General features: G+C 33.1%; 16 protein-coding genes and 2 long non-coding RNA genes across 25 annotated transcripts; 8 read left to right on the top strand and 10 right to left on the bottom strand.

Moving 5' to 3' along the window:
• The first annotated feature begins 1,109 nt into the window (after positions 1–1,109).
• LOC140815148 (protein WVD2-like 3) lies at positions 1,110–4,681 on the top strand. The gene is made up of 7 exons (XM_073174258.1): positions 1,110–1,277; positions 2,521–3,082; positions 3,440–3,528; positions 3,623–3,710; positions 3,812–3,883; positions 4,026–4,136; positions 4,256–4,681. The coding sequence occupies exons 2-7, from the start codon at positions 2,525–2,527 to the stop codon at positions 4,439–4,441; spliced, it is 1,104 nt and encodes a 367-aa protein (XP_073030359.1). The 5' UTR covers positions 1,110–1,277; positions 2,521–2,524; the 3' UTR covers positions 4,442–4,681.
• An 8,963-nt stretch (positions 4,682–13,644) lies between these two features.
• On the top strand, positions 13,645–17,764 carry LOC140815037 (calmodulin calcium-dependent NAD kinase-like). The gene is made up of 9 exons (XM_073174143.1): positions 13,645–13,782; positions 13,912–14,103; positions 14,281–14,504; positions 14,633–14,691; positions 15,781–15,999; positions 16,082–16,211; positions 16,320–16,633; positions 16,747–16,891; positions 17,244–17,764. Exons 1-9 carry the CDS (start codon positions 13,773–13,775, stop codon positions 17,481–17,483), a joined length of 1,533 nt encoding a protein of 510 aa, XP_073030244.1. The 5' UTR covers positions 13,645–13,772; the 3' UTR covers positions 17,484–17,764.
• On the bottom strand, positions 13,689–69,060 carry LOC140815036 (putative ion channel POLLUX-like 2). 4 transcript variants are annotated; one of them, XM_073174140.1, is made up of 25 exons: positions 68,819–69,059; positions 67,942–68,018; positions 67,637–67,743; positions 67,137–67,429; positions 66,510–66,581; positions 65,739–65,814; positions 65,516–65,614; positions 65,289–65,443; positions 65,105–65,209; positions 61,891–61,977; positions 61,489–61,573; positions 61,272–61,419; positions 60,973–61,049; positions 60,789–60,869; positions 60,414–60,599; positions 60,215–60,328; positions 60,015–60,107; positions 59,783–59,906; positions 59,625–59,701; positions 59,464–59,511; positions 59,276–59,345; positions 59,100–59,173; positions 58,837–58,947; positions 58,632–58,759; positions 13,689–13,724 (listed from the first exon to the last, which is right to left on the bottom strand). In XM_073174140.1, the coding sequence occupies exons 1-24, from the start codon at positions 68,893–68,895 to the stop codon at positions 58,658–58,660; spliced, it is 2,538 nt and encodes an 845-aa protein (XP_073030241.1). In that variant the 5' UTR covers positions 68,896–69,059; the 3' UTR covers positions 13,689–13,724; positions 58,632–58,657. The 4 variants fall into 4 exon arrangements, with proteins under 4 accessions (XP_073030241.1, XP_073030242.1, XP_073030240.1 ...); XM_073174141.1 differs by lacking the exon at positions 13,689–13,724 and having other exon boundaries at positions 58,451–58,759; positions 67,137–67,420; positions 68,819–69,057; XM_073174139.1 differs by lacking the exon at positions 13,689–13,724 and having other exon boundaries at positions 58,452–58,759; positions 68,819–69,056.
• LOC140813468 (transcription factor bHLH92-like) lies at positions 20,896–21,873 on the bottom strand. The gene is made up of 2 exons (XM_073171941.1): positions 21,495–21,873; positions 20,896–21,221 (listed from the first exon to the last, which is right to left on the bottom strand). The coding sequence occupies exons 1-2, from the start codon at positions 21,822–21,824 to the stop codon at positions 20,904–20,906; spliced, it is 648 nt and encodes a 215-aa protein (XP_073028042.1). The 5' UTR covers positions 21,825–21,873; the 3' UTR covers positions 20,896–20,903.
• On the bottom strand, positions 22,973–27,795 carry LOC140813608 (CRM-domain containing factor CFM3A, chloroplastic/mitochondrial). Its single transcript, XM_073172199.1, has 9 exons — positions 26,726–27,795; positions 25,307–25,781; positions 25,106–25,236; positions 24,475–24,825; positions 24,166–24,322; positions 23,791–24,083; positions 23,657–23,716; positions 23,444–23,533; positions 22,973–23,306 (listed from the first exon to the last, which is right to left on the bottom strand). The coding sequence occupies exons 1-9, from the start codon at positions 27,632–27,634 to the stop codon at positions 23,130–23,132; spliced, it is 2,643 nt and encodes an 880-aa protein (XP_073028300.1). The 5' UTR covers positions 27,635–27,795; the 3' UTR covers positions 22,973–23,129.
• Positions 28,968–33,100, bottom strand: LOC140814124 (magnesium transporter MRS2-I-like). Of its 2 annotated transcripts, none has more exons than XM_073173003.1 (11): positions 32,597–33,100; positions 32,259–32,288; positions 31,583–31,733; positions 31,371–31,492; positions 30,875–30,949; positions 30,206–30,430; positions 30,086–30,130; positions 29,736–29,780; positions 29,622–29,651; positions 29,433–29,552; positions 28,968–29,331 (listed from the first exon to the last, which is right to left on the bottom strand). In XM_073173003.1, the coding sequence occupies exons 1-11, from the start codon at positions 32,852–32,854 to the stop codon at positions 29,302–29,304; spliced, it is 1,131 nt and encodes a 376-aa protein (XP_073029104.1). In that variant the 5' UTR covers positions 32,855–33,100; the 3' UTR covers positions 28,968–29,301. The 2 variants fall into 2 exon arrangements, with proteins under 2 accessions (XP_073029104.1, XP_073029103.1); XM_073173002.1 differs by having other exon boundaries at positions 28,968–29,347; positions 32,597–33,099.
• LOC140814034 (auxin-responsive protein IAA14-like) lies at positions 40,197–42,479 on the bottom strand. The gene is made up of 5 exons (XM_073172891.1): positions 42,060–42,479; positions 41,190–41,422; positions 40,763–40,898; positions 40,582–40,643; positions 40,197–40,465 (listed from the first exon to the last, which is right to left on the bottom strand). Exons 1-5 carry the CDS (start codon positions 42,338–42,340, stop codon positions 40,428–40,430), a joined length of 750 nt encoding a protein of 249 aa, XP_073028992.1. The 5' UTR covers positions 42,341–42,479; the 3' UTR covers positions 40,197–40,427.
• Positions 41,382–41,973, top strand: LOC140814036 (uncharacterized). Its single transcript, XR_012114058.1, has 2 exons — positions 41,382–41,516; positions 41,552–41,973. It is a non-coding gene; the product is annotated as an uncharacterized lncRNA (long non-coding RNA).
• Positions 55,272–56,697, top strand: LOC140814275 (auxin-induced protein 22D-like). Its single transcript, XM_073173210.1, has 4 exons — positions 55,272–55,591; positions 55,669–55,871; positions 55,966–56,065; positions 56,191–56,697. The coding sequence occupies exons 1-4, from the start codon at positions 55,422–55,424 to the stop codon at positions 56,267–56,269; spliced, it is 552 nt and encodes a 183-aa protein (XP_073029311.1). The 5' UTR covers positions 55,272–55,421; the 3' UTR covers positions 56,270–56,697.
• A 1,512-nt stretch (positions 69,061–70,572) lies between the features above and the next one.
• LOC140814046 (transcription factor UNE12-like) lies at positions 70,573–74,296 on the bottom strand. 2 transcript variants are annotated; one of them, XM_073172900.1, is made up of 7 exons: positions 73,909–74,296; positions 73,509–73,607; positions 72,688–72,807; positions 72,492–72,557; positions 72,324–72,389; positions 71,311–71,388; positions 70,573–71,225 (listed from the first exon to the last, which is right to left on the bottom strand). In XM_073172900.1, exons 1-7 carry the CDS (start codon positions 74,167–74,169, stop codon positions 70,995–70,997), a joined length of 921 nt encoding a protein of 306 aa, XP_073029001.1. In that variant the 5' UTR covers positions 74,170–74,296; the 3' UTR covers positions 70,573–70,994. The 2 variants fall into 2 exon arrangements, with proteins under 2 accessions (XP_073029001.1, XP_073029002.1); XM_073172901.1 differs by having other exon boundaries at positions 73,942–74,295.
• Positions 74,297–75,263: 967 nt separating this feature from the next.
• On the bottom strand, positions 75,264–77,322 carry LOC140815004 (CBL-interacting serine/threonine-protein kinase 7-like). Its single transcript, XM_073174098.1, has one exon. The coding sequence runs from the start codon at positions 77,256–77,258 to the stop codon at positions 75,924–75,926; it is 1,335 nt and encodes a 444-aa protein (XP_073030199.1). The 5' UTR covers positions 77,259–77,322; the 3' UTR covers positions 75,264–75,923.
• Positions 77,323–78,327: 1,005 nt separating this feature from the next.
• LOC140814114 (uncharacterized) lies at positions 78,328–82,154 on the top strand. The gene is made up of 5 exons (XR_012114071.1): positions 78,328–78,768; positions 79,462–79,673; positions 80,508–80,569; positions 80,653–80,846; positions 81,872–82,154. It is a non-coding gene; the product is annotated as an uncharacterized lncRNA (long non-coding RNA).
• A 7,775-nt stretch (positions 82,155–89,929) lies between these two features.
• LOC140814108 (3-ketoacyl-CoA synthase 20-like) lies at positions 89,930–92,023 on the top strand. Its single transcript, XM_073172982.1, has 2 exons — positions 89,930–90,781; positions 91,179–92,023. The coding sequence occupies exons 1-2, from the start codon at positions 90,032–90,034 to the stop codon at positions 91,962–91,964; spliced, it is 1,536 nt and encodes a 511-aa protein (XP_073029083.1). The 5' UTR covers positions 89,930–90,031; the 3' UTR covers positions 91,965–92,023.
• A 7,747-nt stretch (positions 92,024–99,770) lies between these two features.
• LOC140814105 (3-ketoacyl-CoA synthase 11-like) lies at positions 99,771–102,453 on the top strand. Its single transcript, XM_073172979.1, has 2 exons — positions 99,771–100,771; positions 101,475–102,453. Exons 1-2 carry the CDS (start codon positions 99,977–99,979, stop codon positions 102,252–102,254), a joined length of 1,575 nt encoding a protein of 524 aa, XP_073029080.1. The 5' UTR covers positions 99,771–99,976; the 3' UTR covers positions 102,255–102,453.
• Positions 102,454–103,446: 993 nt separating this feature from the next.
• Positions 103,447–106,571, bottom strand: LOC140814794 (armadillo repeat-containing protein LFR-like). Of its 3 annotated transcripts, none has more exons than XM_073173892.1 (8): positions 106,355–106,571; positions 105,620–105,789; positions 105,398–105,531; positions 105,043–105,299; positions 104,495–104,591; positions 104,268–104,406; positions 104,046–104,173; positions 103,447–103,947 (listed from the first exon to the last, which is right to left on the bottom strand). In XM_073173892.1, exons 1-8 carry the CDS (start codon positions 106,542–106,544, stop codon positions 103,692–103,694), a joined length of 1,371 nt encoding a protein of 456 aa, XP_073029993.1. In that variant the 5' UTR covers positions 106,545–106,571; the 3' UTR covers positions 103,447–103,691. The 3 variants fall into 3 exon arrangements, with proteins under 3 accessions (XP_073029993.1, XP_073029992.1, XP_073029994.1); XM_073173891.1 differs by having other exon boundaries at positions 104,495–104,594; XM_073173893.1 differs by having other exon boundaries at positions 104,495–104,594; positions 105,620–105,784; positions 106,355–106,565.
• An 8,102-nt stretch (positions 106,572–114,673) lies between these two features.
• On the bottom strand, positions 114,674–117,143 carry LOC140814031 (uncharacterized). The gene is made up of 3 exons (XM_073172883.1): positions 116,255–117,143; positions 115,976–116,165; positions 114,674–115,548 (listed from the first exon to the last, which is right to left on the bottom strand). The coding sequence occupies exons 1-3, from the start codon at positions 116,657–116,659 to the stop codon at positions 114,953–114,955; spliced, it is 1,191 nt and encodes a 396-aa protein (XP_073028984.1). The 5' UTR covers positions 116,660–117,143; the 3' UTR covers positions 114,674–114,952.
• A 10,737-nt stretch (positions 117,144–127,880) lies between these two features.
• LOC140815665 (uncharacterized) lies at positions 127,881–129,386 on the top strand. The gene has a single exon (XM_073174738.1). It carries the CDS (start codon positions 127,881–127,883, stop codon positions 129,384–129,386), a length of 1,506 nt encoding a protein of 501 aa, XP_073030839.1.
• Positions 129,387–132,646: 3,260 nt separating this feature from the next.
• On the bottom strand, positions 132,647–137,293 carry LOC140813778 (pyruvate kinase isozyme A, chloroplastic-like). Its single transcript, XM_073172492.1, has 6 exons — positions 136,572–137,293; positions 135,920–136,010; positions 135,595–135,788; positions 134,516–134,637; positions 133,523–134,001; positions 132,647–133,319 (listed from the first exon to the last, which is right to left on the bottom strand). Exons 1-6 carry the CDS (start codon positions 137,139–137,141, stop codon positions 133,018–133,020), a joined length of 1,758 nt encoding a protein of 585 aa, XP_073028593.1. The 5' UTR covers positions 137,142–137,293; the 3' UTR covers positions 132,647–133,017.
• Between the last annotated feature and the right edge of the window lie 947 nt (positions 137,294–138,240).

The following is a 138,240-nucleotide window of genomic DNA, read 5'->3' on the forward strand; positions in this document are numbered from 1 at the left end:
ATTTTTAATCGAAAATTCACAACAGTTATTTGAAGACGTGGACGAGGTAAATCTTTTGGCTGAACTCACTGATCTGTAAACCACGTCAATCAGACAATGTGTGGCATGTTCACCAAAAAAGTGTATTTTTGACTCTCCCAACACTTAATTGAGTTCCAAAAAGCTTTAGTTTTAGGTATGATATCACTTTCAGTCCGATAAAATTGCTGCCAATTAAAGGCATGGTCCCAAATCAAATGGTTGCATGAGACAACGACAGAAAAATCTTGGGAGGGATTTCGACGTTTAAATTCAAATTTAGAAAAATTCCAAAAAATATGAATTCGAAAAACATTAAAAGAGAATGCTGTTAAAACTTGAAATAGGTGAAGTTCATGTTACCAATATTATCCACCGTGGCCCGACTGAATATTTATTAATCTAATTTTTCTCTATAATTTTTTAGCACACAAAATTTTCGTTTTGGGAGAAGAAAGTGAGATTAAGAGTTAATTAAGTGGTATAATGACTTTGTCAAAAGGGTTACCGAATACTAATCAAACATGGGTCCGACGCATTTCTTTGGTTAAAATCACAATTAGCTGTCTCACTAATCATGATTTGTTAGGATGCTTAAAATTTTGTTTTTGACAATTTCACCCCTTCTGTTGAAGAATCTTTTTCTTTTTGAAGAAGAATTACTCGAAATTTACCATCGAAACTGATTAATTAACCACTCGGTATGATCAAATTTACATGGTTTGTTTATAGGCAAAATCTTATGTGAGATGGTCTAACGAGTCGTATTTTACGAGACAAATCTCTTATTTGAGTCATTCATGAAAAATTATTATTTTTTATGCTAAAAGTATTACTTTTTATTATGAATATTGACAGGGTTAACCCACTTCCCAGATAAAGATTCGTGAGTCCGTCTTACAATAGACCTACTGTTCCTTATATTGAAGGCAATCCATTTCAATATTGGCAAGGAAATACATTACATAAATTGAAATTTTATTCAAAATCTTTTGCCTCCAATCCAAAAAGGCTAAAGTAGTAATTCCACATCCAACATCTTGGGACAAAACTCGAACCACCCCACTCTTTTGGCGAGGATTCAAAATTTTCTACCGCCGTCAACTAACGCCGTTATTTTATTCTTCCAACCCACCCTATATCTGCAGCAGAAGACAGACCCCCCCACCCCTGCACACGCAATTGGGAGAGTTAGCATCCTCTCGACAAGGATAACCCAGGAGATAATCGAACCTGGAAGATCACGATCACGTTTATCTGTGAGTGAAATCGCCTCATTTTGAATATCTCTGTTTTGTGTATGTAAACATGTGTTTGTTTGTGCGTCCATTTGTATGGTGGTCGAACTAGGTTCATTCCAGTGTCCCCATTTTTGAGTTTTGCGCAAGAAGACCCAGTTTTGTTGTTGTTTATTTTCTTCGTTCAAAAGAAGCTGCATTTGTTTTCTGCTTTTTGTTTTTTGTTTTTACCCTCTTGTTTTGGTTGAATTTTGGAATTTTGAAGTTGATTTATCTAGTCGTGGTAGAATGTTTATTGCGCTTGATTAGGGATATTTTTTGAAGTGTGCAGAAACTGACAAGCATGAAATCGCTATCTGCTAGACTCCGTATAATTCATTGAATCCTATCTTCAATTAGTTTGTGCATAGAAAGTTGCACGTTTCCCATTGAAACTTCGTACTGGAAAATCTGCCGTTAAGTTCACTTCTTTGACGAATTTAACTGGATTCAGAATATGGCGACTTTTTGTGTTTTTGTTACCTTCAGATTTAAAAGAAAAAAGAAAACTGGTGAATATTTTATCAATATTTGAAAGAAGATTTTTCTAAATTTGAGCTTGAAATGATCAAATTTTGCTTTTGTAACAAATTTCTATACTTTATGTGTCAATAAACCATACAATTTTGATTTTTTATAGAATTATTATGTGTTTGGTTTGTGCAACTTACATATGATTATGTTAGTATATCAAGGGAAAACAAATTTTAGCTTGGGCAAATAATTTGTTACCATAACTTTCGTGTTTCAAATTTTCTTAATTGTTGTGAAGCAGCATGATACAATTTGTAAGAATATGATCTGAATTTCATAAGTTCTATCATGGGGTGCCTCAAATATTAATGATTGCACCTTTTTCGGCATGCTCTTTTTCATATTAAGAACGGGCTTTCCATCAAGCGCATTTGTCCAGGCTGCATAAACAAAATTAATTGAGGAAGTAGAAGAAAGATCTTTCAATTTTATGAATGTAAGCATGTGCAATATGGATAGAATAAATGATCGATGACACAGGTTCTTGGTCAACGATTTCGGTCATTTTTCGTGGGAATGAGCTTTTCTTAATCTTGTTTGTTACCTTGACAATTAAGGTTCTTAATAGTGCATGCTGTATTGGAAGTCGTATAATGCCATGTTTCATGCACTATGTTGAGATGGGAAAGTACACGTACTTAATCTTGAATGACATTATCACATTACTATATTATCTTTCCTATTATCTCAGAGTTATGGAGCTCGAAGGCAGTGACATTCATATTGACAAGGAGCCAGATGGTGTTATAATATACTCAAATGGTGTCACCCACGATTCATGTTGCACAAATGGTGTCGACGTTGACACAGTGAGTGCTGGTCAAGTTGATGTGGTTCAGCAGTATGAGCTCAATAGTCTGGGCCCGCAGCTTGATGATGTGTTGGACGAATCCACTGAAATAAAGGAATACGAAGTAAAGGAATGCAATGATGAAAAGTTGGTTGAAAATTCCAAATTTTTCCAAGTTGACCAACACGAGCCAAATTTGCCAAGCGACATAAAAATGTTTGAGAATTCCGCATCATCAGAAGGTCAAAAGGTGGCAGATTGTTATGAGAAGAAAGTTACCAAATCTGCTGGCGGAAGCTGTAAAACTAAATGCACAGTTCCACACCCCTTTGCTCTGGCAACTGAAAAGCGTGCTTCAGGTGGAACTCTTCCGTATGGAGTTGATCTTGACAATATCACTTCTGGAGATAATTTATCTCCTATTCATGCTTCCCAACATCCAACTTCTGCAAAGCACAATCTAGTAAATCTCTTGAACCGATTTTAGATTTTTAGTCCTTTTGAAGAATAATAATTGATTTGTTTTTCATTACTAAAACTTGTACACCTGCATTTTTCTTTCTATTCTTCTTCTTGTTTTTTTCCCCAAAAAAAGAACTGGTGAGACAGAATGTTTCACTTTCTTGGTTTTGTTGATTTTGCATGACTTTGTAGTTCGTGGTTTCTATCATAAGCTTCTATAAAATGTAAATATTTTGCTTGAGAATGCTAATGTAATAGAGAAATCAAATTAGTAGTTTTGACTAGAGATTGAGACTTTTAGTTTCTAAAGCCAGTGTGACGTCAATTTCATTTGCTATTTATTCTCTATCTGTTACAGATAAGCTCGCCTGTTGTACAAAAGAAGCCACTGCAACCTGATAACAAGAAACAACTCGATGAAGAAGATAAGTGTTCTGTTGCCTCACGGTATCCAATTCCACAAAGACTGATTCATTATCTTTCCCTGTTTAAGGTTCTTTCTTATGTAGTGACACTTTCATCTAATTTTCCATAATCAAAGAACAATGGCATCTGCAAGAAAGTCGAGGACAATTGTTGCCTCAGCACCTGTGTTTAAGAGCAGTGAACGCGCTGAGAGGAGGAAGGAGGTTGTTTTCTATCAATTTATTTGTATATGATAATCGTCTTGTATAGAAAAGCCAAACTAGAATGCATGATTCTGATGTTTTTTTAACGTGTGTCTTTTTAGTTCTACTCAAAATTGGAGGAAAAACATCAAGCACTTGAGGCTGAGAAAACTCAATGTGAAGCTAGGACCAAGGTAATTTTACTCTCTGATGAGATGTTGTCAACTGCTACAAGTTTGAAGTTCAAAGTCTCGACTTTTGTAAATGTTATTAAAAGTGCTTTCTGCTCGTTTCTAAGATGCATCCCTTAGTTATATCTCTTCTTAAAACATGTAGGAACAAAAGGACGCTGCGATTAAGCAACTAAGAAAGAATCTGTTGTTCAAGGCAACTCCTATGCCTAGTTTCTACAACGACGGACCACCACCCAAGGTTGAGTTGAAAAAGGTACTGCAGTTTTTAATCATAATTGTGTTATGTGGCTTTCATATCCTCTTTTTGAGGCATTTAATGTTGTAGATGAGAAACAAATATTGACTCATCCATTTTCCTATTTGAAAATCCAGCCACCTCTAACTCGTGCAAAATCGCCGAAGTTGGGTCGAAGGAAGGGATGCTGCATTGCAAAATGTGTAGACAAGGGAACTCAAGAAGCCCATCATGGTTCCACCACCTGCAGAAATAGTCCTCCTATGGCTTCCACAAACAGAAAATTTGGGGTCAATATCCAGAATCGTGCTCCTTCATGCTAAATTAGAGCATAAACATGTTGAAATTGGTGCTTGTTATTGAGCTGTTGTAAGTTATCTAATTAATGGTGGAACTTGTTTGACTTGTTGAGGCCTAAAATTCCTTAGTGTTTGAGCCTTGTAAGTTGTGACTGGTAGTTGCTTTGTTTGGATATACTCATGAACTGAAAAATTCCATTTTAAATTATTGTGTGAAATTGTAAAAGAAATATGATTTAATTTACCCAGATACGTGTTATACTACTACTCAAGTGTCTGTAAATTATATTCCTGTTGTTGTGAAAGGCATTGACTACCTCATGTTTATTGTGTTCTATGATATCTGTACTTACCATTCTCACTACCCCACCGATTAAACTTCTCCATTTTCCACTTCGACAGTACTGTTTTACTCAACTTATAAGTTTTTAAAATTTGTCTGATAAAAGTTTTTTAAAATTTTTTTGTAACAGTTAAAATAAATTATTTGATTGTTTATAAGTTGTTTTTTAAAAAAATTGAGGTATATGGACTTATTTGAAAAAAATTATTTTAAGATCTTTAGAAAACCAAGTTATTCTTATTAATTTTATCATATCTCAAATTTACCTCTTACAATATATCATGAAAAAAAAATTTAAAAACCATAATATTAATAATTATAATAAAATAATCATTTCATATTTACGGTCCTAATCATAATTATTATAAAAAAATAATAATTTAAAGTTGAAATAATAATCACAACAACGATAATAATTTATGACAAAATTAATATTGTATTATTTTATACTATTACGTTTTTTACTTAATTATCATGAAAAAATATTATAATACCAAACACATCAACATATTTAAGCTCCACTATCTTATTTTATTCAAATACTTTAATAACATATTTTTATAATAAAATATCGCAGCTTGTAAATTCTTAAAACAATTTATAACATATAAAAATCTATAAATTATTTTAAATAACTTCAAACGGTCTTATTCGTGATTTCAGGTTCAGAGCAATTTCGAAACTTGCATCTAGATTAGTGACACTTGCTAGAATCAGACTCTAAATTTTCCGCGAGTATCATATTTAATTAAAAAATGGTCCCTAAATGTTTCCATCACTTCCACTAGAAAATATATGGGATCAGTGCTTCTTATTTTCTTTACCTCAGAAAAAGAAAGATGTAAACGCATGTTTCTTGATTATATCTATGCATTGATTCGTATTAATTCGATCGAACTTTATATTTAAGTTGCTAATTAATTAAAGCATCAAGGACGTGTGACAAACGATATATTTGTGAGTTCTTGTGTCTGAAAAGCATGATACGTTGAAATGTAAAGTGCAACTAACTACCAGCTACCTCTCACCTTTACATCTGTACATATAAAAAGGGTCCAAGAAGACAAAATAAATGGAGACATGAAGAAACAAACACCTCTCTCTTTTTTTACATGGAGTAGTACTACTTGTTGAGGGGAAGGTTGTCTGGTTCGAAACCATTCTTTCACGCGATAAATGTTAACAATCGCATATACTTCAATCTTTTTGAATGATTTCGGACCAGGCTTCATTCCCCTCAACATAGAATACTTGCTGTTCCATGCAATTATCATTAGGGCTGGTTTTGCTCAGGCCTTTGACTATTTTTGCTACTACGTACGTACTTTATCCTCGATCCTGAATGGTCATCGATGAACTTGGAATCGCAGGTGAGCCTGTGTTCGTTGTTATTTCTCTTTGTTTGGAATTATTAATGTGAGTAATTCCAACCATTGAAGACTATGAAGGATCACAACACTGTTACTTTGGGCAGCCCATATTTTATATATACACTGATATTTGGCACAACTTTGTACTCGAAGAACTTTAATTATACTAGATCGTGTCGATTTAGAGACAAGTAGTGCATCGTTTTAGATCTAACCATTTCCTGAGGATGGCAAAAAAATTTGTTAAAGTGAAATTTTATGTTTAATCTCTTTCATGTCAAATTTTATGTTTAATTTACGAAAATTAGAGATTTGCTTCTCAGCTTTTTGAGGTTCGAAAGTTTCTTATAGGAGGAAAGAAAATTAAAGGGATTGTAATACAAAGAAGAGTGAGTTTCATGTGAGACCGTCTCACGGATCTTAATTAATGAGACATGCCAATCCTACCGATATTCACAATAAAAAGTAATACTCTTAGCATAAAAAGTAATACTTTTTCATACATGGCCCAAATAAGAGATCCGTCTCACAAATACGACTCGTGAGACATTCTCACATAAGTTTTTGTCTACAAAGAAAAGGAAGATCAAAGACCATTGGTACATATTTTATTTGTTGTTTTTTTTTTAAGAAAATCAGTCGACAATTCTTTCATATATATTAAAATCCTAACAGGTCCATATTACGTGCTTTTCTAGAATAAATCCCTGATTTTTGAAACCAATTAGGTTCAGAATAAAAAAAATGAAATTCGATTGGTCTTAATTCTTATTACGCTAAAAAACTCGAATCCAATCAATTTTTCAAAGTGAACTCCTATCCGTCTGGTCAAAATTTTGTTTTCTTTGAAATTTAGTACTCAATGTGAATTGAATATAATACATATATCTTTCTAATATGTCTTTGTTTTCACCAAATGCGTTGGAAAAATGGGATGAAATTAATGTGAAAAAGACGACCTTTTTAACATGCAAAGTCTATTACTGTAAAGTTGGATTTCAGCATTTATGTTGTAATGTCGTTTGACATTTTCTAAGCGATGTTTGAATTCGAATCATATATAAAAATTTATTGCATTCAATTATCAAACTCCAAAGTTCACGCATATTACGGAGATATATAGTGTTAATTTAATCATATCATATAATTAAGTAATCTTGAACATTGCTGCAAAATAATAAACTTGTTACGAATAATTAGATATTGGATAAGATAATGAAATATTAATAATATATGGATAATAAATTGAAATATATTGATAATATAATTATTTTAATTTTAATTATTATTAAACTTGAATTAAACTCTGAATGAAAAAATCACACCAAATAATGTCTAAATCTAATAAGTATTTTTGAAGAATGACGGAGAAATTATTTTATGGCTTAGCAATAACTTTAAAGTTCAACGCTATAATTGTATGAAAAAATAACGGGAAAATAACATTTTATCTAGGCAAAAACTTGTGTGAGACGGTCTCACGGATCATATTTGTGATACGGATCTCTTATTTGGATTATCCATGAAAAAGTATTATCTTTTATGCTAAGAGTATTACTTTTTATTGTGAATATGAGTAGGGCTGACCCGTCTCACATATTAAGATCCGTGAGACAGGCTCAAATGAAACACATTATTTTATCTAATTGAAGATATTCCATGAATAGCTAAAGCAAACCCATGCATATGACAGTATGATAGGATTCGAAGTGACGTAAGTTGATATTTTTCCGCTCGTATGATTGATTCTCGTGTAGATCATATTTTTCACTGAATTATTATGAAAGTATAATATGAGATCGATGTTTGTTTTCCTCTATTTCAGACTCATGTCTATAATGCGTATTTCTCGATTTACTTTTCCATCTTAGTCAAGTACCTCTTAGCAAGGTTCTAAAAAGCATGAAGTGCTCCGAAGCGCGAATGTCGAGCTCCAAGCTTTGAGTGGGTCTCATGTGAGACGTCTCACAGATATTAATCTGTGAGACGGGTCAACACACTACACATATTCACAATAAAAAGTAATTCTCTTAGGCACTTAGCATAAAAATAATAATTTTTCATAGATGACCCAAATAAGATATCCGTCTCACAAATATGACCTGTGAAGCCGTCTCATACAAGTTTTGTCTAAAAATGGTTCAATCGATCCGATCGGTCAACCGAATGATCGAACCAAATTAATAATTATTAAAATTATGTTTATTTTATATAGTAAATGAAATAGAAATATATTAATTATTTATTACTTTATAGTTTTTAATAAGCTAAAAATACAACAAATATCCAAATAAACATAAAATTTCAAAATCAAAATTACCCATGTCCTCTTTAAAATGAGCTCATGCTGAATCATTTTTGCTTCTTAACCAAATAAACATAAAATTTCAAAATCAAAATTACCCATGTCCTCTTTAAAATGAGCTCATGCTGGATCATTTTTGCTTCTTAACGAGAACACAGAATTATCTGTGGAACTAGATTGCTGACAACCACTCAGTGGCGAGCCACATTATCTCAAGCTAGGGTAATCCGATTTTTTTTCAAAAAATTTATTTTAAAATTTTAGATTAATTTGATATTAGCCTGGATAATTTTGCTGCGATCAAATGTTATTATTATTTCTGTAAACTATTTGATCGTACTTCGAAGTATATACGAATCCGAGAATTTTGCTGCGATCAACTGTAGTTCTCGTAATGTGCTAGAAAAATGAAGTATGTATATGGTGACTCATTGGTCAACAATGGCGAGTTGTGTTATTATCCCCCACTCTTTGTCAAATAAGAAAAATTTATGCGCTTCTCTAAAATGTGACATGATTTGTAATATAAATACGTTAAAATCCTTTGTTCGCCGCTTTAAAAAAAAGTAGAATTCCAATCAGTTTTGATGGACTGTTCATTGTAGCTAGTATGCTGTCTCGAGATGATGTTTATTGGTGGATAGCAACGCTGTAATTGAATCGACATTTTATTATTCATGACCTTGATTGTTATAATAACTACTGGCTATGAACTATATATGTTTGCTTGATTGTGAAAAACTATGAATTAGACTCACTGAAATGAATCTCACACAAGAACTGATCGATCATTGATTCCAGATGGGGGACCAAGTAGTATCACAGAAAAGGATCTTCAACACATGTTACTACATCTGCTTTACTGGAAAGATGGGGAAATGACATCGCAAATCTTGACGGAGCGCTCCACATCAAACTTCGCATACCAAGCTTGGCGGCCATGAACCCCAAGGTACTATGAATAATCATGGAAATTTCCTTCTCATGCTTTTTGAAAAAAACTTGAAGGGGTACTTAGTAGTCACCGTCACGTGATGATTAATGAAGATTCTTGTGTCTTAATATGTGGAGAGAATGTTTTCCATTTTTTTCCAACCCGAATAATTATATGATCTACATCTACACCATGATGCTAGATTATTTTTTGTGGAACATTTTGTTTGTAGATGAGTCCAAATGTGTGCCACAGCAAAACATTTTTTGAATATGCGACCACAGAGCTGGTCAGGGATTTTTTTGGGATGACGATTTTCAGGTCCAACCTCTTTCATACTTCAAAATGTTGGAAGAATTGCCTCATACTACGGGGATGATGGTCGTTCACGGGCTTAAGAAGGTTTGTAAGACATACTGAACAACTGCATAACTAAAGTCATCTCTCTCATTTATTTGGGCTTTCACTGAAGTATTTGACATAATGATTTCTTGATTACTCTAGCATATGCAGTTTCCTTTTTTCTGCAGTGACCGTGAATATATACTTGCCACAAAAAAATGGTGTTTAGCAACGTATCAACGGCGTGCATTAAAGCACGCTGCGAATACCACTGTTCGCGACACGCGCTGAAAGTATTTTCGCGCTTTAACATGCCAGGGAAAGTGAATTCCTCGCGTGCTTATGGTCTGTTAAAACATATAGACAAGCTGCAGGTTATGTGCGCTGTAATAATATAGAAAAAATTTCTAAAAGCTACGGGGCATTAACTCGTTAAAATCACGAGGTTCATGCATAACATGTCGCTTATTAGCCATATCCAGCAACTATCCAGCACCATCACACATTCTTAAAAAGATATTCTTCGTATTGGCCTTTAAAAATCGCAAATTGCTGGTTAGAGTGTCGCAATACGACGTATAAACTATAAGACATGTCGGAATCCCAAAAAGCCGTAAATGCATACAATTTTCCGTCCGTCTTTACGACCAAATTAATCATAAATAGGTTTGATGGTTCATTCTAGTTTAATAAGTTGTTTATCTTTGGTTAATGTATTTTTACGCTTATTTTTTTAAATTATCCAAAGGTGGTCTGGCTTAGGTACAAATTTATTACAGTGGGGCTCTGCCTTGCTTTAGTTCTTCCTTCTGATGTTACTATGACCGTCGGTTATGTGCTCGCTTAGTCTGTCCGTGTCTCTGAATGTCCGGTGCTTGCTTCGACTGCCCGGTGATCTGTCCTGGTCTGTCCGGGTGCTCTGTCCTTGACTGCCTGAGTGCTATGTCTTGGTGGGATGACCCAGGGTCAGACAATCTGCACACACTCAACAAGATAATGTTAGTGGGGGCGCCAGAAGGATTTCCGACGTAAGCCACTCTGACCCTCAAATCAGTACAAGATTTACCAAGTAGATTGAGAATTTATTGAATGCAATATATTGCAATCTTTGTTAAATGAGCAAACCTGAGTATTTATAGGGGAGGAGATGATCTCGATTATATATAGTGCAATTATAATATACTAATAGCTCTAATTACAAATCATATCACATGTACAAGGCATTATTTGGATTCAAATAATTGAAATCCGCTATATTATTTTAATCAAAGTTTCAAGAACAATAATACTGCTCAAACAAATCGCTAAACTTTGATCATGATTAGCAAAATCAAAAGCTAAAAGCATCATACTTATAACAAAATATAAAAATAAAATTATGTCAGCCATTTAAAATATTGATCCATAAACTAGCTCAAACTTTTTTGAGTGGAAATTATATTAAATCGATTCCAATACCTAAAGATATCATTCACGTGAATCACTACTTTTTGGTCATGATTCACTATCACAATTTATGTAAAATTTCTATTAACTTTTTCGATTTATTTTAATAAAAAATGGATACGAAATAATTCAATAATAAAAAAAATACTAAAATTTAAAATTTTAGTTCAAATAGAATACCAATAAAATTCATGAATTTTATTTCCTTTGTCGACAATAAACAATTGTCTTTGCAACCTGTCGCCTATCAAATAGAAACGTACTCGGATTATATTCAGTAGTCTAATTTTAATTTAGTCACGAGTTGTAACAGCTACTTCGTATTCGTCCTCACTTTACGAAAATGATTAACCCAAGTTGCTAAAGAAGTCTATTGTAAGCCATCATAAACTCATTTAAATATTTTATTTTTAAGATGTGGGACAAGGGTTTCACACTAGCAATGGTGACGGACATGTCTAATTAGATATTTGTCCAATCAACAAACATTGAAGAGGGCAGACAATTTTTTTTAGGGAGTGGCAGCAGGGGCTGAGCCATTTTGCGCTAGGATGAACTTCAGGCTCTTATTATTTTTTAAAAAATAATTAGTTTTTTTTATTTTATTTTCAGCTCATGTTACAAAATAAAAAATAGAACAATCCCACAAATCACATTTTATTTTCAGATTGATTGGTTTACTATCTTAGGTATGAAATTATGCGATTTGAAGTAAAATTGACAACGTTTAAATTATGTCAAATATTTAATTACTATTATTTGAGTTATGATAATGTTAACTTATGAGTTATGATGTAGTTTGGATTTGTATTATAAAAATCTATTGTCGCGAATTTTGGAAAAAATTTGAAATCGATTGAAAATTTTGACAATTATTAATGTTGCAATTATTATCGGGTTTGTATTACAATATTTCTAGTTAGAATAACGAAAATTGAATAATTGTGAGATTTGGGAAATAAATATTTGTTGGAATTTTAGATATGATTAGATTTTTCTGGTTAAGTGACTCAGTAGTGAAAAAATAAACACTAACAAGTTAATTTTAAACCAAATGACAATCATCAATCCAGTCTATAAGTGAACAAAATATCAGTTTGAGTCAAAATAATCGATCAAATTGAATTAGTTTGAAAAACTTCACCTTATTTGGAAGTTTGATTTTAGTTTTTTAAAATGTCGATTAGTTTGGTTTCGGGTTTCAATTTAAACTATATTTAATCGAACAAACCAGACTTTTATATAAAAAAATTTATTTTATTAAATTTTCTAAAAAAAATTATTAAAATATAAATATTTTAAATTTCTAATAAAAATTTATTGGACAATATAACCAACTTAAAATTTTATATTTATGTAATTCAAATTTTATATTATATATTTTGTTAGTTAAAATAGTGTTCTTTAAAAATTTAAATTGGCTTAAATATCCAACAAAATAATCGATTCTTTCAATTTGATTTATTCAGTTTTCATAGTAAATTTGGGTCCATTCGACTAATAAAAAAATCGAGTAATTCAATTTTAAAAAGTTCAATTCGATTTTAATCAAATATTATTATTATTATTATTATTATTATTATTATTATTATTATTATTATTATTATTATTATTATTATTATCCAGTTCGATGCAAAACACCCCCAAACAGGGTCGATCCTAACAATATTTGGGCATGAGTCTAACTTTTAAAAAGAGACATCTGAATCATAATGTATGTTCATATTTTTTTTAGTTCCATAGCAATTTTTCAAATTAAATCAATACGTCAAAGACAATATAAAAAACTAAAGGAATAAAAATATCAAACATGTCCAAAATGATCACTAAAAAACAACCCGCCTAACAGTTTTAGAGCTAAAAATACTAATCAAGTCTGTATAATCAAGTTGTTCAGTAATTTCTTTCTCAATCGCTAACATATGCAATCCATTCAATCTTTCTCGTGACATGGTTGATCGGAGAAAAGTTTTGATGCGCTTTATCTTTGAGAAAATTCGCTCTGCACTTGCTACTGTGACCGGGACAGTCAACAAGATTTTATAAGTAATATGAGCATTTGAAAGTCGGATAAGCATTACATCCACCAAAATTTCAGTCAAAAAGCGTATATTATAGATACCACATAAAGCCCCGAAGAAAATAAAAAACTACAATAAAAAATTAGAAGACCGAAAAAAGCAAATACAAGAAAATAGATTTACAGCTCCTCACGGGTCTTTCAATCAAACCTAGAGACGACGCAACGACTGGAGCCGATTAAGGCTTGTCTGCAGATGAATATTGGAGAATAAATCGATAACAGACTAAGCAAGTTCCATTTAATAAATATTTGATTTTAGACTATCTAATAATTAGTATTATATATAATATTTTTTTTTAAAAAAAATTTAAGCCTAAAAAAAAAGATGAGCCTGAGTCTCATTTACCTCTACTAGGCCCGACATGCCCCCAAACACTTTTAAAATCATGGGGTATACAAATTGGATAATATTGTATCTCAAAGTTATTGTGTTGGTCATTTTTAAGTTAACATCACCACAGATCAAGAACCCACACCTCTCGTCTAAAGAGTGTTTCCCAGCCAAGCGACTCAAATCCCGGCGACAGTAGCCATGCACGGGGGTAATCTTTATTTTTTTTTATGTGCAATCAATTACATACACAAAAACACAGTTCAGTTGCGGGGAAATTAAAGACGGGAGACTCAATTGACCGGTCTGATTTTAGAGGTGTTGTGTTATCTGTTTGCAGATGGAGGTTACGGCGAGAGGCTTTTTGCTCCTATTGCAGCTGCAGCATCCATTGGGTTGATCTCCGCAGTGATAATACATCTCCGGCACCGCAAGGAGAAACCCGCCAAGTATGATAACCGGCTTGCTCCGCTCTTGGGCCGGACGGGGTCCGGCCGCCTTTCCAGGATTGAAAGATTCTCGCATTATCTTGGTAAATATCACAGCCTCTCCGTAACGAAAAACGAGACCTAAATACTACGTACTACATCTGATATTTCTGCGTGAGATGCATCTATTTCCCTTCAACCAAATTCGCACTGTTGACGTTCATATGAAGAAAACTGGACTGATTTGCTCGATCCATTTTCTTTGGATCAATATTTTGCAGCAAGGCAAATGGGATTTGAAGATGGAAATGAATGTCCACAGTTGATAAAACTAGCGGACGAATACTTGAAAAGATCCAAAGGCGTTGACGAGAAAATATACGAGTATTTGACAAATCAACCAAATGCTGAGGAAGTGTATGTGAAATTAGTGGAAGAATTTGAGAGATGCATTGTTGGATATTTCGCTTTTCATTGGAGTCAAGCTCCTGAAATGATCAACCAGGTTAGTTGCTCCGTTTTATTTCTTGTATTTGCATTCATTCATTTTTCTTGCCGAGGATCGGATGAAGATTCTGATCATATAATCAAAGGAGTTTCTCCTTTTAAACTTAATATATTTTTATTTGTTAGGTATTGAGTGCTCATTATGATCAGAAAATGCTTAAAAATTTTGTGATGGCTGCTACAAGGTTAGTATTTCATCAGCAGTTGATTCTTCATCCACCCTTCAATTTTAAAAATAATTAAATTATTAATACTCGTGAATATCATGGTACAGAAATTATAAAATATAAACATATAAAAATTAAAGAAGAAAAGGGTGAGGGTGATTTTATTTATTTTTTAGAAGTTTGGTTGGCATTTTCAAAGTCGAAGGGACACACTTACCTGTTCTACATTTATTCTATTAATATCTCAAGAAAAAAAAATTCTTGATTTATCATTATAATATGAAGTTTTCTGATCAACTATAGGCGTGTAATAAAATTATATGATTTTTTAATACAAAATATAATATTTAAATAATTATGATATTTTATCTAAAGTCAATGCAAAATAGCACCCCCCGGGCACCATCTTCAATTGACAGGGTCCATACACATTACCATTTGATGTGACCAAAATGCTTAAAATATACAGTGCCAGCTCATTAACGGCGACGCAAACAATAAAATATGATAATGGACGTGTCATGATTTTAGATAAGAGATCAAGCTCGGGCTACCCCACGAAAGCTTTTCTTATTTGCATCTTATTTTATTTTTCCATATTAAAAAGTTGATGAAATTAACTATAACAGTGTGATATTTAATTTGGAATGAAGTAAATATTAACTGTTTCAAATGAACTATAGATTTTTAGTGTAGGTTTCATGGATCATATTCGTAAGATGAGTCGATCCGATTCATATATGTCGTAAAAATATACTATTTTTTATGAATGTGATCGAATAGATGACATATCTCACATAATTAAAACATGAGTAAATATATCCCTTTCGTTTGATTTTTCATACCTTGTGCGGTAGTCAACGATTAGATCATGCAAATTTTGAGCCATCTTGCAACTTTCTAATGTTTTTCTCTAATTGACATCTATGAAATTTTAGGGTAAAAAGGGTATAAATTACACAAACTTGAGAAACCAATGCCACTTGAATTCAACATGACATGGTATAAATTGGACCTATTGGAATTTGACTCGAGCTCCATTATTCTAGTCAAAATGAGGCTGTAGCTCAAATTTTGCATGGCGTTTTGCCCATTGTATTGTTTCAGGAAACAAAGGTTCGATAAAATAACAAAGAACTTGAAAGTGGCGAGGACTTTCTCCACATTAGTGGAAGAGTTGAAAGCCATTGGCAGCATAACAAGTGACCTGAATACTTCTTCAGTGATGGCACCAGTTACTCTAAGTGAGCGATGTCCGGTTCTTCTACTTATGGGCGGTGGAATGGGAGCCGGCAAGAGCACTGTTCTAAAAGATATCATGAAAGAGTAACATAATTTCATACTATTAATCATCTTACTATTTATTTAGTCTTTTTTTAATTCATTTTGATGCTGTGATTCGACCTAGATCATTTTGGTCAGTAGCAGTGGCGAGTGCAGTGGTTGTCGAGGCGGATGCGTTTAAAGAGACGGATGTAATATACAGAGCTCTGAGTTCAAGTGGTCATCATGAAGACATGCTTCAAACTGCCGAGCTTGTGCGTTAAACTCTTTCATATCACTATATGTAGATATAAACCTGAAACAGCATTTAAACATTAGAAGATTTGGACCGCTTCATTTCCGGGCTTCCACTTGGTATATAGGTACATCAATCATCAACTGATGCTGCATCATCACTTCTAGTGACTGCACTCAACGAAGGGCGAGATGTGATCATGGACGGGACCTTATCATGGGTGCCCTTTGTTGAGCAGACGATCACCATGGCAAGGAATGTGCACAAGCACCGGTATAGAATGGGAGAAGGATACAAGGTTGCAGATGATGGCACGGTCATCGAAAATTATTGGGTTCCAATGGAAGACGAGAGAGAAGAAAACAAGGTCAGAAAGCCGTATAGGATTGAGCTAGTTGGAGTCGTTTGTGATGCTTATTTAGCTGTCGTCAGAGGTATCAGGTACAAAATTCTTACGCGAACATACATATTTTGACGAGCGATCCAACTGGAATTCGGTATTTCTGGGATAAAAGGCCGTTTTTTCAGATATAGAAGGTTTAATGGTGGTGCAGGAGAGCTATACAAATAGGGAGGGCAGTCCGGGTGAAATCACAGTTGAAATCCCACAAGAGATTCGCAAGTGCATTCCCCAGATACTGTGAGCTAGTAGATAATGCAAGATTATACTGTACAAATGCTCCTGGAGGGCCACCAAAGGTATACTTCAATGACTTAATCTTCTTTCCTCCGGTACCTGAATTACTAGTGATCATGAAGAAGACGTACTCTGCTAAATGGTAACAAATATCTTGCTATCTCTTTCTGAAAACTGTTTAACCCCATGTAACTACGTATTGACTGCAAAACCTCGCATGCATCATTAATTTTGTACCGAGTAGTGCAAATCTTGTTAGTATTGATAGGTTGGTTAAATACCTAGTGAATCATTTTTGTAATAAATGATGAAAAATGAGAATGAATTGTTTTGTAGCCTAACCTGATCGGTCGTCTGCTTGTATAACTAAATGAATACTAAATCTTTCTTTTACTATATTCTATGCGCATGCAGCTGATAGCATGGAAAGATGGCAACAGCAAAATCTTAGTGGACACAGACGAAATCAAGTGTTTGGATTCAGTAACCAATTTGAACGATGAAGCAGAATGTATATACGAGCTTAACAAAGACCCGGAGCAGATCAACAAACCCGGTTCGGTTTGGAAAGATATAGTGTTGCTGCCTACAAGGCCAAGCCTTCAACAGGAGCTCAAAAGTGTGGTCAAGAAGATTGAAACCCCCGTGTCCTAGATGCATTTCGATCGAAATAAAGCGTGTTTTGCTTTCGACTCTATTATCTTAATTTGGATCAGAGGGTCTGCAACTGTGAAATTGTCTTTAATGCACTACTGTATGATGAGCGTGTTTCCAAGTTCTTACCGTCAAAAAATTGTGTTACAATGTGCAGGGAAACATCGAATGAGTATAATCGCAATAATTATGGAAAAATAAAATAACTAAGAAAATTGTTGACTTCAATACATCAAATTTGGTGATGAATAATACAAACTTTGCATCATTCGATATCTCAATCTTTTGATCTTCGTGTGTGTGTGTTTTTTTTTTAATATAGAGTTGCATCTTTCTTTGGTTGGTTTGTGTTTTTCATTTTCACTTTGTACTCACTCCTTTGTCGGTGGTTTTCTTCATTTGCTTCGATTCATTTTTCTTTTCTATAAAACGATTTATTATCTGCAATATGTCACTACAAGAAAATAATTTTCCGTAGTACATCATCAACAGCGTGCATTAAAAGCACGATGTGAATACTACTTTTTACGGCGTGCATCCATATGTGCGCTGTTAATAGTGTTGCAATTGATACTATTATTTTGCTCTTCATCATATTTGGTTAATCTAAAATTACATACTTGTATTTATTTGCTTGTGCTTCTTCAAGTTGTTGCAAATATCCGTTTCAAATATTTGACAGTCATTAAATGCACATAATTATTTTGTTAAATTATTTTATGATATGAAATTTCATGATTTCTAGCTATCATTAAAGAAAATTAAATAACTTAATGAAATTTCATTATTTGTTACATGTTGGATGAAAATTTGCAACGATATTTCAATATTTAACAACGTAGCAGTATCTTTAAAAAAATTAGTCTTGCAAAATGCACTTTTTCTTGGACTATAATGTCAAACGATATCTATATATTGTATATTTGTCAATATTATTATTTTGTGGATTTTCAATTAAGCTTTATATTAAATTATTTGTTAAACTAAGTTCATAATTATATTGATTTTGATATTAGTACACTTTGACAACTATCTTCATTAGTTGTTTTGATGGTAGCTGTCATATAGTTATTCCATGTCTTATATCAAGATTTTGTCTTATTTTTTACCTTTGATATTTTTGCTTCAAAACATTAGAAAATATATTGCAATTCTATTTGACATTTTAGTATTATATATATATATATATATATATATATATATATATATATATATATATATATATATATATATATATATATATATATATATATAGTATAAATTTGAATTAATAAGGATGTTTACATAATATTATTTTTATTATTTTAGTTTGATATCGATACATTAATTATCTAATTTATGTGATATTAAATTATAATGGAATAATTAAGATTTATTTTTGAAATGTTTATATGTGTTTTACAAATTGTTCAATGATTTGACTTGAATATTTGATTTATATGGCTATCCACAAGTCCTTAATTCAGTCTGGTTTTTAACCTATTGATGTTAATGTTTCATGTCAAATTGAGAATTCAATTTAACTTATTAGTTCCCATTGTCTTTTAGTTGTATAACTCATATTTAATTTAAAATTTTTGTTATACAAAAGTGTAATCTTAAAATATTTTTTCTTAAATTTGTTAGCTTATACATATGTATCATTTTATTAAAAGTAAATTGTTCATCATGCTTTCATCTCTATACCTTCATTTCAATTTCAATTTCAATTAATATGTAAGTTATGATATTTTTGTATAAAATTATATTTACACAAATATTCTCTCACATTTATATTATAAATTTAAAACAATAGTACATATTAATCAATTGGATGTATTTTAAAAAATTTACAAACATGCATACAAACTCACATATATACACATGTAATGATTAAATTGTGTAACTTTTAAATAAGTAAATTTATTTATTAATATAAATATTGAAAAATAATTTCAGACTGAATAAATTTATTTATTAATATAAATATTGAAAAATAATTTCAGACTGAATATGTTATATATGTCAATTAATTATTGGTTCAAAGAATTTAATAGAAAAATAATGTGTTATGATTAAATACAAAATTTATAAAAATCTAAAAAAAGTCCATAAAATTTACAAAAATCTTGCAAAAAATCTACATAAATACACATAAATCTGTTTATAAATCTGTGAAATTTTGTAAAAGTCAATAAAAATCCATCAAATCCATAAAAGTCTATCATTTGAAAAAGTCATTAAAAATCATCAAACTCTGAATTGAATACACCCCACTAAATTGATTACATATAGACTTTTAAAATCTACAAAAGTCATTAAAAGTAAATGAATCTCGTACATCGAATACACCCCCCTAAGAATCAAATGTGTACTACTAAACTAATTACAATGTGTCCAAAGTTTTGTGAGAGTGATTTTTATAAAAATCAGAAAGTGCGGTAAAAATTTAAGTTTTAACTCACAAAAATCCTAAGAATCATCTCAAAAATATTTATTCTTTTCAAAATAAATTATTGTTATTATCCGAAACACCAAACAAACGGAATATCAATCTTCAGTGGATTCAAAATGAACCATCGAAATTATCCGGAACACCAAATGACAAAATATTAATCATCAATTGACTATATCATAAATTAAAAAGAGTGAGTCTCATGTGAGACCGTCTCACGGGTCATAATCTGTGAGACGGGTTAACCCTACCCATATTCACAATAAAAAGTAATACTCTTAGCATAAAAAGTAATACTTTTTCATGGGTGACCCAAATAAGATATCCGTCTTACAAATACGACCCGTGAGACCGTCTCACACAAGTTTTTGTCAATTAAAAAATGTCGAAAGTACAAAAGTAAATACACAATTAAAATTCTTATTCATGGCTTATATAGATATTAAATAGAATTAAATAGACACGACCACAATTTAAAACCATCGATTAGAAGGTTCTAAAAATCTCGACCCTTAATCGTAGACTGGGTTCCGACTAGTTGATTCGGATAAAAGAGGGGTAACCTGGTTACATATCCGGGCCGGCCCAGGTTCCATTCATGTGCAAAGAAAACAAAAGAAAAGTCCAAAAAATAACAATTTGGTATGGTGAAGTTTCGATGTGACTAATAAAATCAATTAAACTAATACAAATAAACTATACGGTCCCGATCAAAATGGAATTCGAGCAGATCCACAAGTCGCTCAAACTAAAATATTATTAAAAACAATAAAATCTGCTTCTATGAAATTTCCTCTCCACTTGAAATAAATTCCTTCGCACTTCCCTCTCCACATCCGCTGCTTTCATCTGTCAATCCAACCCAATAACTATACCACTTGTTCACAACGTACGCGTCTCAGAAACTTATAATTATAGATATAATTCCAAGATGTTCTAAAAAAGGTATTTCATATATCTTATAAAAATATATATAATAGATGACATTAAGGATCAAACACAGTACGTACCTTTGTTTCAACCTCGAGCACTGCAGAAAACTGACGTTGGGAAAAATAAAAGCGTATGGCTGTTGCCGTAGAATTAGTATATTTCAAAGATTTAACAACTCCCAACATGGAATCAATCCCAGAAGCTGGATTCCCAACTTGTAATTGTATCTCAGCCTTTTCTAATGTTACCTCATTTTCCCTTGCACCCAAAATGATCTCTACCTCATTGTTTCTCCGCTCCAACTCTCCCTTTTTATCCTCCAGCTCTTTGATTTTCTTGATCGTCATTTCGAGTATCGATTTCTGATCACTCTGAGATTAAAAAAAAAAAACGCTGCAGCTGAATTAATACGTTCGTTTATATAAATTAGCTGGTGCTGATGATCATTTTCATATTTTGATATATAATGTCACCTCAATAGAAAACTTGGCCTAGTCCATGCAGCTAACTTTCTACCGAACTACGTACGAGAGTGAACTTGGATGCATGAGAGAAAAGACGAACTTTATTTAATTAGAAAATCAGAAATTTGTTGTCTGTGCGTGTAAGCATACGTTTGTAAGCAGTAATTAATGCAAGCTAACCTTAGTTCCTGGTGGCAATAACTCATGCAAAGCTCCATAAAATCGCTTGTGCGTCTCCCTTCTTAACCTCTCACCGATCACATGCTTCTTGCCTCTCCCTCTCCCTCTATCCATTTCTCCAGAAGTATTCCCCCTTCGCACCTGATTCGTCCAATTCTTCTTCAAGAACTGAATCATCCTTTTGTTTACATTTCCGCGAGTCGATCCATTCGCATCGGTCTTCGATAGGGGTTCATTTGTGTAGCTTAAAAAAGCACTCTTGTTGTTCATGCTGAGTACCTCTTGAAGCCATAACATACTGCCTGGAGAGAGGTGCAAGAACTCGTCCATGGTGGCTAATTCTCTTTTCTTCGCGGTTTTCGTTTCTTTTTTAAGAGAATATTTTCGTATTTTTAACGGCTATTTTGAAGTTTGAACTGTCTGGGGCAAGTGATTTTATACGTAGAAGGGATTGGTTTGTGTCCATATTGTGCTGTGTGGACCTTTCTCGCAATAAACGTGTCCACCCGATTGCCCAAATTATTTCGTGGTTATCTTTTTTTCAAAACGCAAAGTAAATTTAGACGCTCTCAGCTACGTCTACTACTTTAGAGGACATATATTTTATTTTGGATATTTGTGATTTTAATATTTTATATCGTTAAATTTCAATATCAGTCAACTATTTTATTTTTATTTTAAAATTTTAAGTATTTTTTCGACGTCATGCTAACCTGTGTAGTGTGTCACATCAGCAGAACCACGAAAAAATATTTAAATTGCAAAAAAAATGAAATATATATGATTAAAATCAAAATTTGATAAATTAGAAAAAAATATATTGGAAGAAAAATATATTATATATAATAGTTTCAGTTTTTATAAATTGTTCAACTGCCCTAAGAAGTACGAACGCCGGGGACGAGTAAGAACAAATGTTTGACTTGAAATGATAGAATTTATTACACAGCGTTAATTATATAAACGTGACACTGCACACGTCACATGTATTCTGTAATCTTGGTTATATTACAATAAATTTATTATTTATCATTTATAATTTTAAAATATCAAATTATCTGTATATAACATAAATTAAGCACACATGAAATGAATTACTAGTATAAATTTAACAGTGTAATTGTGAAATGAATTCTATCTAAGAAACAATATTATTTGAAGAACAAAATCTGATATAATCAAATCAAAAAATTAAATGATATTTTCTTTTGTAACGCACAGACGTAGTAAAAATCTATTCATATGTTAATTATTATTGAATATAATATCTATTAATTATATTATCATAATGAGTGTACGGATAGAGTGCATCTATTATATTGGACTTGAAGTTGTTCTTGTATACAAACTCTATAAGCTTCAAATTATGCTGAATAATAACTGCTGAAGTGGTGTCAATCGTGGAACCAAGGTCGGGAAAATTTGCGAGGAATCTGGGATTGTAATGATATTTGGCCACTGACAGAGACAAATTATGAGAAGTTTTGGGAACATTTTCTGTCCATATCTCTGTTTGATATACAAGAACATGTTAAGTTCTGTACAATAATGACAAAACAAGAATGTAGCAAGATTTCTTAGGTAAATTCTACAAAACTAGCTTCACTGATGTTTGTGGCATATTTCTATGCAGCACTAAGTGTGACTGATGCTTTTCTGTCCATACATCTCTTCAGATTCTGTCTCTGAATCCTCTTCGAAATCATATGGGAAATTTGTTTCCGCACAGGCATTGGGATCGGGATCATTAGTTTCATCTAATACATCGTTCTCGCCGTCGTAGATGCCGAGGTAAGTGCCATCTCCTTCCACCTGATTAAAAAGGATTGAAGATAAGGGAAGGAATAAGAGAATCGTATTTTTGAAGCAAAAGTTGAACATCATTTCCACAAGATGGTGATCAACAACTTTTCGTAATTTTGTAATGGAAATGACGTTAAACTACAAACCTCACTGTCCTCATTTTCTGTAGAGTAAGCAGAGTCGAGTTTATGGTACAGTTCTTCATCTCCCTTGTCTTTCACCGCGGCCATTTGTTCCTATAGTTGCAAGATGATGATTCTATTAACGTTTTCCAAAGGAAAAGCAAATACGGGTTTAAAAATGTACAAAAAATATAATACACTTGACAGTAGCATGAGCCGTTATAGGAAAAGCTGTACCAGTTCTCTTCTCAGCTGGTTTACTCGTGTTTGCACCGTTGCAATATGGTTCATGAGGGCCTGCATATGAACAGTGTAAGCTTTACCTTTTTTTTGAGCTGCCAGTACATAAAATTACAAAATGCATGTGGTACCTGGTGCCTTTGAAGTTCAATTGACCGGGCCAATGCTTTTCGCTTTGTTAAGAGATTCTTGGGCCTTAGCAATGAGGGCCTTTTATAATCCCGACCTCGAAAAACAACTACCGCATAGCCCTTTGATATTTTGTCCACCGAGACCAACAAGCCACCACTCTCAGCTTCGAGCGCGAGTGCAATTTTCTTAACCTCCTCAAAGTTTGGGGCCTTCACAATGAGCTTGACCAATTCTCGATATTTCCAGTGCAGGTGCATATTCTCCACAGTACCACCAAAAACTCCACGCCTACCTGAAGAAAATAGTGTGCGAGTCTGTGACAACAAATTTACCGACTCAAAAAATAACTTTGGAAAAAATATGAATCTTTTTACCGAGAAGTAAAAATGCTTTCATCCTTAGACCAAGTTTCCGAAACATAAACCTCTCCTCATCACTAAGGCTTTCTGGATCTTGTGGAGGATCTGCGGGATCTAAAGATTCTTCTACCTTGTAGACGGCTCTTTCAGCCTTTGTTAGCTTTCTCTCAGCCTGGTCGGAGAAATTTATCAAATTTGCATACATACATGAGAGTTATGAATAATATGAGAACCTATTAATGCTTTGTATTGATTGCTAAGTATGATGCGTAAAACAGTGGAAAGGAGGCGGGATTTATACGGTTTTAAATTTACGAAACTCACAAAATCAAGCTTCTTCTCCAGCTTTTTAACAAGGTTGGCATGCCTTAACAATTCTGCTTCTCTCATCACTTTTGCCTTGTTATCATCATCCAATCGCTTTCCCCATCTAGAATCTGCCTCTAAAGTTTCTTTGAGTGTACCTGCAGTTCCAACTTCATTAGGTTCTCTCAAAACTGGAGAAACTAAGGATAATGCTCTAAACCGAGCTTGTTCTTCGTCATCTTGTAAAGTCTTCGCCAATCTCTCTTGTTCCAGCAATGCGTCGGCAACATCTGGTGACAAAAAATTCTTCCCTCTATAAAATACCAGGAAGTCCTTGTTTCTTGACAGTAGCATGCCACCGGTTAATCTCTGCATCAAGTTAATATTGAGTATAGTCTAATATTTAAAAGTTAATGAATTATGTCAGTGCTTATGTTGAATCAAATATCGGAGAGCATATCTTCAATCACAAAAAGCAGAAGACAATCAATTCATTTCAGTTGAGTATTCTTGCATTACAAGTGATATACCATCACATTCTTGGGAATTACACTCCCATATACTAACCACCTTCACTACTCTTTATTGATGGTTTCACTCATTGAGTTTAATTTCAATGTTAAGGTCTAAAATGAGCATCGCCTGTTACCTTGAGATCTTCAGCCATTCTTTCACTTGTTGTTAGCTGGACTCCCCGCTTTAATGCAATTTTTGCAATTGAACTCCGTTCCCATAACTTTATCATGGCTACAGCCAACCCTTGAAGTTGCCTGCCTCTTCCTGAAGATGCCAACCATTACGCAAAGGTTCCTGCTCACAAAATGTCCTGTTTATAAGAAAAGTTGCATACCTAGTGCAAAATGTGGTGGCAGAACTCTGGCAAGCCTTCGTAGAGAGGTTCCTTCCTTCGTTCCAACGGTCGATCTCACACCATAAGGAAGTAATCTAAAGGGAGGTTGAAAACCAGGAATAACTCCTGGAAGTAAATCAGCATCAATGGGTAGTGGACCTTCTCCTGGCCAATCAGTATATCTTGGACCAAGGCAATCTAATAGTTCCTCAATTTCGTCTTCATATTTCACCACAGATGGTGCTTCAGTGCTTTTATCCACCATGTCACCACCAACCGATTCTTGTGGACCATCAGTGTGACCCGAAGGATCAAATTTGGAAGAATCCTGACCAGCCTTATCAGAAGCAGTATAAATTTCATTTTTAGTGAAAATTCTTTTCTTTAGCTTCAGTGTAGGATCTTCATAAGTTACACCTCTGTAAATAGACACGGAACTGCCGGATCTCCAAATAACCAGTCCACCAGTTTTTCGCTGAACCAAAAAAAATCAATACACCATCAAACTTCACAGCAGGACCTTGAATACTTTAACACTTCAAATTTGCAACACAAGTGAAAATTAGCTTCCTTAAAATCTGGTAAAATTAGTTTCGCACTTGAATCTGCAACACGAGTGAATTAGTTTCCTTAAAAATCTGGTAAAATTAGTTTGACACTTAAAATTTGAAACACAAGTGAATACTTTGACATCTTGAAATTTGTAATCGATAATCAGTAGAATGATTATAGGTCATGTCATCTTGAATACTTTGACACTTGAAATTTGTAACACGAGGTAAAATTAGTTTCCTTAAAAATCTGGTGCATTAGAGATACAAATACACGCTCCAGCAAAAGCAGCTACAAGGGCTTTGTGAATAATCGCTGATGGTCTTAGCGGATTTCTCACAGCAAATGATGCTAAAATGAACTTATCATTAGAAGAAACTACACCTTTGCCCCTTGAAGCTCAACTAAAAAGGTATAACAGTACTAGGGGGTAAAAGGCATCAATTAATGTCACGAATATTGATCTGCATTTTTCGGCTCTGAGAACACCTAAATAACCTCAGATGAAGAAAATTTCACATGTTCTCCACTTCACCATAGTAATTAATGCAAAGGCCTAAGCTCCTGCACCCTGACAAATTATTTGCTGAATTACAACATAGAGGTTAATTAAATTGAAACCCTAACAATATAATTCTATTAACTCTCCATATTTTCGAACAGATTATTGGCAGAATTCTCTAACGTGGATATATATCGGATCAACAACCTATGATAACTATCACTCTCTATCCTCTTCACAACTCTTCCATGAACTCATGGAAAAATGCATAGAGACAACAGAAAACATTAAATTTTCCGCAACAAATAAAAGAAGAAGAAAAAGTTATGTTACGCAACACTGCCAAAGTTTCACAAGAAAGTCACCTCCAGAATCTCATGAATCCGCTTCATGTTTAGTGCCGGTGCTCCCTCAATTTTCAATCTGACAATCTCAGATGTTCTCCATTTATCATGAATCATCTCCACAACCTCTTGTGTCACCCCTGCGCTGCCAATCCTTGTTTTGTTTTTAATTCGAAGAGCTAAATTCTTCAACCTCCTGAGCTCCGACTCGGGAAGTGTTAATTCCGCCAAGCTCCTGTTCTTCCGGCTATCCAGACTCGGTTTTTCATCATCCACTAAATTTTTCTCCCATGGAAATCTTACCTTCCCATTACCACTTTTAACCAAGTTTTTATCCCCAAAAGGATAATCCTTGGAAAATCCACCTCTTGTATTCGGCATTAGCCCTTCCTCAATATAAAATATGTCGTCTATAGTCCCTTTCTCAATCACTCTCCCAACGTTCCCATCCTTCTCACTGACATCATCCATGTAACCGAATTTTTTCAACTTTTCAACAATCCTCTCCATAGTACTACCACCAGTACTAGTACTAGTACTAGTACTTTCTTCGGAATCCGAAATTTCTCTCCTAATCTTGTAATCCAATACTGACTGAGGCCTTTTTTGCCGATTCGGTTTTTGGGCTTCATTCCATTTATCCAACCAAGAATTATTAGGCGAAACGTGTCTATCCCTTACTGAGTGTGGCCTGCCATTCTTAGTCTTCGGCAAAAGGTAGGATCTTTTTGGTGGGCTTCCCGGTGAATTGGGGTCTGAGTTGAAGGTATCATTGGTTGCACAAAAAGATTGTTTCTTGAATGGAATTGAGGAACTATATCTGATGAACTGTAAGGTTGTTCTGAAATGGAGTTTGCAGACTGAGCTCTGTAATGAATCCATATAAAGGGCTTTTCTAGGATAAATTTGATAGCCAGAGGTGATAGCCATATTCAAATTCCTGCCACACTGAAATTGTAAAAGTAGGAATGATTGCAAATGGAAATATGGAAAATAAGTCTCCGGCGGCGGCGACCAGAATACGAGTTCAGTAGCCCTCTGCCGGGACCCTGAAAAATCTACGAACACATTGATAAGTGAAGGATAAGAATATTTCTGTACGCTGAAATTATTTAATTATTTTCAAAAAAAATCTATTTAATTTAAGGTTGAGTGGATACCATGTGAGACCGTGTCACAGATCATACCGTCTCACACAAGTTTTTGCCTATAATGTTAATCACTAAAACAAGAGAATGAGATATGTATGAAATATAACTAAAAATCAGTAGGGATCGTGCACTAGTTAATTTATGGGATAAATTTCTTATTCTACTCGATTTATATATAAGAGTTATGTATCTTGTAAGACGATCACACGAGATTCGTAAGATCAATCAACTCTATCGATATTCAAAATAAAAAATAATACTCTTAACATAAAAAATAATATTTTTTCATGGATGATCCAAATAAGATATCCGTTTCACAAAATACGACCCGTGAGACTATCTCACATAAGTTTTTGCCTAAAAATTATTATTTTTTAGAACACAAAAACTCATAAAAAAAGGTCTCATGAGTAATTTTTGTGTAACAAATATCTTATTTGGTCACCCTTATGTCAAAATGATTATTTTTTTATTGTAAATATGAATAGAATTGACTCTTCTCACGAATAAAAATATGTGAAATCATCTTACAAAAGATCTACTATTTTTAGAATATGTATTTTATGAGACGGCATCACGATTTATATTGTGAAACAAACCAATATCATCCATATTTAAAATAATATTTTTAACATAAAATATAATATTTTCATAAATTAGATCATATTAGAAATATATTTTATAAATATTTCACAAAAATAGTTAAAATTAAATTTTATACACTATCATGTGATAAACATATTCATTATTCATGACCTTCAATATTTTTTTTTCTATGGGATGACCTTCAATATTTGTACACACTTTATGATTGTTACCGATCAAATCAATTGAATATTGTTTTATATCATTATATCACATAATCATGTTAAAAGCATCATTAATTAATCGTGTGCAGTAATAGTTAAAATTATTAATATTTCATATTAATAATTTTTAGCATAAATACTGCGTGTGCAGTAAATAGTATGATTCATACACAGTACATTAGCATGGAATAATAAGATTGTAAACAATACATATGTTGGAAAAAAATTAATATTTATATTTAATTATCCAAATTTCAGAATTTAAAATGAAATTAAAATTAATGTTTACCTAACTAAGTCCTGTAAACAAAAATTTCAAGTGGCTGCACAATTGAAGAATATAAATGCAAGAATTAAAGCCTAACCAGTTCAAAATACACTATTTTCTAATAAATTGCGACGATGACCAGATTTGTGACCTAAGTATCGACCATAAGGCACATGTCTGACCAGAGAGATGGCCACTTGTTGAGCATTTCATGAAATAAGAATCGTGAAATTTTGTTTATTTAGTACGAGCATCCAAAAATGGTATGGAAACTTTAGAACAACTTGTTCAAAAGTTGATTGATTAATATCGCTATAGCATCCTCGAATCAAGATCCAACAAGTCCTTTGGCGCGAGCATTAGCGACTATTAGCACGAAGATTGCCGCACAAAATGCCCCTGAGACAATAACAACCTGAAAGAATGAACCAGATCGTTGAAGCGTCCACTAGGAAACACCAAAATTATAGTTGCCAAAAAAAAAAGTAAAATTCACGTACCCATTTGAACATAAAACCGTGATCTTCATTCCATGTATAAGGTATGTTCATACCAAATATTCCAGCCACGAGTGAATAAATGGCTAGACATACAGTTCCGGAGCTGAGAAAGAGCTCCAACTGCAGCCATGGAAATAAATTTAAATTGGCAAGAACAAGATAATTACATAAAAGCCGCACGAGACAGACCTGAATGAGCTGGTTCCGGTGATTGTCAAGCTGGAATGAAAAGGTGTATATTTGGATTTAGATCGCTACAAAAACAAAGTAATTGTGAAATACCAATTTTTGTTTTATATTTACCTGAATATTGATGTAATCTTCTGTGTTATCGATATATTCACGCAGCTGCAAATATTATAGCAGGAAGGCATCAAAATAATGAGAATATAATTGGACAGCATGATATGTAACACAAATTATCTAGAGAAGGCCTATGCTACTGGTGATGGTACGTTTTTACCAAAGACTAGATGTTCTCGGTTCCATTCAAAACAAAAATGGAGCAAAAATAACATTTTCAAACTAAGCACATGTATCTCTTTCACGTAACCTTGATGCCAATGCAATCCTATGCATGCATTTAAATAAGATTGAATTCTGGACTTTGAATATACATATCTAAGTTTTTAAAATTAATGTAATTGACAGACCGTGGTCAATTTGTTGAATGTTCCATCAATTTGCATGAAGTAAGCCTGCAATATAAGTGACAACTCTTCATTAAACAACTTCATAAAAATCATCTGTAAAATGAGCAGAATTAATACTACCTCAAGCAACATCTCAAGCTCCTCAACATCATTTTCGTCTCCTCGAACAGTTGCGATACTGGCCCTACTAGCTCGGGAAATCTTGGAGCCTATGGTAGGTGATGCAAGGAACCAACTTGCAGCGCCTGAACCACTCACAGGTGATGCAACAGCCAACTTTCTAGACAAGTAAAGATCTGCCATGTCATCATCATCGTCCAAAAGCTGTTCTAGCTCATCTCTCACCTGCATGAAAGCTGTAAAATTAAACTGGAACTAACGAACAATGTAAGTGAACTCTTCATATGAAACGAAAAGTGACGGTAAAAGAAGCACTAACAAACATCGCACAGAGTTTCATGGGATCCATATTTGGCAGCCTTTAAACTACCCAGTATGACAGTGTCAAATTAATTGTTAGATCGCATCAAATACTAGCAAAACTTGGATGAACTATTCTAAGTAACATCAAGAACTTAATAATTCTGTAGGTACTAGGAACTCATGTAACATAAATCTATACAGAGGAGAAATGAAGTACAAACCCATATAAGTGCCCGAGAATTCTGGCAATGATTAACCGGTTGGATTATGTGCATTAAATAATCAAGATTTGTACAGAACAACTTCAAAAATGAGAAGGATTGCCTAATGGATTTGTTTAGCAGTCACTAAAAACCGGAGCCCCACCTTTTGTACACGAGCTGTCAACCTTGTCATTTGACTCTTTAACTTACGCACTCGATCTAAATTACGGCTACTAATCTGCAAACAAGTAGGGTAACACATGAAATCAATAATACCAGAAGTTCATTACAACACAAAGAAAGACAACAGAGGAGACAATTAATCGAGTTCTCGGAATGCACATATGATTAACACAAATAAAGGGCAAAGAGGAAGATATTATGTCAGGAGTAAAGCAGCTTTCGATTCGGTCAGTCACCTAGCAAATGGAATGCATCCACAAGTTCCTCCAATGCCAGATACATTATTTTCAGAGCAAGAAGTCGAATGACGATGTAAATGCAGAAAATAAATAATTTTGTTACGAAGTGGAATGATGATGTAAATGCAGAAACTAAATAATTTTGTTACCGGGCATATAATCAGACCACTATCAATCCCCGACTGGATTCTGTTTAGATCAAACCAACAAGTTCATAAGAAACCAAAATAAATGTACCTTTGATGTGAGCATATCTAAAGCCGGGTAAACAGCACTCTCCAATTCTATCGTACGGGCAGCCAGAAAACTGCAAATTGCTTCCAATGTAACCTCAAGAGCCCGAAACTCAAATGGAGAGTCTGCAGTACGGAGTCATTACTCAACCATCATAGGTACAAAGAATAATATACTTCTTCAAAGAAAGGCAAAAAAAATTATATAAGATATACCATCTTCTTCACCCGTTTCAACATCATGGTGCACAGTCAAATTGTTCCCATCTCCATTACCATCCCGAATTGTATATAATGATTTCAATCGCCTTCGAAGATCCTCAACTATAGGAACAACGTTCTCATCCAATGGGTCGCGAAGCAACACCTAACCAGTAACCAATAGCAAACTCAACATCAGCTTTCACCAAAAAGTACACCTCGAACAATATGCCCTCAAAACCTTTTACCAACTATTTGTTAACAAGAGAGAACCACTTCGTTTTTTCATCTTGGGAATGTTATAATTACATTATAGTCACTGTATTTGAAGTCTTGGACCACAAGAACGAAGACTCGAATGTCTTGCCAGTTCAATAGAAGTATTATTCATTGTTTAAACGCAACTTTAAAGTCAAAATCCAATTTCACTTGGATAATGAACGACCAAAACTCCTGAGCTGCCTCAGAATCAGCATATTTTACCATACCAAACATCCAACCAAGATATAAATAATCTGGCAAGGAGCATTTGTGAAAGAGTTCAGCAGTGATAAGCAACAAATTGTAGCCAAGTCATTTACGCCAACTCCCGCAAGAAATTCTTACTCTTTGGAAACCTTGTTTAATTGAAGAACAGTAAAGAGAGGACCAAGGGTAAAAAATCATTTCAAAAGACGAATTAATAGCTCACCTCTTCTGCTGTGATGATGGCCTTGATATGCTGTATTCAAACAGAAGTAAACAAATAAGTACATACAAAACTAACATCCAAAATACGTATCTTGAATGAAACTATTTTCAAACAGACGCAGCAAATATCACAAACCATAAACACAATTTGCCAAAATATCGAATCTTTGTTTAAAAACCAGATCTTTAACACAGATACACGGTCAAAAATTGCCTTTCCTTCAAATCAATAAATCCGGACTTAATGAACAAGTTACAATCAGAGCGAAAGGGCCTTCAATTATTTAATTCAAGCACCAAAACGGTCGGTAAAAGTTTTTTGCAAAATGAAATTAAAACCTCTAGATTGAGAACAATGGCTCTCTCACGGCCGAGAATTGTGGAAGGGTAAGACAAGAGAGGGTCGAGAATGCGGAGATCACGCGCGTGTATCTGCACGCGATGCATGATCGCGTACTTATCGACATCCAACACCGTTTCTCCACCCGTAGAATCCATTAAAATCCAGCTACGTGCCCCGGCCCCTTTCTTCTTCAACCCGCCGACGGCATTCGGAGGCTCCACCGGTACAACGTGGCTGAATTCCGGAGCCACCATTGTTCTCAATAACCATTAGAGGAAAAAACAATTTCTTGGCTTTATCTTTGACAAATTAATGCGTACGCAACTGCACTTTTTGTATGATTCCGGTATCCGCGAATTTCTTCCTACTTTTCCAGGGGAGAAGAACCCTAGAGAGAGGTTGCGAATGCACAGATTACATGTTGTGTATGAAAGCTTTGTACGTATGCTTGAAAGGAGAAGGAAAAGGAGGCGAGCGGCGGAGTTCTAGCTTAATCTTAATACATGGATTATCATAAATTCATTAATTTAAAATATATTAAAATATATTTTCTTGTTTAGAACTAAAATATTTCATTATGTATTTATATAAATTTTTTTTACACATCTATTCCAAATTTATTCAATAATTATATCATTTAAAATATATTCTATTTTATATTATTAATATACAAAAAAATTAAATATAAATTTAAGATTTGAAATATCATTTAATTATAAATAATAAAAGTAATCGAAATTTATAAATTTAAATATCATCTAACCAAATATAAAATAATTATTAATAATAAAAACAAAAGTCTTTAAATAAAATAATAAAAAACAAATAAATATATCAAAATATCATATATAATAGTAAAAGATGTATACGTGAGTATATGTTATTATTTTTTTTAATTTGATCAAATAAGACTAAACAATTCATCAAATTTGATAAGATTTTGTGGGATTTGGATTTTAAAAACATACAATTATTTTTTTATCCAACACATCATTCTCATCAACAAATCATTCTCCACCAAAAGTTTCTACATGGTTCAGACTTTTTTTCCTTTTAAATTTTTTTTTGAAGTTGAAAAATTTCGTTTAAATTTTATAAGTTTCGTATGTTATTTATTGATTAATATAATAAAAATTATAGTAATTACGAAACCCTCTTTTTACATTTAATAAATAATTTTATGTTAAAGTTTGAAGTTGTTTGATTATTTTTTAATTATTATTTTATGTGCACTATGATTAATAAATAATAATTAATTTTTGAATTTACAAACACAAATAATAAAGAAGAATTATTAATTTTTAAACTTCTTTGGGTTATTTACGTTTATATGATTTATAAGGATAGCTTAGTGAAATTTTAAAATTTCAAATTCGAGTCTTTTTTACTTCAAACAAGAAATGTATTTGTAAATATCATTTTTTAAATTTTAAACCAAACACAAAATGGGATTTCAAATATATGAATTTCCAAATCCAATTTCAAATCTCATGAAATCTTCTCAAATCCTGGTTGCCAAATACACTGTAACTATAGCCGGGTCCCGTTAAGCTCATTTTCACAAAAAAAAATAAAAATAAATTGTTTTTTAAAAAAATTGGAAGAAACAAAATTTTAAAAAAAGCCTTGCGACATATTTGAGTCGGGTGAACCTTCCTCCCTTATCTTCACTCTCAAGGTCGGTGCAGGCAAATTCGGATCACTATCCAATAGCTCCCCACGTGTCACCCTTCCTTCCTCTTTAAACCCCCACTTATTTAAACAATGAACCCCACAAGCCCAGTGCCCAAAATCAAAAGAAAGTAGTCACTGTAAATTACTCATAGAGAAAATATACACACACATACACCTACATCAAATATAGTATCTCGTTGCTTTACACACATAAGTACTGAGTTTTTTTGTTTGAGAAATTAAGAAAGAAAGAAAGAAAGAAGAAGATATGGGTGCTTTGGATCATCTTTCGAACATGTTTGATCGCACAGGCAGTCATTCCAAGTGCTACAAGAAACACTAACAGTTTCATGTCGGCTAACAAAAAACGCCAAAAATACTATGTTTTTAAATACCAACCCGACAGGTATAGGGATTTTATATCCTAAACAAGTAACCGACCCGCATAAGATCATTTACGGTCACTGCTCTGGGTAAAACCGTTGACCCGGTTAACCGAACTATTGACCATGGGTCAGGTTCAGGTGCGGCAACGCGAACTGGGGCCAGATCTAGTTCATGGCTAAGGATGATAATGTCCTCTGAATCTGACGGAGAATCTGACACTTTACTCGAATGGAGAAATATATGGAGTGATTTTTACCAATAAATGTGTAACTGGGTGTGATGATTTTCGAGTAGGAGGATAGAGACTGTATTAAAAAATCCTACATATATACGACACATATTCCCGATTAAATAAATAAATAAATATATGTGTGTGTGTGAGTGATTTTTTGGTTATGGTGTTGAGAATATGCATTTATTTAATAATATTTGTTTGATGAAATGAAGAAAATTTTTAGTATAAAATCAATTCAAACTTGAGAAAATGTAATTATAAGTGATAATATGATATTTGGCTACGGTATTGATTTCAATCATCCGACAAGTATATGGATGATGATGAACTATAATATCTGATGAAGATGAAGACGAAGATGAATATAATAAATGATGATGTGGACGAATGATGTATAATGATATCGAAACTTGACCAATAGTCATCCCTATTCAAGACACCTTCTAGTTCTTTAGTTGCAGTTTTATATGATTATTATCTAGGATACATTAAAAAAATGATTATGAACTTTTACAGATTTGCAAAGAAAAAATCAATAGTCACTTTTTTTAAGCAGTTGCGAACCATATTTTCAAATTCATCATGATTATCGTTGCATTTACATAAATTAGAAGTATTGTGCATTTAAAATTCATCAACTCCATCAAATTGATTTTAAATATATAAATTTGAAATATATAACTTCAAATTTATTCATTCGAACACATTATTATTATTATTATTATTATTATTATTATTATTATTATTATTTTTATTATTATTATTATTATTATTTTATCTAACTACTTTTGATCTTTAAAATAAATTAAATTTTCCCCATAATAATAAATAGTTCTCGCTAATTTTTGTTTACGAAAAAACATAACAAAATGAAAAGCCTAACCAACAAGACGTGTGTCATATACAGATTAGAGAATAAAAACAGAATAATGAACTGCAGCCACATAAAAAATATATATATATTCAAAAAATTTAAGGATAAAATATTTTTAATTAACGTTGAAGCAACCAAATTAAGACAGCTTTGGTATTAAGCAGTGGCGTGATGGATTTGGTAAGTTTTTTTTTATTCTTTTTGGGACCACATCATGTTATTTGATACTATGGGGTAAAATATTAAACATACATGTTTGTTCTAAAAAAATATCATAAAAGTTGTCAAACAACTTTCCTAGATTCGTTCAAACTTCTCATTAAAGTTTGTTTAATAAATGGTCAGGTAGATAATGATTTGTCCAGAGTTAATTAGATCCTAGACGGGACCTTTACTATCGTGTATAAGAGTGAGTCTCATATGAGACCGTCTCACAGATCTTAATCCGTAAGACGGGTCAACCCTACCCATATTCACAGTTTTACTTCCAAATAAGAGATCTGTCTCACAAATACGACCCGTGAGATCGTCTCACATAAATTTTTGCTTTCGTATAATATTTGATTATTTTTTTAATTTAAAAAATTCGATCGAGTGACATTTTAAATTTAATTATCAGTTAACCTTATTTCTCCTTCGTTAAGACGTGCTAGCTTTGCAGTGACACAAACACAATTGCCTCTAATCAAAGAGAACTTGTATAGAATTACGATGAGAGACTAAATGACCTCATGAATTGTCGTGCTTACATGTCATTGAGAGGTGTCCAAATTGATTAAATTTGTGTAATTATGCCAAATTGATTGACGTGATTTGCAGACTATGACGTTCCGTCCGATTGTTTATCTAATGCACATCTACTTATAGTGATGGTAGGTTCTCGTTTTAAAAAAAAAAGGCTAACCTAAATCATGTCTAATATATAATTGGTGGCGGAAATGGGACTAATTGTCTCAATTGTGATTGTTTTGAACATGATCGAATTGTATTCGATTTATATCCACAATGTCGAACTCGAACATAGTCCACACATGTATTGAATAATTTTCGATCTGATTCAAACTCGAGTCTTGGAACTTTTACTTAATAAAATTTGATAATTAAATTATAAATACATGAAGCTCGAATTGGAACCCCAAGTCAAGTAAAAAATTAGATGAAAAATATGTAGCTCCATTTGAAATTTCAATGAAATTTCAAACCGAGCTTTGATTGAAACAATTCTTTCCCTTACTGGTGGCAAACAACAAATAATTCAATAAAAATTATATGTAGAGAATATTCACGTAGTTAATAAATAAAATTGAACGAGTCTATGTATTAACGTACCTATTATATACGTAAGACTCAAATGTATTACAATGTAATATGTATTAATGTATAGTAGGTCTCTTGTTAGACGATCTCACGTATTTATATTCGTAAAACGGGTCGATCCGATCTACACCTCAAATGAAAGGAATCACTTTTGTGATTAAAAATAATAATTTTTCATGAGTTGAGTCGCATGAGAGATCTGTTTCACAAAAAAATGATATATGAGATGATCTTAAAGGAGTTATGTTGATTAGTGTATGCATCAATATATCTAATATAGACTGTCAAATCTTAAATCAGATGGACGGTGATCTTTAATAGTTTCATATTCTTATTCATGCGTATTGTTTAAAACAAAAATTCGACACAGTTAAGTTTAATATCTTTCGTTAATTATGTGTGAGAAATATTAATTAAATCTTGTTCTAAATAAGTTTAAGATTTAATCTAGCATTGTCCGCTTTTATAATCAAAAATCAATTTTCTCAACACGCTGAGAGAATCAAATGCTTCCTAAAACAAATAACCATATTAAAAGAGAATACAAGGAAGCAAAACACGATGTCAAAATGGAGCAAAAACAAATCTTCAGTCAACTCTTCGTACTCTTCGATCAGCAACAACCTTGTAAATTGTTTTATCTAAAGTTTATGATGTACAAATGTTCAATAGTATGCATATGCTTCTGCGTAAATCACCTTCCTTTGCATGAGATGCTTGGGATTTATTAACAAGGAAATCTACACAATATGGAAAGTAAGGGTTTTATATAAACAAACTCTTTTTAAACAAAGATATAATATCACAAAAATCTTACCATAATTATCACATTATTTAGAAAGACAAAACTATATTTAAATATTCAAAATCATATTAACAAGGAAAAATTAATTTTGAGCAATAAATTTCATACGGAAATTATATTTCCGTACAATAGTGTAAAAGGTACAATTTTTCCAACCTTAAACGTATAACTTTCACTCTGAAAAACTGAAAATATCCAGTATACAAGTTTCCCGACTTGATTCAGAGAATCTTGAAATCGGTCATGATATAGCTAGCGCAAGCAAAAAAAAATTGGGGTTCATATTGGTTTCCCAACCGTCGGGTTGATTTTAGTAAAATCGGGGTTCATATTCGATTCCAATATCATTTAAGATTTCGAAGGGCCGCCCCAATCCCCATCTTACATCGACTGATTCTCCGATATGTATTATCCAAGTCCAAATCTATGAAAAACGAATTGAAAGATCGAAGTTTTGGGGCATTAAATTAAAGAATGCCAAGTAATGTAACTTTTTCGTGGGGATTCTTTGATTATTGTTTTTTTGGGTGAACTTAGCTTAGATTGTCATTTGACATTATATATATATGTATATAATGTATGTATGTATGTATGTATGTATGGGAAAAATATATTTAGTCCATTAAATTTTTTATTTGGATTTTTGCCCTCTAAGTTCACGAAGTTTGGTTTTGATTCACCGACTTTGATTTTTTTACCATTCAGTCATATTTCGTCGGAGTGACGAGGTGATACAAAACACCGAAAAATATTAACTTGACACAAAAAATACTATTGCGATATCAATAATTGATGGCTTGTTCAATGTCATTTCAGGAATTTGATTAAAACAGGGAAAAAAAATTAAATATTAGCATACTAAAACCAAAATTGAAAATTTAACAGCTCGAGACCTAAAAGTAGATAAGTTAGGGGACCAAATTTTTTCCCCTGACTTGTCAAACTAGAATTTGATACATTTCTGGCGTCTTTGAAAGCTGATGGAATTGTAAACGTACAGATCGATAGGCCCAAAGCTAGCCACAAACTACACATATATTTATCTTTTGGTTCTTCAAATACAAAGTTGAAACCCCATTAATCTAAATTATTTTCTAATCTAGTGGAATTCTTAGTAAATAATAAGTTCTTGACAAACTTCTTTGATATATCAAGTTGTCCAACTAAAAGTTATTCTCTAGAAAAAGGTTACCAATGGGATAAGATTAATATGTTATCGTTAGGCATAGTTTGGTAAACGGGGTAAGGGAGAGATTGATAAATGATTATTTTTATCTCACGTTTGGTACTTTTTTAGAAAGTCCGTGATAATATCATAAATAAAATATCTCTTCTATTAGGTGTGATAATTTTAATTTAATGATAAAATACACTACAAATGATTTAATTACCTCAATTTATAAAAATCCTAAACCATATATTCTCTCATATCATATATAAAATTAGGTAAAAATAAATATGAACTCAAGCAACAAACTTTGAAATTATAAAATTTATTATGATAAAGTTAATTTTGTCATTACAATATGATATATAAATTTAATCACTCTTATTAAAATCATAACAAACATTAAATATAATATCATACATTTTATTTATCATTAACTTATCCTTATATTATATATTGCTTATCTTATATCTGTACCAAACTATGCCTAAGACTACTATTCACAAACGACGCAACTACTTACCTATATATAACTCTCATTTATAATTTTTTTTTAAAATTATATATTTTATATCTCTAAACATAATGTAACATAAACAATTCTTATATTTAAATTTCAATAATTAAATATGAAAAGTATTGAACTTTTATTTAAAATTCATATAAATTAAATGCGTACATCGGGGAGTCAGATCGCAAGTAAATTTAAGCATTGACCATGCATGTGCTTCCAACAACCAATCAAATATAACTAACAAATAAGAGCCAGATAATAATAATTAAATAATTGTCCAATAATTCCATAATTAAATATTAAAATTAATAGTTACATTACAAAAATAAAAGGAATAGTCCCATTAACACCCACATGGGCTTGTTCCCTCTGGTAGTCTAGTTGGGGGATTAAAATAATCAATTATAAAACTGCAAAAAATAGTAAACAATACGAAGAATCTGTACAAGAAATAAATACTTTTATATTAATTAATGTAGATAAAAGAAAAAAAAAAGACAGAGGCACAAGAATGACCGCTACGGTGGGCTCATTAATTTAATTATCATTTAGGACAGTGCTTTAATTCATATATTTTATGATAATAATTAGAGTAATAAATAAATAAATAACAAAGCCAAACAACACACAAAGCACTGCAGTATCTTATTTTGCAAAACAAATATTTAGACACCTCTGTCATGTCTTTACGACAATAAAAATACAGAAACGTCACCAAATTGATCAAGAACAGATTAAAAATGAAAACCGAATCTTAATTACTTAGCACATAGAAATTAAACAACTTCTTGCTTCATCAAACCTTTTCACAATTTGCACGTACGTTACATAATTTGGTTGCATTGCTGATTAATTAACACCTGTTCTTGCATTTCTCCATGGCTCTTGGTGCTGAAATTGATGCCCAAAAAAATAATTTAAAATTAATAAATATTATTTAGGTAATTATATAATTAATATTCATGGAGAATGAAATTGTATATTTTTTATGAGGTAGATATATGTACCGAGGCCAATAGCTTCTGATCCTTTCATGATACGAAGGCGCTTGCATGAATTAACAAACATCCTGCACGTAATTAATACAAAGAACAATTGAATTAACTTAAGCATTAATTATTAATAGTTAATCGAGGGTAATTAATATTAATAAAAGAAAAAAGTTTGTATTAATGAATATATACTTACTCCCATGGTACATCCCCCACGAGCATCCAATCGCCATCCTTATCTTCATAGGTGGGAACATATTCAGACCTATTCAGCAAATCCATCAATTTCCTCTCATTCATAAAATCTATCATTCCTTGGGTCCCATAATTACCTGTATAATTACATACATCGACATACGTTAATTAACTATTGAATTCCAATTATTTCATCCTAAAAATAATTAATTACTAATTAAAATAATTAATTGTCTCGGAAGAAAAAAAATTCTGACAAAATCTTACAAACTGCTAATTTAATTTATGGTTAAAATGAGGGGAACTGGCCAACTGGGTATATTTAGCTTTTCATTTTCGAGTGTTGCATGTGAATTTTCTGCTAGTATTGAAACAAAAAATCATTCTCGTTATGAAATTTTGTTGGGATTGCTAGCTGAACAACTCACCCATGGTGAAAGAGCTGAACATTTTGGCCAAGGCATCGGAGAGTTGTTGATAGCTGGTGTACGTTTTCAAGTCCACTTTGCGGAGATAGGGTGCACCATCCATCGACACCTTCACAAAGGTGGCGGTGCCGCCGGCTCCGCTCTTCTCACCCGATTCTTCATCGTTGCTCTTCTGATTCGCCATTATGTTCTTGCGGAAAGACCGGACTGGTGGCCATCCCACCACTTGTGCCCTAATAAACTCTCGATTTTTTAAAAACATAGCTATACTAGAATTGTCTATAATAGTTTTGGTATCAAACATGGATTTCGTCTGCGGTCAGTGGTGTTATCGTAGTTCAAAGATTCGTGAAAAGTTAAAGCTACTGCTTTGGATTGCATGGGTTTTGTTGGGTTGCTTAGATATTCTGAAAATTATAGTCAGTCAAGATCAATGAAACCGATAATTTTTAGTCGGAGAGACGTACAATTAATCTTCAAAAGTTAGAGACCAACAAGTTATTTTAGAGAGAAAGCATTCATATTATCCATGCAAAAATTAGTTCATTTCATAAGACAATACACAAAAAATTGTCATAGAAAAGAGTATGATACATACTCTCGTTTTCTTTATATCTATTAATAATCCAAGGAAATTAAGTAAACTTTACGTTGTGTGCACACGTCTAACTCACATGCTTGCACGTGTAATTTTCCATAAAATGTGAAGCAAAACGCATGATGATTAAAAGATTACATGCCTTAACAATAGTTCAATCGATGGAAATTTCGATTATGTGTTTTTTACAAATAAAAATAAAAAATATTTGGCACACAAAATAGGTTAAGTTTCCGCTTTCGTGTCGTATAAAAAGGTAAATAAAAACTAACTTAGCTGGTGGCTTGACCGGATCTTTGGAAGGAGCCGCAGCCTTCTCCTTTGCAGAAGTTTTCATGGCCTCCTCCAGATCTGAAGCAGCTGATTCATTAGACTGAAGTTTGAGTTTCAGATCAACAGTCTCGGAAAACCCTCTCTTCCCAGTAAACTTGATGAGATCAGCTTCACCTCCGCCGGCTCCGCCGCCGGGAAGTCCAAGACATAGTTCAGTTTCCTTGAGATTCAGGCCATGCTCACCGAGCAAAGCCGACGACAATTTCCGGCCAACTTGCATCAAAACTCACTTCTTTTTCTCCGCCGAGGGCAACTTTTTTCTTCTCTTTTCTTTTTTTCTTTCTTTCTTCCTCTTCAACTTGTTATGATTTGAGGTGAAGTGTTTGTTTTATGAGTGCTTTTGTTTGTGTCTGTGCAATAATATTAATACACGAGAGGAAGCAATGTGTATGACTTTCATGTGCAAATATACCAAGGCAATTTCCGTCTAATCGCGTGTTGACACGTGGTAATTGCATAATACATACATATACATACATATATATATATATATATATATATATATATATATTTGTGTCTGGGATCATGAGCATGTTACTAAAATAATGAATTTTTATTTTATTTTATTGAACAATGAAAATTTATTTTGGGAGAGGACAAAAATAAAGGAACAAAGCTTTGCTTTTACGGATTACTTTTTTGGATGCAAAAGTTACTTAAAAATGAATGAGTATTATTTACAAGTTCATATATTTTAATGGACACAAAAATATCTTAAAACTATTCGATTATTATCAAACAATATCTCAATTTCAGATTTTGTTCGTTGATAATTTAGAATATTTATGTTTCATGAAATTGTACGAACATATTTTTGCGAAATAATATCTTAATAATCAATCCTTGACTCTTAATTATAAAAACTAGATCAAGTGGGAGGTTTTTAAAATTAAATTAATTGACACTGAAATAAAATGGGAATGGACATGATTAAGGGAGCTGACCATGGTGTGGCCCAGGAAAAACACCATGCATTGATGTGTGGTGAGGGTCCATACTGATTATCACGACGTCTTTTCTTAGGGAAAATTTTGTACTAACCCAATATATAAATTTTCATATATATCTATAGCTAGAAGATGTGTGTTATTTTTCTGAGAACACAAACAATTTTACCCAAATTATTGTTTCAATAGGAAAATAATCAAGTTCATTGAATAATTAAGTTTTTATTTGGATCATTTATTAAAAAAGATTATTTTTTATGTTAAGAGTATTAATTTTTATTGTGAATATATGTAAGATTGACTCGTCTCATAGATAAAAATCTATGAGACCGTCTCACAAGAGACAAACAATTGTACCCAAATTATTGTTTCAATAGGAAAATAATCAAGTTCATTGAATAATTAAATTCTTATTTGAGTCATCCATGAAAAAGTATTATTTTTTATGTTAAGAATATTAATTTTTATTATTAATATAGGTAGGGATGACTCGTCTCATAGATAAAGATGTGTGAGACTGTCTCACAAGAGACCTGCTCGTAATTATGTTATAATACTATACTATATATAAACCAATTTATTATCTTTTAAAAATTAAAAATAACCGCATTATAAAAAAATAAATATAAATATTTCGACACTTTACGACAGGAAACCACATATTGGTATACAGCGTGGTTATAAATATTAATGTATAATACACACGAATACCGTAAAATATCTCCTTTCTTTATTCCGCATTCTGACTTCGAAAAATAAGTACATACCATACTTTTATTTTTCATTTTATCCATTCGACATTTTTTGAATAATCCATTCTTCAATTTTAATAATAATAGATAACTAAAATATCCAAAACCTATAAAGATAGGTGTTGATTTTTGCTTCATAAACATTAAAAATAGGCCCATCCTAAGTTTTAGGATATATCACAATTACAAAAACTCAAGATAGTCTCGTGCAAGTGTCGATTTTGTGAAACACATATCTTATTGATTCGACTCATGAAATATATTATTTTTTCATCGAAAGTATTAATTTTTACTCTAAATATAAATCAAGTTTAACACATCTCACGGATATCATCTCATATGATATATATCCACACAATTATGAGGTTTAATTATTGTATATATTTCTTTGCTTAAGTTATACATATATAATATAAATTATTTTTAATCATGGAACCAGGTGGCCTTGAAAACATGCTACACCCCAAAAATGCCCCTATTTGTTAACAGTGAAATTTGGTAGGGTGTTTGATAATTTCTGTTGACATCACGAATTAGTCTTCCACTATTTTGGCCAAATTTTAACTCGTCGTTGGACTCTCCTGTCACAAGAAAAGCCGTAACCACTGATCTTGGGTTTAATTCCTCTTACTGTCACTTTTTCGAACATATTTATCATATATAATTTGTTTAGTGTAATGTACTTGAGTAATATGATGTGCAAGTTCTCGTTGAACTCAAAAATTTATTCAGTGTACATAAAAAACCAACAAAAATGAGTATAATCGTCATAAAAAAGCAGGGAAAAAGTCGATGTGTATATATATATATATATAGCAATGATATCCTACAAACTCTTTTCCTGCACATCGGTGGACGCATGCCTACGTGGTACGCCCAATCATGCACCGCCACGTAGGCGGTGCTCGTGATACCCTGCACACTTGGTGTGCAGGGTAACAAATTCGTGTATTAGCAATGATACCCTTGCACACTCTTTTCTTGCACATATGTGGGCCCCTGCCTACGTGGTACGCCCACAACCACACAAAATTTTTTATTTTGTTTTTTTTAAAAAAAGGCTGACCAATCATGCACCGCCACGTAGGCGGTGCTCATGATACCCTGCACACCACGTGTGCAGGGTAACAAATTCGTGTATATACATATATATATATATATATATATATATATATAAAATCTTAAATATCCTAAAAATTATATATAGATATGATTCTAAGAAAGAAACATACCCATAACCCACTTAATCGTGTATTTAATATCATTTCCTTTGAGGTGTGATGATTAATTTTTATAATTATATGATTTTTCTGAATAATTAATTATATGATGTTGTAACATATGTAAAGATCGCAAATGCAATTTACCTCTCTTAATGCACAGTGTAAGCTATGCCTCCATTCTTTTTGTATTATTATACGATTAAGACATCATTTTTGTAAGAAAATCAAAAAAGAAACCAGAATTTTGAATTTTGCGTATTTGACTAAATGACGCAAGTGCCTTTCTGATATTTATGAGCCCGAATTTTTGTTCCTTAAATGAGGTTTTTCTCGAGCAACTTCCAAAATGACCCACGAGGAACCAAAGTATTAATAGTTAGAAATAAATAAAAAATTTCAACTCATTTAATTTTGTGCCCAACAAAGCTAGGAATACTTCCAAATAATTGACTAAATTTAATTTGCGAGTAAAATCGTGTAACAGCAAAACGGATTAAATTAAATTAAATAATTTTATTCAGATTTCTGGTCATTTATTCCACGCTCGCAAAATGAAAATGACTAGTTATGCATGTGTGTACAGAGGGACAAGGTTATTAGATGTCGATTTTGTAACACATTTTCCCCCTCTTTTTCCTATTTTTTTTTTAAAAACTCTCTTAATTATTTATTTATTTACTTTTATGTTATTTTTTTGTTGAGATCAGATACGATGTTCAGAACAAAAATTGAACAACACTTTATGCTTTTGTTTGAAATAACTCCTTCACACAATTACAGACTCATGAGCTTAGAAACACTAGCAATTTTGATTTTAACGATAACTGAACTTGTTATTGTGTTTCTAATATATTACTCAAGCTGCTGTATTTATATGATATCTCATAACTAGTTGATGAAAATGACCAGCTGCCAAAACGAATGATAAGAAACTAAATTTTCTATAACTCATATTTCTTGTCAGTGGGGCTAAATCGAATGCTATCTAGACAAACTGATAGTTTCAAGAACAAACTGATTGTAATTAAAACAACCATAAGTTGGACACGAGCAATTGCGGTATTTTAGCCAGCTTGATCAGATCGATTATCAGAATGAACAATTCAGTATGTGTTATGAAGTTAAAACGATAATCTACAAATCATATTCACAATTTGAAGTTTGACTCAAAGTTTAAGAAGCTGATAAGTTGCGATAGAATTGCTGGTTTTGCACATGATAAAATCAATAAGGCTCAGACCTCAAATCAGCAAGGCTCGGCCTAACTCAAACAAGCCTAGCTGATTGATCCACCTAGCTGACAGCAAGGCTCAAAATCAGTAAGGCTCGAGAAAAACGTCTAGCATGGCGAATTTGATAGTTTTAATGTAGAAATTGTCCAAAACCTTCCCGAATGGTCATATTATTATATCTAATGTATAAATCATTTTTGGAGCATATAAATACAATATTTTGAAGATCAAAAAGAAGATTTTGAAGGAGATTCAAAGCATGAGCAACTTATGTGAAGAAAATTAGCTAGAATGATAGCAAACCAAAGTATGGTAATATATATGCGAGATATATACACTGTAAATGAATAAATAATCATACACACAAATCACTCACATATATACATGAAAGTTGAACTTCAAAGAGTGTTCTAAGAGTTTCGATTAGGAAAAAAATAAGTCCTAATTCAAAATTAGTTTGTACAAGAACTTGTATAAAAATCAAAGTCTGTAGGTGATATATTTATATGTAGAAGAAAAAGTGGCGTAGGAGTTGTTCATTTCCGAACATCCATAAAAAAATTTGTGTCTATTTAGTCTATTGCATTAAATAGTTCTTGCTCTTTGGTAGGCACAATTAAAGCATTTTATATGTTTTTCAAATACCAAAATATTGCATACAAAATGTTTAGAACAAAAACGTTTTAAACATTCAACTTGCATATTTTTTAAATGTTTCACAAAATGTATAATCAGTTCTAGAGATATTCTCGATGTTCAGTTCAGGTGAACCCTGGTTAACTTCTACCCAAGCTCTACCCAGTTTCCGTGGAGCAACTTGCAATCTGGTCCTATTTTGGTCATCTCTTCACGTCTGAGTCCGAGGATGACCCAGGACTTTCCATGACATCACCACTCTCTTCTTAAATAGTTGTGCTAGAATCATAATCGTTGTCCCAATTAGTCATGATTAGACTCCGTCGGAAAGATAGTTAATTATTATTTTCAGATCGTTTCCTACAAATAAAAAAGAGCAATTTGAAGAGAATGTCGTTCTCCCTACGGACATGGAAGACTTCTCCAATCTGGACAAGGCCATTGACTCTTTTATGATGATGAGGTGACTCTTGGCGTCAGCCCCTCCACTATACTTGTTCAGCTATTGATGAAAATATTAATTTTCTACACCAATTTTTTTTTTGAATTTCACCTAGTTAGTCAGACTAACTACGTGGTCTTGATCTCTAGCCGAGGACTAAGTAGCCCAAACACTTTGTAAAGTAAGTGTTGAAAAGTAACCGATGACTCAAATCATCCGGTCTTAAAATAAGGTGTCGAAGCCTTATGTCTTTCGGGCTTAAATAAGGTGTGGAGGTCTAATGTCTCCCGGGCTTCGAATAAGGTGTCGGTGCCTCATGTCTCTCGGGATTAAATATGTATCGGGGCCTCGTCTCTCGAGCTTAGATAAATTGTCGATACCTCATGTCTCCCGTGCTTAGAATAAAGTGTTGGGGCCTCATGCCTCCTGTACTTTTAGTTTTCCTACATCTCTTGCTAGCTAAATTTTCTTAAAAACCAAATCAACATGAAAATTCTGAATTCGTTACAGTAGAGTGGGATTTCTTAGTTGAGCTGAATTAAGCGACTAACATGTTTGTACAATATTGAGTGCATAACCAAATGCCCTTCCATACCAATCCGAAAATAGCTCCCGAAATTCGAGCCCAGGTGATGAGCCATAGATAAAATCTGATTGCCGAGCTGGTCGGGCTCATATTTGAATGAAAGTCGTATATACGTCTATAGATCATATTTCTCATATACGACGTTAATGATGATGTCGGGCAGAGAGGTCCATGTAAAGATTTTTATTTGATGGGATGAGCCCGAGTGGGCTCTCTTGACTTGGTGGGACGATCTGGGTAGCATGTCCTGATGTGATGAGCTCTGCTGTCTTGGTCTGCCCTAGACTGACCTAATGGGATGATCTCGAGTGGCCTAACCCCTGAGTATCTTTGACCATGTACGATGAGCTCGGATATAACTTATTATGGTTTATTATGAAACTAAAAAATTGAACCGAGAAATAGTAATAAACAAGTCATTCTTTGTGAATAGTTAGGATTCCTTAAATTTATTCCGTCTTCTTCTAACACTTCCTAACTTATCTCAATAAATGGATCGATTGAGGACATATCACGAAAATCAAGCAATAATTCTTCATCAGATAAATTAAAAAATATAACAAATTTTGCATATCATATATATATATATATATATATATATATATATATATATATATATATATATATATATATATATCTCCAAATCTTGAGTGACAAGTATTATTATTGTTTAAAAAAAAAAGTAAGTATTATCATTGCTCCAAAGGTGAAATCGCTCATCTTAGGCGCCCCTCACTCCCGGCCCGACAGGATTGTGAGAGGAGATAAATCATGGTGACTCAGCCAACCAGCAGCAGCTAGACCTTATGCTACGCCGCGCACAAGGAGCTCCCCCTCATTGGAGGGAATTTAACTCCCACACTGCCGCTTGCGAGACTCGATCCCTGGTCATTGCTCCAAGATTTACTGCTACTGACCAACTGAGCTAAGCTCATGCGGGCAAGTAAGTATTATCATAATTAACTATACAGGTGTATATCCAAGCATATTAAGACATCTATCGGATAATGATCACTGTTCATTTTTTATCAATATCTTTTCAGACAAGTCTTGCACATAGCTTGTTCAGTATAATTTTCTGATTTACGTGATTTGTAGGATATTGTATATCCCTAAAATTGATCATTTTAATATAATATTATTATAACAAAAAACTCATGTGAAATGATCTCACTTATCAATTTTGTGTGATATATATTCTGTTTTGGATCATTTATGAAAAATTATTATTTTTAGAACAAAAATATATTTTCGATTATAAATATGAATAAAATTGATCTATCTCATAAAAAAACACGTGAGATTGTAAGACAAAAAACCTACTTTTATTATAATTGCATTATTTGTCAGTTATCACTGATCGTAGAGTTTTTTGAACCAGTGGTGATGACTTTGAGACAGGTCACATCTTCATGAGCAGAAAACATCCTCAACCCTAGCTGTGCCCTGCCACCATCACCATCCTCCCTTCGCCACTCCAGCCCAAATACTTGAACGCTAGATCTCTACTAAATCTACCAATTTAAATCCTTCCAATTTTTTTTACCAATTTATTTAATGCTCAGTAATTGCAACATTTTTAAACTTTTGAAATCAATCAATGATTTTTTTAAAAAAAAAACTTAACAAAATTTCTAAATCGTGATTAGAATAACTAATTGGATAAGTTTTTGTTTTTCTTGGGCTCCATATTAATTATTCCAATAATGTATTTAAAGGTTTGGATTTGAACTAACTCTAATGATCGGGAATTTGAAAAAAAGCTGTGTGTTTATGAATATTTACACATGATGGAGGACATTGAAATGAAAATGGGAAGAAAAAATTGAATTTTTACATAATTATGCAGATTTTGAAAGATTATTTAAAATCAAAGCATATTTCTAATTGATATTGATTAATAAAAGTCATAAAAGTGCGCACCCACCCCAATAAATAGTTGATAATTTGAGATGATTATATTTCATAAATTTATTTTATATTTATTTTGTGGAAAAAAAAGAGTAGATCTCTTGTGAGATGGTCTCACAAATATTTATCTGTGAGACGAGTACCGGTATTCACAACAAAAAATAATACTCTTAGTATAAAAAGTAATATTTTTTTATAGGATGACTCAAATAAGAGACTCGTCTCATAAAATATGACTTGTGAGACTCTCTCACACAAGTTTTTGAAAGAAAAAAAATACTCGAGGTATGTCATAACACCTTCTTCAAAATTTGGAGTCGAGGACTCAAAATCACATTAGAAAAAATCTACATACCAAAGAGAAAGTGACTCACCCCTTGAGATCACATTTGGAGTTTTGTTTCTTTCACGTTGAACTAAATTGAGTTTTAGTAGATATGACTCGGGCGGTCCAAAATGTCCCCACAAAAATAAATGTGTAATTAAAACATAGCTAGCTAGCTAGCGAGTTTGGAAATTATATTCTTATTTTGCTAGCGATCATGTGTGTATAATGTAATTTTCTAGCGATTTTGTATATAATAATCTTCAAGAACAACTATATTCATTTTACGAGAGTGGTTAACTCGGATTATATTATGAGCATTAACATCACAAACTCAAATATTATTATAAATTTTAAAATCCCCCTATCTCGAATATTTCACATGTACGATTGTGCATATTTTTTTTATTAACTAATAAATAACACGCTTATTACAAACCTTAATATATAGATAAATTAGACAAGAAAAAAAAAAGACTTTTGCGTGTGATTTAATGTATTTCAGAGATAATGAACTTATATATATTTTTTTAAAAAAGAAGAAATTTACTTGAAAATTCTATATATTATTCGCCTTTTCCAAGCCTAAAGATGCTCCGGTACATGACTCTTCGGCGGTCAACTATATAGAGTGCGATGCAATAATGGATCCGTGTCGAAAAATTACTTAAATCGGGGAGCCAAATTTACAGGGTGATTAGCATATAATCTTAGTTGAATTAGGCGTGGCCCATCGACGAAAAATTATGAGAATCTCGGGCACAATAATAATGATTCCAAATGTAGGTTGAAAATGAGACAGTGGATCCCCATGATTTGGTCGCATCATCCCACTAATTCCTTGGAATGCCTCAGCCTTATCAACTCCCTTTTACCGATCCAACACGCATTTTTGTCTACTGCTACCATTACTCATCGCTCTTCCAAAAACCATAAAAATAACCATTCACAAAATTAAAAACACGAAACTAATTTTATTTGTAAAGAAAATGGAAAAAAAAAAAAGATTGGTTTGGTTAAGGGAAGATGATATGGAGATAAATAAAAAAAAAAAAAAATTCCAGTCGGGGGACTCCAAAAAGATGAGGTGAATCGCATTCTTTCGGGTAGAATCTCCTTTACGATGTGCTTTTTGGCCACGTTTGATTTTGTAGGATCTTTCCCTTGTCAATGAACAATCCATTCTTGATTTTATGATTTAATTTTTTGGGGACTTGATGATCATGTTCAATTAATGGGGTTAAATTAGACAATAATATCAAGCTTCAAAGTCTAAAGTTAATTTCCACTGTATTATTTATTTATTAAGCCACCGTTGATTGATGGTCGTTATACTGTTAATTAGAGCTAATAACAATTATATACATACATATATATATATATATATATATATATATATATATATATATATATATATATATTTATTATTATTACAATTGGTTGGAGATTTTTGCTTTAACATGAGATCAAATTTATGTTTCTTTCATATTGAGAGAAGTTTATATAACTATAGGTCTACACTACCATCGGGTTGAGCTGTTACTATTATTTTTTGACACACATTATATTGTGGATTAGGTCTCTTGTAAGATGGTCTCACAAATTTTTTTCTATAAGACGGGTCAATCCTACCGATATTCACAATAAAAAGTAATACTCTCAGCATAAAAAGTAATATTTTTTTATGGATGACCCAAATAAGATATCTCTCTAACAAAATACGATCCGTGAGACCATATCACATAATTTTTTGTCTATATTGTGTCCATATACAGTAAATATTTTTTGTATCAAGTTGTTTTGCATCAGAGTGAGAATATAATTAAATCGACAATATTAATTTTAAGTGATTCAGAAAATTAATATTGCACAGAAAAAGGAAAAAAAAAGGTTGTTGAGGATAACATATATAGTATTTATTATTACCAATTTCTGGGCCGGAGTGTGAGAATGACCGGCGGTCCTAAACAAAAGAGGGTTTGAATTTGCACCACAAAATCCAGAAATGTATCTGTCTCGAAATTCAACCCAATAATTGTTCCAACCCATCAGAAAACAACTATTGGCATTACATTCCCTCCCAGCATCACATTCAGTCCTTTGTTAGGAATTTAATCATATCACATGCACGACCGATACATAGGTATCAATACGGGGAAGACGAAAAATATACGTATTTTCTTGACCATGCATGTGAATTTAAGGTATTTCCCCGTCGGATAATTAGGCGTAAGATTTTCGAACAGGTTAAGTTGATTGCATATGAATTTAATATACCGTTAGTTGTCTCACGTTGGTTGAATAACTAATTTTTGAGATTGAATTAGATCTAAATCTAAATTTTAACATATACAATATGATATATATTATATCTTGATTGATTGTATCTCAACTACCAACTCCTTTTCATGCATTTATAGGAAGGATTCTGATGGTTAACTGGTCCATCCCATCTGAAATTAGGCCCATATAGAAATGTAACCAAATCTGGTTCCAATATCCCATTCGAATTCTGATTCTACGGGGAATTTTTGTAAATTAGTTTTTGTTTTCTTCTCAAAAATCAAATCAGTTGGCAATTTAAAGAATCACGTAAGACAGGAATTTGTTCACTATTTACGTAACATTGAGGGAATTTTTAATGATCCATTTTCTTGTTTTAAGTATCTTTTACACAATTTTGAATCATTTAAATAATAAATCCTTCCTCTTTATTCTTATCATTATATTTTTTAAAAAAAGAAAAATTAAGGGAGTGTTGACAAAATATTGTAGATTGTGAAGTAGTGAGTAATGTTTGAAAATAAAATTAAAAAAACTGAAAATTTCTCAAGTTAGAGTGTTTGGTAAAGAAATGACCGTTTTTTAATAAAATACCAAAAATCAATCCATTCCATAGAATATCGGAGATATATATCACAAGTAATAAGGAACTCTTAAATTAAAAATTCAATAACTCTCAAGATGAAGGCAAAAATATGTGTGAGACGGTCTCACAGGTCGTATTTTGTTAGACAGATCTATTATTTGGGTCATTTATAAAAAAAATATTATATTTTTTGCTATGAGTATTATTTTTTATTGTGAATATCGGTAAGGGTTGACCGGTCTCATAGATAAATATTTGTGAAATCGTCTTATAAGAGACATACTCCAAGATGAATCACTCGATCCATAAACACGTCAAAATTATTTCCCGTGAAGGGACCATTCGCGTGACTGAAAATGGGCACTCTCATTAATCTCGACGAGAATAACTACAAATCGGATTTCGACATTGTCGTCTTCTTATTCTCGCCAGCTTATATTTACATATATAGATATTTACTTATTTTAATAAAATATAAATTTGAATGTAAAAGTACACACACAAACACACATTATAAAACGTAGGGCAAGTGTCGTCGTCTGCAGAACAGAAACAATTAATTTAACGTGTAATATTAATGCATAGAGTTGGAGGTTCGTATAGTGATGGTGTGGCGTAACGTGGAGAAATGAGCGAGTCTTAGCAAGCTAGGCAACAGAGGAGAGCTAGCTGGGCTAACTAGGAACCATCTTCTTAATTTCCTAGCTGGCTTGTACGTACAACAACTAAAATGTAAACAGACAAGTGGGAGAATATATATAATTAGCTTGCTAGTCGGGCCACCCGATTCAGGATCCATCATGTATGTATCAGGAACCATCTATAACTTACACTATGAGGCGAGAAGTTTTTGCTTTCAAGTACATACTTCTCCCCTATCAAGAAAGCTAATTTATATATGGTCTGTGCATGTTGGAGCTAGCTAGCCAGCCAGATCCCCTCTGGTGTTTTGCATCACGCGGACGCGTGTTTGTTATCTTTACTACTATAATTAATTTACGTAGAATGATCAGTTCAAATTAATGTAATCTTCTTAATTTCTCCATAAATATCTTGACATAGGAACGAAAGAGCAAAATCAATCAAATGGTGATCAATTGCATTAGCAGATACAGTGAACATTCCTCAAGATTTCATCTTGATATCTATAATATCTATGTATGTATGTATGTATGTATGTACGTAAATATGCAGCGGTAGCGTGTATTAAGAATAATAACAAAATAAGTTTAACATTCTAACATAGACAACCTCCCAGGTCTTCCAAGAGCAGATCATGAGCACGTTGCATATGTTACCTGAATTTCCCGACCATATATTCATCCACAATTTGAGTAATGAGTAATTCAAGGTATATATCATGACAGAAGTAAGTAGTAGTATGTGCAAATATTCGTTTCAAAATTTAAAAAAAAATGGCAATATGGCCACCCTGCCAAGAATCATTTAGGCCTACATGCCCAATACCCAACACCCAAGTGGAGCATCTCCATTCACATGGAATTCAACTCCATGCCAAGCATACTACCAAAACAATGTTTAAACATGTTACTCTGTATTCATGTCGCATAAATTATTAAATTTATTACTTTATTTTCTACAAGATTATGTGTCGGTACTCACAATTTATGCATTTAAGCAAATATTATACGCTTAATATTGGTTAGAGATATTAAACATTATATTCTTAAAATTTATTTGAATTGGACCTCCAAACCATGACACCTCATTTGACAAAGAGTAGGTCTCTTGTGAGACGGTCTCACGAATCTTTATTTGTGAGACAGGTCAATCCTACCGATCTTCACAATAAAAAGTAATACTCTTAGCATAAAAAGTAATATTTTTTCATGGATGACCCAAATAAAATATTCATCTCATAAAATACGACCTTTGAGACCGTCTCTCACGAATTTTTGCCTTTGACAAAATTTATTAGGCACACAAGACAAACCCTTCATTTTTTTATTTATAAAAAAATCTTTAGAGTATCACATAATTTGGAAAAAACATAAAATAATAATGGACTTTGTATCTAATTATGAAAATTTGTTTACTTCCCCCAAAACGCATCTTGACTGTATGGAAAAAAGTAATCCATATGGGCGGCCGAGTTTGTCCCTCTCCTGTCCCCTAAATCTGGGATCCCTTGCCCCATAATTGCTGCCAATATTGCAGACATCTTAATCTTGCTTTGCCCCAAATTCATGCACTAAAACACCAATATTAACTCCAAATTCATGCACTAAATCAACTCTCATTTTTTTGTTGCCAAACGCTTTCTCCAAGAAACACACACTACAAATATTGTAAACAAAAGGGTTCCGGTTCAGTTTTAGTTTTGTTCCACATACCATATATTGTTTGCTATCAACAAAATGGAAAGTGATATGAATTTCAAGGCAACTGAACTGAGATTGGGATTACCAGGCACGGATGAATGTGAAGAAATGGTGAAAACTCCAAAGAACAACAAGCGCGCCTTGCCTGAATCGAATAGCGGATCGGAGATTGCTTCTTCTGCACTCGAAATCCCACCAGCACCCAAGTAAGAGATCCATTAATTGCCTCTCATCTTTTATAAGTAACTGACTTGTTTTGTTGGTGATTACTTATTGGTTCCAGGGCACAGATAGTCGGGTGGCCGCCGGTGAGGTCTTACCGGAAAAGCAATGTCCAGATGAAGATGCATTCTGAATCTGAACCAGGGATTTACGTGAAAGTTAGCATGGATGGTGCCCCTTACCTTAGAAAGATTGATCTCAAAGTTTACGATGGATACCCACAACTCCTCCAGGCTTTAGAAAATATGTTCAAACTCTCCATAGGTAAGGGATATATGTATGTTTTCATTTCTTTTCTTTCCGGTTAGTAATGATTATTGGGATTGCTCTTAACACATGGTGTAATTTGGTCGATTAGGGGAATATTCAGAGAGGGGAGGGTACAAAGGATCGGAATATTCACCTGCATATGAAGATAAAGATGGTGATTTGATGCTCGTTGGAGATGTTCCATGGGAGTGAGTTCCCCTATGCCCTATCTAAATCTTGTAAAAATAGAAAATAACTCTAGTTTTTATATAAATTTCTCCCGACATGCAGAATTCGACCACGCACATTTTCTCATGCATAAATAATTTTGCAGTATGTTCAAGTCATCCTGCAAGAAACTGAGGATCATGAAAGGATCAGAAGCTGCCAAAGGATTAGGCTTTGGTGCATAAGGAGACACTTATTCTTGGATTAATTCATGGTTTTATTTAAAATGTGACCCAACAGAAAAAAAATGATGAGGCCCTCTCACGGGAGAGAGAATCATGATTACGACTATTCAGAGTTCACCAAGAACTCTAGATTTTGAAGTTCCTTTGTATTCAACAATTTTCTGCAACCTCAACTGGGAGGAGGTTTAATTAAAAGAAGCTAGATACATAGAAATTGCAAATATTTTCATACCATTTCTTTTTCTTTAAAAAATGCTTTTGAGTTATTTTGATTTTCAATGCTATGCTTGTAACAAATCCATGTGCAAGCTATTGTACAAAGATATGCATATATACATCCTTAGTATTAGGATTTTGGTTATGTTTTCTTCATACAAGAACGTGTGTTTGCATTGTGATCTTGAATATGCATTTGTTGGGAAAGTGAATACAAAGGAATCAATATTATTGTATCTCAGTATTGAATTAATAAATGTTCTTATCCCAAGATTACCGCGTGAATTATTATTAATAATTCATTTGTTAATATATTTATTCTAAATTAGATCAAGAAGTTTTGTATGACGTTAATATTTATTAATAATTTATTTTTATTCAATCCGAGTCATCTCATTCATCTTCCCATTATTACCAATCATTAATATGGTAGAGATTTTCCATGAATTTGACATCAATGTATAAATTTAAGTAACTAAAATTAAAAATAAATTAAAATAATAATTAGTTTGATTGAGTTAAGTATATTATTAATGATCCTATTAAACTAACATAAAAAAAAAGATTTAAATAACATAGAGAACATGACAAATTGTAAAACAAAAAAATATTAAAATATTAAGCTCGCAAATGGAAGTCATATATTTAATAGATTAATAGATAATATATTATTTAATAATATTTATTTAGCATCGTATATCGAAAATTGACTAAATAGCTTAAATATTTACATTGAAATCACTTACATATAAACATTTTCTCTCAATCACGTATCCCTTTTAATACATAAGTAGTCTAAAAATATTTATATTCTAAATAGGAAAAAAAAATGTTTTATATAACCTTAAAATTTATTAATAATTTAATTTTATTCAATCGCTCTCATGTCAATTTGTCTTCCTATTATTATCTTAATGTTTGTAATATTAATAATTTATTTCAATTTATAACATTATGATAGTGATTTTCAATGTAAATATTAAAGTAATTAATTTTAAATTTAAAAGTAAAATTAAAATTAAAATAATAAATAGTTTGACCCCACGTGAGGAAAATGCAAGTTTAGATTATTAGACTCCGTTTGCTACGTGTGATAGGATTAGTAAATGATTAATAATTAGAGTGATTAAAAAATGAGTTATATGTATTAATAGTATGGTGAGATAAATAACATGGTGTTTGGTATGATTTTAAAATGATGGATTAATTTTGTAAATTTTATTGTAATGACTAAAATGCCCAAATGCTAATTAAAAATATATTTTTAAAATAATTAGATAGATAATTAAATATTTATAATTATAGTTTACATTTATTAAAATTAATTTAAATCATTAAAAAATAAATTAGAATTGAAAAAATATTTATTTTCATAAAAAAATTAATTAACAAGATTAAAAATTTATAAAAATTTAATTTAAGATAAATTTGTATTACAATTTATTTTCGTTAAAATGATTGAAAATAATTAAAATATATGAAATTAATTTATAAAAAAATATAATAAAAATTTAAATATTATATTAATTATTAAATTTAATAATTTTAATTTTCATATTATATCGAAGAAAACAATTCAAGGTATTGTGGTCAATATACAATCTTATCATGATCATTATTAAAAAAATTATTAATTATCACACCTTTTGAGGAGGGATATTTAATCACCCAAGTAACATGTATAATGTGGGATTTCAATCATAATCAAGGGCCTATAGATTAATAAAAAACTAACCAAACGCGACATAAATGAATAATTATTAAATAATCATTCTCTTATCATGGCTACCAAACATAGTCTTAAAGTATTAATCTTAAATGGTCTCACATAATTCTCAGGATACTCGATATATTTGCATCATATTAGAATAGGGTAAATGCTCCATTCTCTCCATCTAGATCTTCTGATGAACAATTTTTTCCATGTAAGATTTGATTTATATAGAAGGGGATGGATGCACATTAATTAATTTATTTCAAAATACATCATTGGAATATAGCAAGTTTGGCAGGATAAATGAATTTCACGGAAAAACAACCAAACTATTATGTTCGTAAACTATACATTTCCCATGCGACTACTATATTCCACCAATAAAGAATAAGAAAAATGGAAAGGATCAATGAGAAACGGGATGTAAAATAATAAAGAGAACTATGAGCAACGAGATTCTAGAATACCACTGGTTGTTCTCCTTCAAGCTCTGATATCACGATCAACGAGTCACTCGGGTCGAGAGTTAGATGCTCAGACTTCGGAATTGGGTTGATGACCTGCAGTATTTGAAACATAGCATCAATGTACTATTCTCATTTCAATAAATATAACCAAAGAAAGGCAAGCAAGCTACCTTCTTGTTCTGTTTGACATAACCGATGGCCACTTCTCTTCGGAGATGTGCTCTTTCTGATAGCTCGTTAAACGTGGGATTTTCACCTTCTTTTTTGTAGAGACTTATATCCTGTCCAAAAATCGTGAACAATAAATATCATGAAGCTACGTGCTGTATTGTTCGACATTGGATAGATCAATTCATGTTTCAGAAAACTAGCCAAAGTTCTCTCAAGTTTTAATACAATAAATCACAATTATCAAAATGAATGCTTTGTAAACCTTAACGTAAATTTCATCTCCCTCTGCGTTAAGAATGTCTTTCCAAACCTCGTTCAATGCACTGTTCTCTGCCACTGCCAAAAAAAGGATGAGACTTACTAAAATCAGCTTGATACGAAAGATGATTTTTTTTTCTTTTTTTGGTTTCGAAGATGGAGAGATGTAAATTTCTAAACCTTGAGCTGTCACAAGGCTCATTACTTCCTCTGCCGCAATATATGTGAGGGTTGGTCTGATCCTAGTAATCTATGAAGCAATGAGATTTAGCTATCAGCGATTTCTTTGAGAAATGGCTGTATAAAAGTAACATGGTGAGCGTGGCTGCATTAAAATAATCACTTCAGGTTCTTGGAAAAAAATTTACTTGCTTTCCCATTTTTGAATCCGCAATTTCCGCAACCAGATTTTGCACCTGCAAGATTCATCAAATTACTTCAAAAACATGAGATAAGTTTCCATATTGCACCTTATTCGAAAACAAGTGTTAGACAAATTAACGAGTTGGTGGATTTTAAACAACCGTACCTTTACTCCAAGTTTACCACATGTATTTTCAGCTAGAAGAAGACAATATGCTGAGTTTTTGTCTGTCCTTGATGAATCTATAAACCATTAAATTACAAGGAAAAAGATCAATAAAAAACCTGAGTCAATTTGATACAAATCAGCATCATACGCCTTACCTCCAACTTGCCACTCTCTATCAGATATCACAACAATTGAAAATGGAACACCTTCTTTCTGAAACACCCTTTGAAATTTAATAATGGTTTCTTCTAAAGTGAGATGATCCATTGGATTTCCAACCTGTGATGAATGGACAGACAACAGTACCATTGGGAATGAAGGTGAATGAAACGTAATGTAAAACTTGCTTAAATGTAATGACATACTTAGGGTGTGGTGTAGTTTTACCCGGTGAGAAACTTTAACATGTTTGAGTTTCCTCTGACCAGCCAGATTATTTGCCTTATTTCTCTCATCCATCGGAACCTCTGATAGAATTTCCTGCTCTTACGCATCCAGATACGAATAAATTTGAGATAAGAAAATAAAAAACTTTTCGCAAGAGAAATATAAGATACAGAGACAGGCAGAAGTTTAATGGAGTGTACCAACACACTGCCTGGTCCAAGATAATTGTCATATTCTTCTATCATTTTCACAACATCGTGGCGCCATCCGAGTATTAGTATGCATTCTTTTGGACCTAGTGACGAGTCTGATGCCTTCATGCAAATGTTTGAAAAAAATCAATCCTTAAGCTAAGAAATGCACAATAACAGCAGTTATTCTTCACCTGGTAAGGCATACCTTGGAACCTGATTTTTTTGGTCTTTTTACCATATTCTGCAGCCGCTCTCTTGTAACATCAGATGTTAGGCTTTGGAATATGTTTCCTTGATTTATGGCCTCGAGATCATTGGTCAAACTATCATTTTCTCGTGGATATGAGAGTTTTGGTTTCTTCTTTCCATGTAAAGGTGCAATAAACAGAACCTACGTGTGTTGTATGAATGCTTTTTACACTTGCTAGAGTGTGAAATGGAAAACCGGTACCCAATTTAGAAAACTTTTACATGATTTTGAACATATTTTCACGGCATGTTTGCTAGACAGTCAAACCCATAATCCTTACTGTTACAAAAATACAAACTGAAGTACATTCGCTATCCAAGATTTGCATACCTTGTCAGTTACTTCCAAAATTTCTTCATCATTTGGGTGAAAACTAACCCTTCCATCCCGATAAAGCCCACAAACAACTGCCTGAAAAAGGTAAACGAAAAAAGAAAACAAAAAATTCATTGATTCAGAAACCTAAAGAATCAAATGAAATTAATATACCACATAGAGGATGGTTATTATATACCTCTTGAAAACCACACCTCAATTGCCTGTAAGTTAGCCCTGCTAAATTAGGAAAATTGCAAAGATTGAACACATTTTCTGCAACATAAAGATATCCGTGGTCAGAAATTAGCATGAGATTTAAAATCAATAAGAAAGAAAAATGCATAATGTCATTCAAATCCCATGCTTTGACGTGTCAAGAGAACAGTTATATCTTTCAATTTCCTAAAGCTTTGAGAATTATTGTTCCATAGAGATAGCTGAAAAACACATCGCGATAACTATCATGACAAGGGAAAAGAAAGGATATGGATTTACTTTGATAGTTTAGCAAGTGTTTGTATATCTTTATCAGCCCTTTTTGTCTAGAACACTGAACAAATAATTTGGATGCAACATTTTCGACAGGCTCCACTTTTAACCCTGAGATTGATTTTAAAAGCTGACTGGTGTTTGAACTTGAGACCTGTATCACAAATTAGAGTAAAACTTTACAAGTCATAATGTAGAAAGAGACCATCCATCTGAAACTAACCTCAACTATAGTAGGTACAGAGGTCACCATAAGAACGGGTTGAAGAGCAAGAACTGTTAGAAATGCATCCGTGTCAACTTCATATCTAACAAATTAAAGATTTAGCTTTATGTTTCAGATTTTACAAAATCAAATGCATCAAAGACAATATCTTGATAAAAGGAAAAAGGGCATAAAATGCAAGCCTTGTTAGAAATATTGTGGGTGAAATGGGCATTCCTCAAACTCACTGGTCACTACTACGATTTTAGGGAGCTGGGAAACTAAGTTTTTTGTCAAAGCCTTCTTAATTCATAATCAAATTCAGTGAAAATACAAAAAATACTAAATAATTTTATAAACTGTTGTCAATCACATGCCCATTAAATTAAACAAGTTATCCAGGACCAATCAAGTTCTTACCTATCTCCCTTTGTTGGTAATATGATTATGGCACGTGCCTTCTTTGCTGCAGCTCTTTCAAATGACTTAGTCAAGCTTAGACTACAACTGCACCAGTAGATGTTATGTCGGCAGTCAGGCGTAAAAACGACAATTGCAAAAGACTGCTTGATTCAAGATCTTTATGTTAGAGTAGGTGCCCGTCGAGCCAAGTGTTGGCCGAGTGTTCACAATGAAACTCTATGAATAAGCAGTCTTTATTTTAATAATATTTGAAATTATTACTTTGGCAAATCTTTATCTGTATACCCATGCTAGCTGCATAGATAAAGCCCTTGAATATACAAATAGTAGAAAGAATATGAGATGCTCATATGATGAGTATCATGAAACTCATATTTGTAATACTGTATATTCTAAACGGTTCCTAGTCGATTCAGCCGCCACTAAGAAGGATATAGGCCGCTCGAGTTAGAGACTAGTATCTGCGATGTGAGTACCATGTTTCATTGGTAGGGGACATTGTGATGTCCGAACATGCAGATAGGTGCTCCTTGTAGAGTGCACTGAACAACCCTCCATAAAAGGACTTTCCAAGTGGTTCTCACTTATCGAGTGGAAAAGTCCTGGTTTATGGTTGTACAGAATTAGTCCTTATGACCCGGGACAACATTGAGACTCTATGTGCTAGAATTACACTTTGACTTGTTTACCGACTCTCATGGGGTCATCAGGTGGCAAGGTTGGGTGTTATGTCGAAACACATAGGAGTCGATGCATTGTAGTCGGGGATTCACCGCTTACCTTCGGGTATGGATATCCTATGTGTTATCATGTGTATGTAGATCGAAATCTCTGGCCAGAGTATGGTTGTAATTATGAAAGGGGTTTCATAGATTACACCATCGATGCAACTACAACATGACACATAGTATCGATTCATTGACAACTCTCGATAAACCAATGGTTGTCGAATCGATCGGGATATATGAGTTGAAGGGACCGTACTGTACGCTAACCATAATTGAATGGTTCTTGCAGGCACTATCATGTGATACCTAGGGAATCACGTAAGCGATGCTGCTAGGCGTTTAACGTGATTGGTTGGGTACTATCAGACTTGAGTTCTGACGTTCTTACCATCAAGGAGTTGATAAGTAAGAATGGAGCAATTGGGGTATGCTCGAATAAGGACATGTTTAGTCCGAATCACATGGAGATGTGAACCCACGGCTAGTTGTATCAATGAACCATTGAGGGCCACACAAGTGCTAGCTTAGTAAATCCCGATGAGAAGTAAAATAGTTCAATGTGTTGAACGGCTTATAAAAGAGTTTATAAGCGTAAGGAAAATTAGAAGTATGACTTCTATAAAGGAGAAAATAGTTCAAAGTGTTGAACGGCTTATAAATGTGTTTATAAGTGTAAAGAAAAATAGAAGTATGACTTCTATGAGAGAAATATAAATTTTAATTTATGGAAGTGTTCCTAGATTAAAATTTGGCCAAGTGACTAATGTTTTTTGAAAATTGTGATTTTCATAAACATTATTATGGACTAAATTAAATTAATTCAAGTGTTGAATTAATTAAACACTAGTGGGCCTAGTAGAGCCCAAATAATTAAATTAATTCAAGTGTTGGATTAATTAAATAATATTGAGTCTAGTAGAGCTCAATTAAAATAATTATTTAACTAGTGGGACTTGGGTAAATTCAAGTAATGTTTAATTAGTCTCAAATATGTTTGAGATAATTAAATTTAGTCCAAAGTTTTTAATTTGATTGAAAACTATATTATATGCATGCATGGGAGGTGAAGGGTTGGAGATTACTTTTGAATAAAATAATGGCATGGCATGCTACTTTTTTTTGCCTTTTGCTTTTCTCACAACCAAGGCAAGGGAATTAACTCATTCTTCCCCCCCCTCCACATGCATATGGCCGAAATCTCCCTCTCCCAATTCTCTCCATTTTTCCTTCCTTTTGTGTTCTTCAATTAGTTGGAGAAAACACTATCTTCTCTTTGAAAAATCCTCACATTTTTCTAGTGCAAAATGTGAGGGGATCTACCTAGTTGGTGGTGGGCTTGATTGGAAGAAAGGAGTCCAAAAGAAAGGTGGAGCTTGTAGATTGTCTACCTTCAAGAGCTAAGGTGTTTACACCTTAGTTGGAGCCATAAAATCAATCCTTGTGATTGATAGGTAATTTTCTCAACACCCTATGCTTGAAAGTTGAGATTTTTGTATATGTTTGCACAACTAGTACATGGTGTTCAATTTTGAAAAATTTTATACCAAAATTTCGGTTTTCATGTTTTGAAAACACTTTTGTGCTTCCGTTGCGATTTTGAACACCGTATATCGATCCCTTTCACTTTAGATAATTAAAAGAATACTGGATCTTTAAAGCGATCAATTCTTCTCGCCTCTCAGAAAAATGCGATATAAAAAGGTCATGGAAAAAATAATAGGATAATGTATTGAAAAATATAGTGAACGAATAACGCAAGCAAGAATCGTTTGCTTTTCCCGTTTACTGGCAATCATCATATGCTTCAGTAGTAATTGAAAAAAATGAACTAGGGAAATGCAATATATATTTCCAATATTGATTGGAAAATATGTTGCTAAGTTGAGATGTAAAATTAGGTGATCGGTCCTATTGAGATGCTAATTGTAAAGGTGCTCCAAGTTTTATTTAAATTTTATGCATAAGTTCTGTGTATAAAATTTTTAAAACGATTCACAAACATGTACAGCACACCCTTATGTTAAAGCCACAGATTGTCGTTACAAAAGAAGAATAATATTCGACAATGGTAACCTTTCGAGGCAAGTGTAAAACTGAGTCAATATGTTCTCTATGCATAAATAATTTGTCGCATTCTAAATCATAAAGTGCATAAATACCAAGGACTTGTTAAATCTCATCCTCCTCTAGACACCTGGAACCCATATGAAAAGTTCAAGCTTTTCCCATATGTGATCAGGCAACTATTATTTCTTTAGTAGTTAGGTGACAATAAGAAGAACATGGCCCAATACCATAGGTACTCTTACATATTGTTAGGAATTAGGGCGGTTGATAAATTTTCCCTACTTGGCCACTTGTAACAACACACTGATGCTTTCAGAAAATAAACAGTATGTGGAAATGTTTTAGGTGTTAAACTAAGAAAGATGTAATCACACCATTTGTAGGCGCTTGTTTACATCTTTTGTTAAATAACATACCTTTTTGTCAGAATATCAATATGACTGAGATCTTTAGCTATGTTGTCGGCAACTTTATCCATCTGTTTCCTTGGAAGGTCAGACAAAAGTAGGATTCTCTGTCTCCTGGAACATGTCTTTAGATATGACAGACGGTGCATAATCTTAACGCAGTGTCTAAATGTCAATATTCATGACCAATTACCTAGCTGTAGCAGTGCCTAACCGAACAGAAAATTCATGATGCTTATTTATCTGCTTCAGGATAAAACTCAGACGACTATTAACTCCACAAATGATTATATGGTCAGTCTCCAGAACTTGTATTTGTGCCCCTTCTCTGAGCCTTTGCATATTATTCTGCCAAAATGCTAATCAGAGGTACAACTTTCCAACAGATCTTTTGTAAAACACAGTATATTATCAGCTTACCCTAAACTGTTCGGTCATGGTGCTCAATAGCCGAGAATAGAACAGTATGCCCCATATAGCAAGCAATAAGCCAATAACACGCTCAATTCTAGTTCTTTGCTGTAGTTGAATCAAAGAATGATTTTTAACAGATAAAGTTAATACTTCATTGTTTGTCAACCAATATGCAAGAGTTAAAATTTTTATCAAGTGACAAGATCAAATTGGCAAAGATGGATCACACTTTCAAGTGAGTTGATGATGAACACAAGCATGCCCAAGCCTCCCAAAAGCAATCCTCAAGAGACCGAGTGCTACCTCTGTACTCCGATTTATACATTTTGCAATCAGAAAATACACGATTCTAAATGAAAAAAAGATTGTAGAGGCACCAACCATAAGTAGATTATACTTATTAAAATGTATCAGATAAAGGATCAGTCATGATTAAGCAGCAGAAAATATTTAAAAAAAATCTCAAACACAGCTCAAGTAACTTGCCAAATCTCAAACAAGATGAACTTGTGAAGTTAAGGTGGAGCCGAACAAAAATCCATAAAATTCAAAGAAAACGAAGGAAACTTTTAGATTTGAAATTGGAAATTATTTCTGTCAGAAAGATTAATTGTACAAAAAAATGGGAAAAAAAAAAAAGAAGTTCCATCGACAAAAAGCCAAACCATGTTCTAGCTTCTGACAGAGCAAATTTGCTACTTGTGAGGCCAATATCATCTGATAAACACGATCCTAAGCAGAGTTAAGGGTTGGCTTTCAACATATTACACTGAAGCTGATCTGGTTTTAATACATAGAAAATACAAATTAATAAACTGTGTACAAAAAAATTTAGCTCATTTACCACATAAAATAAGTGGACTTGGACAAAGAACAATATACTAGTACCAAGTAATTTTATAAATTTCACAAACCAATTGAAGCTACAAAACAGAACTTGAAATGACACAACATAACTAGTCCTCGATATTGTTCTTCAAATTAATAATCAATACGTAACCTGAACTTGAAGAAGAGGAAACCACCAATGATGACAAACGAGAAGCATGCAACGAGGAGCACAATAAAAAACCTGCATGAATCCAAATTAAGTACTCCTGCTAAACAGTCAATACAATTACATAAGGTCAAATCAAGAATACTTGCAAGAAAGCATAGGTAAAATGTTCAATATATTTTCCTTTACAAAAGCATGTGGAACATAACACATGTAAATCTTTTTCTTTTGGATTGAACCTAAAACTGAAGTACCGTACCTACTTATCAAATTCATATTGTAACAGGCACAAATATCACGCTCCCGTCTCGTATAACAAAATCCTATGTATTGTACAGGACATCATTTAACTAACAAATTCCCGTGATTCACATAATTTCAACTGACATGCAAACCAATTAACAAATCTCACAATAAGTTTTCTTGGAAATTCAAGTTCGTCAAGGGCATGTTTGTGTTTTAGGACAAGCAGCCACTCATTAACCAGTAATAGTTTCACGAAATAAAAAACTAAAGTGGTATCTGACTCGTAATTCGTCAAAATTAAATCATCAATGGACATAAAACACTTTACGTCAACTGAAAACTAACGACTGAAGATAACCTGAAGGTGGTGTTTGCTGTACTTACGTGGCAACGTTTCTCTCTAATTGAATGTTGAATAAATAAATTAATCGAGCGAGACTCCATTTGAGATCTTGAAATGAAGGCAATGAAATATCCAATTGAAGCGGTGTTGGTTTACTAAAGGAGTTAGACATGCAAGCAAAGGGCAAACTTGAAGTTGCAAACACTTGAATTGCACAAAATAGTGGTTCCCGGACAACTTTCATCACCGAAGTATTGCTAAATGAATGCATCATTCTGACTAAAAAACATGAGACGCATGCCGCCAGGAGTTTTGATCTAACATACTGCACAGGCTACAATACGAATGGATTAGTCACACTGTATAACTAAAGACAGACAAGAAGTTAAAGAAATCCCAAAGATTCTCTGCTCAGGGTCCATTATTCAAACAAAATCAACTCAAATTGAGTTTACTTGCATTTTTTTTGCATGTGATCTCATTTAAAAAAACTCATTTTGGACCATTTAACACGACTTAAGTTCTAAGCTGATGCACAAACCTGAGGACCATTCTTTGGGAGTATATCATTCTCACTGACAGAACCACTGGTTCTCCTTAAAGGGTCGAACTTATCCAATGTTACTTTGCAGATTATCTTCTGTTGTTCTGGAAATAAATCATAACAAAACTGAGTAGCACATAACAGATAAAAAATTGACACAAAACACTTTTCCCGATGCTCCTCTGATTACAGAAAATTTACATGAAGAATATCTAGTAAAACAATCAGTGCAGATAATTGAAAACAGTTACAAGACGAAGAAACTTGAACTAAACGATAAGTACACGTGGATCAAAGCTTACCTCTATTGTTTATTGAGAAATACTGTACATGCAAAGGTGAAATTACCATGCATCCGCATGAATGCAAACTTGACTTCCTGAAATTAACAATGCTGCTAGCTTTTTAAAAAAATCTCTAAACAACTAATTTACAATGATCAAGTACAAACTAACAAATTAAATCAATTATAAGGCATAGATATAAGTGGGCATGACTTTATGAAGTGATGTGATGGGCTTCTATAAATGTGTGAATCATTTTTATGAACTAAAGATGTGTGCAGCTCTCTCTCCTAAGCCTCACTCGTGCCAAAGATGTTAGATTGTCTATATCTAGGGAAACAGAGAATAAACATGCTCATACCATGAATAATACACCAGTCTTAATCCATTATCATAGGGCAAAGTATCGGTTTCATAAACAACACTTGAAGTTTGCATGTTTTTTCAGCTGAATGTCAGTTGCCATTCAGAATACAAATTCCATGTTTTGATCCAAAATACATGAGTTCGTCCCATTCAACTAAAATTTTAGGTCCACTGGACGCTCCCCTCTTGCAGCTGTGACATTCATAAGCAGCTTTGATGCAATGACACTTGATACAGTTCCAATGCTCCGGGGGGAAAAAAACAAATCATTAAACTAGAATACCGTAATGCAATCTAACAAAGACAGAAAACGAAAACTCCTTCCGACCCATTTACACACCAAGAAAGAATAGTAACAAACAAGGGAAAATATATTGTATGGGCTGAGATACCGATGAGCTTTTGGTTCAGAAATTTATACATACATATTGTTTGTAACTTCTCGCGTACACACAATAGATTCTCCACCTCTGTTAAACACGCACAAAGATTAAACCTTTACGCACACGAAGTAAGAATAACATGTCACCTCTTAAAAGAAGAATTCTGATTCAATCTGGGATTTCTTGTCGAAATCCATGGCCGAAAGCTGTTTAATTGCATCATCCTTTTCAATTCGAAACTTTCTTTTCAGGCGATAAAAATCCAGATTTAAATGTATATACGGATGACACGAGTAGATAAGCAAATTCTTGAGAAACTTTCAGTCCGCTAAATGCATGTTGTAGATATGAAAATCCTTCTGATAAAAAAGCTTATAACGAACACAGAAAGCGACCCAACTTTTCACCCCACCGGCTTCCTTTAATAAAAATGCCAAATTTAATTCAATTCTAAAAAATTTTAAGCCTAACAAACTAATAAAATCAAATAATGGGGAAATTCTTTTTACATGTTTTCCTTCGATCTTACGAAAATTTTGATTCCAGTTTTTGGGTATATTATTTCAAAATCATACTATATTAATCAACATCCCTCCAACGAAAAAAAAAATAAAGATTAAACGTTGATAAAATATGACTTGTAAAAATTTGGAAAATACAGTCTTTGTCAAAACAAAGTTTGTCGACTGATGTTATAATAAAACAAATATTTTCACAACTGATTTCTACAGCAAAATCTTGAAAAGAGTTGGATTAAAATTCTTTAAAATGAAAATCGGAATGATTTGGAAGTTGTTGCATTGATCATTTTGGATAATTATATGGAGAAAAAAAAGTCTTCCTTTTACTGCTTATTATTACACCTTCGAATTGCTCTCGAATCTATTGTCAAATTTTTCACTAAAAGGTTAAAAAATAAAATTAGTATCGGTTTGAAGGCAAGTTGGTCAATCCCTAAAAAGATTAAAATAATGCTTCATCTATTTCAAACATAATGGATTATCATTGTAAAACAAAGTTTGCAAACAAATTTTTTATTTTATCTTTATTTAAATTATCCAAAAAAATTTCAAAATTTAATTGATAAGTCTATATTAGTAAAAAAAAAATGTTGCTGATTGTCAAAATTATACTATATATTTGAGACAATCGGGAAAAAATAAAATCAATATAATTGATATTTTGAGATGAATGGAGTATTAACAAAAACGAACAAATTACATGTTGACAATATTATGAACAAGAAAAACGTTTTTTTTGTTGAGAAACAATAAAGTCCGAGAATGATAAATTATTTTTAGTGGTTCTGAATAGAATCAATATAGAATAAAATTCATTTTTATCCTGTATCTTTTGATATCGTTCACAAACTCATCCTTTTTGAAAAAAAAAAATTCATTATTACTTTATTTATTGGACCTCAATGGTGTTATCATCGTTGTCGTCATCTTTTGGGGTAAAAAATATATTAGTCCAACATTTATCTATATAATTCAAATTCGTCATCAACATTTGAAAACAATTTGCTATAATTTAGTCTGTACGAGTACATTGACATGAAAAATAATCTTTTTAAAACTACGTATGTTAGGGAAGCCAAAACAACTTAAAAAGATAAAATATCAATAATTTGACAAACAAACGAGTAAGATTGCATAAATATGAAAACAATCGATCCAATTTATATTTAAAATAAAAAAAATTCAAAACTGAACCGAAAATAATGATATATTTTCATGGGTGTGGACTCTCGTAAGAATGTGTTTACGTATAATATATATATATATACACACCCATATCTCTCATAAGAGTTTTTGTAAGTCCGACCCATGAATTATATACATGGGTGTGTGGTCATATCTTACCCCCAACAATATTTTTCGATAACAAGATAGGTAGGCACTTGGACCTCACGCTAAATTATTACATTATATATCAAATTAGATACTAACAATATCAGGGCTTCGTACAAGAGTCGACCATCCACAAGCAAAACGCAAAGTCTCCCCACTCCCCCACCAACCCACCCACTAAATAAAAGCAGGGAGGGAGAACCATATTATGATACCTTTTCAAATTTATCAACTCCATTACAAAGCACTTCCGACCATTTTTGTATACTTCAACATCGCCATCATATCGAGCTTGAGAATGCCATAACATATAGAAGACTTATAGGAAGAGGTAGTGGGACAAAAGTGCAACAAAATCAAAATTGTGGCATCCGACTTTGATAAGCAAATAGACACAGAAAGAGATGTATGTATAGTGGGAGTGAGGTCTGATGGGAGTTATTATAGGCACGCGCAATGACTTGTAGGATTATGAGGGGGCAGGTGGCTCAGGTTTGACAAGGGTGGAGTCATCAGATTGATTAGTGGGATAGATAAGGGATGCAAGTGATATAGGCATGATACAAAGTGATTTGGATTGAAGGAATTGCATTGCAGCCCCCACGTCTTCCTCCATGAGTTTAGCTACCTCGTTTTCTGTTTCCTCATTCGACCACTTCTCCCACACCTGCTGGTTAGATCCTATTTCACTCGTTTCACCCTGAAAGTAACAAACAGAAAAATAAATATTGTATAATGACCTTTGCAAGCATGTTCATGTGACCAGTTGAAGTATTTTTAGTTACCTCCATGGATTGTAGTGGAATGTCAGCAACAAGTTGTGCTACTGCACCAGCCCCACCTAGCCTACTCATGCTTAAAACCTGTTAGAATTTTAAGCTCGATAAAACTGCCTTCTCCTATTTGGGACTCATGAGGACTTGTAGAGCGTAATATATGGAATGTCACAAGAACAAGTCATGTCACATAATAATAATATCATAAACACGGAGAATCTTCTTGCACAATATTATGCGAACAAAGAGCTAGTTTAAAACCTTCAAATATTCTTAGCACAAGCCAAAAATATAGAGACCACAGGGTCACCTTATTTGTATTAAGAAAAGGTCCCGCTGTTTTGAACAGCAAATATTTCATTAAACAATAAATTGAATAGTTCCAGCCTTTGTTTATCCTTGGTAGAGTGAGTCTACTAGGCGAACTGGTAGGACTAGTTTAGAAACTAAGGAGAACGGCATGGGTCGCTAGGTCCGAGTCAGAAATGCGATCAAAATTCTCCCCAAGTAGGATTTGAAACTACGACCAGTCAATTAACAGCCGACCGCTCTATCACTGAGCTACTGATGAACAATGGAGTTAAGAAAGTTGATTCTCGTTCTTTGGACCAACGTATGACAAAAAGGACTTCATCACTCTTTTTCACATACACCAACCGGGAGAAAAGGTCATGAAGAAATCCCCAACTCCATTATACAAATGCTAAATCCTCGAATATAATCAACTCCATCAGTAGAAAAACAAATGAAGTGCAATGAGGTGGACATAAGCCAAGACATTGAAAAAACATCAACACTTGACAGAAATATCAATCAACAAATGTTAAGAACAAACTAACATACAAGCATGATTCAAAGACGCCTAGAAAACAAAAAAACTACCCTTAGAAGAAAAGGTATTATAGTCTAAAAAGTCCTGTGCAATGGCACAAGCATACAATAGAAAGCAACACTTGCAAACTAACGAAAAGTTAACCACTGAAGAATAGGAAATCTGGTTATGAAAACATGAATTTTCTTACCTTGACTTGGAGCCTCAAAAACTTCACATAGTCAAGTATCTCATCAAGCATAGCAGCCCTATCTGTCTGCAAAACGAGAGGAGAAAAGAGATAACAAACTTCATATGATAGGCGTATATTTTAACCCAAGTAGATAAAAGACTTGTGGCAAATATGAAGATCATGCACCTTGTTGCAGCTGGGAACAAGTTCTTGCAATGCCTTGATTCGTTCTGATATCCTTTCTCTACGCAGCTGTATCAAGAAATATTAACTTTACTGTAATATATTAGCATCGATTTGAAGAATCACAAATTTCTTCATCAGAATATCATACTTTATAGCTCGTTTATATAAATATAATAGCTCGTTTAAATAAATATACCCGTTCAGCGATGCTATGAGGATCAGTTGCTTGCCCTCTTCGTGCACGAACTCTTGGCCTAATTCCAGGGGCATGTGGAACAGTGATTGCAGTGCTCGGCGTAAGTTGCCCTTGAAAAGCCTGAGAAGTATAGCAGACTTATTATATTTTGGCATCTAGCGTGATATCATCGATTTAACAAATAATGCCTCTGTTTTGGAAAAGCAAATACAAAGAGTAAAGTGGAGAAACAGTTACCCACATTGATCACATATATTACTTCTGTTCAAAAATTGCAAACAGGCCTTATTTACTTCACTCAAAAACTGAAAATTCCTGTGAACGTAGAGGAATTCAAAACTACACAAGTCATCACGAGACTAATCAAACACGCTTAGCATACTAGCCTCAAACCTTATCCTGTCATATAATATAAACGCGTTAGAAACCACTCGCTCAGCGGAACAACTACGTTTAGGAGTGCACTGAATTACTGAAATAACATAATTTTAGTTCCACGCGGTTAAAAAATTAAGAATTTGCACCTTCATCAGATTATCAAATTACCAAACTAGCTAATATACAGTCCTGCCACCGAAATAGCCTGATTTTAGTTTAACCTGGTAAAAAATAAAGAATTTGCATCTCAACCAAATGCATCAACCTACCAAACTAACTTATAACGATTCCTGCTATCTCCAGACAATAACCACCACCCATGCTTGGTAATTCAAAAATAAATAAATAAATAATAATTAGAAAAGTCACGCCTAAATCAGTTAGCTGCAACAAACGGCACAAAATTAACCTTATACAAGATATCGATACATTTACTGTACGACCTGCTGAACCTGAGGCACGGGGTGGCGGATTGCATGGCCCTGTAAATGGTTAAAGGCTGGATATAGACTTCCGATGTTATTATTAACCGCTTCCCTTTCCTGCAAGAACAGAATTCACAGTACCCCGTTACTGGTTTACGACAATCAAACACCAAGAGAGGAGCAGGCCCGACGAGACCAATTTTAAATAATATGTCTTTTATAAATCAAAATTCCCCGCGAAGCAGTTAAACCGCTCCCTCGCAAGCCCCATAGATTAAGTTCACTCCGTCCCAAGCACACCACACACAGTTCACACACATACACAGAATCTTGGAAACACGATCTCTCGTAAATTGACACTCATATCAACCCCAAATTGAACCAGAAAAAGGGGCTAATGCTAAACGCTAAAGCTTACAGGCTTCACCGTAAAGCCACCACAGTAACTAACCGCTTCATGACCGTTATCTAGGCTGAGGCCCAACGGAAACAACGTGTGATTGTGCAAACCAGAGCCTACAGCAGCAGCTGAGCCAAGATGGGATACACTGTGGTTCAAAGATGCCGTTTCAGACGAGTTACCAGAGTCGGCTCCGGCCAGCCCGGTATATGAAGGGATCGAGAGTATTTGCTCGAGAAAGTCATCTGCGGCGTACCCGTCCGGTGGATTCGTCGTCATGCCGGAGACTTCAGAACGGTTTACCGGAATTTTGGGGCTAGGGTTTTGGTGGTGAAAGGTCAGAACTTTTCGCGAAAGTGGCAATGTCTGTGTTTCGTACGCTTTATGTGGGACGCGTGCTTTTTCGAAAAGTAGAATTATTTTCGCAGAGAAAGAGTGGTAGGGCAAAAGTGTGATAAAGCAACTCTTCAGGGGTAAATAAACAATAGTTAAAATTGGTACTCTTGCCGCTCGACATCGTAACTTGGTTGGCAAAAGTTTGTGTGAGACGGTTTCACGGGTCGTATTGTGAGACGGATCTCTTGTTTGGATCATTTATTAAAAAATATTATTTTTTATGCTAAGAGTATTACTTTTTATTGTGAATATCGGTAGGGTTAACTCGTCTCACAGATTAAGATCCGTGAAACGATCTCACATGAGACTCACTCAACTTGTTTTAGTTGGATAGATATTATTCATAATTATTTAATTTAATATCTTAAATACTCGTGTTTATGAGTGAGATTTAGCTTAAAATATATAGATAGTATCAAACTTTAAGATTTTGTTTGTTTATTTTAATCGCACATTTTATAGAGCTTTTTCGCTACACGGATATCAAAAACTATGAATATATAGCCTGTGTACCAATAATTTTTTATATATATAATATTAATAATCTTTTCTTCATTAATTTCGTTCGTAATAGGAGCTTGGAGAACTTTTTATCGTCATTGTCATTCATATGCGAATTGAATTCTCTAACATTATTGTTATTTTGATTTTCTTGTTAAATGTCCGCAGGATAATCAATTGTTTATTTTCTCATTATTTTATATTTGTCACTAAAATATTTATCAATATTTTCATCAGTCTGACTTTGAGTTAATCGTACTTATCTTTGTTTTTTTTCTCTTTTTAGCTACCCAAAAAAATATCTTGATGTGATTGGTTGTTGTTTATATCTAACACAATTTTTTAATTATGTCTATTATTGCTATGATTATCTTAGAAATTTGGGATTCATTTGTAAATTAAATAAGCATGCAGATCGTATATGTTGCAATTGTATAATTCGTCATTCATTTTATTAACAAAACTAGCCAAATTGATCATTCCTTAACCTTCAAAAGATCATATGTAACTGGAGGCTATACACCATCTTGGGGTGCTCAGTAGACAGTAACTTGTACAATACTTATGACGGTAATTTAATACAACTACTTATCAAAAAAATTCAGAAGAGCAAAAGTATGTAGTATCAGCATCAGTTTTTTTTCACATTTTGTTCCTCACTGTGGCTTTCTTCCGAATAATCTTCAGATTCTGGTGATTCTGTTTTGTGATTTACATATGGATCGAGGAAGGGGTCAGCGTAATTTGATGCGTGAAAATCTATGAACGGGCCGGAAAGTTGTAGGAATTTTGTTACAAGTTAGATAGAACTACAGATGATATCCAACAAAATCAGATGAACACGTTATGAACAATAATGCAGTTTCTTTTCATTTACAATGTTTATATTCGTTATTTATTCGGGAAAGAACAGATCATTTTGTCTCACAACCTCTGCACAAGATTAATCCCACCCCCTGGCTCATTGATCCGATAAAATCCCGACACCAATCTGATACCCCAAAATGCCAATAAATTTGATCGTAGTTTGCACAGTATTACATCCATCCGGTAGACTCGATCAAACCCATCATTTTTGTTTTCATTCCATCAACTCCAACGAGTTCAGAGTATCTTGTTTTCAAAATTCCAAACTTTTAAGATACCCCATTGTGCCAGGAGACTACAATATCGTTAAGCCCCAACTTCAACTCCTCCCAATGCAAATCCCCAAATTCCACCCAACCATCAAACAACTTCAACTCCACCAACCATAATTCTAGAGACACCTCCCAAATCTCCACAGTTAAAATTACCCTTCCCTTAACCAACCCAATCCTGCCAGCCTTCCCTCTCTGTATTCTGTATCCTAATTCCTCCCCAATCTTCATCACCTTCTCTTCAATCTCCCCTGCTTCCATCCCACAAGTAAATCTCATCTCTTTCCTATTCGCCTCGGCCTCAAAAATCCCAGATAAATCCAGCCCAGAAGACATCGTAATTATGTGAAAAGCATTCACTTTCGACAGGGGTTTGAATTCTTTTTGTTCAAGAAACTCGGGTCCCAGATTTCGCTCTGTCTCTGAGCCGAGATTGGGGAGTGAAAATGACTTCTTGAACCAAGAAAGATTGGTTAATTCGTCAAGGCTCAGTCTTGTCTTTGGATTTGGGTCCATGAGCTTATAAATTATACTCTTGGCTGATTTCGAAATCCAGTCTGGAATCTGGAATTCACGACGATGCATCGCACGGTACATGTTCGGTAAATTGCTGTCGTCAAAAGGGAGGCTGCCCACGAGAAAAACATATAAAAGAACTCCACACGACCATGCATCCGCCTTTTCCCCGTTGTATCCTTTATGGTAAACCACTTCGGGTGCGGTGTATGCCGGAGTGCCGCAGGCTGTGTAGATCAATCCGTCTCTTTTTTGTTCAGAAAGAGCAGACAGCCCGAAATCCGTGATCTTTAACGCCCCTTTGTGATCCAAAAGGAGATTTTGCGGTTTTATGTCGCGGTGGACGACCTCGTTTTGGTGACAGAAGCGGAGGGCGGAGATCAGTTGTTGAAAGTATCTGCGTGCACTGGACTCAGAAAAGCGGCGACGGCGGCTGAGTTTGGCGAAGAGCTCGCCACCGGGGGCGAGTTCCATGACGAGGTAAATTTTGGATTTGGTAGCCAGCACTTCGTGAAGTTTGAGGATGTTCGGATGGTGGTGGAGGCGGCGCATGGCGGAGACTTCGCGGAGTATCCGGGGTTCCATCGCGGCGTCGACAGTCGCAGCTTTGTCGATGACTTTTATAGCGACTTCTACGGTATTGTCTTCTAGAGATCGGCCTTTGTATACTTTGGCGAAGCTGCCACGGCCGAGGAGAGAACCCAGTTGGTATTTTTCCAGGATGATTGAACTACTGCCACCGCCAGAGCTCGTGGTTCGCCTTATGTTGACGGTGGCGGAACGAGGTTGTGGTGATGGGGGATTTTGGGTGGGCATGGGACCGAGTTGGAGGAAGTGGGGAACTGGGGATACCTGACGGTGTCTGCGGGACGAAAGTGCTTGTTAGTGTCGAGTGACACAGGTTTTATATTGTAAAAGAGTTTTTATAATACTGAACATTTTATTTTATTTTATTTATTAATTAATAATAATAATATTATTATTTAATTAATATTATTATTATTATTATTATTATTATTATTATTATTATTATTATTATTATTATTATTATTATTATTATTATTCAATGTCACTATCGACATTACAAATGCGTCCTAATTTTTGCTATTTTATGATTGTTGGCTCAGTGGAAACTAACTATCAATTCTATTTTTTTACTACTATTATATTATATATTGAAGATGTCTCGTGACACAGTTCATAAATTTATAAATGTGAAATAAGTCGATTCAATTTATATTTGTATTAAAAAATAATAATTTAAATATAAAAATAATAATTTTCATACATTGAGTTAGAGACACATTTTACAAAATTGAAACTTTTTTAGATTCAAATTTATATCTTTAAACAAATCTCCTAAATGATCTTGTTTTACCATGAATTTGAAATTTACTATTCTCAATTTTTACCATTTATTTAGTTTTTAATTTTTGGCAAAAACTTGTGTGTGACGGTCTCACGGGTCGAATTTGTGAGACGGATCTGTTATTTGGTTCATCCATGAAAAAATATTATTTTTTATGCTAAGAGTATTACTTTTTATTGTGAATATCGGTAGGATCGATCCGTCTCACATATTAAGATCCGTGCGACAATCTCACATGAGACTCACTCTTTTTTTTTTGTATGTTTAAATATCATTTTGTCGATCATAATGAAACGAGTGATCTTGTCATAAATATTTAAAATATACACTAGTAGAAAAATCAGATTTTACTTCGGCAGACGTTACTTCGGCAATAATAAATTATGAAGTAATACATTACCAGTAACTTCAATAATAACATAAGCGAAGTAAAATAATATATTTTACTTCGGATGTTTAAAAACACGGGCTTCACTGTATTTTTTTATTATATTTTACTTCGGCATATCAATGTTGATGAAGTAAAAAATAAGGAAAATAAGTTCATACCAAAGTAAAAAGATGAATCGATAAATTTAATTAAAAATATGTCCACACAGTACTAATCACTATCTATTCCTCTCCATTTGCTGTCTAGGGTTTTTTCTCCTCCGTGGCTACTCAAATGGCGGATGATGTGCACTATTCGTCAGCCGGTGGGGAATCGAAAACTTATCAAATGGCGGATGATGTGCCCCCATATCTGTTCCCACGCGATTCCCTCTGCACGCGAAGAAGAGATGGGTGAGTCGACGCTGCTTCCGGATCTCGCCACTGAAATCATCATCCCCCTCTGCGCGGTCGTGGGAATCGTCTTCGCCCTCTTCCAATGGCTGCTGGTTTCGAAGGTGAAGCTTTCAGCTGATAAATCTAGCTCCGGCGACGGCAAGAATGGGTTCAGCGAATCTCTCATAGTGTGTATGAGTTCCTTCATTTGCGATCTATGTGTTGCGTCTTGCTATGTATGGTCTGACTCGCATTGTTTTTTATTCGATCTGAGTGTCTGTTTGTATTTCAGCTAGATCTGTACAATTTAAGCCATTTAATTGAATTGTGGACGCCACACACGTCATTTTTTGGGTTGAATCGTTTATCGGATGACTCATTTTCGGTCTTTATTCGGAGTTTCGTGGATCAATTAATCTGTTGAATGATCTCGGAGTTCATGCTTTGATTCCATGTGAATTTGTGTAGGCTTGTTTGATTGCTGGTGTTGTATTTAGTTATTGCTGTTTTGGGACTCTTTTAAGCTTAATTTATTTCCTCAAGATTTACCCATTAAATCGTCTGATTTACGATGATAATGGTTCTGCTTTAATTCTTATGCAGATTTAACAATTGTTTTGTCGGAGACGAGTGTGAATCCCTTGTAGGAGATATATTATATCTAGGAATTGAAATGATAGACTTGAGTGACGATGAATTAGTTGTATTATTTTTGGGAGATGCAAATCCTACGAGATGGCCAAAAAGAAGTTGAGGGTGTTGGAGGCTCCTAATGTTCTCACTGTTGCTCTGAAAAGATTTCACGTATCTAGGAACAAAATATGTACTTAATTTGTTTTTTTAGGGGTAAATGGTTGCTTACATCTGTCGTTGTTGCCATTGCAGTCAGGTCCATATGGGAAGCTGAATAAAGTAGTCAAGTTCCCTGAGTTTTGAATTTAGCTCCATATATGAGTGGAACTAGTGACAAATCCCCAATTTATCGGCTTTATGGGGTAGTAGTTCACTTGGATTCTATGAATGCCACATTTTCTGGTCACTATGTGTGTTACCTAAAGAATAATGGGGGAAGGTGGTTCAAAGCTGATGACATGACAGTGAGTTCTTCCTAAAAAGTTCTAAACATTTTTCACTGTATTGCAGCATCTGTTTTCTGGTTGCTCGGTTATATATCAATATTTTATCAAGGAATTTTATATTTTTCCTTCTGAGCCCCTGAATTGAGCCAATATGTTAGAATTTAACTGATTTTACTTTGAACAATAAGTTGTGTTAGTGGGCAATTGGCAGGCTTTATGATTTAGTTCCATTTCCCCCTGAGGAACCATCCTTGTTTTCCAACCATTTCCACTACAAACCCATCAAATTTAAATAAAACGGAAGACTCTTGGCCCTGTGAAGGGTAAGTAAAAATATGGTTCTGAAATCTCGGTACACCTGCGACCTGTTGCTACTAGTGCTTATACTGTGACTCCACCTATGCAATACGGAGAAATCTATTGATATTTAATCCTGCTGTTTATACCATTATTTTAGTTGTTTGCTTCATATGTATATTCTGATGGCTAAAACTAGGCCTGGTTTAGAAAAATATCTGCCTTGGAACTTAAACAACCAAAGAGCTGATTAACTTTCCTGTAGATGATGATGTATCGATTCTGTTTAAATGTATGCGAGAAACATAAATCCCATTGGCAAGAACATAACCCGCTAGACTTTTTAGGTGGATGTGCTCAGAGCAGTTTGACTTTCGTCATTTCCTATTCGACGGAGAGATTTTTTTCTCCAAACTTTCCGTCCTGTTTTGCCTTTCTGCTATATTTTCGTAGTTCTTTATACCATGTGTCTTTTTTAGAGAGTCTTTATATCATGGCTTTGAGACACCGAATTATTTACATTGCAATTATGATTCATGTTTATTATGGTTATAGGTCCAAACAGTGGGACATGAAAAGGTTTTTTCGACAGCTGCATACATGCTTTTTTATGCGAGGTAAGATGTCTAAGACACTAAACATTTGGTTAATCTCTATGTTGCATCGGTCTTCCCCCTAATTGGATCAAATTCCTTGCTAGATGCTCTCCTCGTTTTCCGAAACTGAGAAAGAGTGCAATGCTTTGATCCGTAAAAGGGCCCTTGAACTTGTTTATCTTCTGATAAATGAAAATAACGTGAAGTCTTTGACTAAGGAGCTCGTTGACTATCTAGAAGTATGTGATCCAGAATTTAAGGGAGAGCTCTCCACCAAAATTTGCTCCATTGTTGAGAAGTGAGTTAAATTGATAAAAAATGCTATAAATTTGTTTTCCTTGCATTTGTCACATTTGAGTTTATTAAACGTTTGATGATGTGTTAGGTGCGTTTTATGACATTTTCGTTTGTTTTTAGTTTGATTGGTTTATGACATTTTTGTTTGTTTTTAGTTTGATTGGTTGTGTGATTCCTGGGACTAGTAAAATAAATATTTATAAGATTAAAAGCTCGTCGATCAATGCATGAGTGGAGTTGTGCAGGGCGAATGAATTATTCTGGGGATGAAAAATCCATTTTTGTAAGAATTACACATCATGTGGTTGCACATTCACTATCGAGTTCATGGAGGATTTTTTTTTTGAAGGAATTCAAAGTTCCCTTCTACTTGGATTCTGCATAAAATACAGGTTTTCGATATAAATGAATTGTTAGTCTTATCGAATTAATGTAAAGTTTGCCATTTTCAAAGAATGTACTTGGTGGTATATTGATATTGCTATTTATGCAAATTAGTATTTGGATTGTTTTTGCATAAACATGGTCATAAACTACAGTTACAATCATAGCTCTGGACTCTGGTAAAATACCTGGCAGAAAAGAGTTTGCTGTTTGATTCCTTCGCGTATGTTATTAAGAAAATGTTTTAGTGGATACAGAAAACTCGTTTGCCTAAAATTAGGTTCAGGCGAGGCACACTGATGAAAACTTTGGGTCATACTCATCATCCCCAGTCTATAGGGGATACTTTTTTCTAGTTATGCTGCGAACTGTCAAGATACTCTTAAACACGTCAGCTTGAATCTTAGAAATATTTACAAACAGTATAAACATTTGGGAAATGTGTCTACAAATTACAATGTTAACTATGTCTATACAGCATTCTGATAAAATCTTGTGCAAAAATGATCCTTGGGTGGAGATCAGATTTTGCTGTTTTATTGTTGAGATAATTGCTTGAGATGAATTGTTGTCATTGTGATATATTTTATATTAGTGATAAAAAAAAGGAGAATCTAATGTATTTTCTTTTTCAAATTTCAGTTTGCACGATGCATCAAGAACCAATATTACACCCAATCTCAATATGACGAGGTCAGAAGTGAATGGAGTGAATTTGTTTACTCCTATGTAGGTGCTTAAATGGATGGTGTATGTTGGGATAAATATTTTGTTTGTCATTGTGGATTTTTGGATATACTTTTGGTTTTGTTGATACATTTTTGTGTTATTTGTGGATTGATGAATATGTAATTGTGGATTCGTGGATATTCATCATTTTTAGATGGATAATTTATGAATTTAATTATATTAGTGTATTAAGTCATATATTGCGAAGTCTTTCTTTAACAATTACTTCATCAAAATAAAAAATAATGAAGTGTAACAGGTAAATTACTTCATTATTTGCAAATTGTGAAGTAACATAATATAAAACACTTCAACAAATAGGATAAATGTTGAAGTTATAAATTATATTTACTTCAACAAATAGGATAAATTGTGAAGTTGTTTGTGACTATTACTTCACCAAAATACATAACTACGAAGTCTTTCAGATGAATTACTTCGTCACTCAATGTAAATTGTAAAGTAAAATATTATAAACTACTTCGCTAAATAATAATTAAGACGGAGTTATATATAATATATTACTTCATTATTTACAATAATCGATGAAGTAAAACACATTTTTTACTTCGGCACCGGTCCAATTCTGGACCGGTAGACTTCAGTATTTTCAATCATACAACTTCGGTTATTATGCGAAGTAAAAAGTACATCTATTACTTCACGTCCATATACTTCGGTACTTAACTACCTTATTACTTCATTGAATACGCGAAGTAAAAAGCGATTTTTCTACTAGTGATATATATTAACCAACATCGTTTTTCAAATGATCTAAAACCACAAACATGAAACATGCATATCGATTTCTCCGATTTTAAACTATTTAGAAATCTTAATCTTATGAAATCAATTCTTCTAATTTGTTTCCATAAACTTTGACACCCTTCCCATTGTTAAATGAAGATTTCCATTAGACTTACTTTCACTGTCTTATAATTATTTATTATTATGGGATCGATTGCATAAGAGGTTGAGCCACAGGTTAATTTCTAGACAATGCTTAAATCTGACATATAATATGGCTGGAAAATTATAACCCAATAAGTAGAGATAGTTGTCCTATGAGTTGTTAGTGCTTGGACTCTTCTTGCTTTAGGTATAAATTAAAACATAAATGTCAAAAAGTACTGCGCCAATTTGTGGTAATTATGCATGCTACGACAATAATTTGATTTTTTAGAAAAAAATTCATATATTAAGTCGTTGATCAGAGTCATAATTTTCGAATCATCCCAACTAAATATTTATAAATATAAATATTCGAAATATTAATATAATGTGAAATGAATTTAAAAATTGATTATCGACTGATATTAATGAGTCAGCAAATTGATGTTATTCTTTAATATGAATAGAAATAGCCGTTGAACAATAATGATATACTCCTTAATTGTGGAAATATTCTTTAATTAACTACAATATCCGTTGACCATGTGTTTGGAGCTCCTCCATTCATATCCAGTTATTTATGGTCAAATGGCTTGGCTTTTTCGTGACAAGGAACAACCAATATTGCTCTAGCTGTTTCATGCACACAATGCGGAAACCTTTCTCTCAAAAGTGGTTTGGACCTCGAAATTCAAATGTAGATTAATTCTACAGTTGATAAGGGGGAAAAAAGAAGATGTCGATTAAAATTGCGAAATATTGAAAGTTACAAAATTAATCTTGAACTTTGACAATATAAACGATTAAAATTGCAAATTGACAAACTTAATCGACAAAAAATGTAGTTTTCTCAAAAGTAATACATTAGTCTTTTTTATCAAGGGTTTCTTTAATACATTAGTATGAGATACCTTACCTTATATTGGTAATCATTAGTGTCAGAATCGTATAGATTTGACAAAGCGAAAGGGACGGTTTGGCGTGTCAGAAAAGCAGAATATGAACAATCATCTTGTCATAATTAGTAATTTGGCAGTAAAAACAAAGTCATCATTGACTTTCTTTCTATAAATACTAGGTTTATTTGAACATTAAAAAATTCATTCATTCACATCTATATCTCCCACATCATTTATTCTCTGGAGTAGACACCATATATACAGCATCTCTCTATGTTACATGGCTTTTTTTTCATTCACCTGCTGACTTTAGTATCTGAGTGGCCACGTCGGACATCCCTCTGACGCTCATTCACATTGTTATCTTCGTATTTGCAAGACAACACCAGTTTTTCTCGAGAAAAAAACCTTCAGTTTAAACGCATATCCTGTGCTCTCCATTTCCCGTCATTTTCATAACTCGACTCAATGAAACTACCCACGCAAGTCGCATCAATATATATGATTGGTTTTTTTTTTTTGTACTTGGAAGAAAATGGATTAGAATTATAACTATTAAATCATTATATATTACCGCATTTTTCTCAACTCGAAAGCATTTCAATTGCTGATAAAGGATTCTGATATCTGAAACCATAATATAAGTGGTATATATCTCCTAATAATTTATAGTATCTTTCTATTGATTAAAATGTTGGATTTGTTTTATTATTTTAATTTTCCATGTTTGGAGGTGAATGAATAAAAAAAGAAAGCATGCGATTAAAGCCGTTCAATGTTGTGCCACAAAAATAGTGAAAACGTTGTTTAAAAAACAAAAGGGAAAACATATTGATTGATGTGGACTGCCAATTGTACCATAGAGTATTGGATTTTAGAAAATAAAAAATATATTGGACTGACTTGGGACACATAGGGTCTGTTTGGATACGTCACGTTAGTTTTAAAAAAAATGTGATTTTGGGTTGAATTGGAGAATATAAAGTTTATTTACTCACATTTTCAGAATCAATATTTTATATTATAGATATAATTTCATGTCAAAATACACTAAATCTATTCAGAACGTGTGTTCGATTTAGAGAGATCAAAATGAGTCAGATTCATCGGATTAACTCGACTTGTCATGGTAGAAAGTAGAAACGCTGGTTGAGTTCATATTTAATAATCCAGTAGAAGTAAGCTAAAATGGCTTAATTTTAGCTTAATATGTTTGGGTTATGGGTTATAAAGAGGGGAGTTGGCCCACCATTTATTAAAAAAATTTGAAAAAATAAATTTTTTTCCTCCATTATATATAATTGAGGTTACCATTATTTCGGTCCAGTTTTGATTCAAATTATTAACCATTCTTTTTTCAAACATTGATCTTCGTTAATTTGATTTGTTTCTACGTTTATATTTTATTTATATATATGATTATGTTTCTTGTAAGACAGTTTCATATAACTATTTCGTGAGGCGTACCAGCCTAATCCATATTTAATTACTTTTAGCGATGTAATAATTTTGAGTGAGTCTCATGTGAGACCGTCTCACGGATCTTAATTTGTGAGACGGGTCAACCCTACCCATATTCACAATAAAAAGTAATACTCTTAGCATAAAAAATAATACTTTTTCATGGATAACCCAAATAAGAGACCAGTCTCACAAATATGACTCGTGAGACCGTCTCACACAAGTTTTTGTCAATAATTTTTCATGAATTGGGTTGGACTAGATATTCGTCTCACAAAATTGACACGTAAAATGTTCTCATAAAAGTTTTTTATGTGTGTATAATATATATCCAAAATCTTGAGGGATCTCAAAATTTGTATAATCACCATTAGGAGATATTATTTCGAATCATTAGATTTTCCCATCACTTTCTCGACCATAGTTTATTGCGAATTATTATGATTATTAAACTATCGTCATCAAGTAATCATTTATGTGCTATTTACATCCAATTAAATGGTTCTTGTTTGAATCATATATATATATATATATATATATATATATATATATATATATATATATATATATATATATATATATATATGTTGTTGACATTTTTGGCTCGATCGATCAATTTAACCACATATACCTATCAATTTTTTATTTAATTATTTCCATTAAACTATTAAGATTTGATTCATGCATGGGGATAGATCTTGGACATGAAGTGGTTTGGATACATTCGCCCAAATATCTCACTCGATTAACCACATGGGCGGATCTAGGATGTGGACACTGGGGGGCCATTTAATTTATTTTGTGACGGTTTTGTGAACAAAACCGTCGCTATATGGCGACGTTTTGCGACGGTTTTAGTTACACCCGTTGCTAAAAAATTTTTTTAAAATTTTTTGGGGGGCCGCTTAGTTTATGTTGCAACGGTTTTCTCAATAACCGTCGCTATATGGCGACGGTTTTTGCAACAACCGTCGCTAAAAAATTTTTTTAAAATTTTTTGGGGGGGCCGTAGCCTCCGTTCGCCCTACACTAAATCCGCCCCTGATTAACCACTACTTTTTTCGAGCATTTATATATCCTTTTCTAGCTCAATCAATATGATTGTGTATTGAAGAACAGATATTAATTTGATTCCCGGATCCAATTCGATGGTTAATCGGACAAATTTTCCGTGGAGATGCAAATTTTCGTAACCGAAAAGCTCTTTCTAAGTGAATATCAAGCTAGCTAGTACCACATAACTAGCTTTGTATAAACTCTAAATTTTTAATAAAATAAGGTTCCGCAAAATCAGATATGTGAGACCCCGGGACTAAAATAGCTTTGATGGCATTTTGGTAAATAAGTTGAAAAATATTCAATTTATTTTGATGGCATTTTCGTAGATAAGTTGAAAAATAATGAATTAATTTTAAGGTCAAAATGGTAAATAGTGACAAATCTTTTTCATATGAAGCCCAAATGATTTGAGATTTGGATATGACGTAGAAAACTCAAAGATATAGAAGTTTCATGTTTTGAGTTTTGAAAAATTTGATCGTTTGACTGATCTGAAGGGATATACCGAAGTTAAAATGTTAAATAATATATATTATATTATATTATATTATATTATTATTAATATAATATAATAATATAATATAATATTAAAAAATTTAATTAAAAAAAAAGATAAACATGATCGAATGAATCAAGAATTCATTCGAATGTTTTTAACCGAGGAGAGAGAAAGAAATGATATAAGGTTTTTGATTTTTTCTTTTTGATCGTGCGACTTATCGGTTTATCCAATCGACGAATCGACTTCAGATCTGGGATCGTTGACACGAGGTCTTCGATTTGAGGTATAAATTTTATAATTTTGGTGATGTTTGAAATTCGTCGATTTTTGGAATAAATCCGATAAATTGTTAAATCATACAGAAACTGAAGATTGTTGAGTAGTGTATGATTTTAACGGAGTAGAGAAGATTATAGTGATGTTGTTTTGAATTATTCCTAATTTATTATAATTGAGAAATTTTAATCGTAGGGCTGAGATGGAATAATTATTTATCAGTTATTATTAATTCTGATAAATATATACGGTAGAATAACCGACAAGAAACTCGTATTCGAAGTCGGAATTGAATTATGATATGATTTGGATTTGATATGAATTTTTGAAGTTTCAAATGATATTTGAAACTCAAATTAATGATTTTGGAGTATGTTATTGATTGAAATGAATATGTTATTGATGTAGATAGATTATTATACTGCAATCTAAAGCTACATCAACTGGAAACGAAGAATTGAGGTATGTTGCGACCGGGTAACATACGACAGGTATCTGTATTATATGATATATGTCGGTTTGATTGGATTGATTGGATTGGAATACGTGTCTATGTGTCTATTTGATGATTTGATGTGGCATACATGACATTGAGATTTGAGTATCGATGTACAAAATAAATGTTTTGTTAACACACATCATTTTATGCATACATCGATACACGACATGCACGTTGAGCTATTATCCTTGGATACCCTGATATGATTGGATTGGATTCCGGGGTTTGTGAACACAACCGCTATGCCGGTATTATATGACCCGTAAAGCATAGACAATTGTGGCCCCATATGATTGGATATGAGATGTGGGATTGACGACGCTTCGTCGACGTTGTCATATGTGTATTCCCATATCGGCCGGTGTGCCAGCTCGAGCATTGATTTGATTTGATAGCGATTCGATTGATTCTGACATGTGCTCAGTGGATGGGCATTTGACCTGATACCTCCACGACATACATGCATTGCATACCATATATCATTGTTTAGATATCTGTGGTATATATGATTGGTTGTTCCATACGGAGCTTTGCTCACCCCCAAGGGGGGCTGTTGTTGTCTTTGTGTGTGGACAATGGCAGGTACTCCAGGATATCAGGAGGCCAGGGAGGGCACTTCTGGAGGAAGCCACAGCTTGGGCTGAGGTTTATGTTTATGTCTTGTTCCCAGTATATATATGTATATATATCTATATACCGGGGCATGTCCCGAGGATATGAGTTGTTTGTATGTGATTGGTTTTGATTTCGTGTGGGCGTGTTTTATGATTTGAATTTAGATACTATTTTTGGTATTTAAATATCAGAAGAGATATTTTGGGCCCGTCGTAAAAGAAATTTTAAACTCGTTTTCCGCTGTGATTACTTAACCCTAATCAAATTGTGTTGTAATAACGATTAAGAGCTAAGGGCCCCACAAGACAACCCTATTAAATTGTTGTTTGTCCTTTCCTTATCTTGCTAGAAATGGAAATGGACAATATTCTAAAATTAGTTTGCGATTTTGATATTCTAAATTGTGAAAATTCAGTTTTAGCCTGTTATCTTTGTTTTTTTGACAATTTTAATCTTTTTTTCCGACATAGTATTGACGTGTGCAGTGTCACATTAGAACTCCTGATGAAAATGGCTAAAATTACCGAAAAATTGGAAGATGTATGACCAAAAATGAAGTTCAATAATATAATTTACCAAAATCGCTAAACTACAATATCAAAAATGCATTTTTCCCATTAAATGATCATTATTTCCTTGTATAGCTAGATTGCTCTGCAAAATGAAACGATCCATACTGCCATGCTCCGAACCCAAACGTGCGCCGCGCAATCAGTGGTCCATGCAGCAACTACTCTATAATCAGCATCGCTCTATAAAAATAATTGACTCATAAAGAGTAAATTGTATCTCAATATAAATAGGAAGAAAACTTGTCTACTAAAAGGGCTTGTTTGTAGTACAGCTTTATAAGATCGGGATAAACGAGCACAAAATATTATACATGCTTTTCTATCCGAACAAAATATGCTACATACCACAAAATCGTCCTAATTAATATTCACAATCCACAGTTTTGAGATTTGTTGGACAGTTTTTAATACATCGAGGCCGTGTTACATTTGGGCTGGGTTGAGCCCAGTTAGCCTATATAGTGGTGTCTTGCTCAAAAGGCCCATATCGGTCTAGAGAAAAGCGCCCGGATCATCTTCGGACTCGGACAGATGAAGAGATCTGGAGCCTGAGGCTACCGAGGGAGAACTAGCGCGCGTAAAGAAAGTACTCTTAACATTCATGGTTATGCAACAACCAGAGAAGTTGATTAGATCAACAAATACTCATACAAGCTCGGGCTCCCAGCCTAGCCCGAACTGAGTAAGAATGTAACATCTCAAATTCGACGACTGTCCTTACCGTATCAAGACGAGTTTTTCCAACGTGTTTATATCCTCATTCACACGCACCCTAAGAAACTTCTCAGAGGTCACCCACCCCGAAATGGCCTCACCCCATAACCGCTGCCCGAGCACAAGCATGCGTAAGGCCAAGGGAAAATTTGGATGAATAATTGGGTAATTTTTTTTAATTAATTACACTTAATTAAAAATTCTAGGAGAGGACGGCTCTAGGTTTGGTGCATATAAATTACCTAAATTATAGGAGCAGCTAGTTAAAAAATGTAAAGATTGAAGCCCCTATATCAAATAGTTAATGATAGGGGGGAATTGGGAAAGCCCCTTAAAATTCTTATAATTAAATATATACTTTATTATTTATTTAATATTTTAAAATGAAACTGGTGCTAGGAGATAAATAGTTTTGTTATGTCACTCATGACCTTTGGAGGCATAATTTCAGATCATATAGCGACTATTATCTATAGCTTTTGATACAGTATCTAGATTAAGTTGATTGGTAGTTTGGATTATTGGTAGATTTCAAGCGTTTATACATAGTCAGTGCTAGCTATGGTTTGTTCTTTGTAGTCAAGGATGGCGGGTGATGAAACAAATGAAAGAAAGGAGATGCCTAACAGTAGTAGTGCTGTTCAATCTTTTTGGCCAAAATATTTGAAACATGGCTATCACTGCTTGATTTCACATGCCACGCACTTGTTTCTACTCCCTTTACTTGGGATTTTTTCGGTTCGTCTTTCCACAGCAATGGCCAAGGGTTTAATCCTGACATGGGATCGACTAAAATCCGATATTAATGTATCGGTCTTCGTCTGTTCTTCGCTGATGGTTTCTTTAATCACACTTTACTTCATGACTAGGTTGAGAAAAGTGTACCTAGTCGATTTTGCGTGTTACAAGCCCAATCCTGAGCTTATGTGTACCAGAGAACTGCTTACAAGAACATTTGGTGTTGTAAACCATTACACACCTGAGAACTTAGCTTTTCTAAAGAAAATCGTGGAGAGGTCAGGTTTGGGACAGAAGACATATTTCCCAGAAGCGCTTTTCAACATGCCTCCGAATATATGCATGTCCGAGGCAAGAAAAGAAGCAGAGATTGTTATGTTCGGGGCTATTGATGATTTGTTAGCGAAAACCAGTGTAAAAGCCAAAGATATCGGGATTCTTGTGGTGAATTGCAGCTTGTTTAACCCAACACCATCTCTTTCTTCGGTGGTTGTGAACCATTATAAGCTTAGAGGTAACATTTTGAGCTACAATCTCAGTGGAATGGGGTGCGGAGCAGGGTTGATTTCTATCGATCTTGCCAAACAACTTTTGCAGGTTTGTAATTTTTTGTCACGACCCTTTTATATCTTATTAAGCGGAATACGATTAAATACACTCGGTATAAAATAATAGTGACTTCTAATTAAAACGTCGGATCTTACCATTATTTGTGCGTCTACCCCATGATCACCTTCTACTATCAGTTTTAACATTCTCAAATGTAATTTAAGCACTGAATGTGCAGCAAATTGTGCATATTTCACGTTTAAAAGGATATGACCACAACGATTCTATTACTGCAAAAGATGATTCATCGTGCAATATTTTTTATAATTCATTTATTTTATATTTAAATTAAGATAAAAATATAATTATAAGAAATAGTGAGGAACTGCACTGTAATCGATTGATGCTTCTTTAATTATATATATGTTTTGTATCAATGCAACAGGTTCACGCCAATTCCTATGCCTTAATAGTGAGCACGGAGAACATAACCCTAAATTGGTATAATGGCAACGATCGTTCGATGCTCATCTCTAACTGCATCTTTCGAATGGGAGGAGCTGCCATTCTCCTCTCCAACAAACAATCGGAAAAAAGTCGTGCAAAGTACCAGCTCATGCATACCATCCGAACCCACCAAGGCCCCGATCATAAAAGCTACAGCTCCGTATTTCAGAAAGAGGATGACATGGAAAAAGTAGGCGTCGCGCTTTCGAAAGACCTAATGGTCGTGGCAGGTGAGGCCCTAAAATCAAACATCATGGAGTTAGGACCATCGATCCTCCCCATGTCGGAACAGATACTGTTTCTTGCCTCATTAGTTGCAAGAAAAGTATTCAAGATGAAAGTCAAGCCTTATGTTCCTGATTTCAAACTCGCTGTCGAGCATTTCTGCGTTCACGCTGGTGGAAGAGCAGTGCTAGATGCAGTCGAAAAGAATCTTGAGTTGAGTGGATGGCATATGGAGCCATCGAGGATGACACTTTACAGGTTCGGTAACACATCTAGCAGCACGCTGTGGTACGAGTTGGCCTATTTGGAGGCGAAGGGGCGGATTAGCGAGGGTGATAAGACGTGGCAAATCGCGTTCGGATCTGGATTCAAGTGTAACAGCACGATATGGAGAGCGTTGAGGCGGATTGAACCGGCTAAGGAGAAGAATCCCTGGACTGATGAGATCAACGAGTTCCCTATTGAAGTGCCAAAAGTGACAATTATTAATGGCTCTTGAATTAAAGTCATTTTTCCAATGAAAAATGTGGCGGATTTCCATGCATGCTTTAATTGTAGCACTGAAATAAATAAATAGAAGACGATGGATGAGTGTCACGGAAAAAACCTTGCACGAGATCTCCAGATTTGCCTTCAGTTGAACCTCACTTTTCTGTGTTGTGTTTCTCTCAAACTTTTCTGTGTTGTGGGGCGGTAGGTTGGACGGGAGAATCGATTTTGTGAACGCCCCTCTGTCGCACTCTGTCCGGTTCTTTTTTTAAAAAAAAAACTAAAAAAACGTTTAGCGACGGTTTTTAATACTCCGTCGCCAACAGTGGCGACGGAGTATTAAAAACCGTCGCTAAACGTTTTTTTAGTTTTTTTTAAAAAAAAGAAAATGCACACGTGGGCGCCAGCTCAGCTGTCGCCCACAGAACGCTCACCAAGGGGTGAGCAGCGTAACATTTTCGATATATATATATATATATATATATATATATATATATATGATCAATTAAAATACATTTGGTAGTTTATTAAAATTAACTCATACATGGCGACTTCAACAGATTTTTCTATACTACATCCAGAGAAATATCGTTCTAAATTGTTGTATCATTTCCATGTGAGTCCTACAATGCATTTATCGGTTATGAAAATAACCGATTCATTATTTTATATATAGTTAAATAATGAAATTGTTTTTATATTTATTTTAAATATGTTAACCATTTTATATGGTTATTATTTTATATAGAATACTCAATTTTTTTAAGTCCGATCTTTTTTATTAAATTCAATTAGATATACATTTTTATTTTTAAAATTTTTAATTACTTTTTTAAAAATATTTATTTATTTTTAAAAATATGTACTATGATAAATTATCATGTTATTTGTGTTAAAATATTATAATTATTAATTACTATAAATATATCTCAAGAAATAAATTATTTACTCAAATATAACATATTTAAAACATATTTATAAATATATAATAAAATAATATTATTTTTCTTTATCAATAAATAAATATTATATATTAATACAATTACAACTCAATTAAATCATATATAAAGCTAGATATACTTTAATATATTGATAAAACATAATACAATAAATATTTATCGCCTAGACTATGAGGTATTGTTGTCAGACGATCGAAGCAATTTTAATCATCATTTTAGTTTTATTGAAATATGATATTGATCTGATAAGAATTTGCAAAATGTGTTAGGTTAAGCACGCATGAGTGAAAGTAGTACTGAGATATGTGATCTCCTGAAAAGTTTATGTGTGTCAAGCTGCTGACGTTACACCGCTTGATATGGTTGGCTAGGTGGTCTTTAAAAGAGTTATGTCAGATCTTAATGGATAATATTGTCTCTGTTAGAGACATGATCGGTAGTAGAAAAGGGTAAAACCGATCTATATGGGATAGTAGACAGCACCAGCAGATAGACATGTACCTCTCTGAACACGTTAACATAACAGTTTAACACATTAGCACACAAGTAGGTGTATTATGCACTATCACGAGCATAAGGAATTAGAGTTGCGCCTTAGCTAAAAGCTATAGCTTTTGACCTACTAGTAAATGTTTGATCCTAATAATTAGTATCAGAACAAGATCATGAGTTCAAGTCTCGAAAAAGCATATTTATATGCTTAATGTTGGGTTAAACTTGCATGAGTTAAAATAATATTGGGATGGATTACCTCCCGAGAAGTTCTCGTTCGTCAAGCTGCTGACGTTGCTCTACTTGATATGGTTGGTTAGGTGAGCCAAAAAGAGTAACGCTAGATCTTAATGCGTAATAATGTCTCTGCTTGAGACATGACCGATGATAAGAACATGACAGCACTATCTTTATGGGATATGAGACAGCACCAACAGATAAACACGAATCTCTCTGGACTTATGGCCCGACAACCTGACCCATTAGCACTTATGTAGGCGCTGTCGTGAACATAAGAAATAAATTTGTGTTTTAGCTAATAACTATAATTTTTGATCTAATGATAAGCTTTTGATCATAAAAATGTAACATAAAAGCTTTAAATCTTAGAAAAACAAATCTTCTATATAAAATTCTCGCATGTGGTTTCCAGAGCACTAACACAGCGCCACATGAATCACGTGAACTCGTTGTCCCGATTTTGTTTTTTATTTTGCTTAAATAGATTTTATTGTGTACAATATTATAGTCATTGTTCTCATCACATTATCCATATATAAGAGTATCAGCGCGAAAAAAATAATATTCGATAAATTTAGTGGTTTCCGTAAAAAAAAGATCAAAACCAAAACCAAAATAAATATAAAAGACTTGATGAAAATCAAACTTTGACAAGTTACATGACTAAATTAAATTCAAAATAGATTAACTTACATGACTAAAATTATATTTCTCCTTGTTTAAAAAAAATTTGTTTCAAGTCAATGGGAAAATACACGAAAAAAAGTATTGCACGATTTCGTGCTCATGATATTTCTGATCTACTTTTCCAATTGTTGAACAATACATATCTATACGTTTGGTAAAGCAAATTGCGTGAGGTGGGACAATGTTGGTTAGGTTAGGTGTCATTATAATTGTGCTTTTAAAATTGATCATCTATCTTATAATATTAGATCTTTTATGGTGGCCATTAGTCATACCAAACAATACTTCGAGATGGGAAGCAGTTTATTTTCAGAATGGGTCTCATGTGAGACCGTCTCACGGATCCTAATATCTGAGACCGTCTCACGGATCCTAATATGTGAGACGGGTCAACCTTACTCATATTCACAATAAAAATTAATATTTTTAACATAAAAAATAATATTTTTTCATGGACAACCCAAATAAGAGATTTGTCTCACAAATACGATCCGTGAGACCATCTCATACAAGTTTTTGTCTTAATTTCAATAAGCTTATTTTTATTTTTGTTTATATTTATTTTCTCAAAAGAGCCGCTTTATTTTTTACTGTTTTTTTTATTTTTATACAAAGTTTTTATAAAATATTCTCACGATTCAATTTTATTAGACATGTTTATAATAAAAACATGTTTCATCCTATATGACCATTACCGATCACTAGACTCTTAATATACTAAAAATTAATTTGCAAACAAAAATAATGATTAAAATAAAGAATTCTCAACATTATTGTAATATTATTATTTTGTCTCCATTGAATTTGTATCTATACATGTTGATATCTTTAGTCGTTTTCAGTTTGCTTCTACCAACTGGATTTGCTTGTATAAGTTCTATTAGAGTAAATTTGATCTTGTAATCAGTTGTGTAGTAAAAGCCCTTTTCCTCAGGGATTACATATTATGTCATATCATAACTGAATCCTGAATAATTGTTGATGTCCTTCAAATTTCAATATTTACTCACGCAATTAAGCGCTCACTGCTTTATCCAAAAATATAGTTGATAATAATGGTACAATTTAAATCTTTTAAATTATACAATAACTCAAGTGCACCATGTATGTTTTGATTACTCTCTTGACATGGATAGTCATTGACATCTGTTAGTTATCTCACATCGCTTGGATAAAATATCTGGAAGTTGCATATATAGAATTAGACAATACTCCCCTCTTGAGCTAGCTTTTATCGTTGAGTTAGGTCCAAGTCAAAATCTTAATATAGTATCAGAGCTCAGGTTCTACCGTTATATGTTGGACTTTGGGTCATTTGTAAATTTCACGTTTCAAATGTTCATTCCTGCGCGTGAGGGTCGGTTGGATAAAATTTCTAAGACTTGCATATATGAGCTTGGACAATCCTCTCTCCTTGAGCTAACAAATAAAAAAAGTATAATTCAATTGTATTTTAGTCCATTAATCATATAAGTGCATGATATCTCGATAAAGGACGTGGGTTCCGAGACTCCGATCCATAAGCATATATTATTGTCAAAAATTTAACTTATTTCGATGAATAAATTATAAAGTATAGCAATAACACTTTCACGTTTCATAAATAATTAAATTTCACGATAAAAAGAAAAGTTGGTTGGGTATCATTTATGGAGAAAGTTATAAGATATATATTATATTATTATTATTAATTAAAAAATATAGCAATATTGGGTATAATAATAATAATAATAATAATAATAATAATAATAATAAATGTGTCATAAAATTGTGGATTAATAATAATAATAATAATAATAATAATAATAATAATAATAATAATAAATGTGTCATAAAATTGTGGATTGGGACAAGATACCTGTTATTCTTAAGACCACAATCTGATACATAATATGCCACATACGTGATTGATCGTCAATTAATAGTGAATGCCCCCTTCGATTAAAAAATATATAGCTTCTCAATAAATAAATAATTAAATTATCCATTCACTAAACGTAACAAAGTTTTTCACATATTATTTTTTTAAGAAAACGACCTATATAGGACTGTGTTGCATTAAATAAATCTTTGACTTTCATTCTAGAATAATATAAATTAAATATTTCACGTTAAAACTTAATACTAATTTACGATTTCAGTTGAAAATCATATGGTCGGTTCTTCTTGCGTGTTGCAATTAAATTATCATTTTTTCAGTTTTATAATGGAAATCTGGGGCGTTTTAATATCATCTTTTTTCTTAAAATTTTAATTTATAGATTTTTTTTAAAAAAAACTATTTTCTACTCCATTTTTTTCGAGATCACGTGAGTCAAGAACCACTAAAATATTATTATGGATACAGATTATTTTGTTTTGCTTTCACCCAAAAATCCACGGGTTTGAAATAAACCGTCCGAGACAATATGTCACTAAACATAAAAAATTTTGTGAGACGATCTCATGCGTCAATCTTGTGAGACATATCTTAATTTGAGTTACTCATGAAAGAGTATTATTTTTTATGTCAAAAATATTATTTTGTTTATAAATATGAGCGAGATTGATCTATCACACAGATAACTATTTGCTAAAAGTCAATTTTTGAACACATGTCGACTTTGCTTCGACGTAGACACGTTTCTCCCTAATTAATTACATCTTTAAGGCAAAGTAGAAATCATTTTTAAAAATAATAATAATAAGAATAAAAAAAGACAATCTTTACACTGACTTACGAACTTTTTACACGCATGACGTGATTAGGAAAAAATTTCCAAAATTCTTTATTAAGAGTTTAAAACAAAACAAAAAGTAATTAAGCTTCGTATTTCTTTTAATTTAGAAAAAAAAATAATAATAATTGGAGGAAAAGCCTGGTAGATCGCAAAAGACTCTCTATTGGATTATTTTAAAGTAAATCCTCTACGACAAACTCATCATGAACTATAAAATATAACCGTCCTGTGTTTATTAATTTTTATAATCGTAATTAGGGATGTCAATGAGTTCGGGTTACCCAAACCCACAATGGACCCGCCTCAGACGGCATACAAAATGGATCATGGTCTCGCGGGTTTATCCGACCCCATTTCGTATTCGGGGTGGTGTAAGTCCGAAAAATATTTAACTGGAGTGGGACGAGTAATAGGTCAAAGTTTTCTTCATGGAGCGGGTCTTGGGTTTAGTAATACCCGCCTCATATTCACCACATTGACATCTCTAATCGTAACACTCCGGTAAAAAATTAAAGTTGAAAAAATAATACAAGTTAGTGGATTAAGTTCGAATATTGATCGATAACATGATAAAAAAAAATAAGAACGTGGAAGTTGTGGAACAAAAAATTCCCATTAAATTGATATGTCATCGAATAAATTACAAATTACAAGGTACGTACATAAAAGTCTTCTAAAATTAAATTTAATACTCATCCTTGACACATTGCTTGGCCATGATACACTTTAAAGTGTTACTTTTGCATGAAAACTAAGAAAAACATTCGACTTTCCTCATGTTTAATTATGTGTTTAGCTCAAAATAATACAGATTGCTCTTCTAATCTTCCATAATATTAAAACCCCCGACCATTGCAATATCATTTGATCGTAAACGAGAATAACTGACTATAGATATAAGTATAAAATTTTCATATATATAATCTATGATTCGAAAAATTGCATTATGTTATCTGTTTTGTTTTTTAACGTGCAAAATTGTAGGGAAACCGCTGTTTTTTAGATTTATATTATATACGAAATAATCAAGAATATGGTAGTCTAAAAATATTATAAGTATGCAAATTAAAGCAAATCGAAACGTGGTTATTCTATTAATTGTTCTTTGGTTTATATATTCTGCATGCTACTGTTGTGAAAATATGAAAACCAAAAGGCAATCCTATTTATATTTCTGATTCGTAGAAAGGATCACATCGGATTCTTATATATGACCGGTGCCTTAGACGTATAGTGAGTTGGTAAAGTACTTTGAGATGATATGAGTTGATACTATGTGACGTCATATGATCGATTCTAGTGTAGAATATATTTTTCACTGAAATATTGTGGGTATGCTCTGGGGGTCGATATTTGTCGTCATCTATTTTGGGTCTCTACTTACTCGTGTATATCTCTCGACTTATCTTTTCGTCTTGGTCAATGGGCCTCTGACTCATGTAGGAAGGTTTACCACTATCAGTAAACTTTTATTTAAATCGTGCATATCTCTTAATATTTTCATCGAATCGATGATATTAAAAAAAATCATTAATTGACAACTCAGTATTTCGCTCCAATATATAATTACTTAATAATAATAATAATAAAAGATAATTATTATATATACATTTTTATTTGAATGAAAAAAAAATTCTGATTTGAAATCTAAAAAAAAGTTAAAATATAGGAAATCATGATAAGTTATATATAATTTTTTAAAATAATATTAACTTAACAATGTGATATTTGAAAATAAATTAAACAATTTTACATATTCAATATAAAGGAAAATCATTTAAGCACATGTTATATAAAGTTTAGTTGATTGGAAAAAAAACGAAGAAACAATCCGATATCGAGTTGAAGAATCTCTATTGATTGACAAAAAAACTGAATCATAATACAAAATTATTATAAAATTAAAAAATGATAGAATATATTTACGTTATAAGAAGAACATGCATTGCAGTTGCATAAAAAAACTAAGCAAATTTTGTCAATAAAATATCACACATCCTAATGAATTTAAAATATGAATTTTTTGGAAAAAATTATCGCTAATTAAGTATTATTTAAAATTATTGTGAAATGAAGTAATATAAATCATTATAATCAGTTAATTACACAAATCAAAAAAATTATGATAAATAATATACATTAAATATATTTTATTTTAAATGACACTATATTTCAATTGACTTAAATTTAAAAGAACAATATTAGATATTGAATTCATTAACATTTTAAAAATAATACACAAAGCAATGCACATTAGATTAGCACTAATATTCTTTCGTCCATTTTAATTGTTTGTGAAATCGAAGTACATTAATTTATTTGACTCGAAAAAATTTAACATATGATGAAAATAATGATCATTTATAAAAAAAAAAAATTTATCTACTTGATAGTTCGTTATTGTATAAAAAAAATTATCTACTTGCATAGTTCATTATTATAGTAAAAAATTTATCAAACTTCAATCTTGAATCGTATCTATATATCAGACTGTTTAACGCAATGTGAATGGAAAATAATAATAAAATAATTAAGCTGGAAACCTGAACAGCTAGCCACATGCAAAGGCGTGGCAAAACAGAAATAAACCTGGCAAGTGTGGACCAAACCAACCAATGAAATCTACATAAAAATAACAATGATAAAATCACTCCACACGAAATCCTGCTATTTCCCCGTCTGGCAAATTCAATGCCACTCCGCGATTACAATTAAAAGGTTCGTTGGGGTGGTTGCATCCATTCCAACACATTACACACACTTCCGCCCTTTAAATATTAACATATTTCCCATCCATTTTTACATCACAAGCTGTTTCTCTCCTCTCCATCATTCCGGGAAATCTCCCACCGGTTTTCAGGGTTTGCCTTAGCCAAAGATTTCGTTTTGATTAGTGGGGTTGTTCCTACGATTTGTTTAGGAAGATGGGGAATGAAGAGATCATGAACAAAAATGCCGAGACCGGAAAGATTTTGATCGACTGTACAAGTGAGAAAAAAGAGCGTAATAGTTTACCCAACTTTGTTCAATCTGTTAGGCTGAAATATGTGAAACTTGGCTATCACTACCTGATATCACATGCCATGTACTTGTTTCTATTCCCTTTACTCGGGCTTTCCTCGGTTCATCTCTCCAGTGTAACGGTCGATGATTTGGTCCTTTTATGGTATCAACTGATCGAATTCAATCTTGTCTCGGTCTTCGTATGTTCTTCGCTCATGGTTTTTTTAACCACTCTTTACTTCATGACTAGGCCAAGAAAAGTGTACCTAGTAGACTTCGCATGTTACAAGCCCGATTCTAAGTTTATTTGTAGCAAAGAACTGTTTATGGAAAGATCAATCGAAGCAAATACTTTTACACCTGAAAATTTAGCTTTTCAAAAGAAAATCTTGGAAAGGTCGGGTTTGGGACAGAAGACGTATTTCCCGGAAGCCATTTTAAGTGTGCCTGCGAACCCATGCATGTCAGAGGCAAGAAAAGAAGCGGAGATGATTATGTTCGGGGCGATTGATGAATTGCTAGCGAAAACCGGTGTAAAAGCTAAAGATATCGGGATTCTTGTGGTGAATTGCAGCTTGTTTAACCCAACACCATCTCTTTCTGCAATGATCGTGAACCATTACAAGCTTAGAGGGAATATTTTGAGCTATAATCTTGGTGGAATGGGGTGCAGTGCTGGTTTGATATCTATTGATCTTGCAAAGCAACTTCTGCAGGTTAGTTTTTTGTTTAATTACCCTTGTCAAATTGGACTTCATCTTACTGTTTTCGAAATATCCTTGTGTACGTTTAGTTTATTCACAAGTTATTTTGACTTTTTTTCCCTAGATGACCGTCCTAGGATTTAGTTTGTTGATTTGATCGGGAAAAAAATAGAAGTATTTGAACAAGATTGGTTGAATAAGGACTAAATTTAAAGTTTCAGATAATTTTGCCAAAGAAATTTGTGCTCTACCTCTAGAACACCTAAAACAGCCAATGTTTAATACCTCTAAAGGCAAGTTGGGCACAGCCTGCAAATCATGCGTTCTCCAGTCTCCACCATATGAAGGATGTAGATGCAAGGGTCTATGACATCAATTATTGGCATGAACAACTACCAATTGTCAAAGCTAAAATATTCGTATTAAATGCAAAAGTTGTACGATTGCTATATATTCTCGTTTTAGAAGGGAATACAAATGGAAAAGCTCCTTTGTTACTCTTCATTTTTGTGCTAAACATTTACTCTCACCGAATAATTTATTTCAAACAATCTTAATTCATTCGACTCCTTAAAATTCATTTACCGGAGTTATCGTTTGTCGGGAACCAGAAGGTTACTACACATTAAGTTTTGGTAGATGACCAAATCACGTGTCACACATTGGAAAAAAATCTTACCAAGCCTAACGCCTGAATTTTGTATCAATCTGACAGGTTCACCCCAACTCATATGCCTTGGTAGTGAGCATGGAGAACATAACGCTGAATTGGTATTGTGGCAACAATCGGTCAATGCTCGTCTCCAACTGCATCTTCCGAATGGGTGGAGCCGCCATCCTCCTATCCAACAAGCCATCCGATAAACATCGTGCAAAGTATCAACTCATACACACCGTCCGGACCCACAAAGGTGCGGATGATAAGAGCTATAGCTGCGTATTTCAAGAGGAGGACGACAAGAAAGTAATAGGGGTCGCACTTTCCAAAGACTTGATGTCCGTGGCAGGAGAGGCGCTGAAGACAAACATCACCACTTTAGGTCCATTAGTCCTCCCCATGTCCGAACAATTACTATTCTTTGTCACACTAGTTGCAAGAAAAGTATTGAAGATGAAAATTAAGCCCTATATTCCGGATTTCAAGCTTGCTTTTGAGCATTTTTGCATTCATGCCGGTGGAAGAGCGGTGTTGGATGAGATTGAAAAGAATCTCGAGTTGAGCGAATGGCATATGGAGCCATCAAGGATGACTCTTTATAGGTTCGGTAACACATCCAGCAGTTCATTATGGTATGAGTTGGCATATTCTGAGGCCAAGGGGCGGATCAGGAAGGGCGACAGGACGTGGCAAATCGCATTTGGCTCTGGATTCAAGTGCAACAGTGCAGTTTGGAAGGCGTTGAGACGGATTGAACCGGCTAAGGAGAAGAACCCTTGGATGGATGAGGTTGATGAGTTCCCTGTTGAGGTGCCAAAAGTCGCACATATTGGTTGATCTTTGAGATAGGACGTGTTTTTATTGAAAATTGTGAAGGATTTGTGTGATATAATGATTGCATTTTAGAAATTATTATAGATACCATTCCAATTAAGGAAGTATTCATTAGGAGTCCAAAAAGAAGAAGGGAAATGTCTTCATGAGCACCAAATGTAGGAGGAGGTTCAATTGACTCATTGTAGATTGAGTTTTCTCACATGCATAATCATCCACTAAACAAACTGTTTTAAGATAACCTTCAATCCCATACCCGGTACCCCTTAGGGTTCGAGTTCAAAGATTTTGTACAAAACTTGAGCATCTTTGTTTCAAGCTATTAGAGCTCGATCAACTACATAGTCTAAATCATGTTACACTTTACTCAAACAAACCGTTTGAACGAATTTTAAAAAATTAAACGCACCAAACATTATATATAAACAAAATACAATAAACCACGTACAAAACATTTGATTCATCTATTTTTTCTTTCAAAAACATATATCAAGCACGACGAACGATCAAATTTTTTTTAAAAAATAAATATACAGCGAAAAGTTTTTTCTATGATTTATTGTGTGTATATATTGTATGGTGAGCTTAATTTTTAAAAATTCGTTCAAATGAGATTTTTGTGAGCAAAATATAACACGATTTGAAACACTAGATGTAGCAGATGATCTCGTACCGAAATGAAAAAGCTTCTTGTGATCTATGTTGATTCGTAAGTACAGAAAATCGGCCGAAAATTAGCGCCGAATAAATTGTGTGGAAAATACGATAGGGGCTGTTTGAAAGCTTCGACACAATGGTGAGGGGAGCATTTAGTTGGGGGTGGGTGGGCTATATCGTAGGTTGACAGCTTGAACGGTAAAATTTGGTGGGCCTTGCTTCTGGAATCAAGCTTCCATCATTCAATTACTAATAATAAATAAACGTCGCATAATCACAGAAACCTGCAGCATTTATCTATGCAGTCCTTTTCATCTGGTGACATATCGCTGCAAACAATGACTCCTGAGTCTGACTAGATCAATAGGCGCATTTAAATGCACATGCAGTCCGGCCACTCGCTCCACTGTTCGTCTATATCTCTCTTCAACCATGGTAGGTGTTGAAACAGTAAGATTTTCAGAGCGTAATTATGTTTTTATTATAACGAACACCAACACTCGTGCATGATATTCATTAAATGGTGTCACCAAGGCTGTTTTGTGTATAGCTATGGAATCAACGTTGAATGTCATTTCAAGAGATGAGCCACTATTTAAACCAGAGTGACCTATATTCATAACAACCAACTTATCAAAAAGGCTTACATAGCAAGCGAGACACTACGGACTCAGTACAGCAGAGATAAATAGATTGCAAGTGTGAGCATGAAAATCAGATGACCAACTAGCCAGACCATTTTCAGAGCCTAAGAAGAAAAATAACTAATGTTACAGGGTTGTATTACATGCCCCAAATACCACGAGCGGATGCCACTTTACTACTCGGTCGAGACGTCAGTTCAAACAATATACGAGCGAATGTATCAGAGTACCTTGTATCAGATAAAAGCATGTCTGCAAATGCATTTTCATATGCTAGCAGAAGGGGCTTGTTTTGCGGCTCCAACACAAGATTCTCCAAAATCAATGTCGCTTTCCTGCAAATTTCAGGAACTGGGTGTGGTGCCCTAATCACTTTCAAAAGTCGGTCAATTGCCCTGAAAAAATAGCAGGCATATGATTTATATACAAGCTTTACCTGTTAAAAACCCGGAAAAAAAAAGTAGGACAGAGATGTTTCAGAAATTAACCCAACCATCTCTCACTAGCAAGTTTCAACCGACAGTCCATATTAATTTCGGCAAAGTTATAAAGCGCCCCGATTGCAGCTGCCTGAGCATCAGCAGATGGGATGCTCATCATGTCAACTAATCTCCGATAAATCTGCATTTTTTTAATCAATCCTAACTCCTAAGTCAAGAAGCCAAGGAAAATGTAACCAGAAATTAAATGACACGGATATTAGGACAAAGTCGACCTGTTGACCAAAAGACTGAAGGAAAGTTTCATTATCAGGATTAAGTATCAAACGACCAAATAATTCCGCAGCTGCACATTGCCAAGCTTTGACAGGAGATCCCAACATTGCCATGACGACCTGAACCACGCGTTTTGGTCTGTAGTGAAGCAATCAAGAACCAATATTTCACATTTAAGATGACAAATTTAAGAAATGTGATGAAATGAAATAGGAAAAAAACTTACGTCATTATGAAAGGTTTTGAAGGGAGAAACATTTGAAGGTCTATCAAAGGGCCCAAATTCATGATGGTCTCAAGGGCATTTGTAACAAGTTCTTCGTCTTCTGTCAACATCAGATGACTATTAGACAGAATTACATTTTTGAATGGATTTGGTGTATAAATTTCAAATTACTTTGGAAGAATTGAAAATCCATTTAAATAGTTGAAACTCGAGCTTAAAATAATATAAGAGAAGTTGAAATCCAAATAATTCACAGGTATTAGAAAAAATGTAAAGGACATAAATAATAAATTTGAAAATTTTTAATTTAAAATCCATCAATCCAAACATACCAGCAAATTTTGGAGAGATCTAACTTCGTTCCTATCTTAAGCATATTTTCTCAGTACATATAATCAAAATAAAACACATAACATGTTCATTACGTAGATCTCGCAAGTCGCAACAAACAGCAACATTCTAAAATGACGGATGGAAAACAAAAATCAATGCCACAGCAGCAAAAGTGGTAAGAAATGATAACAGTACATGAAAAATTTTCTCCTGACCTGTAATATTATCCTCCAAACACTGAAACATAGTTTCGAGACAGTGGCGACTCTGGCTCATAGCAATTTCATTATCAGCCATGAAAGAAAAGTTCCGGATAATATTTGAAGCCGCAACAGCACAAAGTTGTTTTTCTGCACGCCCTTCCTCGTCAAGGTTAAAGAGGCCATCTTCCTCAAACCACCAGCCTGAAGGACGAGACTTGGCAGTCGACTTCTGTGCAGAAACCTCTTCATTTGTGGAACCAGATCCAGTACTGCCACGGATTGAAATAAATGTGAGTTCCAAACCAACACCGTCAACCTCAAAATAGAAAGCTTGAGGACTGATGCGTGTTGCTGTACAGTGCCTCACCCAGGATGTGGAGCAGAATCACCAGTCTCGTATCCATTCCCAAATCCAGTAACGGCGGTATTCATACCGAGCAATCTCATCCTTGGTGCCTTTGTAAGGACCCTGGGTAAAGCTATCTCACGCCAGTCATCTATCTGCTCTGATTGAAAATAACCAAATCATAGGGAGAGCAGACTTGATAAATGCAATGCATACAACAAAATTGCTAGAGAAGAAACATACAACTTGAAGTAAAGCGTCAAGCACCCCTGGAATTTTGGCAAGAGGAGTTGCATCTTTCCGGATATCGTCTTTCTCTTTAAATGAAAGCAATGTGAGAGCATTCAAAGCCCAAGTCAATTCACTTTTTAGTCCACTTTGAAGAGCCAAAACTATCCTTTTGTTGTTCTGCTCTGATAAAATTGTTGCGGAAGAAGATAAAGCTCATCATTCACACAGGGTAAATTGGAGGGACAGAATAAAAGTATCAACACTTGTCTCTCATTCTATCTCAGAAATAATATTATTATTGAATAAATAACACCCATTTGTTAACCCGGTGTTTGATATCTTAAATCCCTTACGCATGTACACTAAGATAGGACAAGGTCATAAACGATTAAAAAAAAAAGTAGAATTACATCCTTCATCATCCTGAAAGAGTAAGCTATCTAAATTTTAAATGAAATCGTTCCAAAACTTGAGGCACCCACCTATTCTAACTCATAAACGAAAAATATACTTGATGAAGTTTACAATACCATCTCAAGGAGCTCATATAATCGTAGTTTCTACTTTCTGTCTTTCTTGTGTGGGGAAAAAAAAAACCTATTAGTTGTACACAATAATTCCAAGTTTTCATCATAGAATAACTCATTCATCGCGTATTCAAGAATCAGACCGGAAATACAAAGAAAAATCAAAAACATAATTAAAATAACTATAGAGAGAGAGACTAGGGTTTAAGAAGATGCTGACCGGCGAAGGCCGAGTGAACCTGGAGGGACGGACCGAGGAGGACTGACGGAGCGGCGGAATCACCCCCCAGCGCCGCAGCAACCGCGGCTGCATAATTAGTCCCGCTTCCGAAAGGACGGCCTCTCTTGGCGGCAGGAGCGGCCGAACCGCCGGATGCTCCACCCAACTTGCTCTGATCTCTCTTTTGCATCTCTGTGTATACGGGCCAATGCGTGAGGCAGAAATCAGCATTTTTTCAAGTACTTGTAGAAATACTTTGGGCCGTATTTCAGCCCATTAAAATTTGGGTTTTTCGCATTGAGTTGGGCTACGGTATAAGGGAAATTAGGAGTTCAACTTATGTAATAATAATGTTTGAACCATTTATCAAATTCTCCTTCATAAAAAATTCCAATCAGAAATCCTCAGTAAGTAAACTATTACAATTTTCTGAGGAAGTTTTCTATAGTTAGTTCTCGAAAATGAAAACTCGTCTCAAACTTGTGATCTTTGTGTCAGTTCGACTCGTACAAAATTTTAATATAATGCATAGGTTATTTTTGTCTCAAATAGGTTGCATTTTTTCCTTATCAAATTCTGAAAATAATTTTGAAAGAAGGTTTTAAACGTTCGCTGTTAAGAAAAAATTTCATAGCTGGCGGACAGTGTTCTACAACTTCGACATTATGCTTTGACTTAATTTTTTCTTTTCTATTAATTTTGAAAGAGTCGTGATCAAGGCACAAATGGAGGATTTAAATTAATTATGAGATATTATATTCGACATTATATTTAGGTCCATCTATTTTTTGTTTAATGAAAAACTACAACTCGTATTTAGAGAAGATAGATTAAAGATTTGTACTGATTGTACTATCATGAAATTATGCTCGAACATTATGCTTGAGCTTACCCTACACCTCCAACTCCACTTAATCAAATTTTGAACCTTTTCTTTTTCATAATTATGGAAAAGATACGATTTTGAAATGATTTCTAAGCATACTTTATCACTTCCCTCTACTCGGAATTATGTATTACTTTGGGGGATTATATATCAACTTTATATTTTTGGGTTGCCGTGTTACTTGTCGAGAGCATTTTCCCAACAAAAATAAAAAAGTAAATTAAATTAAATTCGTTTTAAATTTAGTTGTCGTTTTCAGCTTTCTTTAATGAACAATATATATGAAGTACATTAAGTTATAATTTTTTTTAAAATAATATATTTATTTTTAGAATTAAGCAATAAAAAATTAATATCTTGTTAACTAAATAAATAAGTAAATATTTTAAAAAGCGAATTTTAAAGTTTGTTTAGCTATGAATGTGAGGACATCTCCGACCCTGCGCCAAACTCCAATGAGAGGTGCGCTATTTTCAAATTAGCGCAGCTCTCATTCCTTCTGCGCCAGGGGAGAAGCTCCAATGGGAGGTGCGCTACTTTAAAAATAGCGCAGCTCTCATTCCCTCTGAGCCATATTTGGCCATGCCCCTACGCCAATTTGGCGCCGGGAAGTTTTTTTTTTTAATTTCTTTTTGTTTTTTTAATTATAAATATTATTTATCTAATAATATGATATTATTATTATATTAATTTATTAATTAGATATATTTAAATAATATTTTATTATTATTTTAATAATTAGATATTTAATAATAATAATTAAAATATTTAATTATATAAATTTATAAATATAGTTTTAAATATTTTACAATTAAATATCTAACACACAAATTTATTGAATAATATTTAAATATTCAAATACACAGTTAAAATAAAAATATAAATTCGAATTCAGATAATTTAAATGAAAATATAATAAAAGATAAACAAACTAAATCATCAATAATTTGGAAAATCAGATCCGAGAATATGTAATTATAACAAAGGATAAACAAACTAAATCATCAATAATTATAAAATGTAATTATAATTATATCACTAAATTTAAAAATTATACATTTAATAACTAATATTAACATTAATTATAATTATATTGTTAAATTTATAAATAAATAGTAAACAAATGGAATATTCTAGGAATATACTTTTAAGTGTTAGATTTGAAGTAAATGAGTTGGAGATAAATGTTATATGTGGTGCAGAAACTGCACCAAAATAGATTTATGGGTTTGAGATGACATGAGAGTTAATGTGCCAAATATTTAAGGAAATATGACCAAAAAAATGACTTTAAAGTTTATTTAGCTTTCAAAGTGAATTTTAAAGTTTGTTTAGCTTTGAATTTTAAAGTTATCTCCCCAATTGGATTTCAAATACGCTTTCTGTTAATTTAAGGAAATATGCCAAAAACAAAAAAAATCGATATAATATTTCTATCTATCCTAACAACCCACACAAGTGAGACTCTAAGCCTATACAAGTCTCACCCTGTCACTACAATAATTGGATCTTTGATATGAAATATTGTAATTTTGATCTTATATATTTGTTCATATTAAAGTTCGCTATATTGATTAAGTTATAGTTTCTATCTTGTATCTTTTAAATTTTTTTTTGTCATTCATTCTCAAAAGTGTCGACGACATACGTCAACGCTAGTTCCACGTAAAAAAAAAAAAAAGGAAATTATCAACAACAAAAACAAAGATAATGGACAAAAATTGAAATGTGATTTTTAAAAAGTATGTTTTCATAGCATAAAGGGTCTAATTTAATTTATATCTCTTGATTAATATCTACTCTTGCCTTGTGAGTGCCAAAGCGAATGTAGCGTAGTGTGTGAGAATATATGCCCATTTGAACTAAGTGAATTCATGGAAAAATAAAACCCAAAATTTATTATGATTCAACTCCCTGACTTGCATAATTCAGAAACTTGAGAAATCATGGTCCCCCAATTCCCATTTCTGTGAACACAATGACGTTTCACAAATTAACTTCATGAAAGGGATATAACAAATTTGAGTAGACATTTCTCACACTATCTATTTTTGGTATTTATAAATATAATTCAAGTAAGTGTCCAAATTAAGAAGAAAGATGTGTGGTTAATATTGCACATATAGAACGAAAGATGGCTCTCACACCTACCATATTAATTCAAGTTTTAATTATAATCGATTTAACGCAAAAAACTTGGGGGATCCAAATTGTTTCCCCCGAGAAGTTTATGTATGAAGTTATTTTTATCGATTCTAATTTCTACCTCGTTTCCTTATCTTGGAATGAATGGATAAACACGTGGAATAGACTCGTCTGATAAAATGTTGACAGAGAAATCGAAATCATGACCGATTACTCACGGGGATACATAAATTGATGAATGAGTCTCATGTGAGACCGTATCACGGATCATAATCTGTGAGACGGGTCAACCCTACCCATATTCACAATAAAAAGTAATACTCTTAGCATAAAAAGTAATACTTTTTCATGGGTGACCCAAATAAGAGATCCGTCTTACAAATATGACCTGTGACACCGTCTCACACAAGTTTTTACCTAAATTGATTGGCTTGTGATATTTAGTGCATGTTGTGCAGTGTTGTAGAAGAATATTTAGTGCCGTGTCTCTTTCAGTCCCCTTTCTCCAATGAATAGTTTTCAGTGTATTCAGTTTATGGCTCTCTGCATTTTAAAATCGAGGCCCGAAAATGAGATGCAAGTTTCAAGAATTGATACGGTCTGAGTTCGTTTTTAATATAAAGTTTTTTTTAAAAAAAAATATTTGGAATAAGTTGTAAACAAATATTTGAACGTGAAATTTAATTATTTCTTCCTTCGTTCCTTTTTTAGCTTAATAATCGGGCTTTCACGTCTTTTTATTGATTCTCAATGTGCCTCATAAGGCAAAGTTTCCCGAATATTTTCTTTACCAATTGCGGAGATTACAAATAAGTAAAATGCAACACGTGATATATTAAGTAACCGTTTAACCAATGGTCACAAATCCGACCACTTATAAAATTTTCTCGATTTTTTGAAAGCGAGATTATATATAATTCGCGGTACACAATGGGTTGATAATGAGGGAGTGGACTTCTTTATTAAATGAGTGTTTGATTAAATTTATTTAAAATAACTTATAAGATCTTACATCTTATAAGTTGTTTTAGTAACTTATAAGTTGTGATGTCTTATTGTAAAAACAAATTGTTAAAGTATTTGGATGCAATGAAATATTACAAAAGATCTTATGAAAATAAATTAGGCATCTAAAAACAATTTATAAATTGTTAATTTTTGATAGCTTATAAATTATTTGTAGATATATTTTGAAAGTTTATAAACTGAAACACCTTTTTAAACGACATCACAAGGGTAGAGTGAGAAGATTGGGGTAAATGGGATCTTATTTATGTGGATATTATTTTCACTTCATTTCAACGAGTAAGATCTTGTCACACATACAATTTCAAAAAAAAAAGTGGATCCTATATATATGGGTAAATCTTGGTCATCCATTTTATCATTAAGACAATACGCACGTAAATAGGATGAAATAAACGTATGGTGGGGTGAGTTGCTTTCATATGTTCATTATTATAATCATCAAATTACTTTACGCAGAGAAAGAAGGTCCCACTCCGCACTAAATTTAAACAGAAAAAATGACCCAACAACTTCTATTTTATTTATCACAACTTTGTAAATTGGTCCTGGGTCACTTCGTGTATCAAGATAAAATTGTGGTCCCATGTCAATGATTGTGACCATTTTATTTTTAAAAAGAAAAAAAACTAAAATTTGCTTGAATTTGCTTTAAATATTCTAAAACAAACTTAATTTTATATTTAATATCTGTAAAAAAAATACGTCTTTACATTTTTTGATTTTTTGGACCCACATGTTTAGGACGGTACAAAAATTGAAAATATGATTTTAATATATAACATTTGAATATTAATTGTATTATATCTAGTACATAATATAAGATCTCGAGTATAAATATATAATAAACTTATTAATATCAACATTTATTATACATGTTCGATATTCAAATATGATACATTAATATCATATTTCAATGTTTTATACGTATTGTCATCTGAAAATACAAATTTTTCATTAAAATTAATATTTGTTATACATATTCAAGTACGTATTAATCATATATTAATAAAAAATCTTAAACAGATTATACTCAAATATCATATATTAATACTATATTTTTAATATTTTGTATTGATATGTGGATTTAGGGAGTGTAGAAATGTTTTTTGTGTGGATCGCGAAATGCAAGTACATAATTTTTCTAACAGATATTGAATACAAAACTTAAGTTTGGATGTTGAAATTTAAAGCAAATTTCTATTTATTTTTATTATAACATGTTTAACTAATTCAAAATAAAAAAAAATATATGATTTCTACGAGATTATCATTTGAAAAATGTTGCATTAAAGTATAGTACGAATGCTAATTAATCAACCATTGTGGACTAATATAAAATGAAAACTATATTCCAAATTTATGAAATAATTGTCTTTTTTTTAATGATTAACGCCTGCTCTCTTCAACGTCCCCAAAAAAACAAAAGCCGAGTATACTTTACTACTTTGTCTTTTTTGTTTTTTTTTTGTTTTTAAAAAAACTTTTAGGTGATTTCCATTTTTACATACGATCTGAAGATAATTATAATTGCACATCAATTATATCGTAAAATTGTACTATTATCTCGAAAAATTTAATTTAATATTTGTATGTATTGTTGCCTATATATATATATTATGCATTTCTCAAAAAGTAGTTATATATATATATATTTTATGCATTTCTCAAAAAATAGTTACTACGTGTAAAAGTGTCTTTAGTAATATTTTCCTACTTTGTAAAATTTACTGTAAATTTTCAACCCCCACCCCCTACCCCCTACATTGTCTTGTCTGGTAAAAGTAAAAAAAAAAAAAAGTGTCATCCCCTGGAAAAGATAAAGTTAAAAATGGTTTTTACGTCCATTGAACTCGGGACCGTCGGAGCACTCAAATCGCGACAAAATACAAGGTTCGCTTAATCTACGTACTATATACTATTCAAACTAGAGATTTTTTTTTTTCTTGATAATATGTTCCACTAACTTTAAATTATTATAGAAAATTATATAAGATTTTATAGAAAATTATATAAGATTGTTTTTGAATAGATGTATATAAAATTAATTTGTTTGATAAAAATCACTCGATAATTATATTTTAGGATTAATTACATATATTTCCTTTGTGTTTTACCATAATTATGTATGAAAAAAAGCAACTATCCTAAAAACTTACATATACGGATATATATCTTCTCAATTTTATGTGGAGCTTACGTTTACAACTTTTAATGTAAATTTTTTTACATATCTCCCCTTAAATAAATGTCAATCTTACCATTACCTCTCAAATATGAATATTTTAAAAATGAGTATATTTTTGTTTGTTTTTCATATATATTTAAATGAAAAGTTGAACAAAAAATAAAATAAAATAGAACAACAAATTAAAAATCCAAATTATAGATATATTTTGGTTTGGCTTTATCTATTTTAATTATAAAATACATTCGAGTAAAATGTAATATTTTTTATTTTAACATTCAAAACCAACATGATAAATTTTATTTGGTTTAATTTTATTTTTATATTCATTTATACTCTTTTTAAATATTATGGCAAAATGTGGTAATTGTAAGATATATAAAAAAAATTATGGGGAGGTAAATGTAATTTTTAAAGTTAACGGGTGTAAATGCAATGTTTGATTAAAAAAAAAAGTATATTTAATTTCCAAAATTATTTCAATATTTTTGTAATTATAATAAACTTTGAGAGAAATGTATGTAATTAACCCTAAATTTTATGCACATGGAATGTATGTAACCAAAAAGGAACTACATCTGATGTTAATAACAATAATAATAATAATTACCTTAAAAAAAAAAAACAACAACAACAATAATAATAATAATCATAATAATAATAATAATAATAATAATAATAATAATAATAATAATGGTAATAATAATAATAATAATAATAATAATAATAATAATAATAATAAATTCAGAACAAATTGTTAAGGTTATGTTTGGAGTGATGAATTTAGGAATATGATTGTTAAATCTATCGTAAAAAAATAGTAATTTTGATGGATTTTAAATACATCTCATACGAGTGTCATTTTAAATACATATCTCATATCCATGTGTGAACCAAATCTCCATTCAAATTAAATATATCTATTCAAATTAAATCCAATTCAAATCTACTGGTAGAAATTGTTTATTCAATATATCAAAAGTTTAATAACAAATATTGGTTGATTTTTTTTTGTCTAATGACATGTTCAAGAGTAAGATGAAGATATCAGCATTGATAACTTCATGTAATATTTTTACAGTTGCGAGATGACCTTGCAGAAGTGAAGTTAAAATATGAATTTGTTATTTAGATGACTTTATATTTAAAAACAGAAGGTAAAAACTTGTGTGAGACGGTCTCACGGGTTGTATTTTGTGAGACGGATCTTTATTTGGATAATCCATGAAAAAGTATTACTTTTTATGCTAAGAGTATTACTTTTTATTGTGAATATGGGTAGGGTTGACACGTCTCACAGATTGTGATCCGTGAGACGGTCTCACATGAGACCTATTCAAAACAGAATAATTAAAACAAAATCAAAACATCACACAACATAAATAAAAAGTACACATAATTTTTTGTTTTGTTTTTTTAAAATAATATTTTTTAGAATTTAAATCATTTTCAATTTTTTTTTTTTAAAAAAAAAATTATAGGCATTTCATCGTATGGAGAGTCTATGCACGAGAACAACCATCATTCTCTCACGTGGATTTGCAAAGGGCCGATTAAACACATGTTTCATGGCGCGGATTATCGGCTCTGGTACGTGCTCTCCAATTCAAACATAGTTTTATGCAATTTCTCTTATCCCACCAAAAAAAATAACAATTATTGGTATCTTTTGGATGGGAAACGAGAATCTTATCTCATTGTAAAGATCCTTGTAATGCCATAAAATGTATATTTTTTTATCTGAAAACCACACTCCTCTTCGCGGCTTACGAGACGGCACGAGCCGTTGCCGTCATCCCCTAAAACCAAACCATTTTTACACATTTTCTGATATATGCATGTATCTAACCAAGAAATGTTTTTAAAATTTTAAATATTCCTTGTGTTTCCTCACTAGTAAACATTGGATATGTACGAATCTCAATATTTTTTTTACAATTTCATTACGCTTTCGAAACATTAGACAAATGCCGAAACAATTATATCAGTTTTTTATATATATGATATCCACTAAATATGTGAAACTATCTCGCAAATAATACAATGACAAATGTAGCCTCTTGGACTGATGACATATATAATTAATGACTTGAGAATTATTAAATACGAAATTGTAAGCAATAGCGGTCTTCGGAACTTTTTACATGGACCCTTCTTTTAAAAACAAGGGAAAACAAAATTCTACCCATTAAAAAAGAAAGAAAGAAAGAAAATCCCTACGTTCACATCTCCAACTTTTACATGTGGGAGATCTGTACAAAATCTATTCATAAACAGGTGGGAAATAATGACTTCAGCACAAATAACACTAAAATCAAGATCAAAATTTCCTTATTTTATTTTATAATAATAACTAATTGTTTTCCGAGAGGAGAGAAGCTAATCCGGTGATCACCGCCTTATGACCCCTCTCTAAACTCCTCGGTTTCACCGCCGGCAGCTGCCACACCACCACCGGAGAAACATCGCCGGATTTCGACGGGAATTTGGGCAGCTCATAATCGGCCTCGGACGACAACTTCTCTCCAAAAATCAAATCCAATTCTCCAACCTCGCTTTCTGACACCTCCACAACTTCTGTTTCTGGCAATAGCTCGGGTTCGGGCTTGGATTCATTGGGCTTCTGGTCGGTGTCGTTTTGGGGATGGGTAGTTGCTTTTGGTTGCAGAGTTCGGGTGTGAGGGCCAAGCCATTTAGATTTCATGTATTCGGATTTGCGCCACGGCGCGATATGCATGCCTTTCTTTTTCAGGCTCTGGCGCGCGGCTTCCGACGCGATCGACACGATCTGAAGAATCCGATCGGATTTCCCGACGAAGATGTTCGGCAAGTACTGCAAAATTGTCTTGTAGTTACTGGTGGATCTAGCGATTTCGAACTCCGATCGGAAATCTATGTCGATTGTTAGTCTCTCGCCATCTAATATCACGTCAATATACTCGTACTCACCTGCACCATTGCGAAAACATGTAAAGCCCCTTAATTTCCATGTCATAATTCGAAGGAAAAAATCACTGATTATGATGCACGATAATATTTATCGTAAAATCTCAAGGAGTGAAGGGTTATTCATTCAGATCCAGAAGTGGCATTTGAGAAAGTTCAACAGTACGCAATCATTTCCATTTTTAAATTCAATTAGGAAACAAATCTGGGATTTTGTCTTTCAAAGGATTTCAAATTCACTTCCAACCCAGTATTGATTTGATATCCCAAAGTCGAAACTCTCAAATTGGTAAAGTTGTGTTCAATGGCTTTACGCAGGGGAGATATGAACAGGAATTGAAGTAATAACATAAAAGTTAGTGAATTAATTCGCACGAAGTAAAATTGATAAACAGAAGGATATGTATAAATAGAAAGTTCAGAGTTCTACCAGCTGGAATGGAGGAAGATTTTTCCCATTTGGATTTACAAACGGAGGCGTTATAGCCAAGAGTTATCAATCCATCGGTGACTATTTTCCTCAAATCGTCTTTTCTTCTGCAAGTTTTATTCTTTTCCACGATCCTCGACGTGTCTGCCAATAGATTTCTCTCCACCATACTCGCACACGGTATCAAACTCTGAATTCAGAAAATCAATTCAGTTAATAAACTCCAAAACTTTATTGTTCAAAACTGTGAAGCTGACAGGCATAAACGAAAATCCTTACCTTGAGAGTATCCGAGGAATCACCGAAAGAAGAGTTTGCAGTTAGTGAATCGGAGAAGACATCAAATTCGTCGTCGGAGCTGTCGTTGCTGTTGCTGTTTCCGTGAAAGCAATTGCATCGGTTTCTCCCGCATTTCATGGCTACTGAACCGCCGGTTTGTTTGTCATTGTTCTCCTCGATGAAATTTTGGACCATTTTATCTAGACAGACTGAGCTCGGCTCAAACTCAGCTGCCGCGACGCCGGTCGCTGGTCTATCAACCGTTGAAATCCTCATAACACTGTTGAACGGACGATCGAATAGCCGCTTCAGCCGTGACTTCAACACCGGCATCTTTGCGATGGCATCGTTTCGGATCGAGGACTCACTATAACTGATCGGCTGTATTTTCATGGGGAAAGGCATTTTATAACGCCAACAACGGCAATCGACCAAACTATCCTATCTGCTTGTGTCAGTTGAACAGGTTCCCGGAGCTCTTAAAAACTACTCAATTCGTGAAATCGCCAAAATTACTTCGAAAACATCAACTCAAATAAACCAAAAAGTTAAGCCAAATTCAACATTTCGAACCCTGCCTGCCCTTCTCTTCCAACAAAATACAATCTCACCACTGAATCACCAGAATTTCTGAAGAAATTTCAAAAGAGATCTTGAGAAAAACTCTTCACACCAGCAACTAAACAAAAAAGGAAAAAACAGAGAGAAAAAGATAAAATAAAACGAAGAGTTTCTCAGTTATAGCTAGGATTTATGAGCGGAGAGCGTAGAGAATAGCATTGCATATCAAGAGACATTAGACATCTCCGGCGAGGTTTCCCGCCGGCGGTGAGATGCTTCGGTTTGAATACTCTTTTGTTTTTCCGGATTAATTGACTTGTTTGAGAACCAAAGGGAGTGGGGATTTATATAGAGCAGTGTTGAACTGACACGTGTAACATAGATTTCCTGAAATTCAGGCTATGATCAGGTGTGACGAGCGTAACCAGATTTTGATTATTTTACTTCTCACATATTGAAATGAATCATTTGGACCGAGTTTGCTCAATCAAACCATTAATATTTCTGGGTTCACATTCACCTCAACTTAATCAAATAAATCAAGATCCACGTGTCTGTTTCGATGGACTAATTGAAACATTTTTTTAAAAATATAAAAAACATAAAATTTTGGGATAATATTTAATAAGTTAATATATCCTTGATATTTAAAAAAGCAAACATATTTTACCATTATATTATATAAACTCAAACATATTGATCAAGTGTGGTTTTAAAAAAGAGTAGGTTTATTGTGAGACGGTCTCACGAATCTTTTTATCTGTGAGACGAGTCAACTCTATCGATATTCATAATAAATAGTAATAGTTTTTTCATTGATGACTAAATAGCTGATATTCACAATAAAAAGTAAGGGTGTTCAAACTTCGGATAAAACCGAAAAAGTCGAAAATCCAAACCGAAAAAACCGAACACCGAACCAAACCGAAAGCCGAATTTTGTAATTCGGATATAAATGTTAAAACCGAAGTTTATTTGACTCGGTTTTGGATTATATATGTCAAAACCGAAAAAATCGAAAAATCCAAAATTTCATTAAATTAATAATTTTTTTATATTATTATTTATATTATATATTTTGATATGATATTTAGTGAATGAAAACCATTTTGAACAATTTTTTAATTGATTGTTGTTTGTTTAATTAATTTAGACTTTCTATTTAAATATTTTACTAAGAAAACATATAGAAAGTTAACATATTATATTTTACAATATATTTATATTATTCATTTAAATAATTATACCAAAACAGAAATAACCGACCGAAATAACCGAACTGTTTTGTTAGAAAACCGAACTGAACCGAAGAAAAATGGTTTGGATTCGGATTATATATTTCTAAAACCGAAAACCGAACCGAACCGACCGATGATCGAACACCCTAATAAAAAGTAATATTTTTTTATGGATGACCTAAATAAGATATATGTCTCACAAAATACGATTTGTGACACTGTCACACATAAGTTTTCGCCTTTAAAAAATAGAGGGCCAAGAATTTTGTTAATTTTAAATGTTTTTTTTGTTTCTATGATTTTTTTTATCAGAGGTATTGTTGTAATTAACGGCCGTCTCTATCTGTACCAAAAGTTTAATAATTTAGATTTATTAGATCTGCAAGCGATTATATTTATTATATTTTGACGTAATTTTTAACCGATATATTTATGACAATAGTTATGGGTCCGTGACCAAATATAATTGGATAAATTGATAGATGGAAACATTTCAATAACTGTGTATAAATAAATAAATAAATTTGTAATATTTTTTAAGTGATGTGGTTTATTAAGTGAAGTAGAAATTATTCATATAGTTTTTCTAGTGGCTCTTAAAATATATGTTGCATTATTTAACTTATAAATTTGCTAAATGGGTCGGGTTTTCGCCTGCTCCGATAAAATTCGTTACTCGATCCAAATCCATCCGAATAGAAAAATTGATAACACGATGAACTTATCACAAATCTAACATACCCCGAATTGGTTTGCATTCATTTATTAGTTTTTTCTGTTGCAGAGAAATTTGAATATTTGGTCTCAAACTCGATACGACGTCTCAAATTTAAAATTTGATATCAGATAAACTATAAATTATTAATAATATCTCGACTTTTGACAATGCAGTATGTGTTGATAGTCAAAAATCCTAAATAAAATGTTTTTATATGAGTCGTGTTCTTATAAAATCAAAAGATCAGTTACCTAAATAATGAAAATTAATTATTTTTACAATTTTATACATTTTTTAAAGTTTATTGAATATAACACAATAAGTAATATTATTTCAAGAACTTGTTTGAGACGGTCGGGTCGTATTTGTAAGACGGATATCTTATTTGGGTCATCCATGAAAAAATATTATTTTTTCTGCTAAGAGTATTACTTTTTATTGTGAATATCGATAAGGTTGACCCGTCTCATAGATTAAATTATGTAAGACGGTCTTACATGAGAACCACTCATATTAAAAATATAAAAAAACATGAGATATTAAATCAAAAGTGAGGTTAAATTCGAATGAAACAAAAATGCACAAATGCTTTCATTATGATTTCTCGTACAGTCATACGTCCAGATAAATCACAACTATTCCTAGCTTTTACTTATCGTGGTCCTCATGGCACGGAATTTAAAAAAATGTGGCTCGATTGAGATTGGCTTGTCTGTGGAAAACACTGTTTGAAAATAATCTCTACTCTCTCCAAAATGTGAGAAGAAAATAACCTAAAAAATACGATACTTTTTTTAAAATTCTCAAACTGAAAAATCATTAATTATTTTTCCACAAATATTTTATCCTTTTCTTAAAATTATTAATTTCACGCACCTCAATTTTTAGTATGTGAAATGAAAAATTGTTGATGTAAAAAAGTTGATAACAATAATTAGGCTAATTTTGGGTACACTGGACCGACTTGAGCTGCAATCTAATTTATTGCCACAATTATATAATCTATTTTTTAAAAAAATATCGATAGAATAATGCGATAAAAATTAACATAAGAATGGACAAAAATGTAAATAATAATTATTTTTAATTATTTTTTAAAAAAATATAAACTCTCACTATTCAAGCACACACTACAAGAAAAATGCTATACGACAACGGATAAAATCCGTTGTCGTAGCCATTTTAAAACTGTTGTTGAAGCCAGTGTTGTTAAATGTTCGCTCAAAGACAATGGTTAAAAACTGTTGTTGTAGTTATATTTTGCGACGGTTTTCAAAACCGTCGCCAATTAAAAACCGTCGTCGTATCTGCAATTTACGACGGTTTTACAAACCGTCGCAAACGATAATTGCGACAGTTTTTTAAACCGTCGCAAATGATAATTACGACGTTTTTTAAACCGTCGCACAATTTTGTGCCGACGAAAATTGATATAAACCGTCGCTAAATGTAGCGACAGTATTCATGTGGAAAAACAGTCGCTAATAGCGACGGTTTATAAATCCGTCGCTAATATTTTAGGTAAAATAAAAAAAAATTAGAATTTAATAAATACGTAAATTGGTACAATCATATAAAAGATAAAATATTTAAGTGTCGTGAAATAATAAAATTATATAAGAGATAAAAATTTTAATTGTTTTGATATTGTAAAAAAATCGTGTAAAATATAAAAATTTTAAGTGTTGTGAAGTGGTAAAATCATGTAAGAGATAAAAAATTTAAGTGTTGTGAAGTTGTAAAATTGTGTAAGTGAGAAAATTTTAATTGTTGTGAAGTGAAGTGGAAGAAATTGAATGAAAGTTGTATGTATTTATAGAGAGTGATGGGACAAAAAGGAGGGAAGTTAGGGGGGGAACGAATTTTTTGAAAATAGCGACGGTTTTGACTAAAACCATCGCAATATTTAAAATCGGCGACGGTTTAATCTTATTTGTCGCTAAATATAGTGACGGTTTTGATAACACTGTCGCCAAATGTAGCAACGATATGAACAAAACTGTCGCTGATGTTAAAGATGCGACGGTTTTTCTTTAACGGTCGCTAACATGAGCGACGGTTAGGAGTCAACCGTCGCCGATTAAAAATTTCGCGACAGTAATTTAATACCGTCGCTAAAATTAGCGACGGTTTTTGTTAAAACCGTCGCTAAATATACCACAAAAAACTATTATATACAAAACCGTTGTCGAATGTACCAAAAAAAGCACTCATAGACAACGGTTCTGTAATCCGTTGTCTTTGACCCTAAAAAACGCTCAAAGACAACGTTTTATAAAACCATTGTCTTTGATCAAAAAAACCGTTATCTTTTGCACTCAAAAGACAACGGTTTTTATAAAACCGTTGTTGTTTGCCCCCAAAAGACAACAGTTTTATAAAAACCGTTGTCTTTTTCTTAAAAAACACACTTTTAACAACGGTTTTCGCAAAAACCGTTGTTAAAAGTTTTTTAACAACGGTTTTAACAAAAACCGTTGTTAAATGTGTGTTGTTGTTTGGGCTTTTTCTTGTAGTGACAACTCGAACTTGATCAGATCTAAATTGAGTTGTGTCTCAACATACATGACATATAGGGGGCGTTTGGTTTGAGGGATAAGGGGGGATAATTTTTTTTATCCTACTTAGTCAGCTGTTTGGTACGCGTGATTATTTAACCTACTCAATCCCTCCTATGAATGATTAGGTTATATTAGGTAGGTTGAAATAATACCTCCTCACCCCTTAGGATTATTTATCTCACTCTTAATACCTCATATTTTTCCAATTTTACCCTTCTCTTATATTCAAACTCACCACCACTTCCCGCCACCGACCGCCGCCGCCGTCATTACCACTGAACGCCGTCCGACCACCGGCCGGCCGCCGCCGGCCGACCACCGCCTGAACGCCGTCCACCGGCCGGCCGCCGCTGACTCCGCCGACCGTTTCCGGCCGCCGCCGGACCGCCGACCACCGGCAGGCCGCCGCTGAAGCCGCCGGCCATTTTCTCCGACCGGCCGTTTGTTGCCGTCACCGTCGCCGCCGCATCGAAGGAGAAGGGCAATTTTGTCTTTTCATCAAAAAATTCAAAATTATCCTACACTTAAAAATTTTACCAAACATAATATTATTTTACACTATATATTACAATCAAACCACAATCATTTACATACTAATCATTAGTTTATTCTATCCTTCAAACCAAACGCATCCTATATGTATAAAAAAAATAAAACAGTAACTCGATCGGCCTCGTTTTCTGAGCTATCACTTTATTCACACAAAAAACTGACACATTTTTTTTTTATAACATTTTCATTATGATTGTGCCATGAAGTTATTACATCTCTCTAGTGCTCATAAATGTCTCATGTGTAGACCCATTTTTTTTTTAAATTAAAATACGTGAATTCCATTAATTATTATAAATAATAGTTTCAATAATCCTTTGCCTAATTTGTAACTTAGATAAAGTAAAAAAAATTACGAAAAATGTTGGATGTACTCTTAATGTTTCATGATAAATTATATAAATACATTCGATCGCGTGTATTAATCTAAATGTATATTTAGCACGACTCAAAATTATGATGGTGAAGATGGGCCCTTCATTTTGTGAAAAATGTAATCAATGAAATTAAACTTGGTAAAAAATTATGACTAAAAGTCGTTTATCATTAATTTGTCAGTTTACATATACATTACTAGAAAAGAAAATGCATACAATTAATATTGATTAAGCAAAAGCTTCTTTTTACGGGTGAATAGGGTTGAGTTCAACCTATGTATTCTTAGGTTGTGCTTGATTAAGTATATTTGAAATATTAGATTTCAACTTTTTTGACTTCATTGGATGAAGAAAATTCAAGTAAATTTCAAATTCACTCTATATAAATTTATATAATTTCAAAAATAATTGTAATGAATTCAAATATTCTCAGAATAATGAATGTAATTTAAAATTCATCTCTCAAATACTTCCTCAAATCAGATCATTTCCTCTATTAAAATCCATCTATATGTAATCATGTCATGATTTTTCTTTAGACCCCAAATATAAGAATTAATATGGATAATTGGATGCAAACTTAGGATAATGTCCTAAAACTAACATTTCGTTAACCGCTGAATAGATATGCGGTGTCAATCTTATATTATTATTTATTATTAATTAACAATGATCTTAATTAATACAAGTTGTTTTTTCTTGAAAACCTAGAAATATTGGCGTACGTGTAAGCGTATATGATTAACCGTGGTCCTTATGTATCTTCGTCATAATTAATTGACTAAACAGATCGACCTCACTTAATGTAGCTTAATTTCTGTCAAATTAGATTCCAATCAAAGATATTTTTCTCACTTAGTATAATTTACTCACAAAACACAAGTAAAATAATAATAAAAACAATTAATGGGTATATTTTTTTGAATATCCTACACTTGTGGGGATGTCTCAAATAGTACAAGCTTTTTGTTTGGGAAACCACAGATTTGCCTCGCTAAAAATGGGAAACTTGTGGGGGAACGAGGCTAAAAATCAATGTCATTTTCTGTCAAAGTTTTATTATTACGGTTGAAGTATTAGGTCTTGTGTTATAATGTGTGGGGCTTATGTGTTTGCTTATCTTTTATGTAAGGTGGATGAGGAATCAATATTCAACTTGATAAGCCCACGTCCCATCACATCGATTAATACATGGGACCTCAATTATTTCACATCCATAATTTCGGTTTACATTATCAAATAGCTAGGGTTTTGTTATAGATTAGTGGGTTTTATGTGTTAAATGTATTTTGGGACTTTATGAGAAAAAACATTTATTTGTAACGAAATTAGAAACATGATAGAAAATATCTAATTTGAGACAAAAAAAAAATTTGGTCGCTAATTTGTCTTAAACAATTTGCACTTTTATAAATGAGTTAGTCCATGGATGCGAACTTTAATTTAAGCAGTTCTTGTGGATTATTTTTGGACCATCATTTTACTATCTTATCAGGGAGGCGCAACTAGAATGATATTACAATGTCATGACGTACTTTTATGCGATTTGGTAATATTAATTTCAAACTGTTATCATCTGATGATTTTGGTTGACAATAAGCAAGTAGTTTAATTATCTTTAAATGATGTACTTATCAATCCATTTACATTTTCCCCTTTCAAATATTGAAAAATCTTTTTCATTGTAGTTTTATTTCACTTGGACATTAAGTTTATGCATATATCACTTCAAAGTTCAAATTATATATAACAATATTCATCGGGGTATAAATGGTTGTTTAACATAAAAGTGCAAAAACAAAATATTTTGTGTATCAGATTTTGGTGTTGTGTATCGATGTTGATCGACAACACATGTTCACAACATGTAACATAATATATTATCTATCGCACACATAAACTTTAACTATCAGAAATATAAATACTTGTACAACGCTTTAGAATCAATAAAAAACTTGTAAATCGTTTACAAAACCCAATAACAATGACACATATAAAAAATGTATTCCTAATTGACAACTCAAAGAAACAAAAGTGCACTAAAATAACCCAAATCCAATCACGGATGCAACTAATGTGTTGCATGAAATTTGCATATTATATTGTGATACATTTAAAATTAATCTGATCAAAACGTTGAATGAAATAATGATGCGTAGCATTATCATTATAAATTCCGTAGGTAGACAGAGCCAAAGATGTGACTATTAGTTTTGATGCACGATCATAAGTTCGCGTGATATTGAATAGGCTCGTTGCACATGCATATATTGTACATATGAATGATGATTCAGATAAATGTCCCACGCATTCATTAAGATTGTATATTTGTACGTACTATTTTATATTCATTTGATTTGATCGGTGGTACGTGTTTGTCATATTTACGACACTGCCTGATTTCTCTTAATTTTTGAAGTTAAATAGAGGCTGAATAAGAGACAGCTAATGGAGATGTATATATTTTTCGTTTCAGAAATTAAAATTAAGAAGATGAATTAGCATTTTGCATGTTAGAGCTACCTACCTATAATATTTTTTTTTTATCTTCTTTTTCGCAGCCTTAATTTTCAAATGCTATCGTAAACATTATACACACTAGTAAAAATAGATTGATTTACAACAATCTATTTTTAACGCATATATTTTTGTATTAAAATAAAACTTGATAATTCTAAATCGTGAATACTTATTTTCATACAGATAATTGTCATGTAAATTATTCGTTTAATTCAATGAAGTTGATCTGTTTCGAATAAAATGAAAAATTGAATGGTTTTTTAAAAATATTTTTTTGCCTAAAAGAGATGATAAATTTGGGAGTAGTCGAAATCATCCATAATTTTTGGTTACGTCCCTGTCCGTACTGAAGGTCAAGGTTAATTTCTTGAAATTATTGTTAGGGTTTGACTACTTACGTACGTATTGGCTTCGGCATATTATTATCTTATCTTTCAACAGAGCATTTATATGATATTAAAATATAAATGTACGTACACTAAATTCAGATGACAGATTCATACAGTTTTACGTGTCCAAATTTTAATGTATTTAAGGCCAAATGTCATTACATCATTAACTCCATTTCACTAATTTTCATAAGAAAACGCTATTAATTTCAAATTATTCTCGTCTTATTAATTTTTTTATGGTATGCATTAATTTTAATTTTAAACTCAAATTGTGATTACATATGCTTTTATCTAATTTTTTTCATTATTCATTAATAGGACTCCAAATTAATTTTAGCATGCATGTAATCTTCATACTCCAAGAATTGATGTACATATATGTATATATGTATGAATTTTAGCAAAATCTACTGAACAATGAGTTTTAATTTCGAACTAGTTATTTTCTAATTAGTAATTGAATTCATTCACTTCTATGTAGTCGTTCTAAATCTTCATTTCATTCAAATTTTAAAAATATTTCATATTTCAAGGCAACCAATCAATGGTGTACGTATAAAGGCTCAATAATTAAAACATCTTAATCTTAATCATAATTAATTAATATTTAAAGTTATTAATTAAGGGAACAAAAAACAAAACCAGAAATTTATTGGACATGTGTCGAACAATATGTCTATTATATGGTTTGATTGACCTTAATCTTAAACATGATCATCTCGTCCATATGAATGCGTCCTTTTTTGCTCACGGGTTAAGTACCAATAACAATTTTCGAGGTTTCGTCCGAAATAATTTTTTTATGAAAACGTCATATAGTTGAAAATAATGCTAAATTATATCCGAATTTAGTTTTATTTGACAGAAGTCATATCAAAGTTATTAAAAATTAATGTTTTTAATATGTGTGTGCAAAGTTAATATAAATACAAACAATTTATCCTCGTGGGATTTTAACTCCATAGCAGATAAAAAACGGCTTTGTTTGATGGCCTTTGAACTTTTTCAAGGAGATGGTAATTTTTGCGGAACCACGAGGCCTTAAAATCCTGCTTCACTGTGACAATAAGCCTGCTCTTCACATAGGTGCAAATCCCTTATACTATTAACAAACCAAACACATCGAGATCGATTACCACTCTATTCGCGAAAAAATTCGAGATCACGTCATTGCTACATCTCATGTTTCTACCCACTGTCAATCAGCAGATGTTTTTATTAAGGCGTTGGGATCTGATCAACATCGCTTTCTGATATCCAAGTTTGGTTTACTCAATATACTCCAAGCTTGAAGGAAGATGTTACACACTGTTATGTGTTTTCATTAATTTCGTTCATTAGTTGTTAGACTACATTTTTGGTTACTTAGTTGAACACATTCCCTTCTTATACATGTATAAATAGACACATGATGTGAATAAACAAGCAGTCTTCTTTGATAAAAAATTCTCACTTCTGAGCAAAAAAAAAAAAAAATTTAAACTTCACGCTCAAGCTGTTCATTTCTGGACGTGAGAGGGGTGTGTTAATTGTCATACATCGGTTATATAAAATCCCTGAGAGTTGCGTATATGGACTTGGGCAATCCTCCTCTCTTGAGCTAGTTTTCGGAGTTGAGTTAGGTCCAAGTTCCAATCTTAACAGCCGTTGTGGGTACAACTGCACAATCTCCCAATTGCTTTCATGCAACCGGCTATTTTACGAAGTCTAGGTTAAAAAAAGGAAAAGTGATTGAAGTTGAAGCTGAGGATAGAGGTTTTCCATGGTAGATTGGGCTATATGGAAAGAATTATGTAAGGTAAAGCACAATGTTCATTCCTAACAAATAAATTAAGGTAAACTGAGTCTTCTCTTACTAACAATTTCAGAAAGCTTGCGTCTTGCTTATTGTGCTTCTTCTTAGACAACCAAGCTTGTTATCAATGAAAAATGGGAGCCTCCTCCCATGGGACATTTACGTCTTGATGTGGATGCAGGGCTTAAGAAGAATCTTGGTATTTGTAGTGTTGGTGTTATTATTCGTAACCACCTTGGTTTGATTTGCGCAGTCTCAACATCTTGTTATTGCATCTCAGGTTCGGTGGTGGATGCAAAGCTTCATGCAATCTATTTTGGCATGTTGCTAGCCTTGCAATGCGAAATTCATAATGCGCGGCTATTTTTCAGATTCTATTGTTGTTTTCAAGGAGGTGACATCGCATACCGATGGTCTAAATCATCAAGGAGTATTAGTATCCAATATTTTGGATCTACTTGATTATGGTAGATTTAATGGTTTTAGTAATGTCAGCAGATGTGCTAATCGAGTAGCGCATAGTCTCACTCATTTTGCTTATTCCCACCTTTCACCTCTGTATTGGGTCAGAGACGGATTGATATAAGGGCTGTACTGGGCTGTAGCCCACCCCATTTTCAAAAATTTAGCGACGGTTTTTCAAACCGTCGCTAATATTTGCGACGGTTTGTACAACCGTCGCCGATGGGGATCGGCGACTGTTTTAATTATACTGTCGCTACTAGCGACGGTTTATTCAAATGTGAATAAAAACAGTCGCTATTAGCGACGGTTTTTCAAAAAACAGTCGCTAATGGCGACGGTTGTTCCAAAAACCGTCGTACATCCGTCCAATCAAGTCCACACCATTTATAAGGATGAGACCAAATACATTTTATTCTTGTTTATGATTATAACTTGAACTATTTGAAAATGGAACATCAATCTGCTGCAAAGAAAGGAAAAACATTGATATCTTCTTTCTTTAAGAAGAGAGATCGTCAAGCTAGTGAAGATACTTCAATTCCTACGGTCCTTACAATGCAACATCAATCCAGTGAAAGTCTTCTATTTCCCAATATCCAAATTCCTTCATGTTCCTCTCCTAGAGACGATCATCAGTCTTCGTCTACTTTTATTGAACGAGATCCGGGAAAAAGAAAACAGATATGTGAATATCATGTTAATGTACGAGATGAGATAAGACGTTCATATGTAAATATGGGGCCTTATCAACCAGATATGTTGGAGTATCCAGGTACAAAATTTGGAAGCCAGAATCGTCGTTTTCAGAAAAAATGGTTTCAGAAATTTTATTGGTTGGAGTATTCGCCTTCAACAAATAAGGCATATTGTTTCTATTGCTTTTTTTTCCTGAATGATGTTAATTCATCTAATATCTCGGCATTGGTCAATGAAGGATTTGACAATTGGAAAAGGGTAAACCAAGGAAAAACATGTGCTTTTCTTTCCCATATTGGTTCTGCAGCTTCTTCACCTCATACTATGTGTGAGAGAAGGACTGAAAATTTGATGAGGCCCTCACAACATATTGATAAAGTGATGCATGCACAATCTAAAGAGGAAAAAGAGAAAAATCGTCTGCGTTTGAGCACCTCAATTGTAGCTGTTCGTTGGCTAGCACTTCAAGGTTGTGCTTTTAGAGGTAACGGTGAATCTCTATCTTCATCTAATCGTGGAAATTTTCTTGAATTGGTGAAGGCTTTTGCAAAAATGAATATAGAAATTGATGAAGTTGTGCTTGAGAATGCTCCAAAAAATGCCCAATATATCGCTCCAGAAATTCAGAAAGAGATTTTACATATTATGGTCAATAGAGTACGAAAGATGGTTCGTGAAGAAGTTGGAGATAAATACTTTTGTATTCTTGTTGATGAAGCCCGAGATATATCTAAACGAGAGCAAATGACCATTATATTGAGGTTTGTGAACAATCATGGGATTTTGACAGAAAGATTTTTTGCCATCAAAAGTGTTAGTGACACTACCTCAATGAATTTGAAAAATGAGATATCAAATGTTCTTGTTCATCATGATCTCCATGTTAAGAAAATCAGAGGCCAAGGATATGATGGTGCTAGCAATATGCGTGGAGCCTGGAATGGACTTCAAGCATTATTTCTCAAAGATTGTCCCTATGCATACTATGTCCACTGTTTTGCACATCGTTTACAACTGACATTGGTTTCTGCAGCTAAGGATGTTAGTGTTATTTGGGAATTCTTTTCTCATTTGGACAATATTGTTAATATTGTCACTTCTTCTACTAAGCGCATTGCTGAATTACATACTGCACAAAGAAAGAAATTGAGTATATGTTGTCAATTGGAGAACGTGATTCTGGAAGTGGTGCAAACCAGATTGGTAATTTGCAACGAGCAGGAGCTACTCGTTGGAGTTCTCACTATGATTCGGTAAAAAGCTTGATAGGTATGTACACTGCAACTTGCAAAGTTTTTGAAGTTCTCAGTGATCATTCTCCAAATGGAAGAGCTAAGGCTGAAGTTCGGGGGATTTACAGAAACATGGCAAGCTTTGAATTTGTGTTTATTTTGCACTTAATGCATAAAATTATGAGAACAACAGATACTCTTTGTCAAATTCTTCAAAAAAAATCTCAAGACATTTTGACTGCTATCACATTTGTCACTACTACCAAAACTTGCCTTCAAGAATTTAGAGAATGTGGGTGGAATGAATTTCTTCTGGAAGTTAAAGTTTTTTGCTCAAGAAATGAAATTGATGTGCCTGATCTTGATTGTCTATATAAGATTGGACGTTCCTGTCGGCAAACTACAATAGAACATCATTACCACTTTGATGTTTTTAATGCAGCAATAGATTTCATTTTGATGGAGTTAAATACTCGGTTCAATGAGTCATCGGTGGAACTTCTTTCTCTTAGTACAGCTTTAGATCCTAAAAATTCATTTGACTCATTTAACAGTGATGATATTTGCAAGCTTGCGAAGAAGTTTTATCCTGGAGATTTCACAGATCAAGAAATTGTTACTTTGGAGTATGAATTGATACATTATAAACTTGATGTGATGCAGAATTTAAAGGTTTCTACACTTGTTGAGTTGTGTCAGCAATTGACCGAGAGTGGGCGGTCAAGTGTTTATGTTATGTTGACTAGATTGATTCATCTTGTTTTGACATTACCTGTGTCTACTGCCACTACTGAGCGAGCTTTTTCAGCAATGAAGCATGTGAAGACGGCACTTCGCAATAAAATGGAGGATGACTTTCTTGCCGATTGTTTGACACTCTATATTGAACGAGATTTAGCTAAACATATTGATGTAAATTCTATTATTGATGAATTTTATGTTTTAAAATCTCGTAGGGCACAACTTTGTTGAACGATATAATGTATTTTTTTTAATAATATATAACTTATCATATTGAGTTCAAGCCCCCCTCAACTTTTATTCCTGGATCCGTCCCTGTATTGGGTTGATATTTTATACACATCTTGACTGATGGATGTAGCTCATTTAGATTTATCTAGTGTTTAAGTTTTTTTCTCCTAAAACAGTTGACGAAACTTATACTTTGAAAAAATATTGTTTAATTTAAAGAATTAATAACAAAAAAAAGGGAAAATGTAAATAGTATAGTCGATTTTGTCAAGTTGGAAATAGAAACAAAAGATTAATGAAAAACTAGAAGATGACTACGTCGAGAATTTATAAAAGGACATCTTAGTCAAGTTTAGATACACTTGTAATTCTTAAATAATATTTTTCGGATCAAAGAACGTTGCTGTAGTAATTCAGATAATTTTTGGATATGAAATATGATTGCAAATTCCATAATCATAAAAAAAATAATTTATACATTGATAATAAATACTACTGCATCAGGAGCATGTATTATGAGTATAAATAACTTTTTTTATTGTAAAAAAATTGTATTTTTATTTATTTGAATAGTTTTCCGTTTTTAATATCTTTAGCTACATGCAATTTTATTTCTGGTGTATTCTTGATTAAAAGGTGGACATGTTTTCGGGTTTCTAGTATTTCCCGAACCCTAATCTGAATACCATATTATTTTGGATTAGCTTTAATATTAAGCAAAAACTTGTGTAAGACGGTCTCACGAATCGTATTTTATGAGACATATCTATTATTTAGGTCATCCATGAAAAAGTAATACTTTTTATTGTGAATATCGATTGAGTTGACTCGTCTCACAGATAAAGATTCGTCACAAGAGACTTAGTCTTAATATTATCACCTTTTTAGAAAAGAAATTATAAAAATTATTAAATTAAAATAAAATAAAGTATATATAACATATAAAAATATTAATTTATTAGCTTCATCAGCTAAAATATAACTAAAACTTGGCCATTTCATTTCAATTAATTTATCATTTTATTTGTAAATTTTAAAAATTAAATAAACTTAAAAACACAATAGATAATATATAGAGTAGATAATATATAAAACAATAGTGGGGTATGTTTGTTGAAAAAGCTGCTTCGAATTATTAATAATGATAAGTATGCTAACCTTCGAACACATCATAAAGGTCTTTCACAAGAAAAGTCACGGGCCATATGATTTGAACTGATGGGTCCCCCTCCCCTTTTTTTCCCCTTGAAAACAATTTGTATAATTTTTTTCTAAAATAAAAAAAATATGTTTTTTTATTAAAGAATAGTGATGATATTTTACATCATATATTAATTTTTTAAAATATTTGATGTTATATTGTGAGGTACCTTTCTTTTCCACAGTCCTCTGAGTTCGATTTTGTAAATTGCGTCATGAATGGTAAATGAGACAAAATTAGTGAAAATATCATATGGTTTAATGAGGTATCAAATGGTGCACCTAGATTTACTTATGTTCGAGTTATTCTATCTTCCACGAGGAATAAATATCTATATATCTCAATATTATTAGATTGCGTGAATTTTTAATATTTTTATGAAAATTGACATCATGTGTCGATGATTCGAGAAAAAAACAGTCACCTGTGTAAATTGAACCCAGTGTGCGCTCCTGGATTTACAATCTTTTGGCCCTTTTTCTGTTGCAAAACGTGTGGCACGTATGGAAAGTTTTCTAATTTGTTTATACAAGTTTTTCAATGACACTTCTCTCTCGAGCTGTTTTTCTAGCCCTATTAATCAATATAGATATATAGAATAACCAGAACGTGTTTGTTATCTATTTTTTTGGAGTCTTAAAACACAAGATGGATGGTTTTTGAATGCTTAAAGCGATAAGGGATTATCAGTGCTTTTGAAGCTTTTTTTTTTTTGTCCTTTCTCGAAACTTTATCTCAAATTGTTTTGGAAATGGGAAAGGACCGGCTAATAATTTTAGCCCAGTTTGTGTCCTGTGGCTATTATGTTTTCTTAGTAAATATTAATTTTTTTTATTACAACATTGAGGGGTGGGTGGGGGAGAGTTCGAACCCACGCTTCTCGTCCAAAGAGAGGTTTATACCCACTTCAGTGATGATAACATGACTGGAGGAGTGTTCGGTATTCAATGCAGAAGCACACCGAAGGAGCATATAGTATTGTTTTCTCCCTGAAATCATCATCTACCACTTTTCATAAAGTGAAGTGGCCAACTTTTGAAAATCACATCACCCTACTTATCGAGGTGATAAATTCCAGGGGGAAGAAATCCAAAAGCGAGGGTGAGAGAGTATGAACGAAAAAGAAAAATACATAGAACATATCAAGATTCATAGTTGCATATGAATATATGCCGAGTTACCACAATGAATTTCTTCAACAAAAACTAAAGATTCTAACCGAAACTCAGGAAAGTGGAAGCCAAGGGAAAATACAACTCAACTTTGCTGCTACAAAATTAAACTGTTGCTCAACCAAGACACATCCTGACATCCATCCTAGCAAACCGTATAATTAACTAGTATGAGCCGTGAGTTTGATGACAGGATTTGTGGCAGGACCATTTGATTTCCAAGATTAACCAAAACACCGAATGCTCATATGCTTCAACACCATTTGATGGATGAAACGATACCAAGGAACCTAGCCACATCTCTATGACTTCTAAGGGACGTTCATAACTTGAATAGATTGCAACATGTCTGAGACAGCAATTACCAGGTCACCTGATTTTATCATTCCCCGTGCTTTGAGTAAGGAGAAAGTTTTGTTGAGGTTAGTCTCCATATCATCAGAAAAGCTCAAACGGAATGGTATTAGACCCCATTGCAGGTTCAGGCGTCGCCGCACAGTTGTGGTTGTAGTAAATGCAAAAATGGGGCAGTCGGGTCTGCAACGTGACAGAAGAGATGCCATGTGACCAGATTTGGTGTAAACAAATATCGCATCAACCTCCAAGTTATTGGCTGCAACATTTACACAAAAACCAAGTGAAAAATTGAGGTAAAAACCAAATACGAAGAGATTAAAATCTTGTCTGAATCCATATTCCACGTGGGATACATGAACAAGATATCAACTTATTGACTTGCTGGACATTAGCACAGAAAATATGAAAAGAGTCAGTGTAGTAGCTATTCATACAAATTGGAGCACAGTTAAATCTTACCCATCTTAGCAGCAGAGTTGCATATCTCTTCTGAAATGCAGTCACCAAAAGAAGATGCTATACCAGGGAGTTCCATAGCTTCGTGACGTTTCTGCTCTCTCCACCATTTCTCAATTCTCACGCTAACACTTCTCAATACGGCCAAAGCCTTTTCAGGGTACAGTCCCATTGCCGACTCACCGGAAAGCATCAAGGCATCTGCTCGTTGGCGAACTGCTTCAGAAACATCAGCTACTTCAGCTCTGGTTGGTGTGGGGTATTCTATCATAGATTCAAGCAACTGACTCGCAACAATTACAGGCTTATTTAATTGCCTACAGACTTGAACTATTTTTTGCTGTTCCGATGGAACTTGCTCCAAGGGGATTTGCGCACCAAGATCTCCTCTCGCCACCATAGCTCCATCCGATGCTTTAATGATTTCTTCCAAGTTCTTCAACGAGTCAATACTTTCTATTTTTGCAATCACAGACACGTCTCTGCATGACCAAATCCATAGAAATCAGTTATACGAAAATCTGAGGACTTGAAGTACATGTTGATTTTATCACAGAATCAATGTTCACAGAAATGCTCCACAAAGTGGGGAACAGGGGTGTGAGATCAGAGATCATGAGGTCATGCTGATCCCCTTTCCTAAAAAGAGAAACATTGAAAAAAAATTTAAATTTATCATGTAATATAGGCGAGGGTTAAAAAAGAGGTACAACATTTCAGATGAGAGTTTGTGGATTGAAGTAACAGGACACATTAAATTAGAATGTGAACATTGACATAGATAACCGTATGCATTCCATTACAATCTCTAATCTTGAAAAGTAGACTATCATCATTGGCACAAATTTAATTTTACAACATAATAAAGTTGTACTTACCTACGACCAATGCTAAAATAATTGACGCCAGACTATAATTTGGGCTACGATGACAGGCTGCTACTTGTCTATGACTCTGCAACAACTAGTCAAAGCTTTAATTAAAATTTTAACTCACTTATCACGAGCTCGTGCCTTAATATAGCTCTTAAGATGCTTTATAACCTCAGCAGACTTGACAAATGATATAGCAATAAAATCAACACCCTCAGCAATCCCAAAATCAATGTCCAGCCAATCCTGAAAGAAAAATGTTTTAGGGTGAGAATATTTGAAAAAATCTGAGCATGTCGCAAACTCAAACAAAAACAATACGAATATCAACCAAAATATACAATCACTAATATTATGCTACACACGAGGCAATTTCAGAAAAATTGTGTTTCTTGAATCATTTTCTCAACCTCCGCCAATTTATTTCCAGAACTTTCCACAATGGTAGAACAAAAATTAATTATCTGTATTTTGTAATTTAATGCCACGTACCCAAAAAATTAATTACATTTTGGAGCTCAATGCCAGTCATTTGTCATTGGAAAGGCATAAAAAAGATCAACTAAGTTTTGGAGCTCAGTGCCGGTTATTTGTAAAAGGAATTTCATAAAATAACAAGTCAAGAAAGAAAAAATAGCAAAACTTTTGCATTGAGGCTGAAAACCTTTTGCCAAAGTAGTCCATGAGAGCGTTCTCTTGGAGAACCAAGTAAACTGTTTTATCCCACAATGTATAACTATGTCCACACTCTACGGCATTCCAAGACTACGATGACTGCGTGTCACGGCCAAACTTCTGATATACCACTAAACTGCAACCTCTCTTATTCCATCCTTGTATCTTATCTAAAGCTGTAACATCATGTTCACACAATTTTTAAGAACTCATCTAAGGATCTTACTGAGGTTTCTCCACATACTTAATATTGTTGAATAAAACTCAACCCAGATGATGTGAATTTAAATTCCAGTCCCTAACACTCTCAAACCTAACTTTCAGTCGCAAACGAATATGCTACATTTAAAATGCAAGTCAAAGTAAGAGTCATTTGCCACCAAATATGCAATATTTAATATGTAAGTCAAACAAAGGAAAAGGTCATGCTTTGATGAAACAAGAACTAAGAAGCCCAACGACGAAACTTATAAATTATAATTGCTTAGAGGAAATTATATCAGAGAAATCAAGAGGCAATTTAGGTACCTTGGAGGAAATTGTAGGCAGCATTGCATTGCGTTCCCTTACTAAGCTACCATCACGCCAGAAAGTAAGATTGGCCCTGGGTAACAGGAGCCCAGGATCAGTACATAAACACTTGACATCTGGACCAATTTTCTCAATCACTTCAAATCTCACCATTCCACCATCTACCAGAAGTTCATCACCTACTTTTACATCTGTCACATCAGATGTAACAAGATTCATTAGCATCACATGGTTTTTCGTGCATGCTATATATCACACAGAAAAATAATAATTTTTAAGTCCAACACTGCCTCAAAGTTGTTTTGAGATATATGTTCCGAACCTTCAGCAAAGCCTTCATAGCTCACATTGATAGTGTGTTCAGGAAGACCTGAATCAAAAGCTCGAACACTGAAAGTCCATATTTCACCATCCTGAATATGAAACAAAAGAAGCGACTTTGCTATAAACACAATTTAACAAAGAAATATATTATTCGGAGATGCATACCATAATCATATCATTGTTGCCCCTAAAAAATGAAAAGCAAGCCATTCATCAACGAAAGGTATTTCCAAGGATGAATCTCAATCAGTATGACTCTTAACATTTTAGAATACTAAAATTTGAATGCACTGTGGCTTGTACATTTGAATCTTAAATATCAGAAGAATTTAAAACAGATGGATCCATGTGAAACCGGGAAAGAAAAATAAAAGAAAAAGAGTATTTCAAGTTTCAACCGATGCTAAAAACGCAGACCTCTTTCACTCATAATTAGTAAATATTACAAACTGAAACACTTAGCACCAAACTAACGCATAAGATTCTCAGAAAAGCCATAATTCATCACACTGAAATATATCATGCCTTAACTTTAGGCTCTGAGTCTACGACCAAACAATTTTCTTTTGCATGCACTGCTAAGTAAACCAGTTCATACTAAATGAATTAATAATGCCTAGAAAATATTTACACAAATAAAAGTTCATTACCTCAGCTTTTGCGGAAGACGAACCACCAAGATCTCCCATGTGAATCTCACTCCCCTCAGTATCCATCATAATCGCCACAGCATACCCCTTCTCCTCATTCAATCTCCTCACCCGCTGAATCACCTCACGATGCCACTCGCGCGTTCCATGACACATATTAATCCTCGCGACATTCATCCCGCCAACCGCCAGGGCCTCCAGCTGCTCAGGCTTACACGAAGATGGGCCGATCGTACAAATCAGCTTCGTCCGCCGCGTGCTCCGGAACCCATTCTCCTTCAGTTCTGCCTCCGTAACCGCGTCTACTTCAATTGAGCTCGAATCAGACACCACCTGGAAACGAAGGTGGTCCTGGAGTGCAACGGATAAAATCCCTCCGGCGCCGTTGCCGGAGGTAAAAATTGATGGATTGGCATCAGGTGCAGAGGCTTCAACACAAACGGGGGATTTATTGAGGTTTTTGGCCATCGGAAGACGGAAATTAGAGTGGGGGAAAGGGAGTGAGGGTTTTGAGATGAGTGGTTTTGGGGAGTGGGAGGTGGAGGTGAACAGGTTGAGAGATTGAGCCATAATGGTCGGGAAACTCTTCAACTCTGCCGTGATAATACGATAGCCGGCGTCGGATCAGCGGCGAGAGAGGGAATGAATCGAGAAAAAACGAGAAGTAATAAAGAGAGCGGCGGAGAAAGCTAGAAAGGGAGCTTTGGAAGCAATTACCTCGTGTGCAACCGGTTCACGTGCTCCGTAATATATTTGACCAACCAACGTATTTTTTTTTTCCGTTTGGGCTTTAGAAAAAACATGGATCGCCCTTCGGGCTTCGAGCACCTGGACCATCATAGCTAGGGGTGAGCAAAAATTCGGTTAAACCAATTTAACCGACCGAACCGAATTAATTCGGAAATTCGGTTCGGTTAATTCGGTTAATTCGGTTTCGAAATTTTCAAAAATCGGTTAATTCGGTTAATTCGGTTCGATTTCGGTTTTTGTAAAAAAATATCGGTTTAACCGAATTAACCGAATTATTAAATAAATAATTTTTATTTTATTTTATTATGTTTTAAATATAATTTATAATATTTTTATATTTAATATTGTATATTATAATTAATTTTTTAAATTTTTTATGAATAAAGTGTTTTATTATGATTAAAATAGAATATTAATTATTAATTTTATGTATAATTTTTAAAATTTTAATTTTTTTACAATATTAATTATTAATTATATATATAATTTTTAAAATTTAAATTTTTTTTAAAAAAATCGGTTAATTCGGTTACCGACCGAAATAACCGATTTTAATTCGGTTCGGTTAATTCGGTTTTTGTGAAAATTCGGTTCGGTTCGGTTAGTCTAAAAATTTTCGGTTAAATCGGTTTTCGGTTAATTCGGTTCGGTTTTTAACCGAATTAACCGAATACTCACCCCTAATCATAGCAATTCCTCGCTACATTTATCTTTTGTAGTGTTTAATTTAAAACTGGTTTTTTTATTATTATTAATTATTAGACTATTATTTTCTTTCTCCATCTCCATTTTTTTATTATAATTGTTAAAAAAAACTAGTTTATTTACAAATTATTAAGATAGTGTAAATATTAAAACAAATTTATCCGGCAAGAGTTCAAATATTTTGAAAATTATTCCTGAAAAAAGAAATATGTAA

The sequence above is a fragment of the Primulina eburnea genome, chromosome 15 (assembly GCF_022965805.1).
Source record: "Primulina eburnea isolate SZY01 chromosome 15, ASM2296580v1, whole genome shotgun sequence".
NCBI lineage: Eukaryota > Viridiplantae > Streptophyta > Magnoliopsida > Lamiales > Gesneriaceae > Primulina > Primulina eburnea.

Coding starts and splice junctions, on each gene's coding strand:
- LOC140815148 (XM_073174258.1), top strand. CDS start 2,525: ATGGAGCTCGAAGGCAGTGACATTCATATTGACAAGGAGCCAGATGGT. Junction 3,529..3,622: donor AAGTGTTCTGTTGCCTCACG/GTATCCAATTCC, acceptor CCATAATCAAAG/AACAATGGCATCTGCAAGAA. Junction 4,137..4,255: donor CCAAGGTTGAGTTGAAAAAG/GTACTGCAGTTT, acceptor TTGAAAATCCAG/CCACCTCTAACTCGTGCAAA.
- LOC140815037 (XM_073174143.1), top strand. Junction 16,000..16,081: donor CTAAAAGATATCATGAAAGA/GTAACATAATTT, acceptor GATTCGACCTAG/ATCATTTTGGTCAGTAGCAG. Junction 16,892..17,243: donor CTCCTGGAGGGCCACCAAAG/GTATACTTCAAT, acceptor ATGCGCATGCAG/CTGATAGCATGGAAAGATGG.
- LOC140813468 (XM_073171941.1), bottom strand. CDS start 21,824: ATGGACGAGTTCTTGCACCTCTCTCCAGGCAGTATGTTATGGCTTCAA. Junction 21,222..21,494: donor TATTGCCACCAGGAACTAAG/GTTAGCTTGCAT, acceptor TTTTAATCTCAG/AGTGATCAGAAATCGATACT.
- LOC140813608 (XM_073172199.1), bottom strand. CDS start 27,634: ATGGCTATCACCTCTGGCTATCAAATTTATCCTAGAAAAGCCCTTTAT. Junction 24,826..25,105: donor GAATGGCTGAAGATCTCAAG/GTAACAGGCGAT, acceptor AACTTGATGCAG/AGATTAACCGGTGGCATGCT. Junction 23,717..23,790: donor TTGAACTTCAAAGGCACCAG/GTACCACATGCA, acceptor GTTCATATGCAG/GCCCTCATGAACCATATTGC.
- LOC140814124 (XM_073173002.1), bottom strand. CDS start 32,854: ATGGTGGCTCCGGAATTCAGCCACGTTGTACCGGTGGAGCCTCCGAAT. Junction 29,781..30,085: donor CATTCAACAAATTGACCACG/GTCTGTCAATTA, acceptor TAATATTTGCAG/CTGCGTGAATATATCGATAA. Junction 29,652..29,735: donor AAGATTACATCAATATTCAG/GTAAATATAAAA, acceptor TTTTCATTCCAG/CTTGACAATCACCGGAACCA.
- LOC140814034 (XM_073172891.1), bottom strand. CDS start 42,340: ATGCAAGTTGGCCGGAAATTGTCGTCGGCTTTGCTCGGTGAGCATGGC. Junction 40,899..41,189: donor GTTCAGCTCTTTCACCATGG/GTGAGTTGTTCA, acceptor GTAATTATACAG/GTAATTATGGGACCCAAGGA. Junction 40,466..40,581: donor ATCAGAAGCTATTGGCCTCG/GTACATATATCT, acceptor CATCAATTTCAG/CACCAAGAGCCATGGAGAAA.
- LOC140814275 (XM_073173210.1), top strand. CDS start 55,422: ATGGAAAGTGATATGAATTTCAAGGCAACTGAACTGAGATTGGGATTA. Junction 55,872..55,965: donor TATGTTCAAACTCTCCATAG/GTAAGGGATATA, acceptor TTGGTCGATTAG/GGGAATATTCAGAGAGGGGA. Junction 56,066..56,190: donor GTTGGAGATGTTCCATGGGA/GTGAGTTCCCCT, acceptor ATAATTTTGCAG/TATGTTCAAGTCATCCTGCA.
- LOC140815036 (XM_073174140.1), bottom strand. CDS start 68,895: ATGATGCAATTAAACAGCTTTCGGCCATGGATTTCGACAAGAAATCCC. Junction 65,815..66,509: donor TTCCTCTTCTTCAAGTTCAG/GTTACGTATTGA, acceptor ATCGGAGTACAG/AGGTAGCACTCGGTCTCTTG. Junction 59,174..59,275: donor GAGCCTTGTGACAGCTCAAG/GTTTAGAAATTT, acceptor TTTTTTTGGCAG/TGGCAGAGAACAGTGCATTG.
- LOC140814046 (XM_073172900.1), bottom strand. CDS start 74,169: ATGACGACGAATCCACCGGACGGGTACGCCGCAGATGACTTTCTCGAG. Junction 72,558..72,687: donor CTCATAGCATCGCTGAACGG/GTATATTTATTT, acceptor TTCTTGATACAG/CTGCGTAGAGAAAGGATATC. Junction 71,389..72,323: donor TTTTGAGGCTCCAAGTCAAG/GTAAGAAAATTC, acceptor AAATTCTAACAG/GTTTTAAGCATGAGTAGGCT.
- LOC140815004 (XM_073174098.1), bottom strand. CDS start 77,258: ATGCCCACCCAAAATCCCCCATCACCACAACCTCGTTCCGCCACCGTC.
- LOC140814108 (XM_073172982.1), top strand. CDS start 90,032: ATGGCGGGTGATGAAACAAATGAAAGAAAGGAGATGCCTAACAGTAGT. Junction 90,782..91,178: donor TTGCCAAACAACTTTTGCAG/GTTTGTAATTTT, acceptor TCAATGCAACAG/GTTCACGCCAATTCCTATGC.
- LOC140814105 (XM_073172979.1), top strand. CDS start 99,977: ATGGGGAATGAAGAGATCATGAACAAAAATGCCGAGACCGGAAAGATT. Junction 100,772..101,474: donor TTGCAAAGCAACTTCTGCAG/GTTAGTTTTTTG, acceptor TCAATCTGACAG/GTTCACCCCAACTCATATGC.
- LOC140814794 (XM_073173891.1), bottom strand. CDS start 106,544: ATGCAAAAGAGAGATCAGAGCAAGTTGGGTGGAGCATCCGGCGGTTCG. Junction 105,790..106,354: donor GGTTCACTCGGCCTTCGCCG/GTCAGCATCTTC, acceptor CAATTTTATCAG/AGCAGAACAACAAAAGGATA. Junction 105,300..105,397: donor GATTCTGCTCCACATCCTGG/GTGAGGCACTGT, acceptor AATCCGTGGCAG/TACTGGATCTGGTTCCACAA.
- LOC140814031 (XM_073172883.1), bottom strand. CDS start 116,659: ATGCCTTTCCCCATGAAAATACAGCCGATCAGTTATAGTGAGTCCTCG. Junction 116,166..116,254: donor ATTCCTCGGATACTCTCAAG/GTAAGGATTTTC, acceptor TTCTGAATTCAG/AGTTTGATACCGTGTGCGAG. Junction 115,549..115,975: donor ATCTTCCTCCATTCCAGCTG/GTAGAACTCTGA, acceptor GCAATGGTGCAG/GTGAGTACGAGTATATTGAC.
- LOC140815665 (XM_073174738.1), top strand. CDS start 127,881: ATGGAACATCAATCTGCTGCAAAGAAAGGAAAAACATTGATATCTTCT.
- LOC140813778 (XM_073172492.1), bottom strand. CDS start 137,141: ATGGCTCAATCTCTCAACCTGTTCACCTCCACCTCCCACTCCCCAAAA. Junction 136,011..136,571: donor CGTCTTCCGCAAAAGCTGAG/GTAATGAACTTT, acceptor TTTCATATTCAG/GATGGTGAAATATGGACTTT. Junction 133,320..133,522: donor CAACTCTGCTGCTAAGATGG/GTAAGATTTAAC, acceptor TAAATGTTGCAG/CCAATAACTTGGAGGTTGAT.